Raw genomic sequence first — 135,692 nt, forward strand, 5'->3', positions numbered from 1 at the left:
GAGACGCGTTCTGTCTCCTAGAGATGAACGTACTTTGGTGCAAAAAGCGCAAATCAATCCCAGAACAGCAAAGGACCCTGTAAAGATGCTGGAGGAAACAGGTACAAAAGTACCTATATCCACAGTAAAACGAGTCCTATATCTGAAAGGCCACTCAGCAAGGAAAAAGCCACTACTATAAAACCGCCTTAAAAAAGCCAGACTACGGTTTGCAACTGCACATGGGGACAAAGATCGTACTTTTTGGAGAAATGTCCTGTGGTCTGATGAAACAAAAATAGAACTGTTTGGCCATAATGATCATCGTTATGTTTGGAGGAAAAAGGGGGAGGCTTGCAAGCCGAAGAACACCATCCCAACCGTGAAGCACGGGGGTGGCAGCATGTTGTGGGGGTGCTTTGCTGCAGGAGGGACTGGTGCTCTTCAAGGCATGGCATCATGAGGATGGAAAATAGTGTGGATATATTGATGCAACATCAAGTTATCAGTCAGGAAGTTAAAGCTTGGTTGCAAATGGGTCTTCCAAATGGACAATGACCCCAAGCATACTTCCAAAGTTGTGGCAAAATGGCTTAAGGACAACAAAGTCAAGGTATTGGAGTGGCCATCACAAAGCCCTGACCTCAATCCTATAGAAAATTTGTGGGCAGAACAAAAGCACGTGCGAGCAAGTGTAACCGATGTGAAATGGCTAGGTAGTTAGCGGGGTGCGCGCTAATAGCGTTTCATTCGATGATGTCACTTGCGCCGAGACCTTGAAGTTGTTCCCCTTGCTCTGCAAGGGCCGCGGCTTTTGTGGAGTGTAACGATGCTTCGAGGATGGCTGTTGATGAGTGCAGAGGGTCCCTGGTTCAAGCCCAGGTAGGGGTGAGGAGAGGGATGGAAGCTATACTGTTAGACAAGGAGGCCTACAAACCTGATTCAGTTACACCAGCTCTGTCAGGAGGAATGGGCCAAAATTCACCCAACTTATTGTGGGAAGCTTGTGGAAGGCTACCCGAAACGTTTGACCCAAGTTAAACAATTTAAAGGCAATGCTACCAAATACTAATTGAGTGTATGTAAACTTCTGACCCACTGGGAATGTGATGAAAGAAATAAAAGCTGAAATAAATCTTTCTACTATTATTTTGACATTTCCCATTCTTAAAATAAAGTGGTGATCCTAACTGATCTAAGACAGGGAATTTTTACTAGGATTAAATGTCAGGAATTGTGAAAAACTGAGTTTGTATTTGGCTAAGGTGTATGTAAACTTCAACTGTACATACATTTATATTTTAGTTATGTATATAACATGTAAAAAGTGTTGGTCCCATGTTTCATGAGCTGAAATAAAAGATCAGACATTTTCCATACACACCAAAAAAATCTGTGGCATATCAAGACGCTGATAAAACAGCATGATCATTAGACAAGTGCACCTTATGCTGGGGACAATAAAAGGCCACTCTAAACTGTGCCGTTTTGTCACACAATAGTGCCACATATGTCTCAAGTTCAGGGAGCGTGAAATTGTCATGCTGGTGGCAGGAATGTTCACCAGAGCACTTGCCAGACAATTTAAAATGTTCATTTCTCTACCATAAGCCACCTTCAATGCGTTTTAGAGAATTTGGCAGTACGTCCAACCGGCCTCAACTGCAGACCACGTGTCAGCACGCCAGCCCAAGACCTCCACATCCGGCTTCTTCACCTGCGGGATCGTCTAAGATCAGCCACCTGGACAACTGATTAAACTGTGGATTTGCACAAATGAAGAATTTCTGCACAAACTGTCAGAAACCATTTCAGGGAAGCTCATCTGCGTGCTCATCGTCCTCCCCAGGGTCTTGAACTGACTGCAGTTTGGTGTCGTAGTCAACTTCCGTGGGCAAATGCTCACCTTCGATGGCCACTGGCACGCATCTTCATGGATGAATCCCAGTTTCAACTTAACCGGGCAGACGGCGTGTAGGGAGTCCTGTGGGTGATGGGTTTGCTGATGTCAGCAATCGCGTTCTGTGAGCTTGTGTGGCCAACCACTTTGTGGCTGAGCCGTTGTTGCGCCTAGACGTTTCCACTTCACAATAACAGCACTTACAGTTGCCCGGGGCAGCTCTAGCAGGGCACTCTTTGATGAAATGACTTGTTGGAAAGGTGGCATCCTATGACAGTGCCACATTAAGTCACTGAACTCAATTTTACACAACTGTCAGCAACTGCAAACACATTTTGAAGGGGCGTCCACATACTTCGGTACACGTGTGTGTGTATGCAGCAGCGCGCTGACAGATATATTATATATATATATATATACACATTTATATATATATATATACATATATACATATATACATATATATACATATATATATATATATATATATATACACACACACAGTGGGGGAAGAAAGTATTTGATCCCCTGCTGATTTTGTACGTTTGCACACTGATAAAGAAAGGATCAGTCTATAATTTTAATGGTAGGTTTATTTGAACAGTGAGAGACAGAATAACAACAAAAATATCCAGAAAAACGCATGTCAGAAATGTTATAAATTTATTTGCATTTTAATGAGGGAAATAAGTATTTGACCCCCTCTCAAACAGAAAGATTTCTGGCTCCCAGGTGTCTTTTATACAGATAACGAGCTGAGATTAGGAGCACACTCATAAAGGGAGTGCTCCTAACTGCAGCTTGTTACCTGTAAAAAAGACCCCTGTCCACAGAAGCAATCAATCAGATTCCAAACTCTCCACCATGGCCAAGACCAAAGAGCTCTCCAAGGATGTCAGGGACAAGATTGTAGACCTACACAAGGCTGGAATGGGCTACAAGACCATCACCAAGCAGCTTGGTGAGAAGGTGACAACAGTTGGTGCAATTATTCGCAAATGGAAGAAACACAAAAGAACTGTCAATATCCCTCAGCCTGGGGCTCCATGCAAGATCTCACCTCGTGGGGTTGCAATGATCATGAGAACGGTGAGGAATCAGCCCAGAACTACACGGGAGGATCTTGTCAATGATCTCAAGGCAGCTGGGACCATAGTCACCAAGAAAACAATTGGTAACACACTACGCCGTGAAGGACTGAAATCCTGCAGCGCCCGCAAGGTCCCCCTGCTCAAGAATACATATACATGCCCGTCTGAAGTTTGCCAATGAACATCTGGATGATTCAGAGGACAACTGGTGAAAGTGTTGTGGTCAGATGAGACCAAAATGGAGCTCTTTGCCATCAACTCAACTCACTGTGTTTGGAGGAGGAGGAATGCTGCCTATGACCCCAAGAACACCATCTCCACCGTCAAACATGGAGGTGGAAACATTATGCTTTGGGGTGTTTTTCTGCTAAGGGGACAGGACAACTTCACCGCATCAAAGGGACGATGGACGGGGCCATGTACCGTCAAATCTTGGTTGAGAACATCCTTCCCTCAGCCAGGGCATTGAAAATGGGTCGTGGATGGGTATTCCAGCATGACAATGACCCAAAACACACATCCAAGGCAACAAAGGAGTGGCTCAAGAAGAAGCACATTAAGGTCCTGGAGTGGACTAGCCAGTCTTCAGACCTTAATCCCATAGAAAATCTGTGGAGGGAGCTGAAGGTTCGAGTTGGCAAATGTCAGTCTCGAAACCTTAATGACTTGGAGAAGATCTGCAAAGAGGAGTGGGACAAAATCCCTCCTGAGATGTGTGCAAACCTGGTGGCCCACTACAAGAAACGTCTGACCTCTGTGATTGCCAACAAGGGTTTTTCCACCAAGTACTAAGTCATGTTTTGCAGAGGGGTCAAATACTTATTTCCCTCATTAAAATGCTAATCATTCTATAACATTTTTGACATGCGTTTTTCTGGGTTTTTTTGTTATTCTGTCTCTCACTGTTCAAATAAACCTACCATTGAAATTATAGACTTATCATTTCTTTGTCAGTGGGCAAACATACATAATCAGCAGGGGTTAAAACACTTTTCCCCCCCCTCACTGTACATACTAACTCAAATAACCGGTGCCCCCGCACATCGACTTTGTATCGGTACCCCCCTCTATATAGTCTCGCTATTGTTATTTCACTGCTGCTCTTTAATTACTTGTAACTTCTCTCTTATTCTTATCTGTACTTTTTGAAACTGCATTGTTGGTTAGGGGCTCGTAAGTAAGCATTTCACTGTAAGGTCTACACCTGTTGTAGTCGGCGCATGTGACTAATACAATTTGTGTAAAAATCTCAGCAATACACACACAATACCCCATAATGACAAGCAAAAACAGTTTATAAATTTGCGCAAATGTATAAAAAAATCATATACCTTATTTACATAAGTATTCAGACCCTTTGCTTATGAGACTCAATTGAGCTCAGGTGCATCCTGGGAGAAAAAAACGAATCCATTTTAGAATAAGACTAACGTAACAAAATGAGTAAAAATTCAAGGGGTCTGAATACTGTTAATTCTAAATAGTATAATCTAATCTGTTCAAAACAGTGGCAGCAAATGCTGCAATTGTCATTCAGCTTGACATGCAAAAGTGAAATATGTGTATTTATGCTGTTGTTCAAATGCACAGATCGATTTATATATCTTCTCAAACTACCAGTAGTTCGAAAACTTGGCATCATTATTCTGTCATGCTGCTTTGTTGACAACTCCAACCACCTCACACCCCGGGTATTCAGCCAATCAGCAGCAACCGCCTGACTAGCACATCTCTGTCCTTCTCAGTATCTCCCGCTGATGTCTATGGTATCCACATTGATAAGCCTTAGATACTATACTTGTAGCTCTGGGCCAGGGTGATAAGTGTTTGCTTGAGCCTTCTTCAACGACCATTGAATAAGAAGACGACTCAAGCCGCATGTAACGCCCTGGACCAGAGCTACCACGTTCCTTGGTGTTGGCTTACTTTGTCAGGGCCAAGCGTCTCCTGCAGAGCCTCGCCAATCTCCACCTCGTTGCCATAGATGGCAGCACAGTCGATGTGACGGTATCCAGCCTGCAAAGCCCACACCACTGCCTGTTTCACCTGGAATACAGCACAACCCAAGAAGACAGCCATTGTTACAAAGACCCCAACAGCAAGCCCATATTGATACTACACTCCATTTTGATACAAACCTAAATTAGTCAGGATAAATATTTGATTCAAAAGATGAATGGTTAATCAATCACGTGTGAGGCACCTACCTTGCCAGGTTCGCTCTTCCATGTTCCTAGCCCGAGGAGAGGCATTTTCCGCCCGGTGTTGAGAACAGCAAAGTCATTTTTACCTGCCACTGCCATGTGTACCTGAAAGACAGGGCAGAAGACAGATGCCACAGCCGTTGGGATATTCACATTGAGCATCTCAATAGTGTTAAGTAGCTATTATTGTGTCCTCTCCATGTTCATGTTGAAAACCTAACCAGTACATTCACCTGCTGGTGGTAAAGAAAAGGTGACAATGAAAGGACCCAAATATCCTGCCCAGCACTCCCCCTGGCCTGATCCTCCTGCCTCTGGTTCATAGGACTTCTGACTGTCAGCTAATTTCGATTAACCAGAACTAAAGGCTTGCGTAATTGGCCAGCTGCTTAATTACAGTTCTATGGTACCAGTTATGTTAGCATAGATCTGTCCACAAGAGAGTAACTGTCAGCGCGCTGCTGTTTCCACAGATGCACGAGATTTGAGTCCACACCTGGACCGTCTCAGTCACTGGTCTAGAACTACTTCCTTCGCCATGCAGTTGAGTTTAGTCAGCTAGAATCACTGGCTACAATAGGCTAGCCTATTGCACCTTTTGTTAGCTAATACTCCATACTAGAAATAAGACCAGTTTCTAATAGATGGAACTAAAAGTCACAGTGAAATTAGTCCAATAATAGCTCCACTTACCCAGTAGAAATGGTGACTTAAAAATCAAGGTGTGCAATCGGAAGTCGGCTACAGTCAAACAAAGCCTGTCTGCAATCAACTTGCAATTAACGGGGTAGGGTGGACCACTGTAACTGTTGCGGTCTGCCAGTTATTAGGCAATCCTCCAACAAACGGACACGCAATGGCACTGTATCGTGCAATAATCATGCATACTGGAATAAGTAACCCAAATGTCAGTACATGATGATGTTTTCGATGTCATTTAATTTCACTGACATTCCCTTCGCCATTACGTTTAACGTAATGTATCTCTTTAATCATCTCACCTGTTTTACATTACATTTTACACGATTGAGAACAGAATCTATTCCAATGATATTTTAGCAGATTTTTTGCCCAGTTCCACCGACAGTAATTGAAATCAAAACACTGCCATAACAAAACGACAAGCAGCTGTATTCATACAGTTCCCACTTACTGTTACAGATACCAATCTGCAAAACAACCTATATATTCTTCAATGGCCCGGTCACAAATATAAAATGATTAGCTGTTTAAAAAATCCGAACTCATTTTTCTAAGATTTCCGTTTCCGGGGTTTGATCGCATTTTTATCCTGGTGCAGTTATAATGCGCGTTCAAAATAACTGGGAATTCGCAAAAAGCGAGCTCCGACTGGGAAAATTGATTTGAACGGTCATCCAACTCGAGAACTCGGGCCTCTTTCTGGAGGTCCGATTTTCCAACCTGAAGATCACTGATTTGAACTCGGAAAAAAAGAGGTCAAATCATGACGTCAGTGACCTTCAGGTCGGAAAGTTGGAGCTCTCGAAAGAGGCCAAAGTTCCCGACTTGGATTTCCGAGTTGTATGACCATTAAAACGATTTTACCAGTTGGAGTTAGTTTTTTTTCTCCGTTTTTTCGAGTTCCCAGTTGATATGAATGCGGCATAAAGAACGATCGTACACAGTCCACAGATAGGGCTAAATTTGTCTCCACTGTGCAAGGAACAGGAAGTGGTCATGGGTAGACGGGATCCAACTTTTGTCTTGGCTAGAAGGGATCCAATATTTGTCAAATTAACGTCAGATTTGACTTTTCGTATTCGAACACACCGACTGTTATTGCGTTTTGATACACCTGAAGTACATTCATTTCCAATGGAACGCTACGTTTGCCTTGCAGCATTGCGTTGCAGAGGCAGTTGCAGTGCGTTCTGTGTGGTGCATACCTTGGATTTATCGAACGTATGCATCAAATTGTATGTGTATACTTACTTGACAGAAAGCAGCAAAATGTGAATGTTGAATTTTTGTTGCACACATATCCAGTAAACAAATGTGGGATAACATAATAAAAACAGTTTGACTGTAGAATTTCTTCACATTTTTTATTCATTCATTTGCCAAGTATATTATTTATTCGATGACATCCACAAATGAATTATGAGAGCCTATAATATAATTTCCCTCCAAAATGCAGTTTTGGAGCGAAATGCAATAATAAATATTCAAGATAGCTCTTTCAACAATGAGACCAACGTTGAGGAAGGTGGTCTTGATCGCGCTGATGGGCCGGGAACAGTCCCGCAGGTCTGTGTAGGTCCAGAGATGATTAAAGTCCCGAAAGCAGACAGGGGAGTTCCACCGTCTCATTCAAGAGCTTCGACTGTTTGTAGAGGAATTCCGACGTTACTTTCGTCTGGACCGAAGCCAGTTCGATCACCTGCTCCAGATGGTTGGAGCCAGGTTCGCCCGGGAGTCCATCAGCCCAGTTGAACGCCTGGTGATTTGTCTCAGGTAAGCTAAATTCAAGTACACTTTTAAAGCATTTGATACCATAATTGATTGATATTTGATACATTGTTTTTATGTGCAACCTAGCTAGCTAAAGGGCTCTCTAGTTAATAGTCCCTATTTGACATCAGATGTACTTTTACAGAATGAATGTTCATTAGGACTATAACTTTTCCCAAAGTTGGTTTATAATTATTTTTTAATTATGCAATGTTACCAAATGAAAACATAGTTGAGGTGCCTTCTGCCCTGATGAAGGTAGGCTAGTCTTCTCCAGGACCCATTGTTGTTCAAGACAGTTACAGTCATTCATTACGTTCTTATTGGACTTACATACACTCTTAGAGAAAAAGGTCCCAAAAGTGTCCTACAGCTTTCCACATTGGATAACCCTTTTTGGTTCCAGGTATAACCCTTTGGGGAAAAGGTTATACATGGAACCCAATAGGGTTCTACTTGGTTCTACTAGATGTAGTAGGGGAACATCAGACATGGCCATAAAGAGAGAGAGGGCATGGCACTGGAGATCTGAGGTACAGAGAGGAATGGAGGAGAGGTGTGTGTGTCTCTGGCTCTGTCTCTGAAAAAAAGAAAATAATGTGCAGCCATAACACAGCTAAACAAACAAATGGCCCCCGGATGTCATGGACCAGTCAATGGAACATAACTTCACAAACAGTTTCAACACCCTGGTTTTCAAGTGGTTTTAAATGAAAGAAACAGCCGGAGAACCCTTTTAAGTAGATTGTACCATTCTTTCTAAGAGTAGAGTTGGCCTGGGCTACAGTTTATTGATATAGTCATAGACTGAATTGTACTGTTTCAAGACATTGTTAATGATGGTTGATGAGTATTACAATATAATTAGTAGAGCATAATAAACAGTAATGAGGTAGATATATGAGTAGATAGAATATGTGGGTGGAATTCAAGTTACACACAATATTGATCATTATTTGGAATTATATTTTAGATTCTTGGCGACAGGGGACTCCTACAGGACCATTGGATTCTGCTTCCGAGTTGGACGGTCCACGGGTGGCAGGCATTGTCCCCTCTGTAGCACAAGCCATTTGGGACTGTCTGGTTGGTGAATACATGCCTGTCCCCAAGGAGGAAGACTGGAGGGCCCTCGCTGCAGAGTTCCTGGAGAGGTGGAATTTCCCCAACTGTCTTGGCTTCATTGACGGGAAACATGTAGTAATCCAGGCTCCACCGTGCTCAGGTTCGCAATTCTACAACTACAAGGGTACATATTCAGTTGTACTCTTGGCTGTAGTAGATGCCATCTACTATTTCCGTGTTGTTGATGTTTGTGCTTATGGCAAGGGAAGTGTTGGCGGGACCCTCCGGGACTCTGCCTTCGGCCAGGCACTTCAGGATGGCACCCTGGAGATTCCACCACCTGCATCACTCCCTGGGGCTGAAGACCTTCGGACCTGTTCCCCACATCTTCGTCGGCGACGAGGCCTTCCCTTTGAGACCCAACCTCATGAGGCCCTACAAGGTTAGTTGTTGAATGCGCCTTTGGAATTCTGACAGCCCGGTGGAGAATGCATTGGAGAGTGCTTGGTCTCAGCCCCTCAAATGTCGGTGCCTGCGTGAAGGCCACATGTGTTCTCTGCAACTACCTGCGGAGGTCATTCCAGGAGCCGCTCCGGATGGAGATGGGCACGCCAAATGGTCACCTACCTGATGTCACCAGGGCAGGTGCCAACAACGCCCCCAGACAGGCACTCCAGGTGAGGGAGAAGCTGACCACCTACTTCTCATCGCCAGCAGGTGAAGTCCCATGGCAGTATGCCGTGGAGTAAAACTGCTCTTTTAAGAGTCCCCTAACACAAAGTTTTTTTTATAATTACCATCCACCGTTGTCCATTAAATAGCATTTTTTCCCTAGATTACTTTATGTATCATTGTCTCTCTTCATTTGGAAGTTATATTTAAGTGAAATTTGGGAGTAAAGACCACACCTTAAAACCCCTTCCCTCTCTCATTAACGTCAGTATTATACACACCTGGCATGGTACTAAAGGTGAGCGGGAGCACTAATTAAGGTTATACGACATACTGTTAGTATGATAACAAAGGGAAAGGGTAACCTAGGGTCCATACAAATAGTTCAGCTTACCACCATGTTCACTGGCCTGACAAAATACAGGTGGGAAAAAAAAGGAATTAGGAAGAGAATGTGTTTTTACTTCCATCTTGTCTTAGATCTGCAAAGGTGTAGGGAAGAAATAAGCAGATTAAGTCTAAATGAGATATTAATAAACAACTGACTATGAAAACATAATTTAATAAGTATTCAAGTACAGGAAAGAACATGACAGGTATATGAGTTGTAAAAATGTTTTAAAAAATGTAACTATTGAAAGAGGAGTGTGTGTGTATGTGCGTGTAAAAATAAAAAATAAATGAATGTGTAGCCTATAATCTGTATGTCACGTCCTGACCAGTAATAGGGGTTATTTGTTATTGTAGTTTGGTCAGGACGTGGCAGGGGGTATTTGTTTTATGTGGTTCGGGGGTTATGTGTATGTAGAGGGGTGTTGTATTTATGTGTTCCGGGGTTTTTGGTGTATGTTCTTGCTTTGGTATTCTAGGTTGTGTATTTCTTTGTTGGCCTGGTGTGGCTCTCAATCAGGAACAGCTGTACATCGTTGTTTCTGATTGAGAGTCATACTTAGGGAGATTGTTTTCACCTGTCCCTTTGTGGGTAGTTGTATTCTGTTTTGTGTTCTTCACCTGACAGAACTGTTAGTGTCGTTTTTGTAATTGTATACGTGTTTCATTTTGTTTCACCTTCTTCAATATTAAAAAAAATAAGATGAGTATATACTTCCCTGTTGCGTCTTGGTCCTCCACACAAGACACTCGTTACACTGTAAGAGAACAACAAGAGCATGTATTTTTGGCACAACTGCAGACCCATACAGGGACTACTCATAAAGCCTAGACGTCGTAGGGGAACATCAGACATGGCCATAAAGAGAGAGGGCATGGCACTGGAGATTTGAGGTACAGAGAGGAATGGAGGAGAGGTGTGTGTGTGTGTCTCTCTGTCTCTGAAAAAAAGAAAATAATGTGCAGCCATAACACAGCTAAACAAACAAATGGCCCCTGGACGTCATGGACCAGTCAATGGAACATAACTTAAACAGTTTCAACACCCTGTTTTTCAAGTGGTTTTAAATCAAGATTAAGATTGATTGTTTTTTATAAAATTACGTTTAATGCTAGCTAGCACCTTACCTTGGCTCCTTGCTGCACTCGCATAACAGGTAGTCAGCCTGCCACGCAGTCTCCTCGTGGAGTGCAATGTAATCGGCAATGATTGGTGTCCAAAAATGCCGATTACCGATTCTTATGAAAACTTGAAATCAGCCCTAATTAATCGGCCATTCCGATTAATCGGTCGACCTCTACTTATGACACTACCTGTGATGTGGAGGAGAAAAAAACGTACCATTGAACTCGGCTTCGAAAAGCAGCTGATTTTATCCTTGACTGCTGCTTTTCTTTGCTGAGGCAGCCTCTTCAGTGTTGGCACCAGGCTCATGACAAAGAGGGTCTTTTCATCCTCCTTCCTGTGAGCATCACGTTGGGCTGCATCCCTCTCGACGACTTGGAGGAGCCTCTGCTGAAATGAGTTGAGTGGATCTGGGGGCTGGTACCTCCGATGACGCCTGTGTGACGGCAACGTTGTTCCTCTTCGTTTCTCTCTCTGTTTCTCTCCACGGCCACATCCTGTTCAATGAGGTCCTCAGTGGTCACTTTCTTGAGGTTCATAATAATCTCAGGTGGTCCTAGATCCAGAGGTGCTTCCTCCATTTCATCATCTTCCATGGCTGCACCGGTGGTGGTCATACTTGTGGCTGGTGTAGACATTGTAGAGGGTCTCGCTCCACCGGTGGAGGCGATGGTCGCACTTGTAAGTGACGTTGAGGGTCTTGATGCACCGGTGGCGACAACACTTGTGGATGACGTTGTAGATGGTCTGGCTGTAAAATTGCCACTCGTTGCCCTAGGCACAATAAATGGATCCAGAAAAGAAAGAATGTGGCAGAAGCGCCAAGGCTGCTGGCCTGAAGCTGCTGACCCAGACCTCTTCTTCCCTTTCTCTGCCTGTTATGTATGGTACGACGTGCTGTACGTCATACTGTACGTTGTTATGGTTTACGACAGTGTGCTGCTTTATGGATGAATGGGTTGTCAGGATGAGTGGCACATGTCATTAAACGACAGAGTGATGTACAATGTGAAACCGTGCAGACGTGCGTTCTTCTACAGCTAGGCTAGATATAACATTGGCGACGAAGATGGCTGAATTCAGTTTACCACCGCCGGCACCATTCCTCGCCGTGCCTGGCGAACCTCCAGTCCCGTGGAATAACTGGCTTGATAGCTTTAACACTTCTATCGAAGCTATGGACTTTTCTACAATCTCCGACAAGCGGAGGACAGCACTGCTCCGTCACTGCCTCGGTACAGAGGGACAAAGGATTTTCAGAGCGCTTGGATCTGCTCCTACATTCACTGCTGCAGTCAGCCTCCTACGGAACCATTTCGCCGGGAAAGAGCGAGTGCTCCTCCGACGCTACCGGCTACGGAAGAGACACCAACGGCCGGGTGAGTCCATTCAAAGCTACGTGGCTAATCTGAGGGCTTTGGCTAGCTCTTGTAACTATGGGACACTTCAGGACGAGATCATCAGGGATCAGTTGATAGAGGGGACGTTATGTGAAAAGACAAGGGAGAAACTGCTTTTGGAATCGGATAATTTACAACTAGATGGAGCTATTAAAATAGCACTCCAGGTTGAAGCGGCGTTGGAATGCTCTACTATGCTAACAGACATATCTGCAGCATACACTCGGCCCCCAGCCATTCTCACACAGCAGCTTCAGCCCGAGCAGGCGCACTACAACGATCACGCGCTGTGCATGGCCTCCCACGTTGATAGCTGCATGGACACAGACACCGGCATGCCCGTGCAGCAGGCACACAGACAAACGAACAGAAGTAGCTGTGGCAACTGCGGGGCTAGCTCTCACAATTCAAGGGCTTCAAACTGCCCAGCCCGTGGGAAAATATGCAAGAACTGTTCAAAATACAATCACTTTGCAAAAGTGTGTCGTTCTGCCCCAGCTACTAGCTCCACCCAGCACAGGCCCTTAGTTTCATCTCACTCTCAACATGAACGCACGGAAATCCGAACTGTCTCCACCAACCATGTGTCATTCAGGACATGCACTGTGCAGCTGGGTGAGGTGGGTTTGCCTTTGCTGCTGGATACTGGCGCTGCGGTGTCGTTGCTCAACCTTGCCACTTACTACAAGTTTTTCAGTCACCTACCACTCCAACAGCCCTCCACTGCCCTGTGTGGGTACGGTAGATCCAAGATAGACATTGTAGGCACCCTCCAGGTCCCAGTACACTACGGCACCAAGCATCTGCCATCATTCACATTTCATGTTGCAAAGCGGGGTGCCAACCTCTTGGGCCTCGACCTCTTCACAGGCTTGGGATTCACGCTGAGAGATGACAGTGGGTCAGCTATCCACCAGGTTACCTGCACATGGCAACAGAACTGGCCAACTCTTTTTGATGGACTGGGCTGCCTCACAGCCTTTACTCACAGGCCCCTAGTGAATCCGGAAGTGACCCCAGTCATGCAGCCCCTGCGGCGCATTCCCTTTGCACTGCGTGATGACGTCACAAAAGATCTCCAGGCACAGTTGGATGCAGGCATCAGTCAACGCTGCCCCCTGGATTTCAAACTTAGTCATTGCAACCAAAAAGTCAGGTGGAATCCGGACCTGCGTGGATCTTCGTGCTGTGAACAAGGCCGTTGTCCCGGATAAGTACCCGTTGCCTACAGCTGAGGAGCTGACCGCACAATTCCATGGCTCCAAGATCTTCACGAAGCTTGACCTTCGTCAGGGTTATCTTCAGGTACCCCTCCATGCAGCTAGCAGAGATCTCACTACCTTTGTCACACATGCTGGTGTGTTCAGATATACACGCATGCCTTTTGGACTTAACTCCGCCCCCAGCTGCTTCCAGAAGGTGATGAGCACCATCCGCGCTGGAATACCTGGGGTGGCGGTCTATCTGGATGACATCGTGGTCCACGGTCCTGACCTCCACATCCATGATTATCGACTCCACAGAGTATTCAGCGCTCTACTGCAGAACAACCTGACCCTTAACGGTGGAAAGTGCACCTTTGCAGCTCCAGCCGTCGAGTTTGTGAGGTTCCGCCTGTCGGCCAAAGGCATTGCCCCACTCATGTCGAACATTGAAGCCGTCCACAGGATCCCGGAACCGACCTCAGCCTCTCAGGTGGCATCATTCTTGGGCATGACAGCCTACTACCTCCGGTTTCTGCCCCACTACTCCCAGACCACAGCGCCCCTTCGCCAGCTCCTCAAGAAGGATGAGCCATGGGCCTGGACGGCAGCCTGCTCAGACGCGGTCCGCTCACTGAAGAGCCAGCTCACCACAGCCCCAGTCTTGGCTCACTTTGACCCCGTCTGCCCCACCATTGTCACATGTGACGCCTCAGCTGGAGCACTAGGAGCTGTCCTCTCACAGCTGCAGAATGGCATTGAGAGGCCCGTCGCCTTCGCCTCAAGGGCCCTGAGCCCCACAGAACAACGGTACTCTGTGGGCGAACGAGAAGCACTGGCCTGTGTCTGGGCGTGCGAAAGGTGGCACCTCTACCTCTATGGCCGTCTGTTCACGCTCCGAACCGACCACCAGTCCCTCACAACGCTACTGTCGGCATCAGGAACTGGCCACAAGCCACTTCGGCTGCACAGATGGGCCGACCGCCTCAGACAGTACGACTATCAGCTGAAGTTCACTCCAGGGAGGGATAACGTGGTGGCAGACCTCCTCTCACGCTCCTTTGACGCTCCTACTCCGACCGTCTTGCCAGACGACAACGAAACAGAGCTTGTACAAATGCTTTACGCTCCTCTTCAGTCAGTTGTCTCACTGGAGGAGCTGAAGCAAGCATCGGAACAGGATCCCACACTGTCTACCCTGCGCACCTACATACGCACTGGATGGCCAGCACACGTGCCGGAAGAGCTGGCGACTTTCGCCAGGGTGAAGCACGAACTGTCTTGCTGGGAAGAAGTCTGTGTCTCTCGAGGGTTTTGCACTGTGGTCCCAAGTGGTCTGCGTGCGCGTGTTCTATCCATGGCGCACGAGGGGCACTTGGGCATAGTGAAGGTCAAACAGCGATGTCGAGACCTTGTGTGGTGGCCAGGCATCGACCACAACATTGAAGCCCTGGTCATGGATTGTGTTGCATGCCTCCTCAGTGGGAAAACAGGACAGTCCGCCCCAACCCACCTGCAGCCTCTCGCATGGCCGTCCCGCCCCTGGGAGCACATCCAACTGGACATCTGTGGCGAGATCCATGGTCACGCAGTCCCTCACCATCAGCGCTTCCTGGTGGTGGTGTGTTACCTCCACTCTAAGTGGCCAGAAGTGGTTCCTGTCGGAACTGTCACAGCACAGGCCATCGTGGACATCCTAGACAGCCTGTTCACAAGGTGGGGCCTGCCCCTCACCCTTACCACGGACAATGGGCCCCAGCTAATCTCTGCCGAGTTCTCCTCATATCTCAGCAACAAGGGAATCAAACACATCCGCACGGCCTACTACAACCCACAAGCTAACGGAGGGGTGGAACGCTTCAACCAAACGCTGAAGAACGGCATCAGAGCAGACATGGTCCAGGGGTGCACGTTCCAAACTGCTTTGAATCAAACGCTAATGCACTACAGAGCAAGCAAACGCACAACAACACAGGCCTCCCCGGCATCCCTCATGCTAGGTCGTGAGATGGAACTGCCACTGGACAGACTCAGAACACAGAGAGTTGCAGAACCGGCGACTAGGTGCACCCAAGAACAGCAGGCAGTGACCAGGCACCAAAGAGCAATGAAACAGCGTTTTGACAAGGCACACAGGGTGAAGAAGTCGATCATCCAAGTGTCTGACTGGGTCCGAGCCCGACGGCCTCAGCGGTGCAACAAAATGGCCTCATTCTGGTCGCAACCCCTGCAGGTCAGTCGACAACTGGGGCCCGCCACATTCATGTTGAGCAATGGATCACGCTAGCACGCCAGCCGCCTCAGGAAAGTCCCTGCTCCTCAAGGAATACGAATGCACACAGAACAGACATGCAGGCCAGAGACGCCACCGGATGGACCTCCCCCACCACTACCACCCGAGCCCCAGCCTCTACGGGCTCCCCAAGGGCCAGAGCCACAAGCGGTGGCGGTTGAAGAAAGGCCTATGCGGCACGAACTCGCCCTGCTCATCTGGGGGACTACTTAACCTCTTTTCATTCTTAGGCTCCGGTAGGTGTCTTAGTCAACCTCCAGGTTAATGGACTGAACTGGTTAGTTTGGAGAGTCCTTCTGTTTAAAGGTTAATGTTTTATTTCTTACAGGTATCACTCTAGGTTCTTGCCCTATGGACATTTTATATATGGTACCAGTCCCTGGTTTTGGAAAGGGGGGGGAAATGTTATGTATGGTACGACGTGCTGTACGTCATACTGTACGTTGTTATGGTTTACGACAGTGTGCTGCTTTATGGATGAATGGGTTGTCAGGATGAGTGGCACATGTCATTAAACGACAGAGTGATGTACAATGTGAAACCATGCAGACGTGCGTTCTTCTACAGCTAGGCTAGATATAACACTGCCCTTCGCTCTCTCTCTCTGATACCTGTCTCTGAGTCCTCTCCGCTTCCTCCTACAGTCTTCTTCTACATAGATATGAACATGATAAGCCAAACCATTACCTAGCATAACTATAGTTATTAGATAGCTATCATGGACACACACACACGGTTATCTGACCAAATTATCAGGGGTACAGTAGTATCTACCATTTCTATTACTATTTATCTGACATTCACACTCTTTCAAACATTATTATTTGGTAAAGTTATCAGGGTAGTAACTAGCATTATTTATTTGACTATTTCTTTCACACACACACACACACACACACACACACACACACACACACACACACACACACACACACACACACACACACACACACCTCATTGGCTAGGTTAGCAAGCTAGGTTAGCTAGCTAGCCACATCTAGCACAAGCTCACTACTAAACTGACCTGGCAATCCTACTATCGTGGACACTTGTCTCCAAGCAGCATTTTTTTGTGTTTATGTCCCTGTAGATGTCAGCAGTTGTGTCAAAAAGACACGGTTTTGAGGATACTGCAAAAATGATTCTCTCCTCCATGTGTCCAACCGCATGCGACCATCTGCAAAAGATACCTGCATCAGTATAGTTGCCTAGCTGCGCAAAATGTTATGCAGCAGTGATGCAATGACACAGTCGGTGTGTTCGAAGCGTTAGGAGAATTTACGCAGCAGGTTAGGATAATTAATGTAACAGGTTAGAATAATTAGGCTTGTGAAAATGGTTAGGTTTGCTAAAATGCAAAACATTTCAACTTTTGACTTCAAATCTGCAATATGTAACTTTTTGAGCAACCCGACTAAATTCACATAGACTGAGTTATAAATCTGTAATTCTCGTTGAAAGCAAGTCTAAGAAGCAGTAGATATGTTCTATATGCACTATTTCTTTGCTTCCCAGTCTTAAGTTTCGTTTTTGCATCTTTTACTTTCAGTTTTGGACACCAGCTTCAAACAGCTGAAAATACAATATTTGGGGTTTATTGAAAGTATATTTCACAGCGGTTTAGATGGTACAATGATTCTCTACAGTCTCGCTGCTTGTTTTGTCACATAAATTGAAATAAGCAAACTATTAGAATTTTAGCAACCAGGAAATTAGCGATTTCTGCATGGTGCATCTTTAATTAGGCAAAATCGGGATCCTTCTAGCCATGACCAGAGTAAGTTGCCGCCACTATTTCGATGTAGTTTCCTGTACTAGAGAGGAAATGCACGTTTAGGTTCCGAAGAATGAGTTTACCACAAGCATAAAGTAAAAATGGGCTATATCGTCAAAATGTATGCAAACAAAAATGTGCTTTTTGGTCTAAATGTAAGGTTATGGATTATGACTGACTTTTTATGACTTCGGAAGAATGATGAAGGTTACTTCACAGGAGGTTTGTGGATCTTAATTGGTATAGGCGGGCTCGTGGTATTGACTGGAGCGGAATTAGTGGAATGGTATCAAATACATCAAGCACATGGTTTGATGCCATTCCATTTGCTGTATTTGATACCATTCCACTTGCTATGTTCCAGACTTTTTTTATGAGCCATCCTCCCCTCAGCAGCCTCCACTGCTACTTATTCATATTCACAAATTGGGTGTGGGAATCTCCACATGGAGTTGATAAACATCAAGTAGGGCACTGACAGCTATCACTGTAGCGAGCTAGCATTAACCTTATCTGGTTAGGTATCTTGCTAACTTTATCTAGATAGTTATCTGTGGTTGCTTGTTTTTTTTTTACTACACCATATTCCAAAGATTAGCCAGCTTGATCTATGGCTGGCTCTGGAGCTGGAATTGATTTAGGGAAAACTTCACCACAGATGGAAACCACTGGCCTTGCCAGAAGATACCAACTCTACCGTTATGCTTGTTTACACTGAGCTGCACTGGGGTCGGAACGCAATTATGGTTACATTAAGACACCATCAAATTTGGAGTATAGTGGCATATCCCATCCCTGCATTGAGGTATGTTTTCCGACCAATATCTTGCACCGGCTCCACGGTGTCAATGTAACCATGAATGCATCCTGACCCCAATGCAGCTCCGTGTAAACAAGTTTTTGACTTTGCTATCTAGTGTTATCTCAAGTTTTGGCATCTTCCATGAATTCCGTCCGCGAATCCATAGAAATAGTTAGGAAGAATATGGTGAAGCTCCGGAAATATGGATAATTATTGAAAGATAGCTGATATGCGTTTTTCTACATTGTAATGTACACAGTGCAACCTTTGGTAGGTATGCTGCTGGCAGGCTTTGGCTGCACTACAGCAAAGCCAAGTTAGCCTGTCTTTCTATTCAAAGCAAAAGGTCGGCGGACCAGCCAAAATGCTGCAGTAACAGTGTCCATCATACAATGTGAGCGTCTGGTCGGATAGGCCCTGGCCCAGAACTCTCTCACCATAGAAAACAAAAACGGATAATTGCCTGTGTGTGTGAAAATGTAAGTGTCCATTGCCCTAGGCAAACACAACACACTGGGGAAAGCCCCTAGTTCCCCTGCAACAGCGAGAGGGGAGTATGTGGACAACTGTAAATGGCCGGTTAACGTGTTTGTCAGACAGAACCCTTGGCCAGAATGAGGGGTTAGGATGGAGGTTGACACTTCTTTAATCTGAACTCATTCGGAAACATTCAACCTGGGCGTCAACACTAAAAGACCCTGAGACATTAGAGGCACCAGAACTATAGTGGTGGACGGAATAGGAGTGCATAGCCTTCCGCCACTGTATTTGGTACCAATAGGGTACACTTGCCTCTCTCAGTTTGGCCTTTGGGCCTGTGAGAAGGTGCCAATGCCGATGGCAAGCACGTCAGGATGACTGCCGAGTGCCACCTTTCTTAAAACGCAGTCCGCTGCCTGTGGGCAGGGACACCTTGCATTTCTCGAGGCGAAACGCAGTACTGGATATGGTAGTTTCGCTCTGTGGAAAGAAGAGATGGGTACTGATGCCCTTCAGTGTAACAAAAGAATATGGCAACCCCAACAACACACTGCATAAGACCAGCAGTATAATCTAGCTGTTATATGAGTTAAGGGAAACTAGGATAGTTACTGTCTGTACTGTAAAGTAAGGTAACAGAACTATAGTTAACCCAGCTATACACTGAAACCCTCAGTGTAAAAGAGCTAAGTTGTGAGTTTCCAAGGGAAACTAGCTAGGATAGTTACTGTTTGTACTGTAAAATATTGTAACAAAACACTATCGCAACCCAGCAACTGTTTGAAAAAAAAACAACAGTGCAATCTCACCTTGGTTTGGCTAACATAAACTCAGCCCAAGACTGGAAAATGAAGCCAACAGTGTAATAATACTGTCTATAGTATACACTGTGCAAAACTGTATGAAAATATAGAATGGGACGTGGGATGAGAGCATGATGAGCAAACCGAGGCAAAAAAACCCTCTTGAGCCAGTTAAGGCCTGGAAGCGTGACGAGCCAGCTGAGGCACCTGTTCCTTCGGCAGCGGCACCTGGACCCGACGTCACCAACCCCAACAAAAAAAACAGAAAAAAACTCCCTGATGCTTCCAATATTGGTGTCAGCATTCTGTGAGGACAGACGCTGGCATACAAGAAGCAAGTACAGGGAGTGAACATTTTAATGAATAACAGACATGAAACGAAACAAGGACTGCATCTGGACAGGGAGAACAAAACAATATTAATGCTGACACGGGGATCAAACTGAGGATAAGACAGATTTAGATGAGGCAATCAACAAAGTGAAGGAGTCCAGGTGAGTCCAATGGAGAGCTGATGCGCGTAATGATGGTAACAGGTGTGCGTAATGATGGCCCGCCTGGTGCCCTCAAGCACCAGAGAGGGGTAGCGGGAGCAGGCGTGATAATTATATCTGTTTGGGCTTCTTGTAGTCAATTTGTCGTCTACAATTATTTGTAATTATGTCCTGGCCCCCCGACCATCCGCTCAAGAAAAAAATCGTCCTGCGGCTGAATCTATATAGAACTAAACTATAAACTCAACATGCAACAATTTCAACGATTCTACTGAGTTACAGTTCATATAAGGAAATCACTCAATTGAAATAAATTAATATGGCCCAAATCTATGGATTTCACATGACTGGGCAGGGGCGCAGCCATGGGTGGTTTAAGTGTCAAGTTTATGGGCATGTTGCAGCAGTGTGTATGAGGGAGATGCCTAGATATGAGAAGTGTGCAGGGGGGCATGAAACTAAGGAAGGTGTGATATTGGTGGCGAAAGTTATGTGTGCAAGTTGTGGCGGTGCCCATGGGGCTGGAGATTGGAGGTGTCCGGTGAGAGAAAGGCAGACCGAGGTTGCCGGATTAGAGTAGTATAGAAAGTGTTGTATGCTGAAGCAGTGAAGAGAGTGGCAGAGGAAGGTGGGTACAGGGTGAGGGATCCTGAGAGGATTCCTGTGAGTAGGCAGAGACCAAGAGAGAGTGATGAGATGAATATGTGCTTCTGTAAGGTGAGCTTTTTAGCATTTATAGCCATGGTTGTCAATTGATCTGCAGAAATGGATCGAAAGTAACAGAAAATAGAGGTTGTAGTGGCAAAGAAGTACTTGGGATTGCAAGGATTATAGTAGGTGGCGATGTATGCACCTAATCTGATCTCAATTCATTTTTATGTTCCCAACACTAGAATCTGTTACAAAGACAGTGCACTAAGTTTTATAGACTTGATGCTTTTGTAACGGCTGTCGTCAGATATAGACCAAAACGCAGCAGGAATATGTGCAGTCATCTTTTATTTGGTGAAGAAGGAGAACCAAAATAAACACGTACACAACAAAAACACACCGATTATATACATGCTGGTAAGGCACAAGGCTATACACAGAACAATCTCCCACAAAGTACTCAACAAACACATACCTATATATAGGACTCTCAATCAGAGGCAACTAGAAAACACCTGCCTCCAATTGAGAGTCCAACCCCAATTAACAAAACATAGAAATACAAAAGACTAGACACAACATAGAAATACACTAACATAGAACAGTGCCCAAAAAACCCCGGAATACATAAATCAAATACCCTACTAAACAAACCACCACCCCGAACCACATAAAACAAATACCCTCTGCCACGTCCTGACCAAACTACAATAACAAATAACCCCTATTACTGGTCAGGACGTGACAGCTTTGCCAAAGTTTCCTAGGTCGAATTGAATTTGTGCACACCCGCACTTCACAGATGAGGTGGTCCCTAACGTAAATATTCAAATAAAACATATGTGCAAAACATTAATTTAATTATTCAAATAATTGTAGCTAAGGCTGATTTTGTTTTCCATCACTCACAGCTGAAGATATTAACATTTTATATTCATACAATATCTGCCATGTTTTTGGATGACGTGTTGATGTCGCCGCTGCTCCCTGTGTGCTTGTGCGCATGTGATGTTGGTCCAGATAAACCAGATGTAACCTGGATATAGACGTTCCATGAATCGGCGTATGTGAATGTTAGTAGATTACCTCGAAAACAATGGTCGGACATCTTGGACGCAGTCTCCAGTTTTTATTATACCTCAGTGATGTCGACTGCATATTTCTTTACCTACCTATTGTTCACCTAATACCTTTTTTGCACTCTTGGTTAGAGCCTGTAAGTAAGCATTTCACTGTAAGGTCTACACCTGTTGTATTCAACGCACGTGTCAAATAAACTTTGATTTGATTTGCATAACCAATGACCGATGATTCCGGTCTAGAAGCATGGTTTCGGCTGCTTCTACAGTTTTGCTTCAGTACTGCAGTTTAACTGACACCTGGCCCAGAAAGACAATTTCCATACATGGCCACATAGAGAAGACAGATTTTAAACTTCATAATAAGACACTTTAGTCATCATCTTTGTGCAAAAAACATCCATCGAATTATTAAAATAATTGAATCTAAGGCCAATTTGTTTTTCATCACTGACAGCTGAAGATATTAACATTTTAAATTCATCCGCCATGTTTTTGGATGATGTGATGAAGTCCTTAATGATTTTCTTAAATTGTATGTGGAGGCGTCACCAGCTGGAGCGCCCTTATGTATTATAATTTTTTTCATTGTCTAATCAATTCAATCAATACATTTTTTATAAAAAAACACCACTAATTTACAAAAAAGGTAGATTTGTTCCGTATTTCAGTCAAGCTATGTCTGTTTAGCAGAGAGGATGAGGTGAAGCGAGAGGTTTCACTCGCCAAAATCTGTTCAAAATAAGCCCAATGCGTTTCTTTTAGCTTATTTTGGACCTAAAGTTTTCGCCTGCCTTCCCGTCTGTGGGATAACGACTCCCATTGTTCGAGCCGAGACATGAGCATTTCGTCATTTTATACAGATCTCGTTTGCAGTCACGTTGCTCTTTTGAAAAGATATATATCATAAGGATGTGGTACTGGTGATGTTAAACACTTCCCCAATCATTGTTGAGATCTGATATTCTGCAAAGCGATACATAGGCCAATGTCATATCATCAACCAATCACATTTGTAAAATCCTTTCGGTCTAAATTTCAGCTAAACTTGGAGAGGACAGTTAAAAAAGCATGCTTCTGAGGAAGAGCTACAAAAGTAAATAAATAGCTGTATTAGACTGAAAAAATATATAATGTTATTAAACTGAAAAGATATGGTGGATTTCGTCAAATTTGTGAGGCTCTCCATGCTCATTCTTGCTAATTTAACATATTTTGCTGCTACTTCACGCAATCGGGGTTTCAAAGACTCCCTTCCTAACTATTTTACATTCCCTGAGACCAACCAGAACTGTTTACTTGGACAAGTATTACTCCCATCTTTCCTGCATAACCGCATTTGCCTCGAGGCAAAGGAGTAGCCTGTAGGCGCTCTTCCATTAGCTTGTTCAGTGCAGTTTTTCTGTGTGTGGGATGGGGGGTGCTTCCCCAAAAAAAATATTAATATAGGCTACACTGTCCAGTGAATGTCCCGCAAAATCATCCCTTTGTCCCGCATTTGGGTATTTTAAATGTAGTCACCCTTGATCAAAGTTCATGAACTTTCGACTGTAGTCGACTGGAAATTTCTGCTGTTGCTCCTCACCAACTACAACTTGAAGTCGAAGCCAAAGCATTGTGGGAGACAACCTTATTCTGTTTTCTTGGAAGCAAAAGGCACTAACTACATGCTCATAAATGGTTGATGTGGCCACCTATCATTGGTTATTATCAATGCATGTTTACTGTTTTGGTTGGATGACTATTTAGAGCTTAAATACATATTTTTCCTTATATCCTTATCTAATTACATAGGCCTATATGTGATCCACATTTCTAACATAAATAAATGAAATATCCTACTTTTGACAATATACTGTATCTAATGTATTTATCTAGATGTTACTGTAATGTTGTATCCCATGTTATAGTCTACAATTTGTCTTGTCTGTAATATTTCTGTCACAAAACAAATTCAAATTTGTTGGTTGTCTATTAAGTGTGAATAAAACTTAGCACATATTGTAGGCACATGGATTATTGTTATTATTTCTATGCTAGCTAGCTATAATCTATACACATTTGGGCTAGCTAACATTTGCTAGTTACCCAGCAAGCTAACCAATACATTTAACAGAAAGGGTCTAGCTTTATGGTAACATTTAGCAAACCAGAATTACCATAGCTGTATTATTTTCATGTGGTAGTTAGCCACGTTTTGGTCAGTTAGTTAGCTAGCTGCCACAGCATCAATGGCTGTAGATAGCTAGCTAGCTATATCCTATAGTTTTCTTCTAGGGAAACAATAGCTATTTCTGCTAAGTTTATTAGCTAGCCAATTTATACATGTGTTGTGTCATCCAATAATTTATTTTCAACTCAAAACTTTAGCTAGCTAGTATTGGCTGTTTGAACTGCAGCCACAACATCAGATTGATTGGGAATTCACTGACTGGCTATAGCTAGCTAACTAGCCAGATCTCATTATCTGCATATGAGTGATCGTTGTTGACATAAATGTATTTCCCCCAGATGTACAAGTGGCTTCTCACATCATGTCAGTATAATCTGTTTCATGTCTGATCCAGAAAAGGGCTCACAAAAGCCATGTCTGTAGCTTGTGTTGCTTGCAGTAAGGGCATTGTTCTTTCTTTTTGCCTAATAATGATGTCATCCTTGCATTTTATGCCCAGAAAATGACATCTTCACCAAAAACTAGAAATGAAAGCCAAAATGTTGTGATACACAAAAATGCTGTTGAGGACTTTTTAATGAAGCCTGCATGAGCATTATTATTAAGTGTTAAGGTATTTATGGAGACCTTTGCCTGTCACCTTTAAGATCCTGGAGTGCATCTTTAACTGAACTGATATAATCAAAATGTAGGCCACAAAATACCTGATATATGGGCCTAGAGTCTGATAATTGAATTGCAATAACACATAACCTGATGTGAAGGTTCTGCATTTCAAGTGGCTTACAAAAGACCGGATTGATATCCAGGCATACTCATAGCATCAAAGCAAACGCACAACTGAAAAGAGGGGAGGAGCGCAAGTGGAGCAAAACCACCTCCGTGCTTCTGTATGCGTTTATAGCAAGCATGGCAGGCGATAGCGAGACAAGGGTGGACAGTCAAGCCGAAAACGAGAACGCTATTCGGCAACCATTCCTCATCGGGGTAGCCGGAGGGACTGCCAGCGGCAAGGTTGGCATTGTGATTTTTATTAATTAGAAATGTTATGTTTTTATTTTTAACACTGAATTGTCAACGTGGTTGAAAGATGAGAACTCCCTGACCGCGTGGCTCCTGTCATGACAGACCAATGAATTAATTTGTCCCAATAAAGCTCGTTTGTCCTTTAATAATTTCTTGAAAAACATTGACATTTATAAAGCGTGTATAGCAATAGGTCCTGTTTGGCAATAATTTAACCCACTTATGTGGCTGTAGAGAACTGGCCTTAATCCAACTTGCATTCATGTATGTCTTTGTCTATAACCCTATCAATTCGTGTACAAATAATTAAATATTAACACAAACAAGGATTTTGAGGGGAATCTACTCCTGTGGTTTATTCAATTCAGAAAGGGCATTTATGACATCCGACGGAACCGAAAAGCAACTAAACTCAACGATTTACGATGGAGTTGAGCGGCGACTAGTGTGGGCGGACTGGAGCTAAAGCAGCATATACAATTTTAGTTTATCAAAAACTACTGATTTCAGAACGGGTGCTGAAATCAGTAGTTTTCTTATTCATAAAAAAATATATAGATATGTATATGTGACGTCGAGCTCCAGTCCGCCCACTGTTAATATTCACTTTCTAATGCGTCGACAGGACCAGCTGATTACACCTGGCGAGCAGTGAAAACTGTCTATGCACCATAATTCGCGGCACAGTAAAATAAATAAAAATTCTAAACCAAGAGCGCAACATCGCGAGACTTCCTGGAATGCTTGCCAAACAGACTTTGTCAGGGTTTGGGGTTTGAAAAGTCAATGAGAGAAGTAAAAAAAAAAAATCTTCCTCAGTAGTTCATTTTCTAGAAATCAAAAGGCACGAAGTAGATTCGAGGTAACGTCTTTAGTATTTGAACATGTTATTACTCCAACCTCGTGAAAGTGACAAACATACATTTTTCATTTTTGTCAAACAGCTTTAGTCCAGAGTGTCTGAGTTGATGGCTTGCACATGCGCGATACGACCGTTAGACAAGATGACGTGTTACTTACGCATGAGTTTAGCTATCCAACGTCGCCATGACATCGCCTATAAGTGATTTGGAATTTCGATGGGCTAAAACTGCTTTTCCAATCTTCATACTGTAGCCTACTGTCTTGGGTAATCTGTTTCACATCTTACCTCATAACGTGCAAGGAGGTAAGCCTCGGTCTACGTCAGTGTGTTGCCGTTTTTTCCGTGTAGGCTACTGTTCATCATGGTACAGTAAATAATACGTGCTCTTCTCTCCAGAAGCAAGAATTCAACCATGCCAAAGTCTATTATTCACAACATGACATCACTTTATAATCTAGCACACTTATATTGACAATTGTCTGCCAGGTAAACAGGTACTCTAAACATGTGGCCTTTCAAATGCACCTCCCCCCACCCCTCTGAAGAAAGTGACCGTTATCTCTTGTTTTTCTGTTTTTGTTTTTCACTATCTACCTGAGACCGTCCTAAAAAGTCCCCGGAAATGGCTGATGGCCTTGCAGCTATGTCCTCTGCTGTATTGTGTAGTCTCTGCTGTCTCAAAGATTTGAATGAGTATCCCTCTCTTTTTCGAAGGTTGCATATGTTATTTTTTTTATCATGTTTTGAATAGTATTTAAGACGAGGGAGGATTTATTATGGTCAAACCCATTTCTTGTCACAAGTCATATTGTGGAACTATACACTATAGGCCTACTGAGCCAGGGAGAGCTTTACTCTGCTAGCCTGGTTATGCATCCACCATATTTCCTGAAATATCCAAGCAAGCACAACAGTTCAGGTTAGCACAGTAGGCCTTAGGGCTGAGATACTTAGGTGCCGATACATTATGTATTGAAATTCCATATATTGCAATTCGATGTTCCAAACATATTGCTCACCATATGTCTACTGCAGAGTGACCGAGATAAATAAATGTTCTGAAAACAAATGGGCTCCCTATTTAAAAACAAGATTGAATACAAGCTATGAAGGAAAAATATCGGAGTACAGTAAACCAGTGCAAAAATAATATTGCAATATTGTCAAAACGATACTTTATATCATCAAAAATAATAATCCCCCATCACTAGTAGGCCTACTGTCAGTCAGGCACAATTGTACTATTCCTTCCCAGCTACGTTTATTTGACCTTCAGCTGTGTTTTGTCATAACAGCCAGTGAGCTGACCATGTAAAAATAAAAAAAAAGTCCAGATTTTTCTCCCCCCAAAAGTTTTTTCCTTTTACAGTACAGATTGCTATACCCACTGTAACTGATCATGACATAGCTTGTCAATTGTCTTTATGTACCTCTGACGTAGGATTGCAGGCTAAACGACAGTTTAGCTTTTTTGGACACAATAGAATTTTGAACTGGGGCAGGGGAATGTTTAGTCAGCGTTGGCAATAGAAGAGGTAGACTTTGAATGTATGTCTGACTGACCCATGCTTGGGCAAGAGACCTGGCCTGGTCCTTTGTAACCAAGAGCAGTTTCGGCAATCACTGTTTTATTAAGGGCTTGGAAGAAATGTGAAACTACAAAGGGATCTGGTATTGGGAGAGTTGGAGCTCTCAGAAACCTCACAAGCACTAACCTGACAATCATCTCTCTAACATTTGTTTGCTTTGTAATTTTTTGTAGAAAGTTTGAAGAAAATAAATGCAGATAAGAAATTGAGTAATGTACATCCTCTATGAAATGCTGTTCTAGAGCATGAATTGTGGTCCACTTGATGCTCCTTTGCGTGTAATATTTCTTGGTATCATACCCCACAACAAACGAAAGAGAGAAACTACCAGTAGAGCCACCTGTTTATCCGACAGAGTTTTTTTTCTTCTGACAAACCTTTCTGGGAAGTCAGTTTAGGCTGAATGTATGAAGTCTGTAGGGCCCAGGCCCAACTTGCGGATTATTAGTTAAATGGATTGATAGTGTGACCCGGACTGGTGACTAAGTACAGTGAGTCCCATCAAATAACATATTGTGGCTGCATGAACATCTTGTAATGCCCCTTATTTGACATCCTTGAACTATTCCCTCTGAATGTAGATTGATTTATAAACGTGTATTGAATCCAGACAAATATATTCTGCTTTATCGTCTTGTAATATCTTTGCCCTGTCTGAGCTCTTTTCAAGGAGACGCAAATGTATTTTTCACTGATTGGTAGCATGCATTTTCCTCTTCTGCTGCAATACATTTTCCCTTCTCTAACAACAAGTTCAACTTGACCCTAATGTCTGTTGCCAGTCATCTCTTATTCTGATCTCTATTAGGCCTGGAGCAAGCAGTTAGATTATCATGGCTGGTGACACGTGTAGGTGCAGTGGTCTAAGAATAGCACCTCGATATTGACTGACCGACATCCTGTCTACTGTGGTGTGCCTCAGACTTGGTCAGTAGCAGCCTTACTGTTCTCAATGACACAAGTCTGGTTTGGACTTAATTTGTTAAATAATGTTACAAGACTTCATGTGTTGAAAAACATTTTTGAAAGTGACTTCATCCAAGTAATTTCTGCCAAGGTTCCACCCAACAGTGTTGTTGTCATAATGTGAGATCCTCATTACTGATCTTATTATCCTATTTGCTGTAGGCCCACTCTCCTCTTCCTTGAATTGGCTAATGAACCGTAGAGACATGTCTTTTGGGCTGTACTGCGAGATCAGTAGGGATGGGGTAGTGCCCTTTTGGAGTTATTAATATTAGTATATTTTCCAATGTAAAAGAATGCTGTCACTTCCTCCTTGTTCGTTTAGGAAGAGCTTAGCCACGCGTGATGTAGTCAACTAGAAACCAGCAAGGTGACCACACCCAGGGGCCCTGAGTCAGAGAGGCCCGATGAGTAAATGAGGATTCTAGCTGTAAAATAGGTCAGAGTATTGCAAACATCTAAGAACATTTTAAATGAGAGCTGTTGCACATTTGGCTTCTTCTGTACTGTCTGTACATCTATGTAATAGTCTGGTAACAATATATTCAATATCTCCATAGCTCAGTGAACACAACTCCACTCTTACATCTTTATGGGTCACAAATTTACTTCAGATAACACTATCTGACAGACTTAACTGTCAGTCTCTCGCTCCTCCCTCTGCCCATGGCCAGTCGTCTGTCTGCGGTAAGATCATGGAGCTGCTTGGTCAGAACAAGATTGACCATCACCAGCGCCAGGTGGCCATTCTCAGCCAAGACAGCTTCTACAGGGTCCTCACACCGGACCAGAAGGCCAAGGCACTGAAGGGGCAGTTCAACTTCGACCACCCAGGTATTTATGTAATCTATTTATTTATCTGGATACCATGTCAATCGCTAAATCGTAGTCGTATGGTATATGTTAACAACTAGCAAATGTAGCTTTATCCCTTGCTTGCTTTCCAGTGTAATTTTTTTTTTTTTTAAGAATATTTTCTCACATCCCTTTGCTCTCTCATTGAAGATAAATAGTTGCGTTGTTGAGTTTATACTCAAAGGATACTTCTGTTGGGCTTTTCCCCCTAGTTCTTAGAAATAGAATTACCATAATTCCTGGAGAGAACTAATGGTTTCTACATGTTCTGCCTTGGGGCCAATGACTGCTGTATTGAAAATCTGTCTCATTCAGAGTACATACTTAGCAAGCGGTGCCTCTGGTAGAATGTGTAGCAGAGTAGTCTGTCTCAGACAGTGTGGTAGATAATGTTTGGGCCCTGGTCAAAAGTAGTTCACTAAATAGGTTGCATATCAGCACAGACGCTATCCCCATAGCAACATGCCACCTTGTGGGATTAGATCTAGATCCTATGGCCTGGCACAGTGGCACCAGCAGAAACATAGACATTGTTCTGAGTGCCTTTGCTCTCTCTCTTCTCAGATGCATTTGACAATGAGCTCATCGTCAAAACGTTGTGGGACATTTTGGAGGGCCAAACAGTGCAGATCCCAGTGTATGACTTTGTCACCCATTCCAGGTCAGTGGTTAGGACACTCACTCCACTCACTCACTCACTCATCTCATCTCCTACACATTGTCCTCTCTCTGGTGTGTGTGTCAGGAAGGAAGAAGCGGTGACGGTGTACCCAGCAGATGTGGTGCTGTTCGAGGGCATCCTGATGTTCTACTCCCAGGAGATCAGGGACCTGTTCCAGATGAAGCTGTTTGTGGACACAGATGCAGACACACGGCTCTCACGCAGGGGTGAAACCTTAGACATATATATTCACTATTTCATTGGATGAAACACATCAAACTTGTGAGTTGTACAAAAACACCAGGGGGCTTCCAATACAGGGCCTGGAGGGCATGAATGGGAACCGGATGATGAAGTCTAATAGTTTTGTAAGAATCTTTTCTGAGAAATCATTCTGAAAGCTCCACTCCCGTTCTGTGTTCCCTCCGCAGTGCTCCGAGACATCAGCGAGCGTGGAAGGGACCTGGAGCAGGTGTTAACGCAATACATCACCTTTGTTAAGCCCGCCTTTGAAGAGTTCTGTCTGCCAGTGAGTACTTAGCTATGATACTGCCACAACACGTATTCTAAGAGCCTTGGACCAATCAAATTATGTCAATAGCTAGGTTTCCATCCAATTGTCGACAGATTTTCATGCAAATATTCTAAAATCCGCATTTTCCCGCCAGATATGTTTCCATGAAATTGACTTGTTGTGGATAAAAGGCTGTGCGTGATGTAGTGCACATAAAACTTACTTTTGCGGTTAAATTCCCATGTACCAAATAAAAAAAAATACAAGTTAAATGGGTTTCCATCGCAATTTCAACTCTACTGATGGGTTTTGTCACTACAAAAGTTGTTATTTAGCGAATATACCCACTCTGGTCTTGGCACGTGCGCTTTAGCCAACAGCTCGCAGATACAGTGCAGGTATAGCCTACATGATGAGATTATTATGGACAAAAAAAATTATTATTTTTATTTGTCAAACGGCAGCCAGGAATCGATCATGTCAGCAGAATAAGACGCTCAATATTTATTGGAAAGGAGCATTAAGCTGCATTTTCACCACCCTGTGAAGTTCATCATAGCTTATTTAATCTGTAGCCTAATAAACTGCATGCTTTCCTGAGTCAGTCGGAGGACCACACACAACATATCATTGCATGACTCCAAGTTTATCATATAAAATATGACGGTTATTATATCAATATTTGCACATAGTTTCCACCACCATTTCTCACAATACATTTTACAGACATGAAAAGATCCCACCTTGTCAAGCGTATTTTATTTTGTTGACAGTTGGAAAGTTTAGACATTTGTTGTTTCCATCTTTATTTTATTTATTTAACCAGGTAAGCTAGTTGAGAACAAGTTCTCATTTGCAACTGTGACCTGGCCAAGATAAAGCATAGCAATTTGAGTTACACATGGAATAAACAAAACATAGTCAATAATACAGTAGAGGGGGGAAAAGTCTATATACAGTGAGTGCAAATGAGGTAAGATAAGGCAATAAATAGGCCATGGTGGCAAAGTAATTACAATATAGCAATTAAACACTGGAATGGTAGATGTGCAGAAGATGAATGTGCAAGTAGAGATACTGGGGTGCAAAGGAGCAAGATAAATAAAAAATACAGTAAGGGGATGAGGTAGATGGATGGGCTGTTTACAGATGGGCTATGTGCAGTGATCTGTGAGCTGCTCTGACAGCTGGTGCTTAAAGCTAGTGAGGGAGATATGAGTCTCCAGCTTCAGTGATTTTTGCAGTTCGTTCCAGTCATTGGCAGCAGAGAACTGGAAGGAAAGGTGACCAAAGGAGTAATTGGCTTTGGGGGTGACCAGTGAGATATGCCTGCTAGAGCGTGTGCTACGAGTGGGTGCTGCTATGGTGACCAATGAGCTGAGATGAGGCAGGGCTGTACCTAGCAGAGACTTGTAGATAACCTGTAGCCAGTGGGTTTGGCGACGAGTATGAAGCGAGGGCCAACCAACGAGAGCGTACAGGTCGCAGTGGTGGGTAGTGTATGGGGCTTTGGTGACAAAACAAATGGCACTGTGATAGACTGCATCCACTTTGTTGAGTGGAGTGTTGGAGGCTATTTTATAGATGACATCGCCGAAGTCAAGGATCTGTAGGATGGTCAGTTTTACGAGGGTATGTTTGGCAGCATGAGTGAAGGATGCTTTGTTGTGATATAGGAAGCCGATTCTAGATTTAATTTTGGATTGGAGATGCTTAATGTGAGTCTGGAAAGAGAGTTTACATTCTAACCAGACACCTAGGTATTTGTAGTTGTCCACGTATTCTAAGTCAGAGCCGTCCAGAGTAGTGATGCTGGACGGGTGGGCAGGTGCGGGCAGTGATCGATTGAAGAGAATGCATTTAGTTTTACTTGTATTTAAGAGCAGTTGGAGGCCACGGAAGGAGAGTTGTATGGCATTGAAGCTCGTCTGGAGGTTAGTTAACAGTGTCCAAAGAGGGGCCAGAAGTGTACAGAATGGTGTCGTCTGCATAGAGGTGGATCAGAGAATCACCAGCATTAAGAGCGACATCATTGATGTATACAGAGAAGAGAGTCGGCCCGAGAGTTGAACCCTGTGGCACCCCCATAGACTGCCAAGAGGTCTGGACAACAGGCCGCCGATTTGACACACTGAACTCTATCAGAGAAGTAGTTGGTAAACCAGGCGAGGCAATCGTTTGAGAAACCAACGCTGTCGAGTCTGCCAATAAGAATGTGGTGATTGACAGAGTCGAAAGCCTTGGCCAGGTCGATGAATACGGCTGCACAGTGATGTGTCTTATCGATGGCGGTTATGATGTCGTTTAGGACCTTGAGCGTGGCTGAGGTGCACCCATGACCAGCTCTGAAACCAGATTGCATAGCGGAGAAGGTACGGTGGGATTCGACATGGTCGGGAATCTGTTTGTTAACTTGGCTTTCGAAGACCTTAGAAAGACAGGGTAGGATAGATATAGGTCTGTAGCAGTTTGGGTCTAGAGTGTCACCCCCTTTTGAAGAGGGGGATGACCGCGGCAGCTTTCCAATCTTTGGGAATCTCAGACGATACGAAAGAGAGGTTGAACAGGCTAGTAATAGGGGTTGCAACAATTTCAGCAGATAATTTTAGAAAGAGAGGGTCCAGATTGTCAAGCCCGCCTGATTTGTAGTGGTCCAGATTTTGCAGCTCTTTCAGAACATCAGCTATCTGGATTTGGGTGAAGGAGAAATGGTGGGGGCTTTGGCGGGTTGCTGTGGAGGGTGCCGGGCAGTTGACCGGGGTAGGGGTAGCCAGGTGGAAAGCATGGCCAGCCGTAGAGAAATGCTTGTTGAAATTCTCAATTATAGTGGATTTATCGGTGGTAACGGTGTTTCCTAGCCTCAGAGCAGTGGGCAGCTGGGAGGAGGTGCTCTTATTCTCCATGGACTTTACAGTGTCCCAGAACTTTTTTGAGTTTGTACTACAGGATGCAAATTTCTGTTTGAAAAAGCTAGCCTTAGCTTTACTAACTGCCTGTGTATATTTGTTCCTAACTTCCCTGAAAAGTTGTGTATCACGGGGGCTATTCGATGGTAATGCAGAACGCCACAGGATGTTTTTGTGCTGGTCAAGGGCAGACAGGTCTTGAGTGAACCAAGGGCTATATCTGTTCCTAGTTCTACATTTTATTTTTTTGAAAGGGGCATGCTTATTTAAGATGGTGAGGAAAGCACTTTTAAAGAACAACCAGGCATCCTCTATTGACAGGATGAGGTCAATATCTTTCCAGGATACCCGGGCCAGGTCGATTAGAAAGGCCTGCTCGCAGAAGAGATTTAGGGAGCGTTTGACAGTGATGAAGGGTGGTCGTTTGACCGCGGACCCATAGAGGACGCAGGCAATGAGGCAGTGATCGCTGAGATCCTGGTTGAAGACAGCAGAGGTGTATTTAGAGGGCAGGTTGGTCAGGATGATACCTATGAGGGTGCCAATGTTTACAGATTTGGGGTTGTACCTGGTAGGTTCCTTGATAATTTGTGTGAGATTGAGGGCATCTAGCTTAGATTGTAGGACGGCTGGGGTGTTAAGCATATCCCAGTTTAGGTCGCCTAACAGTACGAACTCTGACGATAGATGGGGGGCGATCAATTCACATATGGTGTCCAGGGCACAGCTGGGGGCTGAGGGAGGTCTATAACAAGCGGCAACAGTGAGGGACTTATTTCTGGAGAGATTCATTTTTAAAAGTAGAAGCTTGAACTGTTTGGGCATAGACCTGGATAGCCTGCAGAGTTCTGTCATACTATCTCAACAGTAGATTGTAACACCGCCCCTTTAGCAGTTTTATCTTGACGGAAAGTGTTGTAATAGGGGATGGAAATCTCAGAATTTTTGGTGGCCTTCCTAAGCCAGGATTCAGACACGGCTAGGACATAAAATAAAACGGTGAGAGCTACCCTAAACAACAGTATACAAGGCATGTTGACATTCAAGAGAGGCATAAAGCAATCACAGGTGTTGAGTGGGAGAGCTAAGTTAACGGGTTAACGGGTAAGACAACTGGTAAATGGTGATGAATGGGCAGAGGGTCAGTTAGCTACACTCAGGGCCTGAGTTCGAGGCTGGGGCCGACAGATAAACAAAATGATGTACCATGTTAATGAACAGTCCAGCAGGCATCAGCTGTGTAGCCGAGTGATCATAGGGTCCAATGAGCAGCAATAGCGAGCGGGAGACACGGTGTTCAGGAAGCTAGCAGGCCGGGGCTAGCAGAAGGGTCTTCTCCGTCATCCACGACGCAGAGGCCGGTTGAGAATACATCGGCCGAATTACTTACAGCAGACCAGTCGTGATGGATCGGCAGGGCTCCGTGTCGACAAAGGGTCCAGGCCAATTGGCAAGAGAGGTATTGTAGTTGGTGTACTTCGTTTGCTAGCCCGGGAGATGGGCCTAGCTCGAGGCTAACTGGTGCTTGCTTCTGGACAAGGGCGTTAGCTACAATAGCCACTCGGTAGCAGCTAGCCAGCTAGCTTGCGGCAGGAATCCGGTGATGTAGTGGGAAAAAGCAGTCCAATATGCTCAGGGCTGATATCGCGCTGTGCAGACTGGCAGGGATTATACGGGCTAAAGCGGCTGGTGTCTAAAGGTAAAGGCCGCTAGCAGTGGCTAATTAGCTGGCTAGCTTCTGATAGCTAGCTTCTGATGGAGGTTCCAGTTATTGGGTCTCAAAAATAGCAGACCCTTACCACATTGGGTGAGGCGGGTTGCAGGAAGGTACATTTTAATTCGAAATTGGAAAAAGAGATTAAAATGAATATTTACACGGGACAAAAACAAACGTCTTACTGCTACGCCATCTTGGTTAAGATGTGATTCAGATCGTATTGCTAAACATGTTTATTTCTTCGCCCCCTGTAGACCAAGAAGTGTGCTGACGTGATCATTCCCAGAGGAGCAGATAATCTTGGTGAGTTTGACTGTTTGTTTCTCAAGATTGCTGCCTTATGTAAGCAAGCAGGCTGTTATGTGACAAACATCACTGACTCATTCTTGGACACATCTTCCCAGAGAGTCTGCCATTTACATTGTTAATCAGTCCAGTCTCTTACCCTGCGATGGTTAATTTACTAAAGGCGGATGTGAATGTGATGGCTGTTTTGTTTATTCTACTGTCTTGAGATAGATAGCTGTTGTGACCTGTGATTGGTGAGGCCTATACATGGGAAGCAGACTAGATTAGCTGTTTTGTCCTGGGAATGTTTCAGACTGTCTCTGTTTTGGAATGTCAAGGTCAATTGTAGATTAAAAAAAAAAAAAAAAAAAAAAGGTATTTGCAAACTGGTGCTTTTAAACTCTGGAACTTGTTCTGCTTACATTTTACCTGAATAAAATAGGAATGGAACACTTAACGATTATCCTTCAATGTGTCGTCCCCCCCCCTCTCTCCTTAACAGTTGCCATAAACCTTATAGTTCAGCACATCCAGGACATTCTGAACGGTGGTCTGACCAAACGCCTGAATGGCAGCCTTAACGGTTACGGAACTCCCCGGAAACGACAGGTGTCAGAGTCCAGCAGTCGGCCCCACTAACTGCACCGGCCCTCTCTGAACACCAGGGAGCTAGGGATCGATGGAGGAGGGCTCATCTGTACATACCTGTCTGCTACACTGTATTTAAAAAAATAATAATAATAATAATTTCTCTAGCAAGAATATGCAATGCCTTCATTTGATTCGTTTTTTTTCACTGGATGATGAAATGTTTTGTAACGGAGGAAGAGGATTAGCTCTTCGATTTTGAACGGTTTCAGTTCAAAGGTGAAGCAGTTATTTTATTTATGTATTTTTATTTGATATTCTGGCCCCTTTTGAGCTTGCAGATGTTAATAAATGAGGAGGAAGTTGGGTTGATCTTGAGCCCTTGCTGTGCGTTCAGTGGTCAGTGCATTTTGATTGGTCATGTTGTCTGTCTTTCTGTACTGTTGGTTTGGAATGGAAGGAAGGACGTGTGACAGATTTTATTTGTTACTGAGGGAACTCTGAGAGACACACACACTACATGTTCTTGGAAACGATCCAAGAACTGAGATGCAAAACTGAATGCAATTCACCTCTGTAGACTCCAATTTAGCAATTATTTGATTAACTGACGTACATGTACCTGAGAGCACTAATCATGTTTGACATGGTATAGGATACCACTTCTCACATTCCTTTACTCTGCTACCACCCTTTATCATTTGCCTCAGTGTTACAAGCCTACTCTTGAGCTAGTGAAAGAAATTCTCAGGCCCTTCACAGATTATCTGCCTTTGCTCACCAATTCAGCGGCTCAAAGCAACTTAATGTTTTCTCCATCTGAAAAAAAAAACAGAACTACTTGACTTCACAAATCAAAGCAGTGTTCTTAGTTTGTACATAGTGTAGTATTATTTACCCTCTTGATGTTGCTCTTTTTCAATCATTTTTCAGTGTTTTCACAGTATTTGCTTGTTACCATGCATCTTGGAACAAACAACCTAAATTTGAGGACATAACAGATTGATTTGTCTTTTTCAATCTTTACCTCGACCAGTTTTGTGTAAGGTGGCTGACAACCCAACCAAATAAATAAACCGCGTTCTATACTTGGCCACATGGCCCCCCTGAAAACCTTACACGGTAGTTTGTAATGCCCCCATGTCAATTGAATTCTTTGGGGCTTCAACTTGTAACTTTTTTTATTTAATAAAAAAAGCTCATGCTCTTGAAGGATGAGATCACTTGAACTGCCTCTGTCTGAACATCAGTGAAGTACATATTCTTTACATAAAGTTCTTTCGTTGTAAGGGTTCATTTGATAGCGGTGTTTTAAGCCTACAAATATTGTAGGTTGCCTTGAACTGCAGGATCGTTTGAGGTAAATTTGCACTTAAAAAAGATGGAGATTGTCCATGTTAGTACAATTGACTCAACAAGCATTAATATATTTAATTTATCTTTACAACTGCTATTTAATTAACAGTGTATTTCATCAATGTACAACTGCTTTGTTTTCTATTATTTTGTACAATTTTGCATCACCAAAACATTGTCCTTTAGGAGTAGGCTCTCGGGTCATTCATATACTTTAATTCCACGTCAAATTGCCTCGCCATATATTGTTTCATTTATCAGTGATGTATTCAAATCAATCAAAATATACTGCAATATTCCCAGACTGATATTAAAAGTGAGATTATGGTCTTGTTAACATTCACTCACTGAATTGTGCTAGTAGTGTTATACTAAAGGTTGTACTGTATTGCAATGGGTAGTCTACGATTACAATAGATTGTTTTGCTTTCAGAAATATAGGTATTTAAAAAAGTCCTGACTGCTGTGTTGTTTCCTACCTCAAAATATATGATACCTGTATGCAAAGTGTATACTGTAGGTTTTTTTTTCTCTACATTTCCAGGGCCAATGATGGGCATGTCACACTGTTGTTGTGCATCATCAATACTTTTATTATTAGCTTCAAATTGATTGATCATTGAAATGAGAAATGGTTTCTAAAGTACTGTGTTCACTCCATGATTTAGCTATCTAATTTGTGAGATGTAGAACTAGAGAAAGTGAACTTATTGATTCACATGTCAGCACAGGAACTTGAGATTTTGCCTTTGAAGAGAAAGAGAAGACTATGGATATAACCTTAAACACTAGTAATACGATGCGAAATGGCCTAACTTTAATTTGATGTACATTACCTTTCATTTCAAAGGCCTTCAAAAAGTCAGTCAAGTACTATCTATCATAGGCAGCCATCTTGCAGACGTTCAGTAACAAATGAATTCCCTTGCTCAAATATATTATGGTCCGAAAGGCTGTGGATGTGGATTGTCTGTATGTCAGTCATTCAAATGTTGCTTTGTGTCTTATTGCATACATTTAGCTTCAATGTTGGTGATGAAATCTGCTGTAAATGTCTGCTCATTTAACTCAATGACATGATACCATATGTGCTACTTGCTTGCAAGAGATAGCTAGCTAGCTATTGTACTGTATTTGTTCCATGATCAGGGTGTAACAGTGAATCAATGAGACAGTAATGTCAGCTGCCTCAGTGTGAACACTAACTGTATGTATGTTAGAATCAAACACATTGAAAATAGTAATGTGCTATACAGCGGTGGTGGAAAAAGTACCCCATCCCTTCTGCCTCTGATCTGGGGCAAACTCCTGACACTCAGACATCATTTACAAAAGATGCATTTGTGTTTAGTGAGTCCCCCAGATCAGAGGCAGATCTTGATAACTGTGAATTGGACCATTTTTCTGCCCTGCTAAGCATTCAAAATGTCATGAGTACTTTTGGGTGTCATGTATGGTATGGAGAAAAAAATACATTATTTTCTTTAGCAATGTAGTGAAGTAAAGGTTGTCAAAAATATAAATAGTAAACTACAGATACCTCAAAAAACGACAAGTAGTACTTTAAAGTATTTTTACTTAAGTACTTTACACCACTGCTATACAGTATGTGAAGAATGAGGCCTTTGACACATAGCTCAGGCATTGTTGTACATGGCTGTAGCATGGAAGAGACCTGTGATGAGAGAGGAATAAATAGTATGACTATAACCAAAACTGTTACCAGACCAACAAGTAAAACAGAAAACCAGGTTACCTATCAAGTTGTGATGGCCATGACTTAACTGGTTTACCTGAAAGTTGAAATTATTCAACAGTAAAAAGTAGGGATAGATGTTCTTGTTGAAACACCTGGATATGAATACAAGAGCAATCATAACTGTATTATAATGTACATGTATTATCAAACAGGTTGTGTATCAAGAAACTGCAATCAAACAATGAAATAAAGTTTTTGTACTATGGATGCTATGTATGTGCTTTCTTTACAAGATTCAGAGATGGAGAAAACAATATAATTGGATTGCCAGTAATAAGGAATATGCTGAATAGAATAATATAAAAGATCAGTGAAACCATATCTTTGGGACCCAATCATGAAATAACATGGTATTTTAGTCATAGAAAGGTCGATATATTGCTATGGTTTAAGTGACATCCGCTGGTTAAAATCAATAGTTTTGAGGAGATGGAGAAACTCCATTAGAAATCGTATTAACGCCCGTTGTGTACCTTTCCCACGCGTCGTCAATGGGCTGCGCGCTGCATTCTGGGAGATTACAGGACAAGGAGTGCACTCCTTCAAGCAGTAAATGGGAGTCAATTGGGCGCTTGCGCAAAAACCCAACATTAGCATGAATTACGTCAACAAGAAGTACAATATTACGAATATTTTCCGAGATGTGAGCTAATGAACTTATTTTCTGTAAAATAATATAGCTTTCAAATCGTGACATTGCGTACTTTCGAGGAAAATAGGCAGGTTATCGACTCATACCCTGACTTTAAGAAGGAATTGCGTGACGATTATTTTAGCAACCGCATGACGCAGCATAACCACGTAAACGCGATTGGTTAACAGTCGGCTGGGTGGGGCGTAATACGTCTCTCTATTCATCGGCTGGTGTGATTCCAATTTCCTCCTTTCTAAGTATCTCTGTTAAAATCCACATGCTGCGTTCAGAACAACTGTGAACTCGGAATTCTCTGACTTGCGACCTCAGCTAGTTCAAAACAACTGGGAACTTGGAATAAAACGAGCTCCGACTTAGAAAAATCGTTTTGAAATCGGAATTCCAAAACGGGCCTCTTTCTAGAGCTCGGACTTTCCGACCAGAAGATCATTGACGTCATGATTTGACCTCATATTTTTCCAAGTTCCCAGATGTTTTGTACGCGGCAACACTACAGCACACATGGCTGATCCTGACATCATTGCAGAAATATTGGAGGTGGTAGGTGTGGTGAAGTTCTCGGAACTGGACCGAGGGTCAGGATAAAGATGAGTCTGTGACAGTAGGAGTGAAGGTTTTGGAAAAAGTGGACCCTTGCCTTTTGAATGATTCATTTGTGGTTTCAGGGTGGGTGAAAACAGAGTTGAGAGCTGTGGAATCGGTGAAGGTAACCAGAAGTGGTGTTGTAATAAGTGTTTATGTTTCTGCTGGTCAGACGGAGCAGGCGCTCCGTGTTCAACGAATGGAGGCAAGAAATGTGAATTGTTTTTCTCTCAAGTAAAGGCCGCCATTGAAAGGAGTGATTACTGGGGTAGTGGTAAATGTGAAAGCTGACCAACCAAAGGGGAAGATTTCCAGTGTTTGTGATGCTCGTTGTTTGGTGCAACGCAGACAGGGTGGCATGAGTGGAGAAACAGGAAGTCATTATCTATCACTCCAGTGTTAATGCTAAATTGTAATTATTTTGCCACTATGGCCTATTTATTGCCTTACCTTCCTAATCTTACTACATTTGCACACACTGTATATAGATTATTTTTCTATTGTGTTATTGACTGTATGCTTGTTTATCCCATGTGTAACTGTGTTGTTTTTGTCAAAGTGCTTTGCTTTATCTTGGCCAGGTCGCAGTTGTAAATGAGAACTTGTTCTCAACTGGCCTACCTGGTTAAATAAAGGTGAAAAAATAAATTGTATATATATGTGTGTATTCTTTTGAGTTTTGATGTTGAGTCTTTGCCCGACAAAGTGATGTTAGGATATATACGTTATCCTGTACGAGCTTTTGTGCTGAATACATTAGGTTGTTACAGGTGTCAAGCGTATGGGCATGTGGCAGCAGTGTGTAGGAGGGAGGTTCCTAGGTGTGAGAAGTGTGCAGAAGGTCATGAGACAAAGGAATGTATAGCATTGGGGAAAGTAGTGGTATGTGTTAATTGTAGGGGTGCCCATGGGGCTGGGGATCAGAAATGTCCTGTGTGAGAGAGGCAGGCTGAGGTTTCCAGGGTTAGAGTAGTGCAGGAGTTGTCATATGCTGAGGCGGTGAAGAAAGTAGAGGAAGATGGGTTAAGGGGGAGGTATCCTGAGAGGAGTGGTGTGAGCAGTAGATCTGTACCAGTACCAAGGGATAAATCAACAAGTTATATATGTTTCAGTAAGATTGGATTTTTGGCATTCATAGCAAAGGTTATCAACTGTACTGCAGGGTTGGACCGTAAGTCACAGAAAATAGAGGTTGTGGTGGCAGCTGCAGAGAGGTATTTGGGTGTGCAAGACTTGACATCAGAAGAGTTACAGGGTGTGTTAAGAGGTGGTGTCCCATCCTTTCAGGCTGTAGACCTTAGATGGTAGGGTATTTGTTGTATTCATGCGTTTTTTTTGTTCATTTTTTTCCAAGCAAAGTATAAGGGAGTTATACTCCAGTCTAGTAGGTGGCGGTAATGCAACATTTATTGGATGCCAACTGCTGTTAAACCTCATCGAAGAAGGTGACATCATTGCAATGCGACAACTCGTATGCGATCACGGAGAAGCGCAACAGCACGCATGCGTGTTGAGATTTTCTAAAATACCGTCAAGAAAGTAGTGTGCTTTCGTTGATTCTCAAGGACTGCTCAAACACTGTATTTGCAGTTTAGAATGTCAACGAGTGACTTTTATTTGAGATATTATGTCGGGCACAAGGGAAAGTTTGGACACGAGTTCTTGGAATTTGAGTTTAGACCAGACGGTAAGTTAGGCGGCAATTTGACTTAATTAGCAACATTAGCCAGCTAGCTACGCATGCAAACGACTGCTTGCTAGCGGCATTTCCTAATTTATTTGAGCGCATATAGCTCGTTTTTGTAGTCGTGTGTTCAGTTATAACATGATCTCAGAAATACTTAAATTGCGTCGTTAACAATAACCGCAATGATTTATTGTATCCAGCTAGCTATGTAGCTGGTTAGCAAACTAATGTATCAAAAAAGGCTTGATTCGTTTTCAGGAGGTTTAAACACTTATGTGAACTAACGTTACAAACAAATAACCACTCTGTGCAACAATAGCAGTGTATCAGAATTCACAACAAACGTGACGATAACGCAATAAATGTAACTCTTTTCAGGTAAGCTGAGGTACGCGAACAACAGCAACTACAAGAATGATGTCATGATCAGAAAAGAGGTAACTTACACTGAACAAAGTTATAAACGCAACATGAAACAATTTAAAAGATTTTGCTGAGTTAATATAAGGAAATTAGTAAATTCATTAGGCCCTAATCTGGATTTCACATGGCTGGGAATACAGATTTGTATCAATCACAGAAACCTTAAAAAGAAAGGTAGAGGCATGGTTCAGAACCAGTCAGTAGCTGATGTGACCACCATTTGTAGCAGATACGTCTTCGCATTGAGTTGATCAGGCTGTTGATTGTGGCCTGAGGAATGTCCCACTCTTCAATCGCTGAGTTGCTGGATATTGGTGGGGACTGGAACGTGCTGTTGTACATGTTGATCCAGAGCATCCCAAACAGGCTCAATGGGTGACATGTCTGGCGAGTATGCAGGCCATGGAAGAACTGGGACATTTTCAGCTTCCAGGAATTGTGTACAGATCCTTGCGACATGGGGCCGTGTATTATCATGGTGAAACATGAGGTGATTGTGTCGGATGAATGGCACGACAATGGGCCTCAGGATCTCATCACGGTATCTCTGTGCATTCAAATGGTCATCGATAAAATGCAATTGTGTTCATTGTCCGTAGTTTATGCCTGCCCATACCATAACCCCACCGCCACCATAGGGCACTCCGTTCATAAAGTTGACATCAGCAAAACGCTCGCCCACACAACGCCCATATGCTGTCTGCCATCTGCCTGGTACAGTTGAAACCGGGATTCATCCGTGAAGTGCAACACTTCTCCAGCGTGCCAGTTGCCATTGAAGGGGAACATTTGCCCACTGAAGTTGGTTATGACACCGAACTGCAGTCCGCTCAAGGCCCTGGTGAAGACAACAAGTATCCAGATGAGCTTCTCTGAGACGGTTTCAGGCAGTTTGTGCAGAAATTCTTCGGTTGTGCAAACCCAGTTTCATCAGCTGTCAGTGGCTGGTCTCAGACAATCCCGCAGGTGTAGAAGTTGGATTTTGAGCTCCTTTGCTGGCGTGGTTACACATGGTCTGTGGTTGTCAGGCTGGTTGGAACTATAGATATTTTTCTAAAATGACAAACGTGGTTTATGGTTGAGAAATGCACATTAACAACAGTTCTGGTGGACATTCCTGCTGTCAGCATGCCATTTACATGTTCCCTCAACTTGAGACATCTGTGGCATTGTGTTGCGACAACTGCACATTTGTGGTATTTTATTGTTCCCAGCACAAGGTACATCTGTGTAATGATCATGCTGTTTAATCAGCTTTTTGATATGCCACACCTGTCAGGTGGGATGGATTATCTTGGCAAATGAGAAATGCTCACTAAGAGATGCAAACACATTTGTGCACAACATTTGAGAAATACGCTTTTTGTGCCTATGGGAAGTTTCTTGAATCTTTTATTTCAACTAATGAAACATAGGACCAACACTATACATGTTGCTTTTTTTCTTTAGTGTTTAAAGGATTTCTTAGTTACATTGATCAGTGTACGGCCCATCAATCCAATTTCTATGTGGGATGCTGCTTAAAACGATTGAATATGCCATCAAAACCTTATTGTGATTGTTCTCCACTACAGGCGTACGTACACAAAAGTGTGATGGAGGAACTGAAGAGGATCATAGATGACAGTGAGATCACCAAGGAAGATGATGCACTGTGGCCACCCCCAGACAGAGTGGGCAGACAGGTCTGTCCATTCACTCACACATACCTAAATAAGTACTGATACTTGTACAAGCATGGAGTATGTTGAGGAAAGCAGAGCGTCTCCTACTTATTGTGCACTTGGCAATGTCTAGCCAAAGCCTGTTTACTTAGTGATTTTAGCCCTCCTGGGGTTGTGACCTCGGTCCTGTCCGCATCAGACTTCAACAAATCTGTCCAACAAAATAAATTGAACCGGTGTTCTATTCTGACCCGTTTAGCACAAGATGGGACCTGGGAATAACCCCAGAAGGTTACAATGATTTAGTGAAAGTTATTTATTTAAAAAAAAAATTGTGGCTTGAATTACTAATCATGTCTGGGGAGAGTTAACTTTTCTGAACTCTTAGGAGCTGGAGATCGTCATTGGGGATGAGCACATTTCCTTCACAACTTCCAAGATTGGTTCCTTGATTGATGTCAACCAGTCGAAGTAAGTAATAATACTACCTCAAATGATCTGGGCACTCTTGGAAGGATATATTCCTCCAATTTCCAAATTGACCCCTAGCCTCTATTTAGTAGTCACTGGTTGAGAACTGAGGATTTCATAGATGTAAGCAGAATAGTGTAAATTATACCTAGCTTACACCTATGTAATGCTCTCAGTTCTGCATAGTGGAACTGGGGGCCAGCTTCTTAAAAAAAATGTATTGTGTTTTCCAGGGACCCAGAAGGCCTCCGCGTGTTCTACTACCTGGTCCAGGATCTCAAATGTCTTGTCTTCAGTCTCATCGGACTACACTTCAAGATCAAGCCCATCTAAGAGGAGTGGATGTTTTTTTCTCTGTTGGAAAATGTTTTATGTTCGCGCCGATTACAACATTTGTACATTTACTTTTGATCGATCTGTTCTTTTTTTATTTTAAATAAATGATTGGAAAAATGCCATGTTTTAATAGCCTTGCTTATCTATACATTTTTTAAGTTATTTTGGCTGTATGAAAAACAGGTTGGAGATTTGCACAATACACTGTTGCTCTTGCCCTACAGAGGTCAGTTTATTTCCTGATTTAGCCTCTGTTTCAATTCTCATTAGGAAATGTGACTGAGAATGTGATTTTGCGTCCTTTGGTCTGGGTGTCTCTTGAATGTGTGTGTGTGTGTTCGAATATGGGAAGTGTTTGTATTTTCACTGCCAAAACAGTACAGTCAGTCACCCTTCTAGATAACTTGAAACCGTCTAACCAGGTCTTGTCTGGTAGTAGCCTAGACCAGGGTTTCCCAAACTCGGCCCTGGGTGCACGGTCCGGGTTTTGCCCTAGCACTACACAGTTGGGGGTGGGGGACGAGTTTGGGAAATCCTGGCCTAGATTTGCTAGCAAGCTAGCCAAACTTCTTTCGCCAATTAGACTTTGAATAGCCTATCTGTGGAGCTAGTTAAGGACCGACAAATAATGCAATGTTAAATGAGACTTCATGTTGTACACCTTTGTCTCATTAAATGCTTTTAATATTTGTATATGACTTTCTACAATTTAGTTGGTTTGAGGTTAATTAAGTCATTGACATTTTAAAAAAGTGTAATTTACTGATCTCTAATTAGCTCCATAGGGATATCGAATGTCAAATCTAATTGACCATGGGTAATACGATCTGGTTGCGTGCAGCTGCGCACCGAATTGATGATTACTTGGGTGCTGCCAGCTGTGAGCAGGGTTGAAATAAACCCAACCAAAGGAAAACTGTTACGGTACCCTTCATTCCGTGACAAACCAAATTTTCCTAATTATCTTGCAAATTTCTGTTTTGGGCGAGACTGAATTTCTGACAAATTATTCTATTTGCACTTTGTAGTACATTTTGACACTAGAAAAAATGTTTGACTCATCGGTGCCACAGGCCGTTTTAAAAATGAGTAGTTGCTTATTATGTACAAAACAATGCGGTCACCCCGCTTCTGTTTTGGTACAAAGCTGAGAGATGAGCCTGGAGAAATTAATAGACAGAAATAGACGGAGCTATGGATGCAAGGATGACCATCCATGGTATCAAAATGACCATGTTTTTAGGCTATACAGCATGTTTCAATTTACATGTTTAACAAACATGGCAGTAAAACAAGCTTATATTTTAGATTATGGTGGGGTACCTATGACAGTTGAACTAAGCTCATGAGGCATTTATAAGTTATATTCAAGAATCAATGGGTATATAATTAATTCACGAGTCCAAAAATGTATGTAGAAATTAAGGATTCCAGCTTTAGTTAGTCTAGCCAAAATTTACAATGAGAAAATATGCATATACATTTGTCATTTTGAAAACATTTTATTTTACACTACCCCAGTAAAGTTGTATGTAATACATTACCAGTGAACATTCCATAAGGCATATAAGGAAATAAATCTGCCTCTTAATAGCAAAGGTCTGAGGTATTGCTTTAAAATGTTTTTCACATCACAAATCAAAGTGGAGATTATAAATTGTCATACAAAGCTTGCTACACAGCAAAAAAGGTCTCAAGAACAAAGTGCTACTCTGAATATCATACATTATTGATATATTACTAGATTTATTTTCCATATCAAACTAAAGGTCTTTACATGAAGTTAGTATTGATAAGGCTCTTGATAGATACAGTACATTGTAATGCCAGTTAGAAAGGGAAGAAACATTGGTTCAAACACACTTGGAGATTTCATTGTTCTTCTTTCAAAATGTATTTGATGGGCATTTTCTTGGGCATCTATTATGATTTTGATATGGACAGAACATTCATAGTTATCTACCTGACAGTATAGGAATATGCCCTCTACTGACCTATGCAGAGCTTGTGTTCGGTATCCCCTCTTATTAATCCATACCATCACTTCCAACCCACACTCTATGCTTGAGGGAAAGTACCTTTAAAACCTGACATTCACCCCAATGTACTATACAACTGCAGTCAATCATGGACTGAAGTGGAAGTTAGAATTTGCATTTGTAGTGGAGGTAAAAGTCAGATGGACTTTTCTTTAGCTGAGAGGCTTTCCTTCAAGAACAGAAGAAGCAGAGAGTTCTCCGAAGAGTCCTTGAACACCTCATTCTGGAAGCGCGGCACGGCCACGCCGTCACCCCACGAGCGCTCAAAGTTGATGGCGGCGATTCCGGATTTGGTCATGATGATGCTGAATGACTTGTCATAACAGCGGTTAGTGCCGTCCCCGTGCAGCATGTTGTGGGAGACGTGGATGTGGTCCTTCATGCTCTCGTCGTCCAGACACAGACAGAAGAGGGTGCTGAATTGAGCACCGGAATTGAATTAAAAAAATATATTTAAAAAAAATAGTACATACATTAACAAGATGTGCATCTGATCCCAGAGGATATAACTTGGTCCTCAATAGTAAAACAAATATTATCTAATGATAAAAGACAAGACAAAAAGTTACAAAACACAAACATTAAACTTGAAGGATAACAAAATATTAACCTCTCCATTCCCAGCGGCCAGAAGCTTCTCCCTCAGTCCTGCTCATGTGTCCCTGTTCTCACTGGTCAGCAGCCCCAGTGGGTGGGCTGCAGCCGGGGTCGGGTCTGACAGGATGTACTTCAGGTGGGCCTGGATCTCCGCTGGCTTCACCAGGTTCCCATCACGTCAAACACATACATGTTGCCTTGCCTCATCACCAGAAGGTGCCGTCCTTTCGGGTCTGTGAAGAGCTCATCTTTCCCTTGCTTAGGGATGCGAGTGGCATTGAAGAGGTGGAAGTACTGAGACATGTCCAGATGTAACCGATGTGAAATTGGCTAGTTAGTTAGCGGTGGTGCGCGCTAATAGCGTTTCAATCGGTGACGTCACCCGCTCTGAGACTTGAAGTAGGGTTGCCCCTTGCGTTGCAAGGGCCGCGGCTTTTGTGTCGCGATGGGTAACGATGCTTAGTGGGGTGTCAGTTGTTGATGTGTGCAAGGGTCCCTGGTTCGAGCCCAGGTTGGGGCGAAGAGAGGGACGGAACCTACATTGTTACATTGATGCTGTTGATCCGGATCGTTGGTTGCTGCGGAAAAGGAGGAGGTCAAAGGGGGGGGTGAGTGTAACCGATGTGAAATGGCTAGTTAGTTAGCGGTGGTGCGCGCTAATAGCGTTTCAATCGGTGACGTCACCCGCTCTGAGACTTGAAGTAGGGTTGCCCCTTGCGTTGCAAGGGCCGCGGCTTTTGTGGCGCGATGGGTAACGATGCTTCGTGGGGTGTCAGTTGTTGATGTGTGCAAGGGTCCCTGGTTCGAGCCCAAGAGAAGAGACGGAACCTACACTGTTACACAGAGGGTAGGCGTTCACCATGAAAACTCCATACCTACAAATGAAAGAACATGAAGAATGTAACCACTTGTGAACAGTTTTTTTTTAATGTTGTTTCTTTTGAATAGTTACTTGTTATGTTTCACTATATTGGATCACTCCAATATATTGGTATCACTCCGCGGCGGAGGGAGTACAGCCAAGGTGAAGATTTACAGATTCACTCCTGTGTACACCTGTGTCACGGCTGGGGTCCGCTCCTATATGTAGACCCCATGGCCGCGACACACGTTCTCTTTCATTTTCTCGGTGGACGTCCGTATGGTTTGAGATACAAACTTTCTGAAGTTCACTTGGTAAGTCACTGGTAACTGTAATATCTTGCGTGGAAGTATACTCACTGGCTGTTTGCAGCCTGGAGCAGCTGGCCACACGGACAGCCCCTCCTCTTGAGTGCTCCACTCGCTGCGAGCGGTTGATCGGCATCTTTTGCCCGTAGTTTGTCGTACTTGTGTTTCATTAGCGTTACACTACGACTCCGTGTGCATCCATTAGTATGGTGGCTCTTGCTGCCACAAACTGTAATTTACTTTATACAACTTGCCGACTGTTTTGTTCTATGTGTGTGTTGCGAATTACTTTAACATGCTGCTCCCCACGCCGTAGGGTCTCTGCTAATTATCCTGCAGGGTTTTTCTTGTACCGTGGTGGGCTTTCCACTACGTTGAGACATTAACTTTGGAGTTCTGTTTTTACTGCTTGGATATTAAACCAGCTAGGTAATTTTGCAGTTGGCGTAAAACAAAAACAGAAATAAATCCATTACCTGGTTGCTGTTTTTTTGTCTGCCTGTTTTTCCCACAAGTGTCTTCCCCTGTGTTTGCAGAGGTACTGGGTAATTTATCCCTCACCGGGTTCCTATTCCTCTAAGGGTCACGACATAGCTCTCCCAAGGCGTCGGACCCCTGCTCCGTGGCCTTGTTGGCTTGGCTGAGCTTATGGCTTCCCTTTGTGACAGGTGTGATGGTGGCATCCCCCTGGGGATCCGCATACCTCGTGTATGCACTGCCTGGGTTTGAGCCACTCGGAGAGGGTAGTGGAGCGCCGTACTGGATGCCTATTTGGTGTTCTCAGAAGTGGGTCGGACAGGCTCGGGCTCAGGCTGGGGACGAGCTCCCTCCCTCCCTCAGGAGTGGTGCGGCAGCGAGCTGTTAGTTCCTCTACTAGGCCCAGTACCCCTCCCAGGATGCATGGCCGGAGCCACCGCAGGCAGAGCCCATCTGCTGTCAGTCCTGGACGGGGGCATGAGTCGGACCGCTCGGACCACCTTGAACGGAGGGCGCATGCCCTGCGTCAGGAGGTTGATCGCGTCGATGGCGACGACAGCTGTTCCCTGTTGGCCAGTGATAGGCTGTTCCTGGGGGGCGATGCTGGCAATGTTCACCACCGTGAGCGGGGCTACCAGGCTGACATGCCACCAGCGGGGCTTCATCGGCCCCCCACCCCAGCGTCTTGAGAGGCTATGAGGAGTCTACTCACTTGGCTAGCCACTGCACTGGACATCAACTGGTGGACAGTGATGACTCTCCATCTGTTCCCATCTCTGCTGAGTTCTGCGAGGCCTTGCAGGAGGGCCGGGCCTCTGCCAGGGCAGAATGCAAGACTGAAGGCGGGACCCCCCCAGAGTCTTTGATGCAGATTTGAAAGCCACATATGGGTCCCTCTGCTCTCTTGGTCGCCTTACCAATGCAGCCATGCTGCTGCAGAACTACCTGCAGACTCTGTTTCCCTGGCTGCAGGAGGGCACATAGGAGCTCCTCCGGGAAGTGATGGAGGTGTCTCGACTGCTTTCCCTGCTCTATAGGGATGTGTCCGGCGCCATCTCTGGCTGGCCCAATCCAGTGTGCCAGCTGCTCTCCTGAGCACATTTGCCACTCACCCCTTCACCCCAGGGCTGGCGTTTGGCCCAGGGGTTGATGACATTCTAGAGCAGGACGATAAGGTTCATAGGGACCGGGAGACCCTGAGACGGTTCATGCCGCCTCCGCAGGCCCTGGGTCCAAGGCAGACGGACTGTTGCTACCCACCTGCACCCGATCGACGGTGGGGTCCCTCTCCTGCCCCATCGCCTCGTGCTAAGGGAGGACAGCAGGGAGGGGCACAGCGTGAGGTGAAGCAACAGCCTGTTTTTCCCCACACAGGTCTTACTCGGTTTTTGCAGAGGAACTGGGTAATTTATCCCTCACTGGGTTCCTATTCCTCCAAGCAGGTCACGACATAAGCTCTCCCAGGGCATCAGAACGGCTAGGTGGAACGGCTAATTGGGTTCTACTCCACTTATTTTGTGGTCGTAAAAAGAGACTGAAGGTTTTGACCGATTCTGGACCTCCGCAACCCACAATGGGTACTTGAAGGTACTGAGGTTCCACATGCTATCCCCAGCCGCGTGTTGCAGGCCGTGTCCAGGGACCAGGGGTTTGTGACGCTGGACCTGAGGGATGCACACCTCCATGTTCCTGTTCACCCAGCTCATTGGCAGTACCTCCGATTCACATTCGAAGGGACAGCTTATGAATTCATGGTTCTTCCCCTCAGATTGTTGATCCTCAATTACGTGGACGATTGGCTGATTTGTGCCCCGACCAGGACCCAGGTCCTGTCAGACAGAGACATGCTCCTGACCCACATCGGCGGGCTGGGCATTACTATAAACGACAAGAAGAGTCATCTGACGCCCACCCAGAGGGTGGCCTTCATTGGCATGGAACTGGACTCAGTCCTCATGAGAGCACGCCTGCCCACCAGAAGGGTTCAGGCGATCTTATCTTGCCTGTTGGGCTTGCTGACAGCGGCCTCATTGCTGATTCCCCTAGGCCTGATCCATCTCCATCTAGGCCACCAGGGCCTCTAGGCTTGGATGCTCTGGCTCATGATTGGCCAGGGCTGGAGCTTACACCCCCCACTTTCCCCTGATCCAGGCTGTGCTGTATAGGACCAGGTTTGCATAGCATTGTCTGCTGCTGGTGGCCCCATACTGGCCTAGATGACCCTGGTTCAGCCTTCTCCTGTCCCTGTTGTCTGGGCAACTGCCCCTGAGACCCGACCTGCTGTTTCAGGCCGGGGGAACACTGTGGCATCCGAGACCGCACCGCCTCAGTCTGTGGGCTTGGCCGCTGAACGGCACCAATGGTCCATGTTGGACTACAGGAGGGCGTAAGGAACACCATGCGGAGTGCAAGGTGACCGGCTACAACCGTGGCATATCAGTTGCGCTGGCGGTTGTTCTGCTATTGGTGCACTGGTATTGAGGTTGTGCCCGAGTCATACAGGGTGCAGTATGTCCTCCAATACCTGCAGTCTTGCTTGGATGAGGGCTTGGCAGCCTCTACACTGAGGTATTTGGTCGCTATATCTGCCTGCCATGTGGGGTGGATGGACAGGCCAGTGGGGCGCTGTCCCTTGGTCTCCAGGTTTATGAAAAGCGTTTGTTGCCTGCGTCCAGCTAGGACCCGCTCAATGGCGAGCTGGGATCTGGATGTGGTCTTGGCAGCTTTGGCAAAGCCGCCTTTCGAACCGTTGGAGTCTGCCTCCCCGAAACACCTCTCTATGAAGGTGGTTTTCTTGGTAACGATTACTTCCATGAAGAGGGTGGGTGAGCTCCATGTTTTTTTCTGTAAGTTCTGAGTGCTACCGGATGGACCCCGGTGGGAGGAGTATATCTGTCCGCCCCAACCCTTCATTCCTCCCGAAGGTTCTGTCAGACAGGCATGTGAACATCCCTTTAATCCTGTCTGCTTACGACCCCCCGACAGTGGCGGGGGAGTCTGGGCCTCCCTCCCGCATGCTGTGCCGTGCAGGCACTGGCTGCCTATGTGGAGCGAATACAGTCAGTGCGAACAACAGACCAGCTTTTTGTCTGCTATGGTGAGAGAGTCCTGGGGGCTGGGCTATCAAGTAGAGGCTCTCTCGCTGGATCGTGGACACGATTACGACAGAATACCGGGCCAGTGCTGGGATCTGTGGTGGCACACTCAACACGAGGTGTGGCTGCGTCCTGAGCTCTACTGAGAGGAGTGCCTCTCGCTGATATTGTGCTACGGCCAGCTGGACTTCCTCTTGCACCTTTTGCTAGGTACTATATGCTTCTCAGAGGCTTCAGATTCCCATATTTTCTGAGTGTAGCACAAAACTGCATGTAGAGCAAATTAGCCATAATGTGTAATTTAAATTGTTGCCAATAGTAATCTTATTTGCTATTCTTAAAAAAACGAGAGGGTCATAAATGGAGAACTGGCAATGACCGACCTGCTTGTTTGCTGGATAGTTAGCTAGTGTGTGGCAATTCACTTTTAATTTACTCAATGAATGAGTTAACTCCCATGACTGCCCAGTGGCTAGATAAGTCCTCCTTCCATACCTTCCCCTACAACCGCCTAAAGGATTGACAATGACAACAGAGCCAGACAGACAGAAATAAATGGTTAAGAATTTATGACAGTGGAAGCAGGAAGTGTTTTACCGGAAACTGACCCCGTGTGGTTCGTCAGCATTTAGGAACAGGGGAACAATTACCCACCATGGATCAGGTTCATGATAGTCAGAGCTGGTGACCTCTCAGTTTACATTACTGTACTTTGACAAAGTAAGCTTTTTATACACACACAGAACACAAGATATTGCTACGCAGCTTGACAGGTTTCCTCATTAAGAAGAACACGTTTTTCTCTTTAAAATTTGAGGATATTTTCCCTGCCTGACCACGTGACATAACAGCTACAAATGGTTCAGACAAATGTTTTTGCTTAGTATATTGAAATGTAAAGAGACACACCATTCCTAATTTATTAGTGCAATACTTTTCCAGGAGAGGGCAGCATCTACTTCATCAGTGAAAGGTTTGGTTCGGCCCATATAGATGTATAGAGCAGTGGAGGCTGCTGAGTTGAGGACTGCTCATAGTAATGGCTGAAATAACGGAGCAAATGGGATGTCATCAAACATATGGAAACTATATGTTTGATGTATTTGATACCATTCTGCTAATTCCGCTCCAGCCATTACCACGAGCCCGTCCTCCCCAATTAAGTTCCCAGCAACCTCCTGTGGTATAGAGAGCTCTACTTGGAAATAACCCGTTTTTGCATGGACACTATCGTTTGAAGGCTTCCACCATTTTAAAGTAGTCAACTGGTGAGTCCTATGGGTTGGCAGCAATCAGCCAAAGATCAGAGCATTGTCTTCTACTTCAAATAGTTTTGCCTAGTTTGTAAATGGATTTAAGCTATATCACCACCATCTAGTGGCCACAATTAATGAATGACACAAGATTTTGTTCAAGACTCCAGCACTGCAGATAGCAGTAAATCACCAATATAAGCTTTACACTTCTTTCAAACCTCAAAAGACTAAGATAACTGAAAACTTTAAAAGGGAGATAGCCTCAATGGTGCTGCCCATGCTGTCACAGACACAAAGTTAAGACCTCTTTCCATCTCTATGGGTTCGGCTACAGCAAGCTTCTTCTGCTGCTCTGAGCCGGCCCTAGCCAATAAGTGACCATGGCTGCTAGGGGACACTCGACCAACAACATTTTGCTTATGGCCCCAAAAGGCCTCACTGACCCCAGTCAGTGAGGTCGACCTACATCTGATCTGTTATTGTAAACTCAACCAAGTTAACTCAGATGACACACTTTTTGGGGGCAAGTTTTAGCAAAAACATTGAGTGTTGATTTTGAAGAGTGCACATTCACAGGTAGGTAATTAGAGCCTATTGATCCTCAAACCTTTAATCTCGGACACCCGGCACATCTGTCCAGAAGAGATCGCAACCTTGTAACAGTTATTACTGAATCAGATGCAGCTGAGAATAAACTAAACACTAAATTGTAACAAGCATGGTAAAAAGCATTTGTTGTTACACCTCTGTAATTACAAACAGCAATAACCACCAGTAAGTTACATGTTGTTATTACAGTGTAACTAGGAGTTATTACAATTAACTACAATGCTTGTTAGTGTAATTAAACATGTAATTACACTGTAATAAGAACCCCTTAAAATGAAGTGCTAACAAAAACACTTAATATCTGAGTTATCTCTGTTGAAATTTGAGATGGTCTATGCATATTCATGAGGCTAGCATAGCATATCACTCTTAACTGAATACAGGCGGTTGACGTCAACACCCCTCATCGAATATTCATCCACACTGCGGCCCCGTCATCCACATTGATTGGGTCGCAGTGGAGAGGGCCAAGAGCTTCAAGTTCCTCTGTGTCCACATCACTGAGGACTTAACAGGGTCCTCTCAAACAAGCACAGTCGTGAAGAAGGCACGGCAGTGCTTCTTCTCCCTGAGGAGGCTGAAACGATTTGGCATGGCCCCTCAGATCCTTAGGGACTTTTACAGTTGCACCATCGAGAGGATCCTTACTGGTTGTATCACCGTTTGGTATGGCAACTGCACCGCTCTCAGAAGGCCCTGCAGAGGGTGGCGCGGACGGCCCAGCGCATCACTGGGGGTGAGCACCCAGGCATCCAGGACGTACATGCTAAGCCGTATCTGAGATTGGCAATTTTTTGGGCCTAAAACTTCAGCCACCCGAGACATGGACTGCTCTCCATGCTCCCATCCGGCAGGCGGTACAGGTTCTATCCCCAGGGCCCAGTTTTCAAATGTTATCTATCTGGATTTTGCCTATTGGATAGGATTAAAAGCATAGAAATATAATGAATAGAACGGGAGTCCCCATTCAAGTCAACGATTCGTTCATTCTATTTCTATGCATTTAATCCTATCCGACAGGCGAAAATCCAGATAGATACGTTTTGAAAAACTGGGCCCTGGCCATAAGACTTAAATGGCTAACAACTACTGCTCCCCCTCACACCTGCCGCTAAAATGATTACTGATTAGATTTCTTACTACCACTATGCTGCAATTCATTGCTTATTGATTGCTATTACCATTAGTATCTATCTATTTATCTTGATACTGGTCACTATTACTCCTGTTTACAGTGCCTTCAGAAAGTATTCCTACCCCTTGACTTATTCCACATTTTGTTGCGTTACAGCCTGAATCCCATAATGAAAAAGTGAAAATGTTTTTTAGATTTTTTTGCAAATGTATTGAAAATTAAATACAGAAATATCTCATTTACATAAGTATTCACACCCATGATTCAATTTTTTGAAGAAGCGCTTTTGGTAGCGTTGACAGCTGTGAGTCTTCAGGTCTTGCCATACATTTTCATGTGAATTAAAGTCGAAACTAACTCGGCCACTCAGGAACATTCACCGTTTTAGAAAGCAACTCCAGTGTAGATTTGGCTTTGTGTTTTAGGTTATTGTCCAGCTGAAAGGTGAACTAATCTCCCAGTATCTGGTGGAAAGCAGAATGAACCAGGTTTTTCTCTAGGATTTTGCCTGTGCTTAGTTCCATTCTGTTTCTTTTTTATCCAGAAATCTTTTGCAGTATTACTTTAGTGCCTTGTTGCAAACAGGATGAATATTTATATTCTGTACAGGCTTCCTTATTTTCACTCCGTCAATTAGGTTAGTATTGTGTAGTAACTACAATGTCGTTGATCCATTCTCAGTTTCCTCCTATCACAGCCATTAAACTCTGACATTTACATTTTATTAACTTAGCACACACTTTTATCCAGAGCGACTTACAAGATTAATTAGGGTTAAGTGCCTCACTCAAGGGCACATCGATAGATTTTTCACCTTGTCTGCTTGGGGATTCGATCCAGCGACCTTTCGGGTACTGGCCCAACAGTACGGCCACCTGCCGCCCTTTATGGGGAGGGGAAGATTCTTATGACATTGCCAGTAGTAAGATTTGAGATCAATATCCAAGAAGACAAGGCCTGTAGCTTTCAAATGATTTGTCGCTTTTCTATTTTATTATTTATTTTATTATTATTTTATTTATTATTTATTTTATTTATTTTTTTATTTATTTGGGGGGTGTACCCCCCCCCCCCCCCCCATACTCACCAGGCCTTGTACATGACCCAAAACAACCGTTCAGAGTTTAACAGGTTTTAAAGTGGTAGAAAAATGTATTTTCTAACTCAAAATATGTCACTAAACCACGACTTATGACGCGAGGGACAAGACAATTTCATGGTACTGATCCTGTTCGACAATCTATTTAAAAAATGGTTTGCAATATAAATGTCTTACATATGTTTTATTAAAAATAAAACCATTAAATAAATACAATGTAAAAATAATAGTGCATAAAAAGAGCAAGGCTTACAAGTGAAATTAGTTTAAGGCAGAATAAGATCGTGTGATTGGAATAGTGGCCAATAATACTCAACACATGAACAAAGATGTTAGTTATTTGGTCAGATAGGCTGAGAGCAAATTCGGCTGGTTTTGTGAGAGAAAAAAAATCTAAATTCTAGGTAAAAATCTTTGGCTCCAAGAAACAGTGTAATAGAACTCTGCATTGAAGATCAAATCATCGCCCTCTCGGCTATTGACATGTAGGGTCTTGCAGAGAAGCATAACAAGGAATTCCGGTTTCAAAGTTTATTCACAACACAGCAAGCATAAGAGCTGCATCGGCCTGTTTGAAAATGGTTGTTTCAAATTTCAAAATGCGCGAATCACAGGTTGTAAGGTGAGAAATACTTCGACTTAGTAACATTATCACAGCCATTTAATTGCCACTCGTTTCCTCGCATTATTCATCCGGATCGGGTCAACCTTGTGAAACGCAAGTGTGGAGCTATGCTAGCTGCTGGCTAGCTCTTTGAAAACAATGACAACTGCTGTGCTAACACATGACTTGTGTAATAATAACAGGATAGCGAAACCTTGCCAACCTGACAAGTATTATATTATATTCCTATGGAATCCATCTTTATTGGTATTACTTTCGCACCACATTCATCATATTGCGTTTAGATGTACGTTAAAACTAGATATTAAGTCTTATGTAATCAAAGAGCCAACCCTTTTCTACAACTTACATCAAATATGTCTTCTGCTCTCTGCATTTGGACTGCTCTCACAGTGGATGTCAGTCACTGATAATTAGAGTAGTTGACTGACATGGTTTACAGTGCAACACCATCATGTTGTGATTTAGCTTGTAAAAAAAACCTCAATAGTTCGCAGGAAGCCAGAAGTTAAATAAAATGACATTCCAACTTATTATGTTGCTTGTCTGTATGCTTGAGCCCTTGTGAAGTAGGGAATTTGAGAAAAACAGAATGGAATGTATAATTAAACAGAATTTCCAAATGTGTGTCTGTTGGAGACTCATTCAGTTCCTCTCTGCTTACCTCATGTCAAAATAAAAGTCTTGCTTTTTTTGTGCAGGTATGGTGCACGTGCAGGACTTTTATTTTAATATGAGGTAAGCGGAGAGGAAGTAAGTCTACAACATACCTGCACAAAGAAGCAGATTTGTTTTTTATTCCTGCATAAGGACCTACCCTAGGGTTAATCTGAATAGTAAATTGAAATTGAATTAGATTTAACTCCTGGCCTTTGGAGGACTATTCCGTTTTTTTGTTGTTTTTTTTGCAAGCTAATTCCTTGCAACGTTAGTGTGTAAATACTAGTGTTGCTAAAAGTAGCTACTTGTGACTGTGGTAAGAGCCTTATGTAATGAGGACTCTCTCTTTAGCCTGGGTGATCTACCCCCATGCTATAACCCTTTTCTCCTAATTGGCTTGTTATAGTTGTAGCCTATCTCACAGGCTCTGTATGTCATGCCTTCTGTCCATTATGTGTCTCTCTCTCTCTCTCTCTCTCGTGTTCTCCCCCTCGTTCTCTCTCTCTCTCTCGTGTTCTCCCCCTCGTTCTCTCTTTCTGTCTCTCTCTCTCTCTCTCTCTCTCAGCTCCCAGAGAATCCAGGCAGTTAACACCAATGCAGAGAGCAGCCTGGAGAGGTTCAAGGCCTATGCAGTCTTCCAGGAGATAAAAAAGAAGCTGGAGGAGGTACCTTCATTACTGTGTGTTATCTGTTTCAGTTATCAATTATTGCTTCATCCTCTAAAGTAGACTAAAATAGCACAACATGAAACAATGGCTATTGGAATACGTCCTGCTAATGCTGCAAACCCTCATTCTGTTTTCACACCAACATGTTTAGACCTCTTTTCTGTTCCTTTTCACTGAAAATGTGTATATTGTGACCTCTGATCCATTTCCTCCACACTACAGCCATATGAGGGTTATTCATTCTTGATCATACCGTACTACATGAAGGAGACAAACTATTTCTCTTTCCACTTTGACTGCACCATACTTGGATCCCTTCCCGGAAACAGGATTTTCTCCATGTCATACAATGATAAAGTTATGTTGTTTGAACCAATCAGATAAATGGTCCTACATTCTATAAAGTTGTGTGTTTATTGGCAGCTGCTTTGCTCCTTCTGACCTCATTATTACTATAAACATCACAAGCTAGATGATGGCAGATCTCTCTCCCCCTCACTTGCTCTCTCTCTCTCTATCTCAGTTTCTTGCTATCTCTAGCTCTCGCCTTAACACAGCCATCAGTGAACAGCAGTGCTGTTGGGTCCAAAATACACAACTAGACCTCTATTACACAGACAGAAATAAACGGAACCAAACTAGTTTGCAATTCTTTTGACTCTGGATGTGCAACATTTATCTCTTTTTGGGTTGCACGATATATTGGTGAACATATCGGAATCGGTCGATATTAGCTAAAAATGCCAACATCGGTATCGGCCCAATGTCTAGTTTAACGCCCCAATGTACAAAACCGATGTCAAAGCTGATGTGCATACCTATATAACGTAGGTACATGACATAAAAGAGTAACAACATAGGTACATGACATTCAAAGAGTAACAACATTTCAGCGAGACAACTCCAAGGCGAAATCCATTAAATCCAAGATAATGGAATTCATTGCCCTTGACAATCAACCGTTGTCTGTCGTGGGTGATGTTGGCTTTTGCCAACTGGTTGAGCACCGGTACACACTACCAAGTGAGCTATTTTTCAGATGTTGCCCCACCGGAGTTACACAGTAATAGCATCACTGCTGTTAGCTTCACGACATATATACTATGGGATGCCGTTTGGGTCTTTGCGTGTCAAAAAAGATGTACAAAAAAAGTCTGCCGCGACCGCAACTTCTGGGGTAGCTAGCTTTAGCTTGGTACCTAGCTGGCACCAATACAACCAGCCTGAAAACCAGTAGAACCTGCAGTCATTTTCATTATTCTTGGCAATGATTTAGGAATCCTTGTAAGTATTAGCTAGGTTGCCACTTGTTGTTCATCTATTGAAATTGAACTTCAGTTCATGAAAATACATAGCTAGCCAGCTACTTAACCCTGTTGCCCAAAGCTAACGTTATAAGCAGCCAGCTAGCTTCATCTGGCTAGTGAGGCTCGACCGCACTGGGTTATGTGTTGAGAAGCTAGCCACAATAAGGATTAGGCACAATAGTGGAATTTGCGGTTTGCCTTCAAAATTAAGGTATGTCATTGACAGTAATGCAAATGAATACAAATAGTAGAATTATGTCATACAAAGTCCACTATTGTGGCTAATCCTTACTTTGGCTAGCTTCACATAGATGGGTCCGAAGACCATTTAATCAAATAAGAACTGTCTTATAAATTAGGGTTCTTTTTAGATGATGACACCTAGCTATATAGGTAGCTAGCTAACTATAGCTACTGAAACAGGTTGTCGTTTTGCTATGTTTTTGGGGAAGAATATTGTTTGCATCCATGAGCTAGCTAGCTTTTTTTTATGACCAGCAGTGTAGGTGCACGATAGTATACGTATCGATAAATCGTTGTGACATATGAAATACGAGTGATAGTGTAATCAATGTGTAATAACTACATAAAAAATGTGTGAACCTGTTTAAATTATTATGTGACGTGCAGTCATATTCAGGTACTGATTGGTCAACAAGCTTATTTGACACGTCAAATAGTGTTAAATAGTATTTATTTTTTGACACGCAAATACCCAAATGACGTTCCATAGAAATCCTGGTTAAGAATGAAATGACTGAACAACGAAACATCACAGTAAGTAAGTGAAAGAAATAGGTTTTAATTTTGTTTTAATGGTAATGGAGACATGCGTAAACAACAAAATTACTTTTTGATCTGTGTGTGTAACCTTTATTTAACTAGACAAGTCAGTTAAGAACAAATTCTTATTTACAATGTCGGCCAAACCAGGTGACGCTGGGCCAATTGTGCTCTGTCCTATGGGACTCCCAATCACGACCGGATGTGATACAGCCTGGATTTGAACCAGGGACTGTAGTGACGCCTCTTGCACTGAGATGCAGGACTTTAAACCACTGCGTCCGTATGTGTTAAGCATTCTAGTACAGTTAAATAGTTAAAAGGCCGCAATTTTTTTGTAATATCGGTTATCGGTATCTATTTTAATTTGCAAGGAAAATATCGGAAATTGGTATCGGACAAAAATGTCATATTGGCGCATCACTAATCTCTTGTCCTACTTTAGATTTTACAAGTCTGCCTGGCAGCAGTGGAGCAGTGCTGGCTATCTGGTTCCTATTAGGATCTCTCACCCAGGGCCGGTGCTCCTAGTGGCCGGAGACTTTAATGCAGGGAAACTTAAATCAGTTCTACCAAATTTCTATCAACATGTTAAATGTGGAACCAGAGGGAAACAAAATCTAGATCACCTGTACTCCACACACAGAGACGCGTACGAAGCTCTCCCTTGCCCTCCATTTGATAAATCCAACCACAACTCTATCCTCCTGATTCCTGCTTACAAGCAATAATTAAAGCAGGAAGCACCAGTGACTCGGTCTATAAAAAAGTGGTCAGATGAAACAGATGCTAAACTACAGGACTGTATTGCTATCACAGACTGGAACATGTTGCGGGATTCTTCCGATGGCATTGAGGAGTACACCACATCAGTCACTGGCTTTATCAATAAGTGCATCGAGGACGTCATCCCCACAGTGACTGTACGTACATACCCCAACCAGAAGCCATGGATTACAGGCAACATTCGCACTGAGCTAAAGGGTAGAGCTGCCGCTTTCAAGGAGCGGGACTCTAACCCAGAAGCTTACAAGAAATCCTGCTATGCCCTGCGACGAACCATCAAACAGGCAAAGCGTCAATACCGGGCTAAGATTGAATCATACTACACCGGCTCCGACACTCGTCTTATGTGGCAGGGCTTGCAAACTATTACAGACTACAAAGGGAAGCACAGCCACGAGCTGCCCAGTGACAAGCCTACCAGACGAGCTAAACCACTTCTATGCTCGCTTCGAGGCAAGCAACACTGAGGCATGCATGAGAGCATCAGCTGTTCTGGAAGACTGTGTGACCACGCTCTCCGTAGCCGATGTCAGTAAGACCTTTAAACAGGTCAACATACACAAGGCTGCGGGGCCAGACGGATTACCAGGACGTGTGCTCCGGGCATGTGCTGACCAACTGGCAGGTGTCTTCACTGACATTTTCAACATGTCCCTGATTGAGTCTGTAATACCAACATGTTTCAAGCAGACCACCATTGTCCCTGTGCCCACGAACACAAAGGCAACCTGCCTAAATGACTACAGACCTGTAGCACTCACGTCTGTTGCCATGAAGTGCTTTGAAAGGTTGGTAATGGTTCACATCAACACCATTATCCCAGAAACCCTAGACCCACTCCAATTTGCATACCGCCCAAACAGATCCACAGATGATACAATCTCTATTGCACTCCACACTGCCCTTTCCCACCTGGACAAAAGGAACACTTATGTGAGAATGCTATTCATTGACTACAGCTCAGCGTTCAACACCATAGTGCCCTCATAGTGCCCACACCTCCCTCTGCAACTGGATCCTGGACTTTCTGACGGGCCGCCCCCAGGTGGTGAGGGTGGGTACAACACATCTGCCACGCTGATCCTCAACACTGCAGCTCCCCAGGGGTGCGTGCTCAGTCCCCTGCTGTACTCCCTGTTCACCCACGACTGCATGGTCAGGGACGACTCCAACACCATCATTAAGTTTGCAGACGACACAACAATGGTAGGCCTGAGCACCGACAATGACGAGACAGCCTATAGGGAGGAGGTCAGAGACCTGGCCGGGTGGTGCCAGAATAACAACCTATCCCTCAACGTAACCAAGACCAAGGAGATGATTGTGGACTACAGGAAAAGGAGGACCGAGCACGCCCCCATTCTCATCGACAGGGCTGTAGTGAAGCAGGTTGAGAGCTTCAAGTTCCTTGGTGTCCACATCAACAACAAACTAGAATGGTCCAAACACACCAAGACAGTCGTGAAGAAGGCACGACAGAGCCTATTTCCCCCTCAGGAAACTAAAAGATTTGGCATGGGTCCTGAGATCCTCAAAAGGTTCTACAGCTGCAACATTGAGAGCATCCTGACTGGTTGCATCACTGCCTGGTACGGCAATTGCTCGGCCTCTGACCGCAAGGCACTACAGAGGGTAGTACGTACAGCCCAGTACATCACTGGGGCTAAGCTGCCTGCCATCCAGGACCTCTACACCAGGCGGTGTCAGAGGAAGGCCCTAAAAATTGTCAAAGACCCCAGCCACCCCAGTCATAGACTTCTCTCTACTACCGCATGGCAAGTGGTACCGGAGTGCAAAGTCTAGTACAAAAAGGCTTCTCAACAGTTTTTACCCCAAGCCATAAGACTCCTGAACAGGTAATCAAATGGCTACCTGGAATATTTGCATTGTGTGCCCCCCCCAACAACCCCCCCACCCCTCTTTTTACGCTGCTGCTACTCTCTGTTTATCATATATGCATAGTCACTTTAACTAGCCTTCCCTGTAGCTCAGTTGGTAGAGCATGGTGTTTGCAACGCCAGGGTTGTGGGTTCGATTCCCACGGGGGGCCAGCAAAAAAAATGTATGAAATTGTATGAAATGTATGCATTCACTACTGTAAGTCGCTCTGGATAAGAGCGTCTGCTAAATGACTAAAATGTAAAAATGTAAATGTAACTATACATTCATGTACATAATACCTCAATTGGGCCGACCAACCAGTGCTCCCGTGCATTGGCTAACCGGGCTATCTGCATTGTGTCGCGCCACCCACCTCCTGCCGACCCTTCTTTTACGCTACTGCTACTCTCTGTTCATCATATATGCAAAGTCACTTTAACCATATCTACATGTACATACTACCTCAATCAGCCTGACAACCGGTGTCTGTATGTAGCCTCGCTACCGTATATAGCCTCACTACCGTATATAGCCTGTCTTTTTACTGTTGCTTTATTTCTTTACCTACCTATTGTTCACCTAATACATTTTTTGCACTATTGGTTAGAGCCTGTAAGTAAGCATTTCACTGTAAGGTCTACACCTGTTGTATTCAACGCACGTGTCAAATAAACTTTGATTTGATTTTGGTGTAATGATATTCCACTATGTATCTAATAATCCACAGATTAATACAATATTGAAACCTATCTGGACTGTGAGAATATGTAATTACAGGAAGTCAAACATTCTATTCCTTGTTACACATGTTCAGAAAATAGTTTTCCAGTAGCCTAATTGATCATTAATGTATGATTTTAGTATGTGTGTTTTCATTGAATTCTTTGCAGTTATTTTAATGATTTTACAAAGCCCATGGATCAAAGAATGGTTTATCTAAATATGAAATGTTTTGTTAGGGATGAAAATATATTTTTTTACCGTTGCCTAACATCGGAGTCCTTTTTTCCCATATTTGGACATGACATTATGATATAGTACTGATTTCTCATTCTTATGACTTATACTACCTTGTATCTCTGTGTAGGATGGGGAGTCATTTGTGAAGAAGATTGGGGGGGTGTTTGCCTTCAAGGTAAAGAATGGTCCGGATGGTGAAGAGGCGACCTGGATAGTGGACGTGAAGAATGGCAAGGGTTGCGTTCACAATGACACAGGTAAGAACAGCAAGGGCTGTGTGCACAACGACAGGTCAGAATGAGAGGTTTCATCCACATTGACAGTAAGAATGTAAAAAGCTAGTTGTATTTCCACAGGCTGTATTGCGATTGTTGTGGTCTCTCTGTATTTCTCCCTTTCTTGCTCGCCTCTTCCTCTCCTCCTCCTCCCTTTCTAGCAAAGAAAGCGGACTGCACCATTGCCATGTTGGATGCAGACCTGCTGTCCTTGATGACGGGGAAAATGAACCCACAGACAGTAAGTATTACTTGGCCTTGGTGGGGCGTGATTAGACTCAACAAACTCTTTTCCCCCATAGTTGTTAGTAGCGGACTTCTGCTGTTATTACTTTAGGGAGTTGATATGCTGTATTTTAGTCAGTCTCTTTGTTTAAGTTTGCAAACTTAAACAATCTTCTTAGACTTATGGGTGTGAGAGAGGCTGTCTATATTCTAATCGGTCCATTTCAATATTGAGGTTTTACATAATGGCGTGGGCTGTACTCCTGCTCTTCATGACCTCTCATTTGACTTAATTTCTTTAGTCAGTCAGTCAGCCAGCCAGCCAGTCAGACAACGGTCAGTAGTGAAATAGAAAACCCTACTATGTTATGCTAGCTAACAAGCTTCAACACTGAGTTTTTAAATTTAAATGATTATACAAAATTCTTGCCACCAACAGAATGTTATATTCATACAGTACGGTGCCTTCGGAAAGTATTCAGACCCCTTGACTTTTTCCACATTTTGTTATGTTTCAGCCTTATTCTAAAATTAATTAAAAAGTATTTACTCAGCAATCTACACACAATACCCCAAAGTGCAAATGAAATAAACTTAAACTGCAATACCTTATTTACATAAGTATTCAGACCCTTTGCTATGAGACTTGAAATTGAGCTCAGGTGCATCCTGTTTCCATTAAGCATCCATGAGATGTTTCTAAAACTTGATTGGAGTCCACCTGTGGTAAATTCAATTGTTTAGACATGATTTGGAAAGGGACACACGTCAATATAAGGTTCCACAGTTGACAGTGCGTGTCAGAGCAAAAACGAAGCCATGAGGTTGAAGGAATTGTCTGTAGAGCTCCGAGACAGGATTTTGTTGAGGCACAGATCTGGGGAAGTGTACCAAAACATTTCTGCAGCATGGAAGGTCCCAAAGAACACAGTGGCCTCCATCATTCTTAATTACAAGTTTGGAACCACCAAGGATTTTCCTAGAGCTGGCCACCTGGCCAAACTTAACAATCAGGGGAGAAGGGCCTAGGTCAGGGAGGTGACCAAGAACCCGATGGTCACTCTGCCAGAGCTCTAAAGTTCCTCTGTGGAGATGGGAGAACCTTCCAGAAGGACAAAGATCTCTGCAGCACTCCACCAATCAGGCCTTTATGGTAGAGTGGCCAGATGGAAGCCACTCACCAGTAAAAGGCAAATGATAGCCCGCATGAAGTTTGCCAAAAGGCACCTAAAGAACTCTCAGACCATGAGAAACAAGTTTCTCTGTTCTGATGAAACCAAGATTGAACTATTTAGCCTGAATGCCAAGCGTCACACCTGGAGGAAACCTGGCACCATCCCTATGATGAAGCATGGTGGTGGCAGCATCATGCTGTGGCAATGTTGATCAGCGGCAGGAACTGGGAGACTTGTGAAGATCGAGGCAAAGATTAACAGCGCAAAGTACAGAGAGATCCTTGATGAAAACCTGCTCCACAGCGCTCAGGACCTCAGACTTGGGCGAAGGTTCACCTTCCAACATGACAGCGACCCTAAGCACACAGCCAACACAATGCAGGAGTGGTTTCGGGACAAGTCTCTGAATGTCCTTGAGTGGCCCAGCCAAAGCCCGGACTTGAGCCCGATCGAACATCTTTGGAGAGACTTGAAAATAGTTGTGCAGCGACGCTCCCCATCCAACCTGACAGAGCTTGAGAGGATCTGCAGAGAAGAATGGGAGAAACTCCCCAAATACAGGTGTGCCAAGCTTGTAGCGTGATACCCAAGAAGACTCGAGGCTGTAATCGCTGTCAAAGGTGCTTCAACAAAGCACTGCGTGAAGGGTCTGAATACTTACGTAAAAATTTCATTAAAAAAAATAAAATAAAATAAAAAAATGTCTACAAACCTGTTTTTGCTTTGTCATTATGGGGTATTGTGTATAGATTGATGAGGGGGGGAAAAAACAATTTAATCAATTTTAGAATAAGGCTATAATGTAACAAAATGTGGAAAAGGTCAAGGGGTCTGAATACTTTCCGACGGCTGAGTATACAAAATATTAAGAACACCTGCTCTTTCCATGACCGACTGACCAGGTGAAAGCTATGATCCCTTATTGATGTCACTTTTTTTCTATTGTGTTATTGACTGTATGCTTGTTTATTCCATATGTAACTCTGTGTTGTTTGTGTCGCACTGCTTTGCTTTATCTTGGCCAAGTCACAGTTGTAAATGAGAACTTATTCTCAACTAGCTTACCTGGTTAAATAAAGGTGAAAAAATAAATAAATAACTTGTTACATTTATTTCAATCAGTGTAGATGAAGGGGAGGAGATGGGTTAAATACGTTTTTTTCAAGCCTTGAGACGTTTGAGACAAGGATTGTGTATGTGTGCCATTCAGAGGGTGAATGAGCAAGACAAAAAATGTTAGTGCCTTTGAACGGGGTGTGGTAGTAGGTGTCAGGTGCACCGGTTTGTGTCAAGAACTTCAACACTTGGGTTTTTCACACAACAGTTTCCCTGTGTATCGAGTGGTCCACCACCCAAAGGACATCCAGCCGACTTGACATTTATATATTTGGCATAATTTTCTTGATAAAACGCTTCACTTGTTGATTAACTTCATCAACACAGTCTAGACTTTTGCTATGGGGCACAGTCTTTATTAGCCGGATCCCAACACTGGCCTCCTGATAGGTGATCCCTTTAGAAAAGAGCCCATTCACCTTATTGTTTCTTTAAGTAGAACACGTTCTGGAATAAAAAAGAACGAGTTCAATATGAGTAACGCTGCGGTCAACATCTGTGTCAATGTCTGTGTTATTTTACTTTTAATTTGCTCTGTTTGTAGGTATGTCTGATTTGAATGAAATTTGGTATACTATATTGTAGTATAGGAACTCAGCTCTAATTTGTAAGGTTAGTTCAGGGCTCTCCAACCCTGTTCCTGGAGAGCTACCATTCTGTAGGTTTTCACTCCAACCCTAATCTAGCGTACCTGATTTTAATAATTAGCTGGTTGATAAGCTGCACCAGGTTAGTTACAACTGGGGTTGGAGCAAAAAATCGACAGGAGGATGGCTCTCCAGGAAGAGGGTTGGGATCTTCATAGTGCAATGATGTCATACTTGTTTACCTTAGATCTAACTGTACTATTATCTATCGTTCAAAAGGTTGACCATGGTCCATTTCTTCTATAGTTTCCCCCCAGTTTATTTAATGGGGCTTTTGTAATGGAGGATAGGCGTGTCTTTGGAACTACGGTCTCACCAAGGAAACCTCCAGGGCTTCTGTTACGATGTCTATTGTTGTTGCTTAAGCTGGGTGTACACTACACAAGTACATCAAGTACATCGAGTACATCAGACAACGTGTTCACACTTGTAGCTCTGAGAAGGCCTTCATGCTTAGTGCTCACTCTCATATTGAGCTGTAGCCTATATTGGGCAATACAGGAGGGACAGATTTGTCCATGAATTCTGCCTGTTTAGTTAAACCACTGGGAAAAGTGAAACCAGATTTTCACACACGCTGGGTGCAGTGCCAAACCCGTTATGGTCACTGTGTTAGTGCTGCCTGCCACACAAGGCACAGGCAGTCCCTGGCTGTCCTATATGCCCCTCTGGTCTATAGATCCTGCTGCTGCCCCACTTTCCACACTGATGTTAATTTCTCCATTTTAACTCTTTAAACCAGGCGGGAACACACACTACCGGAGTATAGTGCAGGTCAGGAATTATTTCAAAATTGTTTGTTATCCGACCCACTCCAGAAGAGTATTTCCCCATTGTGTTGTCTGCAGTGTGATTTACTTTTCACTGCTCAAAATGGAGGCTGCGTTATGACGAAGAACTGTTTGGAGAGATGAATTGTGTGTGCAAGATATGTGTTTGTGTGTTTAATAAAAAATGGACTTGTGCTATGCCCTCCCAAAAAGCATCTGTGAAATCAGTCTTGCTTGCTTGCTCGCTCTCTCTCTCTCTGTGTTTTGATTCTAATGACTGACTCTCTATTCTGATCCTTAGGCGTTCTTCCAGGGCAAGCTGAAGATCACAGGGAATATGGGAATGGCCATGAAGCTCCAGAGTTTGCAGCTGCAGCCAGGCAAAGCCAAGCTGTGAGGTAGAACCTGGGGTTACAGTCAGAGGTTACCTCCCTAGCACTATTTTAGTATCAGATCTTCATATCCTAACCTGAACCACTAGGGGTTACAACAACAAAACTGGTCCCAGACCTGCACTAAGGGGTAACTTCTACCATTTCTCTAGCTCAACAGCAGCCACCCCCATCCAACTCTAGTAGTGTGAGGAGAGGAAGTACCCGCACTGTAGTAAGAGAGAATGTGAGGAGAGAAGGATGAGATGGAATAATGGACGAAGAGAAAGACTGTTCTCCCTTTCGCTCTCTCTGACCCCTCTGTCTTTTTCTAATATATTAATGACCAGAACACACTAGACTAGAGAGATGCACTATAGGGGTGCACTCTAATCTCAGTCTCCCAACTGTATAGTTAGGGGGCTAAGCCTGCAAATCTGGGTGAAACCCTATTGTATTTGATGCCGTTTATTATTATTATTCGGATTCTTCCAAAAATTGTGTGGGGAAAAAATCAGATTCACGTGAGTTGGCCCAGGAGGGTGGATCTTTGCAAGATGGTAAAGGGCCAAGCGCCAAACCCTCTCATGCAATGCCATGCCAATTGGCCACATGGTGGCACTATAGCAAGCGATTGAAAATGCTAACTTTGAAAGGTCACAACCCTCACCCCTTGTGACCTAGAGACCTACAATTTGCTACATAGGACCCTCCCCTCACAAGGAACAAATTTGAAGGTCCACTATGATAGATTTTCTGCCATTTTAGAATTTTGTAAAAAAAAAAAAAAAACACAAAACATTACTCCTCTGGCACTGAATTACACATCTGTACAACACTTGATACATGGCATCTTTGGACCAAGCTCTCACATGTTTTTCCAGGACAGCATGTCAAACAACATGGCTGCTACTGATCAATGAACATTCATGTGGATGTGTTCTGGCACATGAATGCATATAACTCAGAAACCGATATTCGTATTGTAACAACTTGGTACACATGTTCCAAACACTGTCAAGACTCAACATCTCTATGCACATTCAGATCGAACAAACAATGGCGCTATAACAGGCACATGTTTATATCTCTTGATCCGTTTTAACTCGGACCGATGAGTCTAGCTAAGTTATAAAGTATGATTCAGTTTGGCCACATGGTGGCATTGTTGGACAGAATCATTCATGCAAGCTCATTGGCTCATAGAACCCATATTGTTTGAGAAAGATTCTTGGAAAATATTACATTAAAAGCGTATAGCGTGATCTGTTTGATTTTGAATTCTGATAATTGGCAAGCTTGGTAAGGAGTACAGAAGTAGCTCGTCCTAGGGCAGTTTTTCCAATTTGTCCTGACGGTGGCAAAGTGGGCCCACAGATTGAACCCCGGCATTGCATCTTCCAGCTATATTCGTATATTAATTCAGTTTGATTTATTATGACTCAGAGAAGATCTGTTTGTATGAAAATTATGTAATGAATTTAATCATGCCCCTCATCTGGCAAGGTCTGATCTTTTTTTCCCAATAAGTTTCATGTGGTAATGGATCTATTATCACTCTTGACATTTGGGACAGCATAATTCATGTATTGTACTGTCTCAGAGCTGTGCTATAGTCATGTCTCCTTATTTAGCCTTTATGAGATATAAAACACTGAAGTGCCTCTCAGGTGTGCCGTATCCCCTGTTACTTTATGAACAAGTGTAAAACTATTGATAAGGTCTCATCTGATTCATAAAATCTGGAACAAACCTGAATGGATGAACCACTGAATTAATGGTACTGTTTTACTTTCAGCCATGTTGTTGTGACTGACCACCTGAACAACTGATGATGCTAAAGTGATTTCTCCTAAATAAATCTCTGTTACTTGCTAATAAATGCTGTTTAAAAATTGTATTCTCCCTCTTTTAAAAATGGTTTACTCATAGATAGGCATGAAGGATAGGAGGTAGACTCATAGATAGCGGGAAATACAGAGGTGAAAGTTGCAGATCCCAATTACTGGAGGCCATACATAGTCTGCAGCTCTACCACTAACCATCATTTGTTATATACTTTCCTTTATTATTTTCCCCTAACCCTACCACCCCTCCCCTAATTGGAGTAAACTGATGGACAACAACACTTAGGCTTCTACTTCCAGCTTATACATACTATATACATATTACGGACAGTATATTTTACGTTAGTAATAATTTGTTTTTAGTCCCATCCTTCAGCTCCCCTCAACCCCTCCCATCTATTTCTGAAAACCATTGGGTTTTGATTTCTATTTGCCATATATTTTTCAACTGTGATGTTTCACAAAAGTTCTGAACCTTTTTATTCTCATAGTTTCTACAGATTGTAAATTAAAGAAACATTTTCAGTATTAATTCCAGGTAAATGTTGCATTTCTTCAGCCAGTCCTGAACCTGCGACCACAAACAATCTACATATGGTCAGTACCAAAACGAAGGATCTAATGATTCTGTCTCTTCCCAGCAAAATCTGCAGAGCTGGGATGGTTGTATCCCCTAAATATATATATATATATATATATACACACTACTGTTCAAAAGTTTGGGGTCACATAGGAATGTCCTTGTTTTTGAAAGAAAAGCTAATTTTTGGTCCATTAAAATAACATCAAATTGATCAGAAATACAGTGTAGACATTGTTAATGTTGTAAATGACTATTGTACATTACTGTTCAAAAGTTTGGGGTCATTTAGAGATGTCCTTGTTTGTGAAATATATATATATATAGTTTTCTGTCCATTAAAATAACGTCAAATTGATCAGAAATACAGTGTAGACATTGTTAATGTTGTAAATGACTATTGTAGCTGGAAATTGATAATTTTTTTATGGAATATCTACAGTCCTGGCGCCCATGCGCCAGGAGTCCTGAGACTGCATGTGGAGTGAGCATGGAGAGAGATCACGTCCAAACTCCTCTCATGCTGCTGGTGTATTGGTTGGTAAAATGGAGCGGACAGAATGGATCGTACAGAATGGTGGTGGAGGCTCAGGTGAGAGATTTGTTTGCTTAGGAAAATCAGATTATTCCCCAGATATTAAAATCAGGACATTATCAAGGGCCATCCAGTTTCACAGGCATGAGTTACATATGTGTCATTGTGCGGATGAACTGTAACGCTATCTGAAGAAAAAAATGAAGACGCCAGAAGAATGAGTGCCGGGAAGAAGAGGGGTGGTCAACCGTGCCTGAAAATGTATTTAGGTTTGCCGTAAACTTTATTTGGGGTATCCGGTTGATTGTGGGGGTCTGCATACTGAGAAATGCATTGTAATTTAGACAGACTTGGGAAAATATACACTACCTTTAAAAGTTTGGGGTCACTTAGAAATGTCCTTGTTTTAGGAAAAAAAAGCCATTTTTTTTTGGCCATTAAAATAACATCAAATTAATCAGAAATACAGTGTAGACATTGTTAATGTTGTAAATGACTATTGTAGCTGGAAACGGCAGATTTTATATGGAATATCTACATAGGCGTACAGAGGCCCATTATCAGCAATCATCACTCCTGTGTTCCAATGGCACGTTGTGTTAGCTAATCCAAGTTTAGCATTTTAAAAGGCTAATTGATCTTTAGACAACCCTTTTTCAATTATGTTAGCACAGCTGAAAACTGTTGTGCTGATTAAAGCAATAAAACTGTCCTTTAGACTATTTGAGTATCTGGAGCATCAGCATTTGTGGGTTCAATACAGGCTCAAAATGGCTAGAAACAAAGACCTTTCTTCTGAAACTCATCAGTCTGTTCTTGTTCTGAGAAATGAAGGCTATTACATGTTAGAAATTGCCAAGAAACTGAAGATTTCGTACAACGCTGTAGTCAGATTAAGCAGATGCTAAACTACAGGACTGTTTTGCTAGCAGACTGGAATATGTTCCGGGATTCTTCCGATGGCATTGAGGAGTACACCACATCAGTCACTGGCTTCATCAATAAGTGAATCGATGATGTCATCACCACAGTGACTGTACGTACATACCCCAACCAGAAGCCATGGATTACAGGCAACATCCGCACTGAGCTAAAGGGTAGAGCTGTCACTCTTAAGGAGCGGGACTCTAACCCGGAAGCTGATAAGAAATCCCGCTATGCCTTCCGACAAAGCATCAATACAAGACGAAGATCAAATCATACAACACCGGCTCCAACGCTTGTCGGAAGTGGCAGGGCTTCCAAACTATTACAGACCACAAGGGGAAGCACAGCCATGAGCTGCCCAGTGACACGAGCCTACCAGACGAGCTAAATTACTTCTATGCTTGCTTTGAGGCAAGTAACATTGAAATATGCATGAGAGCATCAGTTGTTCCGGATGACTGTTTGATCGCGCTCTCCGCAGCTGATGCGAGAAAGACCGTTAAACAGGTCAACATTCACAAAGCCGTAGGGCCAGACGGATTACCAGGACGTGCACTCTGAGCATGCGCTGACCAACTGGCAAGTGTCTTCACTGACATTTCCAACCTTTCTCTGTCTGAATTTGTAATACTAACATGTTTCAAGCAGACCACCATGGTCCCTGTGGTCAAGAACACTAAGGTAACCTGCCTAAATGACTACCGACCTGTAGCACTCACGTCTGTAGCCATGAAGGGTTTTAAAAGGCTGGTCATGGCTCACATCAACACCGTTATGCCAGTAACCTTAGACCCACTCCAATTTGCATACCGCCCCAACAGATCCACAGAGGATGCAATCTCTATTGCACTCCACACTGCCCTTTCACACCTGGACAAAAGGAACACCTATGTGAGAATGCTATTCATTGACTACAGCTCAGCGTTCAACACCATAGTGCCCTCAAAGCTCATCACTAAGCTAAGGACCCTGGGACTAAACACCTCTCTCTGCAACTGGATCCTGGACTTCCTGACAGGCCGCCCCCAGGTGGTAAGGGTAGGTAACAACACATCCACCACATCGGCGTCCACATCACCAACAAACTAACAAGGTCCAAATACACCAACACAGTCGTGAAGATAGCACGACAAAACCTATTCCCCCTCAGAAGACTGAAAATATTTGGCATGAGTCCTCAGATCCTCAAAAGGTTCTACAGCTGCACCATCAAGAGCATCCTGACGGGTTGCATCACTGCCTGGTATGGCAACTGCTCAGCCTACGACCGCAAGGCAGTACAGAGGGTAGTGCGTATGGCCCAGTACATCACTGGGGCCAAGCTTCCTGCCATCCAGGACCTCTATACCAGACAGTGTCAGAGGAAGGCCCTAAAAATTGTCAAAGACTCCAGCCACCTTAGTCATAGACTGATATCTCTGCTACCGCACGGCAAGCATTACCAGAGCCCAAGTCAAGGTCCAAGAGGCTTCTAAACAGCTTCTACCCCCAAGCCATAAGACTCCTGAACATCTATTCAAATGGCCACCCGGACTATTCGCACTGCTACTCTCTGTTAATTATCTATGCATCTCTGTCTTTTCTTCACGCAAATGATGGGGATTTGGGCCCATTCCCGAGAAACCAGTTTATCCTTCGCGGATACAGTCCTTAGCCATGGTATATTGGCAATATACCACAAACCCTGAGGTATCTTATTGCTATTATAAACTGGTTACCAACATAATTATTATATTGTTAAAATTCCATAGGTCATATTATTGTGTTAATTCACAAGTTGAATCAGGTATGCTAGCTCTGGAAAATCTGGGGTCCCTGAGGAGAGGTTTACAAACCACTGATTTAGGTATCAGTTCTCAATTGACATAAGAGAGTCTTTCACATGACACCATCATTGACCATAGTCATAGTTCATATCTAATGGCATAACACAACAGATTACATAAACTGGAATGTTACTCTCACTCATGGTTAAAATAATAGAACTGTGCACCAACCACTCCCCAAAATATTCAAATGAGCCGCTGCCCCAACATTTTAATTAGCACTAAAGGCCATGATACACTAGTATTTTTTTCTTGCAATATTTTTGAGCAACTATTTTACATTTGAAAAATAGCAACTTTTTATTATCTGGGGTATCTTGATCGGCAGTGACACATAGTGGGCAATGTTTAGGAATCCTCCAAACAGAGCCCAGATATTGGTCATGTGATCAGTCTGCTCTTCCAAAATATTTTTGAAAAAAATGGCGATCGTTTTTGAGCTCAAGCGAGAGAAAATCAACTCCAATATTGGAGTAAAATGTTGGCCATTCATGTCTCATATGTTGCTTATTTTATCATGATACGTTAATACATACATACTGTGTTCAGTTTCAAGTTGATATATGAAGTCTATAATTCATGTCCATGTTGCTTATTGCGCATCAGTGCTCCAGTGTCTCATACCCCACTCCAATGCCAGCTAAATTGCTTGGCAATATTGCCCCCCAAAATTACCAATGTATCATGGCCCTAAAAGAGCAAATAACCCTTTTGTGAACTGCAAAGAACCATTGAAGGGCTCAAAGGGGTTATTTGAGTCATTATGGTTCCACATAGAACCATCATCTTTCCCAAAGAACCTTTGAGGAAGCCTCTTTTCTTAGTGTGTGCCTTATCGTTTAAAAAAAAATCCAGATTTAATCTTCTAATATGAGAGCCTTGCCTCCAAATGGGACATAATTCAGCCAGAATATCCTCTGAGAAGTGTCAGAGGGAATATGGAAAGACAGGCCTGCTGATGGTGGAATTAACATAATTTGCAATACAAAGAAATGTCTACCGAAAGAAGATAGCATAGCATCTGATGGTAGGTATAGCCTGCGTCTCAAATGGCACCCTATTCTCTATATACAGTATGTCCCAATGGGCCCTGGTAAAAAGTAGTGCACTATATGGAATAGGGTGCCATACGGGACGTACACGCAGACCAGAGAGGGACCTTATGCAGAATGTGTGCGCTATTATGACATCCTGTCTGTCGCCGTTTTTTGGAAGACTCTTGTTTCCTGTCTATCTGAAATGTCATCTTCAAAACATATCATTTTAAGACAAGCTGGAATTATATGAGTTCTCTCTAAATACTTTAATGCTAATGCTGATAAGTTTATAAGCTCATATGATATTGGTTTCCCCTTTGGTGGTCAGTTGCAATTTTTCATTCATCTTTAGTAAAGCTTTTCTTTCTTTAATCTCAGGCTCTGCAGTTGTTCGACATTATATATTGAGAGGATTTTTAGGCCTTTGAGGGAACAAATTGCTAATAACACAATGGTACTGCCATCCCTGGCTCACTGGTTCATGATAGCTCTCTCTTTGTACTGGGCTCAAAGAAAACCAGGGAATGTATGATTCAGCATCAGCCAAGATACTACATCCAAGATACTTTCGGTCCAAGATACTCGCTCAGTCTCACTGTGATACTAATCCATGTTGATTCATGAGCAATATGAAAGTTATTCTTGTTAAATCAGAACGGAAATTTAAAAAGTCTTTCTTTCTACACAACAAACTAATTGCAACATGAAATGGCCTCATTATTATATGGGGATTGGAAAAGACCTGTCACAGACCATGAAAAAAATAAAAGTTTGAAAGCAAAGAATTTTGTGCTTTTGGCTGTCCTTCAGCTCACAGTTTTTTCTCTTCTATCTTTTCTTCTCCCCTTCTTTCGCTGAACTTTCCGTCTGTCACTCCCACTCTCTTATTACATCTGGTAGGGATCTGTGATCTGGAGTGACTGTGGAGTTGCTGTGGCTCCTCTCTATCCTGTTATGTGATTGTCTCTGGTTCGACTGGACACCAGACTACATTTGTCACTGCTAACCTCCCTCCATCAGAGAAGGTAAAGAATGCATGTATTGTATAGATATGCTGTAATTATGTAGGCATCTATATTATATATGCTCAATATGTGCTATGTATTATGGACTGGCTGTGTATGAATTGGTAACGTGCCACCAATCATATACTAGAAAAGGACTGTCTGTGTATGGACTGAGTGGCAGTATGCGAATAAGTGAATAATAGTAAGCTGTACAAGTGTACAGCTGTCCAGATGTGTATGAGCTTTTACAGACTCACCTACAACTTGTATAAAAATATATATTTTTGACAGCTTGTGAGTCATTGATTCAATGTTGTTGTGTTTTTTATTTATTTTTATTTTTAACGAGTCCTTTAGGTAGGTGTGAGAACATGATGTCTGTTTATGAGTAGTATTATGCATGTGGGGTTGAATATGCTCCATTTGTTACAGTCGTGGTGTCTGGTACGTGTGTGGGGATATACTCAGGATCACATGTGTAGGTTTGCATGGTTTTTAATTGTATTTATTTTATCTGATGTGAACACAAACACTTGGCTGGTGTTCAGACACACACACTGTGAGGCTCCGGGGTCTGGCACACACAGGCTCCGGGGTCTGACACACACACACACACACACACACAGTGCCTGTAAGGAACTTTTTCCTGACTGGCCATAGGACCAAAACACTTCTCTACTGGGACACTTTCTGCCTCCTGGGAGAATAATATCACCATTACAATGCCTTTATTGTTAAAAAACAACAACATATTTTGTACATTTTTCACTCGACTATATGGAAAATAGAAAGTTACAGTATAGAGAACATGCTGGGTGCTGTAGGTCAACCCATATGATCGTCACAATAAATGAGAGAATGGATTTTTTAAATACGCCAAAATAGGAACATAATGTCTATCACTAAACATTTTCAACACAAAAGCAGACGGTTTAATCTTGTCCCAGACAATACACGTTCTGTCCTCATTAGCCTGCTGTTTCGCCAGGAGGCCTGCTGTTCTGACAATGTAACCAACTTTATTTTTTTACACGCACTCTTTTTTTAAATCTCACGTCCTATGAGCTACCTATTCTATATACACACATACACTTTTATGTTTGGTAATCTATTTTTCTGTCTCAATAGCACTTGCCTCTTTAGTACCATTGCTTGAAATCCTCTGTAAAGCTGTAAAAGAAAATAGGAAATATTTGTCCTTGGTCACTGATTATAGTTAAAAAAAAATATATATCCATTCATTGATTTATCACACTGTTATATAGACCCATCTGATCATTGGTGCTTCTGGGCAGCTGAGGTATCTGAGGTAGCTTGACCACCAGGCACGACCAGCAGACATGACCAGCCCCAGGAGGTCTCTCTTTCAGGGCCTGAGCGTGCTGCTCCTGGCCTGGGCTCTGGTCCACTGCCAGCCCCCTCTGGAGCCACAGAATGAAGAGGAGAAGGAGGAAGAACCCATGGAGGAGACAGAGCCAGAGATAGAGACCTTTACAGTCCCGGCTGTAGTGAAGGCCGAGCCGGTTGTATGTCCAGGGGAATGTACCTGTACAGAGGGAGCGGTGGACTGTGCTGGGGTTGACCTCATGGACTTTCCTAGTGAGCTGCCTGAGAGCACACGCATTCTCTCGCTGCAGGTGGGTCACACACACCCAACACAACACCCACATTCTCTCCCTACAGTTGGGTCTCAGACATCCATTAGATACATCAGTCAGACTTGACAGACACTCCCAATACCTGATAGATCTTGTTACAGGTGGATCACACACCTAAAACCCGATAGATCTTTCTTCATAGGACTGATTTAAAGTTTAAAGCACAAAAGTGAGGGCTGGACATGTCCAGGGTAGGAGTACGTTTCCCTAAGTCAATCAATCATGAATGAATGAAGCGTTGCTGTTCTGCCAATAATACTTTTGCCTCCTCTTCGTCTCAGAACAACCAGATAGAGGTAGTAACCATTGAGGACCTGACACGTCTGCAGCAGCTGGAAACACTAAACCTGCAAAACAACTGTCTGACCACGCAAGGTAAAAACCAGACAGAGACTTAGAGAGAACTAGGTAAACCCGACAGAAACTGAGAGAGACAGAAATTTAATCTGAAAATAGCCAAGGGAGAAAGTGACAGACAAACATTAGTCTGACCACGCAAGGTAAACCAGACAGAGGGACTTAGAGAGAGAGAGAGAAAATCAAACGAAAATAACAAAGGACTTAAGAGGACAGAGATCTGAAAGTAGCTAGGGGAGATACAGACAGACAGACATTTAGTATGGTTGGAAGTTGTTCAATTTGTTGACGACAAACTGTGGGAGCTCTGTTAGTGTCTGTTGGTGTCCTGTTCTCTCTGGGATTCACTGTCTAGGTCCATGTCGAATTGGAGCCTCCAGCTATTTTACTGGTTTGTTCGTTTATTCTAAACCCCATTTAGCTTTTGCAGAAGCAGCAGCTACTCTTGCTGAGGTCCACAAAAAAAACACAAAACATTGATACACTGATAGATAACAAAGTGATAACTGGCTCAGGCCACAGTGTACTGTGCATTAGTTTGGGCCGCTAGAAAGTGTCATGTCCCATTTCAATCTTCAGGCCACTGCATAACAGTCAGTCACACAAATTTGAAATAAAACGATATGTAAACAACACAACACAAAAATAATAAAAACAATACAACAAAATAATTGTGTGCATTAGAGTGTGCCTGTGTGTTCGTGTGTCTCCTCACAGTCCACGCCGTTCCATTTGTTTTTTGGGGGCGACAGGTAGCCTAGTGGTTAGAGCGTTGGTTCAGTAACTGAAAGGTTTCTAGATCAAATCCTCTAGCTGACAAGGTAAAAATCTGTCATTCTGCCCCTGAACAAGGCAGTTAACCCACTCTTCCCCGGTAGGCCGTCATTGTAAATAGGAATTTGTTCTTAACTGACTTGTTGTTGTTTAATGGTAATTTTGCTGTTTGCTTGAGTAATTGGAGATGGAAGGGAATGGCTCTGTGTGTTGCCATGATATTGTTTTGGACTTGTGGCATATGTATGGGTGTCTGAACTGAATGTTATTTGATTCTTTTTTTAAATTTAACTAGGCAAGTCCGTTAAGAACAAATTCTTATTTTCAATGATTGCCTAAGAACAGTGGGTTAACTGCCTTGTTCAGGGGCAGAACGACAGATTCTTACCTTGTCAGCTCGGGGATTCAATCTTGCATCCTTTCAGTTACTAGTCCAACGCTCTAACCACTAGGCTACCTGCCGATTATGCAGACAACATAGAATTTCTGTTACAGTAAAATTTCTCATGAAAACTAGAAGAGAAGCAGTTAATCCCTCGTCAACCATCAACCAGGAAAGACTGGCATGCATGTTGTTGATGTTAGTTCTGTATGTGCAGTTAAAAGTGCTAAACTTAGGATTAAAAAAAAGCATTGTAATTAAAAAAAAAATCCATAATATATCTGGTGCTAATAGTGGAATGATAGTGTTTAACAGTATTACTTACCCGCCAGTGTTGTGATTGGCTGTGATATTCGCCTATTGAGTTCTCCCGCCGGAGTGGCATCTGTTGTCAAACTGGGAAAGCTGTTCTGACTTTGTGGATGTGTTATCTAGTGGAAATTGCTGGTTGCAAAAAGTCTACACTGTTCGCTCAATTTCAGTATATGTGAGAAAACAAGTACTGAATAGTGTAGGGAATCATTGTACCATCGTAATCGCTGTGAAGTATATTTTTAATAACAAAAAATAAGCTGGTAGACCAAATCCGCTGTTTGAAGCTGGCAGTGGTGGAAAAAGTACTCAATTGTCATACTTTTTCACCTTTATTTAACCAGGTAGGCTAATTGAGAACAAGTTCTCATTTGCAACTGCGACCTGGCCAAGATAAAGCATAGCAATTCGACAACACAGTTACACATGGAATAAACAAAACATACAGTCAATAATACAGTAGATCAAAAGAAAACAAAAAGTCTGTATACAGTGAGTGCAAATGAGGTAAGTTAAGGCAATAAATAGGCCATGGTGGCGAAGGAATTACAATATAGCAATTAAAACACTGGAATGGTAGATGTGCAGAAGATGAATGTGCAAGTAGAGATACTGGGGTGCAAAGGAGCAAGATAAATAAATAAATACAGTATGGGGATGAGGTAGGTAGATAGATGGGCTGTTTACAGATGGGCTATGTACAGGTGCAGTGATCTGTGAGCTGCTCTGACAGCTGGTGCTTAAAGCTAGTGAGGGAGATATGAGTCTCCAGCTTCAGTGATTTTTGCAGTTTGTTCCAGTCATTGGCAGCAGAGAACTGTAATGAAAGGCGGCCAAAGGAAGAATTGGCTTTGGGAGTGACCAGTGAGATATACCTGCTGGAGCGCATGCTACGAGTGGGTGCTGCTATGGTGACCAGTGAGCTGAGATAAGGCGGAGCTTTACCTAGCAGAGACTTGTAGATAACCTGTAGCGAGTGGGTTTGGCGACGAGTATGAAGCGAGGGCCAACCAACGAGAGCGTACAGGTTGCAATGGTGGGTAGTGTATGGGGCTTTGGTGACAAAACGGATGGCACTGTGATAGACTGCATCCAGTTTGTTGAGTGTTGGAGGCTATTTTATAGATGACATCACCGATGTCGAGGATCAGTAGGATGGTGAGTTTTACGAGGGTGTGTTTGGCAGCCTGAGTGAGTTGATGCTTTGTTTCTATATAGGAAGCCGATTCTAGATTTAATTTTGGATTAGAGATGCTTAATGTGAGTCTGGAAGGAGAGTTTACAGTCTAACCAGACACCCAGGTATTTGTAGTTTTCCACGTATTCTAAGTCAGAGCCGTCCAGAGTAGTGATGCTGGACAGGCGAGCAGGTGCGGGCAGTGATCGATTGAATAGCATGCATTTAGTTTTACCTGTGTTTAAGAGCAGTTGGAGGCCACGGAAGGAGAGTTGTATGGCATTGAAGCTCGTCTGGAGGTTAGTTAACACAGTGTCCAAAGAGGGGCCAGAAGTATACAGAATGGTGTCGTCTGCGTAGAGGTGGATCAGAGAATCACCGGCAGCAAGAGCAACATCATTGATGTATACAGAGAAGAGAGTCGGACCGAGAATTGAACCCTGTGGCACACCCATAGAGACTGTCAGAGGTCCGGACAACAGGCCCTCCGATTTGACACACTGAACTCTATCAGAGAAGTAGTTAGTAAACCAGGCGAGGAAATCATTTGAGAAACCAAGGCTGTCGAGTCTGCCAATAAGAATGTGATGATTGACAGAGTCGAAAGCCTTGGCCAGGTCGATGAATACGGCTGCACAGTAATGTCTCTTATCGATGGCGGTTATGATGGCGTTTAGGACCTTGAGCGTGGCTGAGGTGCACCCATGACCAGCTCTGAAACCAGATTGCATAGCGGAGAAGGTACGGTGGGATTCGACATGGTCGGGAATCTGTTTGTTAACTTGGCTTTCGAAGACCTTCGAAAGACAGGGTAGGATAGATATAGGTCTGTAGCAGATTGGGTCTAGAGTGTCACCCCCTTTGAAGAGGGGGATGACCGCGGCAGCTTTCCAATCTTTGGGAATCTCAGATGATACGAAAGAGAGGTTGAACAGGCTAGTAATAGGGGTTGCAACAATTTCGGCAGACAATTTTAGAAAGAGAGGGTCCAGATTGTCTAGCCCGGCTGATTTGTATGGGTCCAGATTTTGCAGCTCTTTCAGAACATCAGCTATCTGGATTTGGGTGAAGGAGAAATGATGGGGGCTTTGGCGGGTTGCTGTGGAGGGTGCTGGGCAGTTGACCGGGGTAGGGGTAGCCGTAGAGAAATGCTTATTGAAATTCTCAATTATAGTGGATTTATCGGTGGTAGTGTTTCCTAGCCTCAGATCAGTGGGCACCTGGGAGGAGGTGCTCTTATTCTCCATGGACTTTACAGTGTCCCAGAACTTTTTTGAGTTAGTACTACAGGATGCACATTTCTGTTTCAAAAAGATAGCCTTAGCTTTTCTAACTGCCTGTGTATACTTGTTCCTAACTTCCCTGAAAAGTTGCATATCACGGGGGCTATTCGATGCTAATGCAGAAAGCCACAGGATGTTTTTGTGCTGGTCAAGGGCAGACAGGTCTGGAGTGAACCAAGGACTATATCTATTCCTAGTTCTACATTTTTTGAGTGGGGCATGCTTATTTAAGATGGTGAGGAAGGCACTTTTAAAGAATAGCCAGGCATCATCTACTGACAGGATGAGGTCAATGTCATTCCAGGATACCCCGGCCAGGTCGATTAGAAAGGCCTGCTCGCAGAAGTGTTTTAGGGAGCGTTTGACAGTGATGAGGGGTGGTCGTTTGGTCGCAGACCCATTACGGATGCAGGCAATGAGGCAGTGATCGCTGAGATCTTGATTGAAAACAGCAGAGGTGTATTTGGAGGGCGAGTTAGTTAGGATGACATCTATGAGGGTGCCCGTGTTTACGAATTTGGGGTTGTACCTGGTAGGTTCATTGATAATTTGTGTGAGATTGAGGGCATCAAACTTAGATTGCAGGATGGCCGGGGTGTTAAGCATGTCCCAGTTTAGGTCACCTAGTAGCACGAGCTCAGAAGATAGATGGGGGGGAAATCAATTCACATATGGTATCGAGGGCACAGCTGGAGGCAGAGGGAGGTCTATAGCAAGCGGCAACAGTGAGAGACTTGTTTCTGGAAAGGTGAATTTTTAGAAGTAGAAGCTCGAATTGTTTGGGTACAGACTTGGATAGTAATACAGAACTCTGCAGGCTATCTTTGCAGTAGATTGCAACACCGCCCCCTTTGGCAGTTCTATCTTGGCGGAAAATGTTATAGTTAGCGATGGAGATTTCAGGGTTTTTGGTGGTTTTCTTAAGCCAGGATTCAGACACGGCTAAGACATCCGGGTTGGCAGATTGTGCTAAAGCATTGAGTAAAACAAACTTAGGGAGTAGGCTTCTAATGTTAACATGCATGAAACCAAGGCTTTTACGCTTACAGAAGTCAACAAATGAGAGCACCTGGCGAGTGGGAGTGGAGCTAGGCACTGCAGGACCTGGATTAACCTCCACATCACCAGAGGAACAGAGGTGAAGTAGGATAAGGGTACGGCTAAAGGCTATACGAACTGGCCGTCTAGCATGTTTGGAACAGAGAGTAAAAGGAGCAGGTTTCTGGGCACGATAGGATAGATTCAAGGCATAGTGTACAGACAAAGGTAGGGTAGGATGTGAGTACATTGGAGGTAAACCTAGGCATTGAGTAATGATGAGAGAGATATAGTCTCTAGAGACGTTTAAACCAGGTGATGTCATCGCATATGTAGGAGGTGGAACAACATGGTTGGTTAAGGCATATTGAGCAGGGATAGAGGCTCTACAGTGAAATAAGACGGTAATCACTAACCAGGACAGTAATGGACGAGGCATATTGATATTAGAGAGAGGCATGCGTAGCCAAGTGAACATATGGGTCCAGTGATTGGTTGGGCTGACTGGGGACACGGCGATTCAGACAGTTAGCAGGCCGATGCTAACAAGCTAAAAGTTAGTAGGCCGGGGCTAAACAAGCTAGCAATTAGCAGACCGGGGCTGGCAAGCTAGCAGTCCGGGTTAGCAAGCAAGCAGTTGGCAGACCGGGGCTAGGGTTCCAAGTAGCTCTAGATAGCTAGCAGGCCGGTTAGCAGAATGGGCCTTCAGCGGACGTCGCGCCTGAGGGGCCTGTTGGAATCCTCGGGCAGATTATGTCGGTATTCCAGTCGTAGAGGATCGGCGGGGTTCCGTGCCCCGTACCGGCAGTAGAAGGGGTCCGGATATTGTAGCCCAGGAGTGGGCTTCGGTGGTAGCACAGGAGCCCTGGCCGAGCTAGCTTCAGGCTAATTGGTGCTTGCTCCGTGATGGAAACGCTAGCCAGGAGTAATCACCCGGGATTGCGGTTAGCTTGTTGCGAAGATCCAGATGAAAATGTTCAGAGTTTGCGGTAGGAATCCGGGGATATGGGGAAAAAAATATATAAAATAATAATAGGTCCGTTATGCTCTGGTTTGAGTCACGTTGTTCGAACTGGCGAGAGCTTTCCGAGCTAAAGGTTAGCTGATGACCGTTAGCAATGGTTTGCTGACTGATAGCTGGTAGGTAGTTAGCTGGCTAGCTTCAGTTGAGGGATTCCAGATCCGAAGTAAATAGAAATACTTTAGAAAGAAAAAAAACAGATCCACGCCACATTGGGTGAGGCGGGTTGCAGGAGACTATTTAAAAGTTGAGGTTTAGGAAAATATTTTAAAAAGATATGCGAAGAAAAAGGATGTAAAAAGATATATACAAGGGACACGACAGGACAAAGACGTCTGACTGCTACGCCATCTTGGAAATATACTTGAGTAAAAGTTCTAGATACCTTAATAGAAAATTACTCAAGTGAAAGTAACTCAGTAAAATACTACTTGAGTAAAAGTCTAAAAGTATTTGGTTATAAATGTACTTAAGTACAGTGGCAGAAAAAGTACTAAATTGTTATACTTGAGTAAAAGTATAAGTCAATTCTACATCAAATTCCTTATATTAAGCAAACCAGAAGGCACGATCTTCTTGTTTTTAAAATTTACGGACAGACGGGCACACTCCAACACTCAGACATAATTTACAAACACATTTTTTGTGTTTAGTGAGTCTTCCAGATCAGAGGCAGTAGGGATGACAACTCATTACATTGATAGGTGCATACATTTGAACCATATTGCTGCCCTCCCTGAGCATTCAAAATGTAACAAGTACTTTTGGGTGTTAGGGAAAATGTATGGGGGTAAAAAGTACATATGTTCTTTAGGAATGTAGTGGAGTGGAAGTAAAAGTTGTCAAAACTATAAATAGTAAAGTACAGATACCCATAAAAAAACGACTTAAGTAAAGTATTTTTACTTAAGTACTTTACACCACTGGAAGCTGGTGGACCAAAACTGAAAATAACTTTCATTTTAATCCACCAGCTTCAAACAGCTGTAAAAACTATATTTTTGTTATTGAAAATATATTTCATAGCGATTTAGATGGTACAATTATTTAGAAAATGTTTTGTTGACTAAGCGAGGGAAATGCTGTAAGTTAAGAGGACTATTTTGGAAGATGAGAGGTTGAGGATTATAGTAAATAATTGACGTTATCCAAGCAAGCCAAATGTGCACTTCACACCATAGCGTAGCACCCCATATTATCAGCATATTCAACAACATTTAAGAAATATATTACCTTCAACAGTATTATCTTGTGATGAAGCCATCAATGTTTTGTGATTATTGGTGTTGTAAAAATGTTAGCTAACGGGTTAGCAATTAGCATGTTTGAAATTTCAGTGGAAATACTACTACTATCAGCTTTTTGATAAGCAGTTTAGCAAAAAAAATATGTCCCGTATTACCGGCATACGGTCTCCAGTTATTGGCCACCTTACTATTTTGTTCAATTACAAGATATATCAGTTTAATTTTGTTCAAAAAAAGAGACACCAACCTCGTATCTGAAGTGTTTACTAGATAGTTGACTAGTTCGCTAGCCTTCCGGTGAAAAAAATAAATACTTGCCTGAAATCTGTTAGCTATATTTCAGAGGTAAAAAGTTGGATATTAAATGATGTGTGGTCTGTTGCGCAGTCGAATTTTGCAATATGCAGCGTGTCCCACAAAATGTGTATATATAATATATATATATATATATATATATATATAACTTAACTAACATAAATTGCAATGAAAATTGGTGGTCAGCTAGATAGAAGGGTGTCTTCAGTCGCAAAAGTTACCGTTATTTTCCAGTCCATTTAAATGTTGGTCTTGAGGTGATTTAATCCTCTAACCGCTAGAGAGTGTCCGAAGTTAGGGGGTGTTCAATGTTGGGGGGAAGTTAGCTACCATAAAACTCATATCATATACAGCAGCGGTCCCCAACCTTTTTTGGGCCACGGACCGGTTTAATGTCAGACAATATTTTTACGGACCGGCCTTTAAGGTGTGGCGGATAAATACACAAAATAAAATGATACGACCGGCATAAAAACTGTGGTATTTTTTAAATATAATAACAAATGTGAATGCACTGTGTACTCGTATGCACCTTTATTAGCAGCGTCCTCGTAACATCGCACCAACAACATAACATGAGTAACATCCTCTCTGCCCCCTAACACTCTCTGGTCGCTATGGTAACATTTAAACATGCCTTAAAAATAAGATGCAACACAAAAACAAATATAAAGTGAATGAAAAATACAACTCACCATAACGCTAAATCAGTGGGAGCCCTGAGCTTGTTTCTCTGCAACGAGACGGTCCCATCTAGGGGTAATGGGAGACAATGACACCCGAAGTGTGTTGCTTATGTCCAGTCTACTCCGTCATTGTGTTTTGGTTGCTGTCATTGCAGAAAATCCCGCTTCACACAAATAGGATGTTGGAAATGGCAACAGGGTTTTCAATGCTGTTGTGGCGATCTCAGGGTATTCTGCCGTGACGTTTAATCCAGAACACCGGCAGAGTTGTTGTCTCGAACATACTTTTAAGGCCGCCGTCATTTGCAATCTCCAGCAGTTGATCTTCTTCTTGCATAGACATGCTGGATTCACCTGGTTTGTTGACAAATGGGTCGCGGATCCATTCCTTGGCAGTTCGTGGGTCTTTTGTGGTTGGGAAGTAGCGCTCAAACTCTTTTAAAAGCAAAGACAGGTGATCGCGCACCAGCTGGGACAATGAAGGCTCGGGCTCAGTCTCTTCCAAAATCCCCGCGAATGTTTGAAACATGTCAAATATACCTCTGTTCACACGCCGTCCCCACAAATCCAGTTTGGCTTTAAATGCAGCTACTTTATCTGCCAACTTGAAGACAGTTGTCATTTTCCCCTGAAGTGACCAATTGAGTTCATTGAGCAGGTTGAATATGTGGCACAAGTAAGCGAGTTTTGCGACCCATTCCTCTTCACTGAAATGTGCTGCCAGGGGTGACTTTTTTTCTGAGAGAAGTCTCTGCAGCGGCTCTCGTAACTCAAACACTCTGGCCAGCGATCTCCCTCGGGATAACAATCTTATTTCTGTGTATAAGAGAAGGTGTCTGTGCTCCGCGTTCATTTTTCAAAATAAAACATTGTTCAGACTCAGATAATAAATAAAACGGAAATAATGTAAGTTATTTATTCTTTTTCTGCGGCCCGGTACCAAATGACCCACGGACCGGTACCGGTCCGCGGCCCGGTGGTTGGGGAACGCTGACTTACAGTTTCAACGTTTATGATCACTATGTTTGATGTACAGTTACAAGATGACATGGCGTCATACCCTTAGTTGTTCTGAACAGAATGAGTTTATGTTTGTCTATTGTAAAGAGAATTTGCCGCTGCACACGCACCTGAAAGCACTAATGACTCCTTTCTATGCACACCAAAATGATCTGTTTCCCTGAATTGCATTGTGAAAGCCTAACAGTGTAATATCGTATTTTATAACTTATACTTTACAACTCATGTTGGCAATAGAACAGGCTTTCAAATTATACCCACCTGACCCAGATTGCGATTTATAATGGACATTTTTGGATTGTGTAAACAACAACAGTAATTGTGTGAGGGCGGTGATTCAGGGTTGTATTTCAAACAAAACAACTACAAGTGAGTTTGCTCTAGTTCCTCAACGGCACAGCTAGGAGAGCTCAAAAAAGCTCCTTGAAATTGAAGACTCTAATTTGAGTCATAAAAGTGCATTGAAATGACTTAGGAACTGTCCACACTTTGGATAAGTATGTGGCCACTTGGAGACACCAGTTAGTCCTCTCACTCAAACCCTTATGTTGCACCGACCACACATTTTCCAATATTATTTTTATCATGTTACTAAATGTATCCAGAGTATTTTCAGATTTGGTTATCAACAAATGCAGTGAAAAAAGTACAGTTAATTTAAAATTCACAGAAAATCAACAGTGTAATGTTTGGATTCAGTCTTGTCAGGTGAATTGTTGTGTCTTCACCTTTGGTCTAATACTTTTCCTATAATCTTGAAACTGTTCCCTTTCAATTGTTACCATGGTTATGCATATGCTTTTCATATTTCTTCTGTAAGAAACATTTACATTTAGCCCTATCCATAGGCTAATTCCCATGAGTGTAAAGGGTAAGGAAATACAGGCTGGCACCACATTACTACAAGACAAAACAGCTCGCTCAATCAAGCCGGATGGTCTTGTAAGTATAAAAGCAAAGCTTGCTTTCGTATAAGTCTATATATGAGTAGCTGTGACCAGCACACCACCACCTGCTGCTCAGCTGATTGGTTGACATACTGTAAATTGAGAAATGTTATGACTAAACTTCACAAAAAGAAGATGAAATGATATTATCAAACAAAGATAAATTACATAAAACACTATGGAAAAAGACTGGAGTACTGTAGCTTAAATGATATCATGGGAAGAAAACCCAATTAATCTCCATCGTTCATTGAAGTTAATGGGTAATTTATAACAAAACCTTTCGATATTGCCAATCATTTCAATTATTATTTTACTAGTAAAGTGGAAAGACTCAGAAAGGAAATTACAACATTGAACAATAATAATGAAATAATGACAGGGAATGATTGCTGTTTTGAATTAGGTCAAGTTAGTGTGGGCGAGAAGGAAAAACAATTGTTATGCGTCAATAATGATGAACCTAAAATAGTAAAGCACCCTTTGCTGGTTCTAACAGCCGCCCAATCAGTATGCTGCCTATTCTTAGTAAACTGATGAAGAGAATTGTGTTTGACCAAATACAATGCTATTTTTCAGAAAACAAGTTAACTACTGACTTTCAACATACATATGGAGAAGGGCACTCAACTTGTACTGCACAGTCTCAGATTACTGATGATTGGTTAAAATACATGGATAATAAGATGATAGTTAGAGCTGTATTGTTAGATTTCAGTGCAGCCTTTGATGTTATTGATAATAAATTGTTATTGAAAATACTCACTGCTATGGCTTTACATCACCTGCCGTCAATGGTTGGAGAGTTATTCATCCAATAGAACCTAGAGAGTGTTCTTCAATGGAAGCTTCTCTAACATCAGATATGTACAGTGCAGTGTCCCCCAAGGCAGTTGCCTTGGGCCGTTACTCTTCTCTATTTTTACAAATAATTTGCCACTGGTCATACACGAAGCTAGAATGACTATGTATGCGGATGATTCCACACTCTACATGTCCGCACCCAAAGCCAGTGAGCTCAATGAAATTCTAAATAAGGAGTTACAGTCAGTTTCAGAATGGTTGTTTAATAATAAACTGGTCTTAAATACATCTAAAGCTTAAAGCATTGGATTTGGTTTATAACATTCTCTAAGACCTACACCTCAACAGGAGTTATACATAAAGGGTGTGACCATTGAGCAAGTTGAGGAAAGTAAACTCCTAGGTATAACATTGGATTGACGAGAGATTAACTGGTTCTCCTAGTTTCTATGAGAATTATTACTGTATCAAAAATAACATGAATTCCCTTCCATCTCCAATTACACAAATGGTAAAATTACATTTAAACTGATTAAAAAACAAACAAACACATGCACACACAGACACTCTCTAACGCACACATTGTTTTTGTTGTTGTATTGTTTGTATTATTTTTTGTTGCATTATTTGTATATTGTTGTATTTCAAATTTGTGTGACATTCCTTGTCTATTATTGTATCAGTCTTTTGTGTTTTTTTGTGGACCCCAGGAAGAGTAGCTGCTGCAAAAGCTAATGGGGATCCAAATAAACAAATAAGTCAGTGCATTCAACTAATGTAGATAAACAACCACATGTAAAAAGTACATGGCCAATTGCAACCATCAAAGGCTTGCAAACTATTACGGACTACAAAGGGAAGCCCAGCCGCGAGCTGCCCAGTGACATGAGCCTACCAGACAAGCTAAATTACTTCTATGCGCTCTTTGAGGCAAGCAAAAACACTGAAGCATGCATGAGAGCACCAGCTGTTCAGGAAGACTGTGTGATCACGTTCTCCACAGTCCAATGTGAGTAAGACCTTTAAACAGCTCAACACTCACAAGGCCACAGGGCCAGACGGATTACCAGGACGTGTACTCAGAGCATGCGCTGGCAAGTGTCTTCAATGACATTTTCAACCTGTCCCTGACGGAGTCTGTAATAAATGCATACAGTGGGGCAAAAAAGTATTTAGTCAGCCACCAATTGTGCAAGTTCTCCCACTTAAAAAGATGAGAGAGGCCTGTAATTTTCATCATAGGTACACGTCAACTATGACATACAAAATGAGAAGAAAAAAAATCCAAAAAATCACATTGTAGGATTTTTTATGAATTTATTTGCAAATTATGGTGGAAAATAAGTCTTTGGTCACCTACAAACAAGCAAGATTTCTGGCTCTCACAAACCTGTAACTTCTTCTTTAAGAGGCTCCTCTGTCCTCCACTCGTTACCTGTATTAATGGCACCTGTTTGAACTTGTTATCAGTATAAAAGACACCTGTCCACAACCTCAAACAGTCACACTCCAAACTCCACTATGGCCAAGACCAAAGAGCTGTCAAAGGACACCAGAAACAGAATTGTAGACCTGCACCAGGCTGGGAAGACTGAATCTGCAATAGGTAAGCAGCTTGGTTTGAAGAAATCAACTGTGGGAGCAATTATTAGGAAATGGAAGACGTACAAGACCACTGATAATCTCCCTCGATCTGGGGCTCCACGCAAGATCTCACCCCGTGGGGTCAAAATGATCACAAGAACGGTGAGCAAAAATCCCAGAAGCACACGGGGGGACCTAGTGAATGACCTGCAGAGAGCTGGGACCAAAGTAACAAAGCCTACCATCAGTAACACACTACGCCGCCAGGGACTCAAATCCTGCAGTGCCAGACGTGTCCCCCTGCTTAAGCCAGTACATGTCCAGGCCCGTCTGAAGTTTGCTAGAGAGCATTTTGATGATCCAGAAGAGGATTGGGAGAATGTCATATGGTCAGATGAAACCAAAATAGAACTTTTCGGTAAAAACTCAACTCGTCGTGTTTGGAGGACAAAGAATGCTGAGTTGCATCCAAAGAACACCATACCTACTGTGAAGCATGGGGTGGAAACATCATGCTTTGGGGCTGTTTTTCTGCAAAGGGATCAGGACGACTGATCCGTGTAAAGGAAAGAATGAATGGGGCCATGTATCGTGAGATTTTGAGTGAAAACCTCCTTCCATCAGCAAGGGCATTGAAGATGAAACGTGGCTGGGTCTTTCAGCATGACAATGATCCCAAACACACTTCCCGGGCAACGAAGGAGTGGCTTCGTAAGAAGCATTTCAAGGTCCTGGAGTGGCCTAGCCAGTCTCCAGATCTCAACCCCATAGAAAATCTTTGGAGGGAGTTGAAAGTCCGTGTTGCCCAGCGACAGCCCCAAAACATCACTGCTCTAGAGGAGATCTGCATGGAGGAATGGGCCAAAATGCCAGCAACAGTGTGTGAAAACCTTGTGAAGACTTACAGAAAACGTTTGACCTGTGTCATTGCCAACAAAGGGTATATAACAAAGTATTGAGATAAACTTTTGTTATTGACCAAATACTTATTTTCCACCATAATTTGGAAATAAATTCATTAAAAATCCTACAATGTGATTTTCTGGATTTTTTTTCTCATTTTGTCTGTCATAGTTGACGTGTACCTATGATGAAAATTACAGTCCTCTCTCATCTTTTTAAGTGGGAGAACTTGCACAATTGGTGGCTGACTAAATACTTTTTTGCCCCACTGTATTTCAAGCAGACCACCATAGTACCTGTGTTCAGGAACGCCAAGGTAACCTGCCTAAATTATTGCTGACCCGTAGCACTCACGTCTGTAACCATGAAGTGCTTTGAAAGGCTGGTCATGGCTCACATCAACACCATCAGAAACCCTAGATCCACTCCAATCGCATACTGCCCCACTGTGTGGCCAAGCATGACTCAAACACCATCATTAAGTTTGCCGACGACACAACGGTGGTAGGCTTGATCAACGACAACGATGAGACAGCCTATAGGGAGAAGGTCAGAGACCTGGCAGGGTGGTGCCAGGAGAAAAACCTCTCCCTCAACGTGATCAAGACAATGGAGCTGATCGTGGACTACAGGAAAAGGAGGGCCGAGTACGCCCCCATTCACATCGACGGGGCTGTAGTGGAGCAGGACGAGAGCTTCAAGTTCCTTGGTGTTCACATCACCAACAATCTATCATGGTCCAAACACACCAAGACAGTCGTAAAGAGGGCACGACAACACCTATTCCCCCTCAGGAGACTGAAAAGATTTAGCATGGGTCCTCAGATCCTCAAAAAGTTCTACAGCTGCACCATCGAGAGCATCCTGACATATTGGTGTGGCTAGCTACCAGGTTAAGTGAGCAGTGTGTCAAGAAGCTTTGCGGCTTAGCAGGTTTGTGTTTCGGAAGACGCATGGCTCTCGACATTAGCCTCTACCGAGTCCGTAAGGGAGTTGCAGCAATGGGAAAAGACTGCAACTACCGATTGGATATCACGAAATTGGGGAGAAAAAGGGGGTTAAGGGCTTGTAAGTAAGCATTTCATGGTAAGGTCTACACCTGTTATATTCGGCGCATGTGACAAATTGGATTTGATTTATTAATCTGGCTAAGAGACTGCCCACTGGGCACAGACATCAATTCTAAATCTATTCCACATAGGTTCAATGCAATTTCATTGAAATGACATGGAATCAACATTGATTCAACCAGTGTGTGGGCTCTAGTTCTTCTAGATCCACTCCATTAATAATGTATACCTAATTAAAATGATGATTACTGTTTTATTTTCTCTTATATGCTGTCCAGGTCTATTCACTAAAACAAATCAGTCTGATCTTTATTTTCTGTGTTGTATATGTTTTTAGGCTGAATAACATTTTCCATGTTCTATTTTTCTTGTATGTCTGTGTTTGTGTGTGTGTATTCAGGCCTTGAAGATGAAGGATTTACAGTGCTGGAACAACTGAGTTACTTGTACTTGGCCAATAACAAGGTGATTAATTCTAAACACAGCCGTAAACATAGACCTTACACATTCAACAAATCAACACATCACTATTCTTCCGTCATTGCGACATAACTTGAACCAGGGGAATATGGTTCCATGTAAACATTTTTCAGTACATGTTTTCACTTGTGGTAGTCATTAATATATAATCAGTTCTCCCAGGAGTGAGTAGCATACAGTATAGTGTGCTGTGCTCATTAAAAGTACTGCTAGGTCATCATGGAGCTCTCTGAAACCATCTTCACACCTTTATTTGGTTCTACTCCTATTGGAATCCTAATTTTAAAAACATGATGGATGGTCTTAAGGTTGAGACAACCAAAGTCCTGCATCCACAAGAATTCAGCAATACAGATATGTAATGACTCAGGCTAAAGCCATAACACAGTGTCTCTCTTCAAAGAGTAGAGCCGCACTGGTTTGAGTGTGTCAAGAACTGCAACATGGCTGGGTTTTTCATGCTCAACAGTTTCCCGTGTGTATAGAATGGTCCACTTTTCAACCATGATTACTACATTTTTAGATAGCTGGCTGCTAGACAAACTTACCAGTCAACATGGGCTAATTTAGTGACTGTCAGTGACTGACATAACAAAAGAAAAACTGCTGATGCACAACCACATTTTTGAAATTGCACCTTGTGTATTCTACTATTGTCACTCTCAACAGTACGTTGAGACCCCGACTTGTATTTTTTTGTTCTAGAATGAACTTTTTCCCTCTCCTTCCCTAATTGGATCTTCAACCTTGGATCTCTTATTCTTAGTGCGTCAGAGTACAATTCTGCGTGAAATGTATATTATTTTCTATTCTATTTTGTTATGATGCTGTATCCTTGCCAGCTGTGCTGCTGTTGCCAGCAGGAGAGGTGGTAGACAGTGAACCAAGCTTCAAAGACACCCATGTTACTTTTATCCATAAACCATGTTGAAAAGGGGACAGATAGAATATAATGCTATGTAACGCTACACTCTTAGAAAGAAAGGTGCTATCTAGAACCTAAAAGGGTTCTTATGAGAACCCTTTGAAGAACACTTGTTGGTTCCAGGTAGAACCCTTTTGGTTCCAAGTAGAGCCATTTTGGGTTAAATGTAGAACCCTTTCCACAGAGGTTATATCTGGAACCAAAATTGTTCTACCTGGAACCAAAAAGAGTTGTTCTTGGAACTAAAAAGGGTTCTCCTATGGGGGCAGCCAAATAACCCTTTTGAAACCAAGAGTGTCAAGTTAAGCTCGCTACCACTGTGGTAGTTTCTCCTATTTCTCCTGTCATAGCCATTTCAAGCAATGCAGAAACTCCCTCTTGGCATAATTTGGGAGGGAAACAGTTATGAAATGTACTGAAATGTTCATTTGTTTTGACTCATCCGTCAATGTTCCAAGGTCAATTGAGAATGATTGTCTGTGTGGCGTAAATTACCCCTCACTGCCAGCACATACAGGTCATTTTGTGGTCAGTACAACAGGAGAAAACAAAAGAAGAGTAACATAATACCTCTCTCTCTCTTTCCCTCTGTTTTTTTCCCCTGCCAGCTCACCACAGCACCCAAACACCTGCCTCCCTCACTGGTCAGTGCTGATTTCGCCGCTAATTTGCTCACGAAGATCTACCCGTACACATTTGGTCAGAAGCCAGGACTGAAGTAAGCGGTCAATGTCTGTGTATGTATGTATATATGTGTGTGTGTGCGTGCGTGCGTGCGTGCGTGTGTGTGTGCGTGTGTGTGTGTGTGAGAGAGAGGGTGAGCAGGTAGGTAGTTGGTTGGGCATAGGAGGATTACATTTTCACAGTAAAAACGTCTTATGTTGCTGTAGGTGTTATATTGCATTTAATTACTTTGCTTTGTTCATAAAAAAGCATATCACCCATCGCTTATCTTTCCCCTTTGCTCCACTCCAGACCACTAATTTCATGCATTCCCCATGTCCTAACCACCCCAGGTCAGTGTATCTCCATGACAACAAGCTAACAGATGCAGGGCTACCTGAGAACATGTTTAACGGTTCTGACAGCCTGGAGGTTCTCATCATGTCCAGTAACTTCCTCCGCTACGTCCCTAGGAGCCTGCCCTCCTCCATCTACCGCCTCCATCTGAAGGTGAGCTTGTGAAATCAAGTTGAGTAGCTACAGCCCTCACACAATAACAACCTATCCTGAGAGCTCACTCCCCATTCATACCGCCAAGTTGATCTCTGTTTATAAACTGTCTAGATATTCCCATGTAAGTACTCTAATATCTAACAAATGCATAAAAACGCTTGATTTATATACAGGGTTGGGTAGGTTACTTTCTAAATGTAATCAGTTACTAGTTACCTGTCAAATTGTAATCAGTATTAACTTTTGGATTACTTTCAGTTACTTTTTGATTACTTTTCCCTTAGCCTTTAAAAGCCATTAGAAAAAGACTAAAAGGAATATGACCAATTGAATGACATCTATATCTATGTTATAGTTCATGTAGCTGGCCATCAATGGATGTTGCATTTGACTTCATGCATTGGTTCTGTGGGGGGGGTCATACTAAGCTAACGTATGGAATTGTTTTAAGATGGTCATACCATAGGTCATACCATAGGTCATACCATAGGTCATTAATAAATGGCAAAACAAACAGTCAAAAACAAAATTGTGAGGAATAAGATTTTGAAGTGTCTGCCCTATATCTAGGAGGTATAAGAAAGCTAAGGAAATATTTTGTTTTTTAGATTGACACACTTTTAATACCCCTTGATTTTCAAGCATAGGATTGGAATTATGGAAGTATAGATGAGCCAAATTGTTTTACCTGAGCATTACCCAAAAACCAAGGACGTTTTAGCCTACTCTGTTGTTTATGATTATGTTGTCTTGGAGGACTAATTGGGCTCATTGCTTCGAGTTGAAAAATAAATGCTGCTCTCATGGAATGGCATGCTTTAAGCACTACCAAAAAGTATTATTTGCAAGTAAAAAAATGTATGCTAAATATGCTGGATTTGCTATTGGCCTATTGTTTACGTTTTGTTGGCGAGAATTTGATATTGCGATAATTTGCAGCTGTTTAAAGGGCGAATCCACAGTTGAAACAATAGCAAAGCGGTCACCACACCTCTATTTGGTAAAAAGCTGAGAGATGGGCCTTGAGAAATGTAACCACTCTCAGATTAATAGACAGAGCTATGGATGCAAGGACTGACCATCCATGATATCAAAAACATTTTTAACCATGTTTTGAGTCTATACAGTGTTTGTTTACATTTACAATGTTCACTAACATTGGAGAAAAACAAGCTTATATTTTGGGTTCTCATGGGGTGTGACAGTAGAACTAAGCTCATGAGGCATTTATAAGTTATATTCTTAAAGAATCAATGGGTACAATATATATTATTCATTTATAAATCCAAAAATGGATGTAGCAACTACAGATTGCCCCTTTAAGTTTATCAAAAGTACAGAAGTTTGAGCATGTGTCCGTTAGGCCTATGGATTTTTTTATTTATTAGCACGAATTAGATTGAGCAATAAAAGCCCCACTCGTGGTCTTCTTAAATTAAACTTGTTTTTGACAGTATGGAGCACAATACCACAGAGTAGTTTAGAAGGTAACTCCCTCAGTCACGTCCTGACCAGTAAAAGGGGTTATTTGTCATTGTAGTTTGGTCAGGGCGTGGCAGGGGGTGTTTGTTTTGTGTGTTTTGGTGTTTTTGGTTTAGGTTCTATGTTTTCTATTTCTATGTTTAAATCTAGTTTTCTATTTCTATGTTGGGTTTTTGGCAATGACCTCCAATTAGAGGCAGCTGGTTGTCGTTGTCTCTAATTGGAGGCCATATTTAGTTGTGTTTGTTTCACTTGTGTTTTTTGGGTGGTTATTTTCTGGATAGCCTGGGAGCCTTATGGAACTGTTTTCGTCGTTTGTTTATTTTGTTTAAGTGTTTTCTTTAAATAAATTAAGAAGATGAGCACTTTACCCGCTGCGCCTTGGTCCAATCCTTACGACGCCTATGACACCCTCAAACTTATATTACATAGGCTGGGATCCGAACTATGCAGTTGTTGCAAGAGCACATTTTTCACTGGTCGCAAAAACAATGATTGATAGGTATCTTAAACTTCTTCAATTAAACTATTATTCAGTTAAAATACACATACAGTGCTGTGAAAAACAATTAGCCCTTTTTCGAATTTTCTCTACCTTTTCATATCTTAGAATTTTTGAATGTTATCAGATCTTCAACCAAAACCTAATATAACATAAAGGGAACCTGAGTGAACAAATAACACAACAATTACATACTTATTTCATTTATTTCATAAACAAAGTTATGCAACACCCTTTTGCTGCAATGACTCCAACGAGACATTTCCTGTAGTTATTGATCAGTCTCTCCTGTCGCTGTGGAGGAATTTTGGCCCACTCTTCCATGCAAAACTGCTTTAACTCAGCGACTGCTCGTTTCAAGTCTTGCCACAATATCTCAATTGGGATTATGTCTGGACTTTAAGCAGGTATTTAAAAAAAAAAAAAATGATTTCACCTTTATTTAACCAGGTAGGCTAGTTGAGAACAAGTTCTCATTTGCAACTGCGACCTGGCAAAGATAAAGCGTAGCAATTCGACACATACAACAACACAGAGTTACACATGGAATTAAACAAAACATGCAGTCAATAATACAGTAGAACAAAAGAAAACAAAAAGTCTATATACAGTGAGTGCTGAGGTAAGTTAAGGCAATAAATAGGCCATGGTGGCGAAGTAATTACAATATAGCAATTAAACACTGGAATGGTAGATATGCAGAAGATGAATGTGCAAGTAGAGATACTGGGGTGCAAAGGAGCAAGATAAATAAATAAATACAGTATGGGGATGAGGTAGGTAGATAGATGGGCTGTTTACAGATGGGCTATGTACAGGTGCAGTGATCTGTGAGCTGCTCTGACAGCTGGTGCTTAAAGCTAGTGAGGGAGATATGAGTCTCCAGCTTCAGAGATTTTTGTAGTTCATTCCAGTCATTGGCAGCAGAGAACTGGATGGAAAGGCGGCCAAAGGAGGAATTAGCTTTGGGGGTGACCAGTGAGATATACCTGCTGGAGCGCGTGCTACGAGTGGGTGCTGCTATGGTGACCAGTGAGCTGAGATAAGGTGGGGCTTTACCTAGCAGAGACTTGTAAATAACCTATAGCCAGTGGGTTTGGCGACGAGTATGAAGCAAGGGCCAACCAACGAGAGCGTAGAGGTTGCAATGGTGGGTAGTGTATGGGGCTTTGGTGACAAAACGGATGGCACTGTCATAGACTGCATCCAGTTTGTTCAGTAGAGTGTTGGAGGCTATTGTATAGATGACATCACCGAAGTCGAGGATCGGTAGGATGGTCAGTTGAGTGTAACGGGGCAATTACTTTTTCATTTTTTTGTTATTTGTAAACTCAGGTTCCCCTTATCTAATATTAGGTTTTGGTTGAAGATCTGATAACATTCAGTATCAAAAATAGGCAAAAATAGAGAAAAGGGGGCAAATACTTTTTCACGGCACTGTATACATTTGTAAACAGCCCTCCACAACAACCACAATCCGTAAGGTGCCAAGAGCTAAATGAGAGAGCAGCTCTATGATTCACATCAATGCGCTATGTAGATATAAATAATAAGTGATATCGATATCGCCCATAGGTTGCACCACTTCTGTCGTCCATACCGTCAACTTTATTCAAGTTGGACAATCTTTAGATGCCGACAGCAGTCGCACCATTGCAAGACATGGCTTGGGCTGTAGCCTACCCGAAAGCCCATTCCTGCTCTTTTTCCGCAATTCATCAAACGCATTTGGTGTGTCATCATAGTGGTCTCTGACTTGTGGTGACTCTCTCATGCGGAACAAACTTAAGCCTTTTTTCAATGCTGATTTGAATGTCATTGAGAAAACAGAAAGGTGTAAACTTTGTTTTTTGCAAACATCCTTTCTGAATTTAAAAGTAATCCTCGAAGTCAGAATATTTTATATATTGAAATTTTTTCAAAAGTATCTGTAATCTGATTGCAATATTTTTTCTGGTAACATAACAGGTTAGTTACTGTTTGTTTTTTGTAATCCATTACATGTAACGGATTACATGCAATCCATGACTCCCTGTCTGTGATACTGATATGTGATGCTTGATTGGGTGTCTGTGCTTCTTCTTGGTTAACAGAGTAACAAGCTGGAGAAGATCCCATCAGGGGTTTTTGATAGCCTGACCCAGCTCAGAGAGCTCTACCTACAGAACAACTTGCTCAGCAATGAAGGCATGGACAACGAGACCTTCAGGTAATGTAGTAGTACTGTAGTAGTATTCTAGTATTACTGTAGTACTATTTTAAGACTACTGTAATAGCATTTTCGCTACACTCTTAATACCATCTGCTAACCATGTGTATGTGACCAATTTGATTTGATTTAGTACATCATGGACGATAAGACCTTCCGGTACTGGAGGACCTGTTACTATAAATTTGTACTATAATAAGACACACTAACAAATAAAACACACTCAACAGAGAGCCATTCAGTCCAGCTGTCTTCTCCTATTCTTCCTCTTCTTCTAAGTTGATTCAATATATCTGAGGCCACCTGTTACATTAAAACTGAGGGTATTGATTCAAAACAAAGACCTATACTGTAGACTTTACAACACAGGCAAATATAAGGCATGGACAATGAGACCTTCACGTACTGTAGTAGGAAGAGTGTGTCGGGTGTTCTTGAATACTCCACAAACAATTAATTGGATCTTATAACCAATGTTTCAGTCAATAGATAAGACTTTCACCAGGGTTCTTTTTAAAAATATACTTTAACTGCGAACTACAAACTACTCTCTTTTTACTGTAGGACACTCAGACACACAAACACGCTCGACAGAGTCATTCAGTCACTCCACCTGAGTGCAGTTGATTCGATATATCCAAGGTTGAACGCTATCACTGTTGCCCGTTATGTGTCAATGGTTATTACAGAGTGCATCAATTCAAAACAAAGACCTATAGACTTGGCAACACGGCAAACTCTGAGAAGGTACATAAGGGAATGGTGAGTTGAGTGTCCACTTGTTACTTTCGATGTATGAATATTGATCTCATGTTCAGTTCAGCGAGAGAATGTGAGAGAATAAAGTGGTGTGAGTGAGTGAGAGAGAGAGAAGAGAGAGAGAAGCCAGTGGTGAGAGATTTGGTTGAACTGGTTCATTCTGAGAAAATGTCAAAATGGGAGAGAAAAGGGAGATTTGTCTATTCATGGAAAGATAAGATGACGCTTAAAGATAAAGTGATGACCTAACTTCACATCTCCTGTTTCAAATATAATGTCACCATCTCCTCTCCTCTCCTCTCCTCTCCTCTCCTCTCCTCTCCTCTCCTCTCCTCTCCTCTCCTCTCCTCTCCTCTCCTCTCCTCTCCTCTCCTCTCCTCTCCTCTCCTCTCCTCTCCTCTCCTCTCCTCTCCTCTCTCAGCCAGTTGACCAGTCTGGAGTACCTGGACCTGTCCAACAACAACCTGAGTGTGGTTCCTCACGGTCTGCCCCGGGGTCTGATATTGCTACACCTGGAGAGGAACAGTATCCACAGTATCCCTGGCGATGCTCTCACAGCCTGTCGTAAACTTGAGTACCTACTGCTGCACAACAACCAGCTCCACTCCCAATCCATACACCATGCTGCATTCCAGGTAGGCGCTGCAGGATACTTGGGATACTTCAATCTTATATAGAGGGCTATAGGACATACTGGGGATAGTTGAATCACTACAGGTGTACACGGCTTGAAGGACCACGAAAAATATTCGAAATATAAAGCCTGATCTGGGCTCAATTGTTTTGACGCCATGATTATGATTATCTTTTTGTCTGTTAAATGAGCAATGAGAAATCTAAAATGTGCTATGAAATGCCATTAGAATTACATGACAATGTTCACATAAAGAGTTTTCTCTTCCCCACAGGGCCTGAAGAAGCTACACACCCTCCACATGTACAACAACCAGCTGGAGCGTGTCCCCAGGGCTCTGCCCCGCCGAGCCAAGATTCTCATGCTGCTTCACAACACTATCAACGTGATTGAACGCAACGACTTGGTCTTTCTCTATTCCCTGACCGAGCTCAACCTCAGTTACAACCGCCTCACCAGCCCCAAGCTACACAGAGAAGGTAGACTGAACCACATATGGAGTATATGGAAATGTTTTGTTGTATTGTGTTTTGTTGTATTGTGTTGTACTTTGCTCTGCTGTCATCTACATGAATACTGTACATCTACAGTAGAACTATATGTGGTGTCACGCTGGTATGAATGATTCGGGAGACAGGCACAGGAATGAGTAATATTTTTTTTAATATATTACCCAAATTACAGCGTGCCGTGTAAAGGCACGGGTACGAAGACCAAACAAACACTATACAAACACAGGGTAGAAACCCAAGACAAAAGAGTGAGGAGTACCTCGAATAAATAACACAAGCGCCCAATGATTAACCCACGGGACAAGACCCGTAATCATTTGCGCAATCCACAATGGCACGAAAGCCAAAACACACAGCACAGGTACTCACACGCACCAACGGACATTGTAACAATAATCGACTGCACCATGGTGAACAAAGGGCACATATATACAAGAACAAGGTTAGTCAAGGTAATTGCGGTAATATGTACATGTAGGTAGAGGTAAAGTGACTATGCATAGATAATAAACAGAGAGTAGGAGCAGGGGGACAATGCAAATAGTCCGGAGAGCCATTTGATTAGCTGTTCAGGAGTCTTATGGCTTGGGGGTAGAAGCTGTTAAGAAGCCTTTTGGACCTAGACTTGGCGCTCCGGTACCACTTGCCGTGCGGTAGCAGAGAGAACAGTCTATGACTAGGGTGGCTGGAGTCTTTGGCAATTTGTATGGCCTTCCTCTGACACCGCCTGATATAGAGGTCCTGGGTGGCAGGAAGCTTGGCCCCAGTGATGTACTGGGCCATGCGCACTACCCTCTGTAGTGCCTTCCGGTCAGAGGCTGAGCAGTTGCCATACCAGGCGGTGATGCAACCAGTCAGGATGCTCTCGATGGTGCAGCTGTAGAACCTTTTGAGGATCTGAGGACCCATGCCAAATCTTTTCAGTCTCATGAAGGGGAATAGGCGTTGTCGTGCCCTCTTCACGACTGTCTTGGTGTGTTTGGACCATGTTGGTTTGTTGGTGATGTGGCTCTTGCACACATATTGTCACAATCGTCGTTGGAAGCATACTCGGACCAAAGCGCAGCGTGATCTGGGTTCCACATATTTTATTTAAGTGAAACGCACAAAACAACAAAGAATAGACGATATGTGACGCTCAAGCAGTGATCATAGTCAACTACACAGAAACAAGATCCCACAAAACACAGTGGGGAAAACGGCTGCTTAAATATGATCCCCAATCAGAGACAATGATAAACAGCTGCCTCTGATTGGGAACCATACCAGGCCAACATAGAAATAAATAACCTAGACTAGAACACCCCCCCTAGTCACACCCCGACCTAACCAAAATAGAGAATAAAAAGGCTCTCTATGGTCAGGGTGTCACACATATCATGTTTGTGATGAACTGTTAAGTACTTCTGTCTATATTTTTTTTTATTTAACTAGGCAAGTCAGTTAAGAACAAATTCTTATTTAAAATGACGGCCTACCCCGGCCAAATCCTAACCCGGACAACACTGGGCCAATTGTGCGCCACCCTATGAGACTCCAATCACGGCCATTTGTGATACAGCCTAGAATCGAACCAGGGTCTGTAGTGACGCCTCTAGCACTGAGATGCAGTGCCTTAGACCGCTGTGCCATTCGGGAGCCCTATATGAAAATCTATATTTGGGCCTGCTGTATGACGCAGTAAAGTTCTAACTACATATAACTACAATGTTTTTTGTATCTAATTATTCTATTTTTACATATTGTAATGAGACCATGTTGATAATCATCCAGCCTTCAGAAAGCTGCGTCTACTGGTAACCTTGGATCTGTCAGGGAACGCCCTCCACTTCCTGCCGTTGGGCCTGCCCCGCTCCCTGCAGGTCCTCCGGGTGAAGGACAACCAGCTGAACTCCATACCAGAAGGGGCGCTGCAGGGCATGACCAAGCTCAGGGACATCAATCTCAGCCACAACCAGCTTAGACTCAACTCCATCTACCAGGGAGCATGGATGGAGCTCAGCGCTCTGACGGTGAGACTGGGTCTGGGTGGGGGAAGGGGGGGGGGTGAAACAAGTAACACCTACAGGTTTTCTGTGTGATAAAGCTGGCTGCTGGCGCTGTCCTTCATTTGTTGGACCTGTTGGTTAGCACTCTAATGGTGTAAAGAGGGCTTTATAAATGCTGTGATTGATTTGATTGATGTGTTCCTCCAGACGTTGGACCTGTCCAGTAACCAGTTGTCCCATGTTCCATCTGACCTGCCTGAGTCTCTGGAGTACCTGTACCTGCAGTCCAACCACATCAGCACTGTCCCCGCCACCGCCTTTGAGGGCACTCCAAACATCAAGGGCATCTTCCTACGGTGAGAGACTTGACACAAATGAACGAACGCACACTCAGAAACACACACACACACACACACACACACACACACTGAACTGAACCCATTTCTTGGTTCAAACCCACAGCTCATGTGCGTACCAAATTCAATTGTGAGTACCAATCACTTACAGTACATATATGAACGAATACACTATCTCAAACCAGTATATACACGCACTCTCACTTATGTTATTATAGAACAGTAATTAAACCGTCATTCAACTCCTGCCCCTCCCCATTAACTCCTAGATCCAGCAGAACACTCTCCTGTTCACTGTTCCATTCATGTCTGTAGCATTGTTTCTGAATGAGACATTTCTGGCCTTCTACTCAGCTCCTACAATCACCCCATTCATCTTCTGTTGTGAGTGTGTGACAAAGTCCTATTGATTGATGCCAAATCTAAGACAGAGCCACATATCCCCTAGTCCACTGAGTCCCAGGCTGCCTCCAATGGCACCCAATTTACTATATAGTGCATTACTTTTGACCAGAGCCCTACTGAATAGTGCACTATACAGGGAATAGGGTGCCAATATCTGACAGATATTTGGTTGATAGTTCCCTCTCTATCCTTACTTAAGTTTATTTTCTGTTTGGTTCCGACCTACTCTGCTCTGCTGTGCTGTTTGTGTTTGTTTGTTTGTGTGTGCGCGCGTACGTGAGTGTGTGTCTGTGTGCTGCGCTGTGCTGAGGAGACTGTTATGTAACGGATGCAGAGGAGGGAGCTGATGATGGAATAAGTTGTCTTTCTGCTCTACTTCTGCGCTGACTGTACGCATTACAATCCCTTACACAGATACACTATGTGTATTTCCCATCATGTGTTCTTGGATTGAAATTAACTCTCATAATTATCTGGTTAGGTTATGAAATGTAAATTATTTCAATGAATCAGGTATTTTACAAAGTTAAAGTCATGGTTTCCTTTGTGTCGACATTCTTGGCTGTTTTCCTCTCTTGGAAGGAGGAATATATAACAGAACAGAACCCATGGTGGTAAAGTTTTAGGGATATTCCCCGCTGTGTCTAGATCTGTTTCTTGGCTTGTTGATGCTCCACGGCTTTTCCTATTAATTAAATTAAGTCAATGATTGGATTTCCAACTAAAACAGCTTGGCTCTGCCAAGTTGTTTTCTCTTAGTTTCCTTCGTCCTGTCCTCTTCTGACCTCTTCTTTGTCTGCAGGGCGGGCTGGGTCCCAACACTCTAAACCAGCAAAATCCGTGTCACCTCATATACTTGTATCCTTTCCTTTTGCTACCACTGATCTGAATATTTACTAGTATATGTAGCTAGGTTAGTATCAGTTTCCATCATATTCATTTTTTTTCTTACATGTAGACTTTTCAGGTCAGTTTGGCCAGTGGTCAGTTTGGAATGTAAACCATCCAAGACTGTTGGGATGCTGCCATGAGTTTTTGTCGGTTTGGTTTTGAGGAGTCTAATTGATGCTTTATCGGATAATGAACTTTACAGATCCTGACCCCATCCTGCCCACTCTGTCTGTCTGGCCTGTTGGTTTCTTCATGCTGTGGGCTCAGCCTCAGCAGCTGCTGCAGTATCACAGCAGTTAGAAACGCTTGTTTTTCCACCACCCCTCCACATCTGGGAGCTGCTGGCCTGAGCCAATTACAGCCAATCTGGAATGCTGCATGGCCTCAGTGGAGGAGGGGAGGTGGATTTGTGTGTGAGTGTGTGCACATCTGTTTGAGTCTGTGTAGCCTATGCATGCATCTGTTTACATTGAGTGTGTGATATAAACGTGTGTGCGTATGTGAGTGTGCCCGCACATGCGTGAGTGTCTGGGTCAGAGAGTGAGTGAATTACAAACTAAGATGGGTTGGATTCACTGACACTCACGCATAGATGAGCCCATTCTGAAGACAGTGGAAAATTGGCTTGATTCGGATAACATGGCCTTATTTCCCCTTGACGCAGTATAGGGAGTATCAGGGTGCTTACTAACTCAATAGAACTTTGAATGGAAGGCAAACTGATGAGTCATGGAAAGAATAGTATACAGGCACTCTAATTGGCTGCGTTACTGAATCTCAGCGTTTGATTTGATTACAGCACATGTTGCGTTGTTCCTTACAGGACAATATCCACATCAGATTGGGTCTTATAATATGCTGGTTCAGATTCTAAGCACAACATCCTATCAGTTAGCAGCTCTTGCTGTGCTGGTTTACACATCAAACTCAAGCGTCTGCTCAGTCATCATCACATATTGCGAGTCTGTCTACTGACCTCAGCCTCCCGGCCCTCTGCTCTGTCTCCCTCTCAGGTTCAACCATCTGTTAGCCCACTCTGTGAAGGAGAGCTCCTTCAAACACCTGACCAATCTGCAGGTGCTGGACATCGGCCACTCGAGCCACTCCAACCCCTCCGGAGCCTCCTTCAGACAAGAGGAAGAGGAGGAGGAAGAGATGGAGATGATGGAAGAGGAAGTGGGAGAAGGATTCACTTCATAAGTTCATCCCATGGACACACACAGCTCGAATGATCTAAAACCAAATGTTGCAGTTGTTTAGGCTGCAATCCCAAAGTCCTGTTCTTTTGAAAGTACAGAAAACAGTTTTTTTTGTAATAGGTCAGGCTCAATTCTGAAATGTAAATTGAACTATGAATGGAAGCGCAAAGTGGTATTTTTTCCCATATAGTGGTGAATTGCCGATGCACATATCTCTGGTGCAGGATACCAGATAAAATTATATTTTTGTTTGTTCTTTTATTTTTCTGGGCTTTGCTTGTCTATGCAATGACAGATACGGTTGCATTTCTTTGCTTGAGTCTTTGTGTGCATTCCAAATGGCACCCTATTGAGTGCACAACTTTTGACCAGGACCCATAGGATTCTAGTCAAAAGTAATGCCCTATATAGGGAATAGTGTGCCATTTGGGACAGATACTTTGTCTCACCACCACTTTAGTGGAAGCAGAAAGGGAAAGACAGTCAGATCTGTCATATGTTGATCATACTGTGTGGGTCCCATCTCTGAACTTTACTGTGTGCTAGCTGTGTCACCTTACAAAGAAGATTATGTCAAGATTCTAAGTGTTTGTTGTCAGTTCTGAGCCTGTATTTATACTGTAAAGCATCTCAGACTAGGAGTGCTGATCTAGGATTAGGTCCTTCTCTTATTCATTATGGTCTAAAAGGCTAAACTGATCCTAGATCAGTATTCCTACTCTGAGATAGTTTGTGAGATAGTTTATTGGCCCTGGTTGTGACTGTGTGATGTAGTCTGGTAAGACAGTCTGGCTTTATGTAATTTTGTCATTCTTATATCATCGTTATTATGCCACAAGTTCTGTGACCGTGTTACAATCTCCTCGCTCTTAGACTACCATGAGCTTGTGTAATGCCTTGCTTTAATCCAGTCTTATTTTGCAAAGACGGCAAGTATTTGTATATGGTATCTGAAAAACTTATGCTATTAAATTAGTCACGTTGCTATGAACCAATGTATTCACCTTCAGATTTATACATATGGATTTCACACAGCAATAAATATCATGCATTAACAGGTTTCTGAGCACACAACAATATTAAGCGCGAAATGTATATAAAATGCCCTTTTTAAAGATTTATTTAAAAAAAAAATTGAGATGTCAGCATAAAAATAAAAACATTGAGCAACTAGAAATCATGACAGAAGTATAAAAACAGAGACAGTCCAGAACAGATGTTGAGATTGTGGTTTTGAACAACGTTCAAATGTTTCACAATACTTTTCAAGGGTCACATGTTGAAGGAATTCAACTATTCATTTTGTCTGTGTCAAAAATGGTAATCTATTTTCTATGGGGCCCTAGTCAAAAGTGATGCACTATAAGGAATAGTGTACCCTTTCAGACACAATAATAGAAATGGCTCAAATGACACCGGTCAATGAAGTCTGCCTCCAGTTTGCCTGTCTACTCAGCAGGAAATCTATAGACAAGGTATGTTCTTTATCCTCCTGCTATTTACCCTTAGTCAGGGCCAACTTTAGCCTTTTGGGGGCCCTAAGTGAGATTTAGTTTGGGGGCCCCCCACCTCACAGCAAAACATTTTAGTGGCCCCCCACTTCACGGTGGAGAGACACATTTTAGTTCTGAAGTTACTTTCCTGCAATTCTACCAGAGGTGGCACCACAGGTCCCAGAGTGGTGTGGTGAATTATTTTGCTGGGGCCCGTCGTTTTTCTTGATCTGATAACCTAACCAGGTAAAACTCCAGACCTTATATGGTATGACGTGATTAATCAGTTGTAAAAAGGTTTAATACAGGCTATGATGGGACAAGCGCTTTCCTAATTACAGTGCCTTCTGAAAGTATTCACACCCCTTGACTTTTTCCACATTTTGTTGTGTTACAGCCTGAATTTAAAATAGATTAAATAGAGATTTTGTGTCACTGGCCTACGCACAATACCTAATAATATCAAAGTGGAATTATGTTTGTAGACATTTTTACAAATTAATAATAAATAAAAGGCTGAAATTAGTATAAGTATTCAACCCCTTTGTTATGGCAAGCCTAAATAAGTTGAAGAGTAAGAATGCGCTTAACAAGTCACGTAAGTTGCATGGACCCACTCAAATCAAAGTGTATTTGTCACATACGTTGAATACAACCGGTATGGACCTTATCGTGAAATGCTTACTTACAAGCCCTTAACCAACAATGCAGTTCAAGAAATAGAGTTAAGAAAATATTTGCTAAATGAACTCAAGTTTAAAAAAACCCACAATAAAATAACAATAACAAAGCTATATCAAATCAAATAAATTGGTCACACACACATGGTTAGCAGATGTTATTGTGAGTGTAGCGAAATGCTTGTGCTTCTAGTTCCGACAGTGCAGCAATATATAACAAGTAATCTAACAGTTCCATAACAACTACCTAATACACACAAATCTAAGTAAAGAGATGGAATAAGAATATGTACATATAAATAATGGATGGGCCATGACCGACCGGCATAGACGAGATGCAATAGATGGTATAAAATACAGTATATACATCTGGGATGAGTAGTGCAAGATGTGTAAACATCATTATTAAAGTGGCATTAATAGTGACTAGTGATCCATTTGTTAGGGTGGCCAATAATTTGAAGTCTGTATGTAGGCAGCAGCCTTTCTGTGTTAGTGATGGATGTTTAACAGTCTCATGGCCTTGAGAAAGAAGGTGTTTTTAAGTCTTTCAGTCCCAGCCTTGATGCACCTGTACTGACCTCGTCTTCTGGATGGTAGCGGGGTGAACAGGCAGTGGCTCGGGTGGTTGTTGTCCTTGATGATCTTTTTGGCCTTCCTGTGACATCGGGTGCTGTAGGTGTCCTGGAGGGCAAGTATTTTGCCCCTGATGATGCATTGTGCAGACCGCACCACCATCTCCACAATCATCTCCTTTGTTTTGTTGACGTTGTGTGAGAGGTTGTTTTGCTGACACCACACTGCCAGGTCTCTGACCTCCTCCCTATAGGCTGCCTCATCATTCTTCTACGGCTGGCCTTGCTTTCCACCTGGCTACCCCTACCCTGGTCAACAGCCCTGCAACCCCCACAGCAACTTGCCCAAGCCTCCCCCATTTCTCTTTCACCCAGCTGATGTTCTGAAAGAGCTGCAAAATCTGGACCCCTACAAATCAGCCGGGCTAGACAATCTGGACCCTCTCTTTCTAAAATTATCCACCAAAATTGTTGCAACCCCTATTACTAAATTGTTCAACCTCTCTTTCATATCGTCTGAGATCCCCAAAGATTGGAAAGCTGCCGCGGTCATCCCCCTCTTCAAAGGGGGAGACACTCTAGACCCAAACTGTTACAGACCTATATCTATCCTTTCTAAAGTCTTCGAAAGCCAAGTTAACAAACAGATCACCGACCATTTCGAATCCCACCGTACCTTCTCCGCTATGCAATCTGGTTTCCGAGCTGGTCATGGGTGCACCTCATCCACACTCAAGGTCCTAAACGATATCATAACCGCCATTGATAAGAGACAATACTGTGCAGCTGTATTCATCGACCTGGCCAAGGCTTTCGACTGTCAATCACCACATTCTTATCGGCAGACTCAATAGCCTTGGTTTCTCAAATGACTGCCTCGCCTGGTTCACCAACTACTTCTCAGACAGAGTTCAGTGTGTCAAATCGGAGGGCCTGTTGTCCGGACCTCTGGCAGTCTCTATGGGGGTGCCACAGGGTTAAATTCTCGGGCCGACTCTCTTCTCTGTATACATAAATGATGTCGCTCTTGCTGCTGGTGATTCTCTGATCCACCTCTACGCAGACGACACCATTTTGTATACTTCTGGCCCCTCTTTGGACACTGTGTTATCTAACCTCCAGACGAGCTTCAGTGCAATACAACTCTCTTTCCGTGGCCTCCAACTGCTCTTAAATGCAAGTAAAACTAAATGCATGCTCTTCAACCAATCGCTGCCCACACCTGCCCGCCCGTCCAGCATCACTACTCTGGACGGTTCTGACTTAGAATATGTGGACAACTACAAATACCTAGGTGTCTGGTTAGACTGTAAACTCTCCTTCCAGACTCACATTAACATCTTTGGGATAGGGGGCGGTATTTTGACATCCGGATGAAAAGCGTGCCCAAAGTAAACTGCCTGCTACTCAGGCCCAGAAGCTAGGATATGCATATAATTGGTAGATTTGGATAGAAAACACTCTAACGTTTCTGAAACTGTTAAAATAATCTCTGTGAGTATAACAGAACCGAAATGGCAGGTGAAACCCCGAGGACAAACCATAAAAAAATTAAAATATTTCAGCATACCACTGATTTCAATGCCTGGCACTTTTATAATAGGGCGAAATCGTCCCCGATTGCAGTTCCTAGGGCTTCCACTAGATGTCAACAGTATTTAGAATGAGTTTCAGGCTGGTTTTTGGAAAAATAAGGGAGAAGTTGTAGTGTTTCTAAGTGGCTCCCATTTTGGCTGTAGTGTTTCCAAGCGTATGGCCGAGAGAGCGCGTTCTTTTTGTTTATCTCCGGTAAAGACAATAACGATTCTCTGTCTTAAATTTGATTGTTTATTTGTGTATTAGGGTACCTAAGGATTGATTATAAACGTTGATGGATTTGTTTGGATAAGTTTGTTGGTAACTTTTGGGATTCATTTTGTATGCATTTTGAAGGAGGGAAACCGAGTGGATTATTGACTGAAACGCGCCAGCTAAATTGAGTTTTTATGGATATAAAGAAGGAATTTATCGAACAAAAGGAACATTTGTAATATGACTGGGACCTTTTGGAGTGCCAACAGAAGAAGATCTTCAAAGGTAAGGCATATATTATATCGCTATTTCTGACTTTTGTGTCACAACTCCCTGGTTGAAAATGATTTGTTATGCATTTGTGTGCTGTACGCTGTCTTCAGATAATTGCATGGTTTGCTTTCGCCGTAAAGCCTTTTTGAAATCTGACACCTTGGCTGGATTAACAACAAGTTAAGCTTTATTTCGATGTATTGCACTTGTGATTTCATGAAAGTTTAATATTTATAGTAATTTAATTTGAATTTGGCGCTCTGCCATTTCACCGGATGTTGGCCAGGTGGGACTCTACCGTCCCACGTATCCGTAAGAAGTTTTAAGCATCTCCAATCCAAAATTAAATCTAGAATCGGCTTCCTATTTCGCAACAAAGCATCCTTCACTCATGCTGCCAAACATACCCTCGTAAAACTGACCATCCTATCGATCCTCGACTTCGGCGATGTCATTTACAAAATAGCCTCCACCACTCTACTCAGCAAATTGGATGCAGTCTATCACATTGCCATCCGTTTTGTCACCAAAGCCCCATATACTACCCACCACTGCGACCTGTATGCTCTCGTTGGCTGGCCCTCGCTTCGTGCTCGTCGCCAAACCCACTAACTCCAAGTCATCTGTAAGTCTTTGCTAGGTAAAGCCCCGCCTTATCTCAGCTCACTGGTCACCATAGCAGCACCCACCCGTAGCACGCGCTCCAGCAGGTATATCTCACTGGTCACCCCCAAAGCCAATTCCTCCTTTGGCCGCCTTTCCTTCCAGTTCTCTGCTGCCAATGACTGGAACGAGCTGCAAAAATCACTGAAGCTGGAGACTCATATCTCCCTCCCTAACTTTAAGCACCAGCTGTCAGAGCAGCTCACAGATCACTGCACCTGTACATAGCCCGTCTGTAAATAGCCCATCCAACTACCTTATCCCAATACTGTTATTTATTTTATTTATTTTGCTCCTTTGCACCCTAATATCTCTACTTGCACACTCATCTTCTGCACATCTATCACTCCAGTGTTTAATTGCTATATTGTAATTATTTCGCCACTATGGCCTATTTATTGCCTTACCTCCCTTTCCTACCTTATTTGCACACACTGTATATAGACCTTTTCTATTGTATTATTGACTGCATGTTTGTTTATTCCATGTGTAACTCTGTGTTGTTGTTTGTGTCGCACTGCTTTGCTTTATTTTGGCCAGGTCGCAGTTGTCAATGAGAACTTGTTCTCAAATAATTGTCGGTGATCAGGCTGTTGTGTCGTCTGCAAACTTAATGATGGTGTTGGAGTCGTGCTTGGCCATGCAGTTGTGGGTAAACAGGGAGTACAGGAGGGGAAAAAGTACACACCCCCAAGGGGCCCCAGTGTTGAGGATCTGCGTGGCAGATGTGTTGTTACCTACCCTTACCACCTGGGGGCGGCCCGTCAGGATGAGCGTCTGCTAAATGACGTAAATGTAAATGTAAATGTCCAGGATCCAGTTGCATAGGGAGGTGTTTAGTCCCAGGGTCCTTAGCTTAGTGATGAGCTTTGTGGGCACTGTGGTGTTGAATGTTGAGCTGTAGTCAATGAACAGCATTCTCACATAGGTGTTTCTTTTGTCCAGGTGGACAAAAAATACTGTTTAATATGAATTTGACTGGTTGCCTCATCTCTGTACCCAACACATACAATTATCTGTAAGGTCCCTCAAGCGAGCAGTGAATTTCAAACACAGATTCAACTACAAAGACCAGTTAGTTATTAATTACACTTTGGATGCTGTACCAATACACCCGGTCACTACAAAGACATAGGCGTCTTTCTTAACTTAGTTGCCAGAGAGGAAGGAAACCGCTCAGGAATTTCAGCATGAGGCCAGTGGTGACTTTAATACAGTTACAAAAATATTCCAAAACATGCATTCTGTTTGCAATAAGGCACTTATGTAAGACTGCAAAAGATGTGGCAAAGAAATGAACTTCATGTACTTAATAAAAAGTTATATGTTTGGGGCAAATCCAACACATCACTGAGTACCACTCTTCATATTTTTAAGCATGGTGGTGGCTGAATTATGTTATGGATATGCTTGTCATCGGCAAGGACTAGGGAGATTTTTAGAATAAAAAGAAACAGAATAGCGCTAAGCACAGGTGAAATCAACAGACACTGGGAGACAAATGCACCTTTCACTAGGATAATATATACACTGCAGTCACTTACCAAGTTGACATTAAATGTTCCTGAGTGGCCTAGTTACAGTTTTGACTTAAATCGTCTTGAAAATCTACGGCAAGACTTGTAAATGTCTGTCTAGCAATGATCAACAACCAACTTGATAGAGCTTGAAGAATATTTAAAAGGATAATGTGCAAATATTGTACAATCCAGCTGTGCAAAGCTCTTGGAGACTTACCCAGAAAGACTCACAGCCGTAATCTCTGCCAAAGGTGATTCTAACATGTATTGACTCAGGGGGTTGAATACTTATCTAAAATACTTACAGTGCATTCAGAAAGTATTCAGACCCCTTTACCTTTTCCACATTTTGTTACGTTACAGCCTTATTCTAAAATTGATTACATTGTTTTCCCCCCTCATCAATCTACACACAATACCCCATAATGACAAAGCAAAAACAAATAAAAAAACTGTAATATCACATCTACGTAATTATTCAGACCCTTTCCTCAGTATTTTGTTGAAGCACCTTTGGCAGCGATTCCAGCCTACAGTCGTCTTGGATATGACTCTACAAGCTTGACACACCTGTATTCCGGGAGTTTCTCCCATTCTTCTCTCCAGATCCTCTCAAGCTCTGTCAGGTTGGATGGGGAGCGTCGCTGCACAGCTATTTTAGGTCTCTCCAGAGATGTTCGATCGGGTTCAAGTACGGGCTCTGGCTGGGCCACTCAAAAACATTCAGAGACTTGTCCCGAAGCCACTCCTGCGTTGTCTTGGCTGTGTGCTTATGGTCGTTGTCCTGTTGGAAGGTGAACCTTTGCCCCAGTCTGAGCACTCTGGAGCAGGTTTTCATCAAGGATCTCTCTGTACTTTGCTTCGTTCATCATTCCCTCGATCCTAGTCTCCCAGTCCCTGGTGCTGAAAAACATCCCCACAGCATGATGTTGCCACCACCATGCTTCACCGTAGGGATGGTGCCAGGTTTCCTCCAGACGTGACGCTTGGCATTCAGGCCAAAGAGTTCAATCTTGGTTTCATCAGACCAGAGAATCTTGTTTCTCATGGTCTGAGAGTCCTTTAGGTGCCTTTTGGCAAACTCCAAGCGATCTCTGCCTTTTACTGAGGAGTGGCTTCCATCTGGCCACTCTACCATAAAGGCCTGATTGGTAGAGTGCTGCAGAGATGATTGTCCTTCTGGAATTTTCTTCCATCTCCACAGAGGAACTCTGGAGCTCTGTCAGAGTGACCATCGGGTTCTTGGTCACCTCCCTGACCAAGGCTCTTCTCCCCCAATTGCTCAGTTTGGCCAGGCGGACAGCTCTAGGAAGAGTCTTGGTGGTTCCAAACTTCTTCCATTTAAGAATGATGGAGGCCACTGTGTTCTTGGGGACCTTCAATGCTGCAGAATTTTTTTGTACCCTTCCCCAGATCTGCGCCTCGACACAATCCTGTCTCGGAGCTCAACGGACAATTCCTTCGACCTCATGGTTTGATTTTTGCTCTGACATGCACTGTCAACTGTGGGGCTTTATATAGATATATAGATATATATATAGTGTGCCTTTCCAAATCATGTCCAATCAATTAAATTTACCACAGGTGGACTCCAGTCAAGTTGTAGATAGCATAGGGTTCGAGTACTTATGTAAATAAGGTATTTCTGTTTTTATTTTTAATAAATCTGCAAAATGTATCAAACCTGTTTTTTCTTTGTCATTATGGGGTATTGTGTGTAGATTGATGAGGAAACAAATGTATTTAATCCATTTTAGAATAAGGCTGTAAAGTAACAAAATATGGAAAAAGGTAAGGGGTCTGAATACTTTCCAAAGTATTGCCTTGAGCTTTGTGCATTGCGTCCGGCCCGCCCAACCTGCGATTTCTATTAATCTGATTGGTCAAGACACACAAAGAGCCTGCAGCAACAGTCTGATGTGAGGGACAGAGAAATTGTGCACGAGTCGACAAACTGGCGGCCCTGAATTCTGCACATTTTGCCATGGGGCGTAGAGAAAATGTTGCAGTTTTAAAGGAAGTTTTCTGCTATTCTACCCAATTTACCATGGGGTGTAATGACTTATGTCATAAATATGATATCTGATTGAGAATGACTAACAAAATCAATGGAGGCCTCCTGGAGGTCAGTGCCACTGGGCACTTGCCCTGTGTGCCCGGTCAGTATTCGGGCCATGATTACTACAAGTTTAGATAGCTGGCTAGACAAACTACTAATCTAAAAATTGAAAGCTAATTGAGTGACTTTCAGTGACTGACATACAGTGAGGGAAAAAAGTATTTGATCCCCTGCTGATTTTGTACGTTTGCCCACTGACAAAGAAATGATCAGTCTATAATTTTAATGGTAGGTTTATTTGAACAGTGAGAGACAGAATAACAACAAAAAATCCTGAAAAACGCATGTCAAAAATGTTATAAATTGATTTGCATTTTAATGAGGGAAATAAGTATTTGACCCCTCTGCAAAACATGACTTAGTACTTGGTGGCAAAACCCTTGTTGGCAATCACAGAGGTCAGACGTTTCTTGTAGTTGGCCACCAGGTTTGCACACATCTCAGGAGGGATTTTGTCTCACTCCTCTTTGCAGATCTTCTCCAAGTCATTAATGTTTCAAGGCTGACGTTTGGCAACTCGAACCTTCAGCTCCCTCCACAGATTTGCTATGGGATTAAGGTCTGGAGACGGGCTAGGCCACTCCAGGACCTTAATGTGCTTCTTCTTGAGCCACTCCTCCGTTGCTTTGGCCGTGTGTTTTGGGTCATTGTCATGCTGGAATACACATCCACGACCCATTTTCAATGCCCTGGCTGAGGGAAGGAGGTTCTCACCCAAGATTTGACGGTACATGGCCCCGTCCATCGTCCCTTTGATGCGGTGAAGTTGTCCTGTCCCCTTAGCAGAAAAACACCCCCAAAGCATAATGTTTCCACCTCCATGTTTGACGGTGGGGATGGTGTTCTTGGGGTCATATGCAGCATTCCTCCTCCTCCAAACACGGCGAGTTGAGTTGATACCAAAGAGCTCCATTTTGGTCTCATCTGACCACAACACTTTCACCCCGTTGTCCTCTGAATCATTCAGATGTTCATTGGCAAACTTCAGACGGGCATGTATATGTGCTTTCTTGAGCAGGGGGACCTTGCGGGTGCTGCAGGATTTCAGTCCTTCACGGCGTAGTGTGTTACCAATTGTTTTCTTGGTGACTATGGTCCCAGCGGTCTTGAGATCATTGACAAGATCCTCCCGTGTAGTTCTGGGCTGATTCCTCACCGTTCTCATGATCATTGCAACTCCATGAGGTGAGATCTTGCATGGAGCCCCAGGCCGAGGGAGATTGACAGTTCTTTTGTGTTTCTTCCATTTGCGAATAATCGCACCAACTGTTGTCACCTTCTCACCAAGCTGCTTGGCGATGGTATTGTAACCCATTCCAGCCTTGTGTAGGTCTACAATCTTGTCCCTGACATCCTTGGAGAGCTCTTTGGTCTTGGCCATGGTGGAGAGTTTGGAATCTGATTGATTGATTGCTTCTGTGGACAGGTGTCTTTTATACAGGTAACAAACTGAGATTAGGAGCACTCCCTTTAAGAGTGTGCTCCTAATCTCAGCTCATTACCTGTATAAAAGACAGCTGTGAGCCAGAAATCTTTCTGATTGAGAGGGGGTCAAATACTTATTTCCCTCATTAAAATGCAAATCAATTTATAACATTTTTGACATGCGTTTTTCAGGATTTTTTGTTGTTATTCTGTCTCTCACTGTTCAAATAAACCTACCATTAAAATTATAGACTGATCATTTCTTTGTCAGTGGGCAAATGTACAAAATCAGCAGGGGATCAAATACTTTCTTCCCTCACTGTAACAAGAGAAAAAGTGCTGATATTTGAAATCGCACCTTGTCTATTATTACTGTCAATAGTAAGTCGAGACCCCGACTGAAATCCCTTATTACATCTCTACTATGGGTGTTTAGTTTTTGCCAGACATAAGCTTGCCAAAAAGCACCTGGAAGCACTCTTGGAAGAATTTCTATTAACAGATGAGTCAAAAGTATAACTTTTTGGGTGACATGTGTCCCATTATTTCTGGCAAAAACAAAACACTGCATTCCACAGTAAGAACCTTTTACCAATGGACAAACATGGTGGTGGTCGTGTAATGGTTTAGGGATGCTTTGCTGCCTCAGGACCTGGACGACGTGCCTTAATAGAAGGAACCTTGAATTCTGCTCTGTATCAGAGAATTCTATCGGAGAATATCAGGCCATCCATCTGTGAGCTGAACCTGAAGCACAGCTGGGTCATGCAGCAAGACAATGATCCAAAACACACAATCAAGTCTACATGACAATGGCTAAAAAGCAACACATTTTAAGTTTTGGAATGTTCTAGTGTAAGTCCAGACCTAATCCCAATTGAGATGTTGTGGCAGGACTTGAAATGAGCAGGTCATGCTTAAAACCCCACAACTGTCGCTGAGTTAAAGCACTTCTGCATTGAAGAGTGGGCCAAAATTCCTCCACAGAGATGATTACAATGGCGCCGGAAGAGATGGCTGCCATTTACGGGCTCCTAACCAATTGTGCTATTGCATGTGTTTCCTGGCGTTGTTTGTAACTTATTTTGTACCTACTGTTTTTGCCAGCATCTCTTATGACCGAAAAGAGCATCTGGATATTAGGACAGCGATTACTCACCTCGTACTGGACGAAGATTCTTTCTTTAACGAGTCGTACGCGAAGGATTTACTTCAGACACCGGACAAGGCCCAAATCCCCATGATTCACATGAAGAAGAGATGGCGATATAGGGACGTAGGTCGGGGTGCCTTGTAAGGATCTGACGGCGAGTGGGTAATACACCTCCACCATCAGTCCTATTAGCCAATGTGCAATCATTTGATAACAAACTGGATGAGCTCCGATCAAGAATATCCTACCAACGGGACATTGAAATCGGTAATATCTTACGTTTCACCGAGTCGTGGCTGAACAACAACATGGATAACATACAGCTGGCTGGGTTCTCCGTGCATCGGCAAGATAGAACAATTTCCTCTGATAAGACAAGGGGTGGAGGTCTGTGTCAATTTGTCAGCTGGTGCACAAAATCTTATTTAAGGAAGTCTAGAGCTTTTGCTCACCTGAGGAAGAGTATCTCATGACAAGCTGTAGACCACACTAGTTACCAAGAGAGTTTTCATCTATATTTTTTGTAACTGTCTATTTACCACCACTAACCGATGCTGGCACTAAGACCGCACTCAACGAGCTGTATAATGCCATAAGCAAACAAGAAAATGCTCATCCAGAGGCGGAGCTCCTAGTGTCCGGGGACTTCAATGCAGGCAAACCTAAATCCGTTTTACCTCATTTCTACCAACATGTTATTTGTGCAAGCAGAGGAAAAACAACTCTAGACCACTTTTACTCCACACACAGAGACACGTACAAAGCTCACCCTCGCCCTCCATTTTGCAAATCTGACCATAACTCTATCCTACCTGATTCCTGCTAACAAAAAAAAAACTAAAGCAGGAAGTACCAGTGACTCGCTCAATATGGAAGAGGTCAGATGACGCAGATACTAAGCTGCAGGACTGTTTTGCTAGCACAGACTGGAATATGTTCTGGAATTCTTCCAATGGCAATGAGGAGTACACAACATCAGTCACTGGCTTCATCAATAAGGGCATCAATGACGTTGTCCCCACACTGACAGTACGTACATACCCAAACCAGAAGCCATGGATTAGAGGCAACATTCGCAATGAGCTAAAGGGTAGAGCTGCCGCTTTCAAGGAGCGGGACTCTAACCCGGACGCTTATAAGAAATCCCGCTATGCCCTCCGATGAACCATCAAACATCAATACAGGACTAAGATTGAATCCTACTACACCGGCTCCGATGCTCGTCGGATGTGGTAGGGCTTGCAGACTATTACGGACTACAAAGGGAAGCACAGCCGCGAGCTGCCCATTGACGCAAGCCTACCAAACGAGCTGAATGACTTCTATTGGCGCTTTGAGGCAAGCAACACTGAAGCATGCATGAGAGCACCAGCTGTTCCGGATGACTGTGTGATCATTCTCTCCGTAGCCGATGTGAAAACAGGTCAACATTAACAAGGCCGCAGGGCCAGACGGATTACCAGGACGTGTACTCTGAGCATGCACTGACCAACTGGCAAGTGTCTTCATTGACATTTTCAACCTGTCCATGACTAAGTCTGTAATACCAACATGTTTCAAGCAGACCACCATAGTCCCTGTGCCCAAGAACACCAAGGTAACCTGCCTAAATAACTCCCGACCCATAGCACTCACGTCTGTAGCCATGAAGTGCTTTGAAAGGCTGGTCATGGCTCAGATCAACACCATTATACCAGAAACCCACTCCAATTTGCATACCGCCCCAACAGATCCACAGATGAAGCAATCTCTATTGCACTCCACACTGCCCTTTCCTACCTGGACAAATGGAACTCCTACGTGAGAATGCTATTCATTGACTACAGCTCAGCTTTCACCACCATAGTGCCCTCAAAACTCATCACTAAGCTAAGGATGGATCCTGGACTTCCTGTCGGGCCGCCCCAGGTGGTAAGGGTAGGTAACAACACATCTGCCACGCTGATCCTCAAAACACGGGGGCCCCTCAGGGGTGCATGCTCAGTCTCCTCCTGTACTCCCTGTTCACCCATGACAGCATGGCCAAGCATGACTCCAACACATAACAACCTCTCCATCAACGTGTTTATTACAAAGCAGATGATTGTGGACTACAGGAAAAGGAGGGCAGGTTGAGAGCTTCAAGTTCATTTGGTATCCACATCACCAACAAACTATCATGGTCCAAACACAGTAAGACAGTCGTGGAGAGGACACGACAATGCATATTCCCCCACAGGAGACTGAAAAAAATTGGCATGTGTCCTCAGATCCTCAAAAAGTTCTACAGCTGCACCATTGAGAGCATCCTGACTTGTTGCATGACCGCCTGGTATGGCAACAGCTCGGCCTACAGAGGCACTACAGAGGGGAGTGTATATGGCCCAATACATCACTGGGGCCAAGCTTTCTGCCATTCAGGACCTCTATACCAGACTGTATCAGAAGAAAGCCCTAAAAATTGCCAAAGACTCCCGCAACCCTAGTCATCGACGGTAAGACTCCTGAACAGCTAATCAAATGGCTACCTGGACTATTTGCATAACCCCCTCCCATTTTTACGCTGCTGTTACTCTCTGTTTATTATCTATGCATTGTCACTTTACCTACATATACATATTACCTAAACTACCTCGACTAACCTGTTCCCCTGCACATTGACTCTTGTACCGGTACCCCCTGTATATAGCCTCGTTACTGTTATTTTATTGTTGCTCTTTAATTATTTGTTATTTATCTATTTTCTTATTTTTTAAATTTGATTAAATGTTTTTTTTTTTACTTCAGTACATTTTAGTAAATACTTTCTTAACACTTATTTTTCTTAAAACTGCATGTTGGTTAAGGGCTTGTAAGTAAGCATTTCACGTGACAAATAACATTTGATTTGATTTGCTTTGAGAGGCTGTTCAACAACGACAGGAAGAGTTTAGTTGGAGTCATTGCAGCTAAACGTAGCAGAACCAGTTATTGAGTGTAATGGGGCAATTACTTTTTCACACAATGGGCATTGTGTGAATTGTTCTGTTATTTGTTCACTCAGGTTCCCTTTATCTAATATTAGGTTTTGGCTGAAGATCTGAAAACATACAGTATCAAAAATATGCAAAAGAAGAGAAAATTAGAAAGGGGGCAAATACTTTTTCCATGCCACCGTATATTAGTGCACACAGAGATTGAGAAGCCTTCATCTATAGATAGAAAGTAACATCCATGGTATTTCATGATCCAGTAGCTAAGTGTTTAGACCTTGAAAGGTCCCCTTTCATGGAATCAGCCCAGCAACACCGGCTTTGTTAAGGCTAAAAAAAAGTATAATAAAAGAGAGTTCAGTTCTCTGAAACGTAAACGCTTCTAAGAGTTAGACTTTTCATGTCTTGTCTTCCTCTATCTTTTCTGCTCGGTTTAATGAGAAAGGGATCAATTTGATTAGCTTTTTAAAAAATATTTCAGACAGTGACAGTAGCGAGAACCTCACGCCGTAATCATATGGCCCGTTAGCACTCTTTAACAGAAATGTTGCTCAGGACGACAACAGAATTATTAAGAAATAGATATTATAAAATTGAAACATCAAAGACAATATCTAGGTACCTCAAACAATGCAAATATGAACAAGTATTACTAGTATGTACAGTTGACGTCGGAAGTTTACATACACCTTAACCAAATACATTTAAACTCAGTTTTTCACAATTCCTGACATTTAATCCTTGTAAAAGATCCCTGTTTTAGGGCAGTTAGGATCACCACTTTATTTTAAGAAATGTGAAATGTTAGAATAATAGTAGAGAGAATGATTTCTTTCAGCTTTAATTTCTTTCATCACGTTCCCAGTGGGTCAGAAGTGTACATACACAATTAGTATTTGGTAGCATTGCCTTTAAATTGTTTAACTTGGGTCAAATGTTTTGGGTAGCCTTCTACAAGCTTCCCACAATATGTTTGGTGAATTTTGGCCCATTCCTCCTGACAGAGCTGGGGTAACTGTGTCAGGTTTGTAGGCCTCCTTGCTTGCACATGCTTTTTCAGTTCTGCCCACTAATTTTCTATAGGATTCAGGTCAGGGCTTTGTGATGACCACTCCAATACCTTGACTTTGTTGTCCTTAAGCCATTTTGCCACAACTTTGGAAGTATGCTTGGGGTCATTGTCCATTTGGAAGACTCATTTGCAACCACGCTTTAACTTCCTGACTGATGTCTTGAGATGTTGCTTCAATATATCCACATAATTTTCCATCCTCATGATGCAATCTATTTTGTGAAGTGCACCAGTCCCTCCTGCAGCGAAGCACCCCCACAACATGATGCTGCCACCCCCGGGCTTCACGGTTGGGATGGTGTACTTCGGCTTGCAAGCCTCCCCCTTTTTCCTCCAAGCATAACGATGGTCATTATTTCCAAACAGTTCTATTTTTGTTTCATCAGACCAGAGGACATTTCTCCAAAAAGTACGATCTTTGTCCCCATGTGCAGCTGCAAACCGTATTCTGGCTTTTTTATGGCGGTTTTGGAGCAGCGGCTTCTTCCTTGCTGAACGGCCTTTCAGGTTATGTCGATATAGGACTCGTTTTACTGTGGATATAGATACTTTTGTACCAGTTTCCTCCAGCATCTTCACAAGGTCCTTTGCTGTTGTTCTGGGATTGATTTGCACTTTTCACACTAAAGCTCATTCATCTCTAGGAGACAGAACGCGTCTCCTTCCTGAGCGGTATGATGGCTGCGTGGTCCCATGGTGTTTATACTTGCGTACTATTGTTTGTACTGATGAACGTGGTACCTTCAGGTGTTTGGAAATTGCTCCTAAGGATGAACCAGACTTATGGAGGTCTACAATTTATTTTCTGAGGTCTTGGCTGATTTCTTTTGATTTTCCCATGATGTCAAGCAAAGAGGCGCTGATTTGAAGGTAGACCTTGAAATGCATCCACAGGTACACCTCCAATTGACTCAAATGATGTCAATTAGCCTATCAGAAGCTTCTAAAGCCATGACATCATTTTCTGGAATTTTCCAAGCTGTTTAAAGGCACAGTCAACTTAGTGTTTGTAAACTTCTGACCGACTGGAATTGTGATACAGTGAATTATAAGTGAAATAATCTGTTTGTAAACAATTGTTGGAAAAAACTACTTGTGTCATGCACAAAATAGATGTCCTAACCAAAACTGTAGTTTGTTAACAAGACATTTGTGGAGTGGTTGAAAAACAAGTTTTAATGACTCTAACCTAAGTGTATGTAAACTTATGATTTCAACTGTATACATTTGTAAGAGTATTCCACCTTGCAGAATGCTTGTTTTAGCCAGCAGCATACCGCCATGCATCATACTGCTGGCTTGTCTTTAAAGCTAAGCAGGGTTGGTCCCTAAATGGGAGACCAGATGCTGCTGGAAGTGGTCTTGGAGTGCCAGTAGGAGGCACTATTTTCTCCTGTCCCCCCCAAAAAGATCCCAATACCCCAGTACAGTGATTGGGGGCATTGCCCTGTGTAGGGTGCTGTCTTTCAGATTGGATGTTAAATGGGTGTCCTGACTCTATGTTGTCACTGAAGATCCCATGGCACGGCACTTATCATAAGTAGGGATGTTAACCCCAGTGTTTATGCTACATTTCTAGTCTGGCCCTCCTACCATTATAGCCACCTAATCATACCCAGCTTCCAATTGGCTCATTCATCCCCCCTCCTCACTGCTGTAACTATTACCCGGGTCACTGCTGTAAATGAGAATGTGTTCTGATTCAACTTAACTGGTCAAATTAAGGGATAATTGTTTTCCCCAAAGGCACACATACAGTAAGTGTACACACACTGAGCATCTCCTGTTATGCAGCTATGGCATGTACAGGTACAGGTGGTCTGGAAAGTGAACAGCAAATACAGTATGTCCGCTGTTAGGCCACAAAAGAATCCAGTCACCGTGCTTGTTGTCACTTATCCCAGCTAGTGACGTGTCTGCTTCAGTGAAGGACTCCTGGAAAATAATTATTTCCCTGTACATCACTCTCAGGTTTCAGAGAAGCGTATCCTTCCCCATTCACTGTGCTCCCGCCCTATATCCACCATACATGAAAGCACAGGACGAAGTCTTGTCACAAACCTCATGTTTCTCACAAACAAAACACTAAATAAAAACGAATCACTCAATCACTCAACAATAACAAACAAGATGGGATCAATCCATGCTCCCTCTGTTCATCTGTTCATCCATATCCTGAATTGAGCCCATTTTAATCTGTTTATAATTGTATAATTAACCTATCAGTAGTAATCGTTGTGTTACGAGTTACATGGAATGATCTATGTGCATTTTATTTGGTCAGAGGAAGTGGGTGCCTGTCTCTGAGGGCAAGAATGTTGGGGGGCTAGGGTCAGTCTGTTATATCTGGAGTATTTCTCCTGTCTTATCCGGTGTCCTGTGTGAATTTAAGTATGTTCTTTCTTTCTTTCTCTCTCTCTCTCTCTCTCTCTCTCTCTCTCTCTCTCTCTCTCTCTCTCTCTCTCTCTCTCTCTCTCTCTCTCTCTCTCTCTCTCTCTCTCTCTCTCTCTCTCTCGGACAACCTGAGCCCTAGGACCATGCCTCAGGACTACCTGGCCTGATGACTCCTTGCTGTCCCCAGTCCACCTGGTCGTGCTGCTCCAGTTTCAACTGTTCTGCCTGCGGCTATGGAACCCTGACCTATTCACTGGACGTGCTACCTGTCCCAGACCTGCTGTTTTCAACTCTCTAGAGACAACAAGAGCGGTAGAGATACTCTGAATGATCGGCTATGAAAAGCCAACTGACATTTACTCCTGAGGTGCTGACCTGTTGCACCCTCTACAACCACTGTGATTATTATGGTCATCTATGAACATTTGAACATCTTGGCCATGTTCTGTTATAATCTCCACCCGGCACAGCCAGAAGAGGACTGGCCACCCCTCAAAGCCTGGTTCCTCTCTAGGTTTCTTCCTAGGTTTTTGGCTTTATAAATAAATTTGATTAAATTAATGATTCAGCAAGGGTTGAATAGGAGCCATGTGTCTGGAGTTAGAGCCGATACATTGTAATTACTGTTCTATAACACTGTCTTATATCTTTACTGTGTTATATCATTATATACTCTTAATATGAATATACTGTTTTTATATATTATTAAGGCTTTAAAGTAGTTTTAGGTTTAAGCTCTTTGTGTATGAGAAGTGCAATTATCTAGTGGACAGCAGTAGACTATAGGAATGTGTACTCCCCATAACTAAAGGCCTCACCTGATAAGAAGATCTGTGAAAGGTATGGAGGAGTACGAAGGTTCCTGAGTCAAGCTAGGACATGATGACACCAACATGAGGAACAGACTCAGTTCCTGCCCAGCAACAGAGACTGATTGCTCATCCTAGAAATTAGAACCAAACATTTGGCGTTGTTGGCAGGATTCACCACGATCTACAGTCGAACTAACGATTCCGAATCAGTGGAACAGGAGCCGGCACAAAACAAGATAGGCAAGGTTCCTAAACCTGTTACCACTCCTTCTGACATCTTGGGGAGACGACAGACATAGGCTGAATATAAAATGTATAGAAAACGGACCTAGAAAGCCTGAAGTTATTCAGTAGGCCAGATGTGTATACGACCAGTCGTAGACCTAGGGTTTTGGAGTCCCCTAGGAAGGTTGAGCCACCATATAGGTTAGACTAGGCACAGTGTGCTTAGGTGGGTTTATCCCCCACATAGGTAAGACTGGGCACTGCGGGCACAGCATGCTTAGGAGGGTTTTGGCCCCATATAGGTTAGACTGGGTACTGCAGACACAACATGCTTAGGAATGTTTAGCCCCCATATAGGTTAGACTAGGCAATGTGGGCTCAGCATGCTTAGGAAGGTTTATCCCCCATATAGGTTAGATACTGTAGGGACTGTGGGCACTGCGTGCCTAGGAGGGTTTAACCATTCCCTAGGACTAGGAGTTGAAGTCCTCTAGGAGGGTTGAGGGGCGTGGCCATGCCTTCGACATGTCTGTATTGTCAGTGTGGTATTGGAGAAGTTGGCACATCTGTATACTAGTACATATGGTGAAGGTTGCGTTACATTTTACTCATTTAGCAGACACTCTTATCCAGAGCGACTTACAGTAGTGAATGCATACATTTCATACATATCTTTTTTTTTTTTCTCCGTACTGGTCCCCCGCGGGAAATGAACCCACAACCCTGGCGTTGCAAACACCATGCTCTACCAACTGAGCCACACGGGATCACATGTAAGTTCTGGAGAAAGGGACATTAAACAGAGCCATGGATACACTGAAAGTGGCCCACAAGCAATCTAACAATTCGGCTTGAGTACGGGAAAATGTTTAGCAAATTTGATAAAATTGGTTAGCACTTCCCTGCTGATGGAAAATTCCATACTGATTATCTGAGATGATAACTGTGAGTTGGCACAAACGTTTTAATGTCAGCGTTCTATCAATGGAAAGGTAAAACCGATAAAACCAAAACTAAAGACATGCAAGGTCAACTAAACGACTCCAGTAAGACGTGACTAATAAAAACTAGGAGTAACTGGGGTGGAATCTAAAGCTATGCAACTACTACCCATGCCATTGACAATAGGTCCAATAACAATAGCGGGATAATTCTTTATGGTAGCTGGGGTAGAACCAATTTTAGGTTTGGATAATCTTTGTGAACTGTGGGCAAAAGACGCCTTTAGACTGCGGTCTTATCAAAGGGTGTAAACCTATCGTGATAGAGGGAATTCCACCGACACGGCAGTATCTGATTAAGCCGGGGGCTGGGGACTCTGTGGCGGTGGATATCCTGATATTACTGGAAAGGAGTATACTTATACAAGAACCAACTCATTGTAACAGCCCCTTATTTCTAGTGAGAAAGGAAAGGATGTGGTGTATCACAGTGGATTCCCATTTATTACTAACAAACATTCAGTTAGGATAACACCTATAGCCCACATCAATACTATTCATTCTCTGGGATGACCAAACACTCCACGTACGCTCAGATAAAACCCTGGCGTTTTTACATTTCTTGAGACACTTTATTCCGTCGTATTCTGAAATACGTGAACCTCTTACATGACGAAAGAGAGTAGGGGTCCTCATGAGACAATAGAGTGGAGCCAAGGTTGTGAGGAAGCGTTTTATAGAAACAATTCAAGATTGTGAGGAGGCATTTGAAGAGTTAAAGAATCCGTTGTGTCAAGTGCCTGCATTGGGGTTGCCAAACCTGACATTTCCATGCATGAATAAGATAGGTACTGTGGTAAGTTATGCGGAACCATGGGGGAAAAGACAGACCAGTCATGTACTGGAGTAAATCTTTAGGCAAATGGAATGCCACTGTGACTAGGAGAAGTACAAGCAACCAAAATGGTTCTGCATAACACCGCCTCGATTACTATGGGTCAAAAAATGTATTTGTATGTTCCAAATGCAGTTGCAACTATTGTTTACAGTACAAAAGGCCAACCCGCCCGGTGGACAAAATGGAAAATGACGCAGAAATCTGTAAGGGGTAGTTCAATCGATACAGTACGTTTTAATTTGGTGAACATTGGGTATCTGACTAAAATATATTTTATAATATGGGAGCATTACATATTAATCTCAAAATAAGACATTAATGAACGTGAAGCAAATAGTGAATATACCACGGCGATTGGTAATAAATATATACAGAAAAAACTTTAGGGTAGATTCAAATACAAACGATACCTTCCAATAAGGAGAAAGTAAACGGGGGGCAGTGGCTTCCCTGTTAACAGAAGTTATCATGTGTGGTTTTGTCTGTAGTTAAAACCTTTTTGCTCACCTGGTAAAGTATTGTTAGAGGGTAAGAGAGGTAGAGTATAGTAGAGATTGTAGAGGGAAGAGAAATGTACTGGGTGATGGTGATTGAGAGGGCTTTCCTGTTGGGAAGAGTGGATGAGTTGGAGTTGAGGGAAACAGATATGTAGACTAGTGAAAGTAACAACGGAAGTGAGAAAGAAAGGAAATGGGAAAATAAATGGGAAGTAAGATATAAAGATTTAGAATTTTTAGGACTGATTAACATTTAGCATAGTAAAAACTAACAAAATGTGTATATTCTCTACCAGGAGAGGATGGGGTGTCCCTATCTCTCCCTTTGAAATGCTTCCTGAGGCTGTTGCCTTGGGAGAGCAGTTCGTGAAATTCTGTAATTCCATAAAGTTGGTGCTCTGAATCCTGTGTCATTATTGCCCTTGCCCAATGAGGGAGAAGCTCATGAGTGTGATCCAGACTAAATCACTCCAAAGCCTCACCCGATCTGTAGGAAATAGAACTAGAATCGGGTAAAGTAGGCTATTAAACACAGACGGCTCTAGTCACATGACGACAGGAGGAAAGCGAGTGATTGGATATGCTGTGTGTGATGATGTGGAAGCATTTAAAGCTGGCCCATTGCCGCATCAATTTCAGCCCAGTGAGTTGTGCTGTCGTTTGCCAGCAAGGGAGGATGCTACAATATATAGAGACTCTCTCTATTCGTTAGGAGTGGTTCATGGTTTTGGGACTCTGTGGTCACAAAGGGGCACGTTAACTGCGACAGGAACACCAATTAAATCTGGACACGAAGTAGAGGCATTTCTAGAAGTGTGTCTATTACCCAGTAGACTAGCTGTGGTAAAATGTGAAGCTCACACCGGTCGTACTGATAAGATAGCAGTAGGGAATTTCCGAGCAGATGAGGCGGCTAAAGCGGAGCCACAATCTAAAACAGAAGATGCGACCAAACTGCATGTAAATCGTGTAAATACTAAAGCTGGGATTCTCAGCAAACTCCCACCAAACAGCTACCACCACCAGACGGATCCTTTACATCATTGCAGATGGACTTTATATGGCCACTTCCTCAAAGTAGGGGTAAGACACACGCACAGGTAATTGTGGACTGGTTTTCAGACTCTCCTAAGGGAGGTAATTCCACAATGGGTGAATCAATGTGGTCATACTGTTAGAAAATGACCCATGCCTTGCAGTGTATTCACAGGTAAAATTAACACACAAGGAACGGACCCCAGGAGATAACCACAAGCACAGCCTGAGTCTGGGGGACTGAGTGTACATCAAGGTCCACCAAGCCGGTGTTCGGACAATGCTGGTCCGGGCCCCACACAGTACTACTCACCACGCATACAGCAGTGAAAACTACAACCTCTCCTCGGTGGGTCCATATTTCTCATGTGAAATGAGATCCGGCTGACTAAGGGGTAAGCTGGAGGAGGCACTACTAGCAGAAGAGCTGGAGAAAAGGAGACTTGAGAGTAGGAGTTATGTTAAATAAAGTGTCATAACAGCATCCATCTGTGTACTGATTACCGTATTCCTTGCACTAGCAGTAGGGATTTATGGGAACAATGATAATGACCGCATTTCAATGCCAGTACCATGAATAGGAGAGTGGACAGTTGAGAGGGTGAACTGGGTGAGAAGTGCAGTTAATATCACAGGGGCAAAGCAGATCATTATCCTTTTCAAAAGGTGAGTTCCAAAATATCTCTAACAGTCCCCCAGAGTGAGTTTTCTTATGTGCGTAATGTCCGAATTCGCTCACCGTTCCAAAATGTGATTGCTAAGCAACAAGACAGTTAACCCTTGCTGCCCTCAAACCAAGGCAAGCTGCCTGCTAATTTTCCATAGGCTATGTTTCAACTGGTCAATTTTACAGTTTGAAAATAGGTGTGTTCCGCATCCTCATTAATTCACATAGAAGTAGCCCATTTCACTGTGGCGGACAACTTAGATTTGAGGCATGCTATGCTAATCAGTGGAGGCTGCTGAGGGGATGACAGCTCATAATAATGGCTGGGACAGTGCATGGAATGGAAACCATGTGTTTTATGTATTTGATACCATTCCGCTAATTCCGCTCTAGCCATTACCACCAGCCCCTTTCTCCCCAATTAAGGTGCCAGCAACCACCTGTGATGCTAATGTAAGACAAGGATTATCTAGATGAGCCGGACAAACTTATCTCTTTGATGATTGCCCAAGTACTCCACCAGTGTTTCCTCAGATCAAATATGCAGACATTTGTGCATCTCCAGTCAGAACAGAACCTGCCCGAACTCTTTCCCCCTGGTGCATTTTCTAGCTGGCGCCCACATTGCATTCATTGTTGTTTTCCTTAGTAATAATTACTGTGTGTATTCATATCAAAGTAAGTACCTTATTGCCTTATCATAATACAGTTTCTGTATATCATGTTATGTCATTTCTACTGTAGCACACTGTATTTATGTATGGAGCATAATGTATTCTGTGTATATTCCTTTGTAACCGTGGACAAGCAAGATACTGATTTCATAACCTTTATGGTGTTATATTCAATTTTGATAATGCAGTTGCATTCATCTATTAGTTCTGTGAAACAATGCTAACACTAATGGCGTCAAAGAAGTATTAGCTTGTGTTGTATCCGGAAGCTGCCCTGGCCTTACATGACCATTGCATTGGCCTGCATTTGGCCTGTATAGCTCTGCCCTGCCCTCTTGTGGAGCCCTTGTGGAGCTCTTCAGTTATTATGTTACTTGTAATATGGTTTTATTGCTATATCCTAATGTTGTATTCTAATTACTAATAATTCCTCTTTATTCTGTACTTTCAGAAACCACACACACACACACAGTATTGAACATAAGTTGCCAACATCATAACTGGACATATTCAGTGCTGAAGATTGAGGACAGCTTTTGTATGCTAGAAATATACTGTTTGGAGAGGGAGTAGGGAGGATAAGGGAGTGGGGAGGTGGGTAAAATATTGCCAATAAAATTGCATAATGGGACTGAATTGATTTATATGCAAAGTGTATGTTCAATTACAAAAAAAGGGGTTTTGGACTCCAGACTGAGACTCATCAAAACGAAGAGCAGAGCCAGGAGGGGTGAGGACTTCCGGCTACCGCAGACCTACTGCACCTCACCCACTATAGGTCTGCCTACATCCCCACCAGCATCTTCAGAGGGACCTGGGACTTCGTTGGTGGGCAAGGGGACCTCAGATTCAGGGTTCTCAATGGCCACATGGTTGGGGGGAAGCTCATCACTGTCACTGTCAGAATCTGATTCCTCACAGTCATTCTCAGAGTCATTCTCAGAATTCCAGAATTTTTGCATTTGTGAGTTGTCTCCGTTTGAAAGACATTGCTAATGCTACAGCTTAGCCCACTAACTACATACATAAACAACAACAATTAATGGCTCCAAGTGAGTGTCAGGGGTGACATGATTGGCTGCCGGTGTGGTGATACTGATGATTTGTCTCCACAGATGGTTTGTTCACATAACAGTTTAGGATAATTAACGTGGCAGGTTAGGAGAACTAATGCAGCAGGTTAGGTGAATTAACGTAGGAGGTTACAAGAATGAGGTTAAGGTAAGGAAAAAGGTTAGGCTTACCTCCAATGCTACAGTTGTCAACAACTGTGTTCCCTGACGCGACCACTGCGGAGAGCTGTTGTAGGCCTAGCTACTCCATCTAGCCACAACGGTAGAAACGTAAACAAACTATCTGTGGTGAAAAATCATCAGTATCATAACACCGACACATGCCAATTGTTTCAATAAATCTCTATCAGAAAATGGTTTGTGTGGTAATCGTTTCTTTATTTACTGTTTTAACCACATGTTTTCAAGTACCGGTGACAATTCCTGCATTCCAATTTTTGCATAGATTCTAATGGACACATGATGTGCGTAAAATTGTAACAATAGTTGTCATGGAGAGAAGACCAAGGCGCAGCAGGTATGTGAATACTCATATTTAATTTCAACAAAAGGAGTAAAGCATCCACTTGACAAAACAATAAAGGTGACAACAGCAACAGTTCTGCAGGCTATGAAACGCAGTGCAAAAACAACCACCCACAACCCCAAAGAAAAACACACACACCTATATAGGACTTCCAATCAAAGGCAACTCAACACACCTGCCTTCAATTGGAAGTCCCAATCAACAACACAATCATTCACATACAAAAACTGCCACGTCCTGACCCCAAAACTAATACAATAGCTCCATCTGCTGGTCAGGACGTGACAAAAATACTTTTTTGAAGGTTGTACTAATTATGATGAGCTAATGCTAAGCTATTTCTGGCTGTGTGGAACCATGTTTGTTGACATCAATCAATGTTTTCTGGGTGTCACCTGAACGTCTGTCAGTTGTTATAGCAAAACGAGGTGAAGGGATGTTTCCCTCATCTTTCTTGTAGACCTCCGTAAATTAATGATAGGAAGTGAATGATGATAGACGACACACCCCCTTCGCCTTCAACATGCATACTGCAAACAAACCCAACTCATCTTGCATCCAAAAATATACTGTTCACATTGAGGACATAACATTGTAAAGACTGTTTGTGCAAAGTGTTTCTGTGAAAAAACAGTATGGCCAGCTAAAACACTTACTGATGCATCAGTCATAACTACACCTTCTAATGAAGTGTTCTAATCACACCGGTTTGAGAGTATGCTGCAGGGACCACTGTAGAATGATTACACCTGTGTGTTCGTACGAATCAAAGGGTTTATCACCATGGGCATGTTGTGAGGGTTGTCCCGGGAGATAACCAGTACTCTGTGGGTGGGTTGTGCCGCGGGCAGAGTAATTCTGTTGCAGGAAGGGAGAGGGCGGAACAGCACTTAAAGTCTGAAGAATCATACGAGACAGTCCCTCATGTCTGCGCCAAAACACCGCCCCTGTGTGGAGGAAGCAGCGAAAACTACACTCTTGAAACCATATACTTTCACATCCTCCCAGAGGGAGGGGAGCAGGAAACTCGCCCTAGACATGTCTCAGTTTAGCTTTCTGACAGTAGCTCAGGGTTGAGTATAGTAAAATAATGTTTGTTTCCCAAATGCCGATAAAGTGTATCAAGTTAACCTGTTAGGGCTAGGGGGCAGTATTGACATGGCTGGATAAAAAACGTACCCGATTTAATCTGGTTACTACTCCTGCCCAGTAACTAGAATATGCATATAATTATTGGCTTTGGATAGAAAACACCCTAAAGTTTCTAAAACTGTTTGAATGGTGTCTGTGAGTATAACAGAACTCATATGGCAGGCCAAAACCTGAGAAGATTCCATGCAGGAAGTGGCCTGTCTGACAATTTCTTGCCCTTCTTGATTATCTCTATCCATTACAGAGGATCTCTGCTGTTACGTGACACTTCCTACGGCTCCCATGGGCTCTCAGAAGGCGGCAAAAAGCTGAATCGTGGCTTTGCAGGCTCTGGTTGAAAAAAAGTTGCACGTTTGGGTAGTGGCTGGTTACAGTACTGTGAGACTCAGGCGCGTGCCCGTGTCGACCCCATGCTTTGTTTTCTTTAGTCTGTTTACCTAAACGCAGATTCCCGGTCGGAATATTATCGCTTTTTTACAAGAAAAATGGCATAAAAATGGATTTTAAACAGCGGTTGACATGCTTCGAAGTACGGTAATGGAATATTTCAAAAAATTTTGTCACGAATTGCGCCATGCTCGTGACCCTTATTTACACTTCGGATAGTGTCTTGAACGCACGAACAAAACACCGCTATTTGGATATAACGATGGATTATTTTGGACCAAACCAACATTTGTTATTGAAGTAGCAGTCCTGGGAGTGCATTCTGACGAAGAACATCAAAGGTAATCAAACTTTTGTAATAGTAAATCGGAGTTTGGTCAGGGCTAAACTTGGTGGGTGTCTAAATAGCTAGCCGTGATGGATGGGCTATGTACTCAGAATATTGCAAAATGTGCTTTCACCGAAAAGCTATTTTAAAATCGGACACCTCGATTGCACAAATGAGTTCTGTATCTATAATTCTTAAAATAATTGTTATGTTTTTTGTGAACGTTTATCGTGAGTAATTTAGTAAATTCACCGGAGGTTTGCGGGGGCTATGCTAGTTCTGAACGTCACATGCTAATGTAAAAAGCTGGTTTTTGATATAAATATGAACTTGATTGAACAAAACATGCATGTATTGTATAACATAATGTCCTAGGTGTGTCATCTGATGAAGATGATCAAAGGTTAGTGCTGCATTTAGCTGTCTTCTGGGTTTTTGTGACATTATATGCTAGCTTGAAAAATGGGTGTCTGATTATTTCTGGCTGGGTACTCTGCTGACATAATCTAATGTTTTGCTTTCGTTGTAAAGCCTTTTTGAAATCGGACAGTGTGGTTAGATTAACGAGAGTCTTGTCTTTAAAATGGTGTAAAATAGTCATATGTTTGAGAAATTGAAGTAATAGCATTTCTAAGGTATTTGAAAATCGAGCCACGGGATTACACTGGCTGTTGCGTAGGTGGGACGATTTCGTCCCGCCTAGCCCAGAGAGGTTAAAGATAGAAACACACAGACTCTCTTTGGGAGAAAGCTTCACATACCTGATAAAATTCTGTGCTTGGATAATGCGACTTTAAGACAGATGTTAACTGAGCAATATGCTAACAAAACTTTAATTGAAGTGAAACTCGTTGATAAAATTGACCAATATGAGTGAGCAAAACAATACTGGTGGCGTAATTTTGGAACAGACGGTTATCCAATGCAAATGGAACAACCTAGAAGCAGATAAACAATCTTATGGGGTGTTAGAATCAGACACAGGTGAACAGGCGATAACAGCACCTTCCAACCGTGGTGAGGTGTTCACCATGGTGAATGACCCAATCAGTTGTCTCTGGAGCTATCTCTCTTTTGTTTTTGCGCCTAAATCTCACATTGTCCGTTATCATGTGAGTATGTATTTCTGTGGTGTATGGCTGTTTGTTTGTTGGTGGGAAAAGGGGATACCAAGTCGCCCTTGGGCATACATTACCCATAGGAAAACTTTGTCTAAGTACCCTAATTAGAACTGGGTTAGTTAGCTAGCTGTTCTTGAAGCAGGCAAGACTAGCTTAGGATTTAAAAAAATATATTTATTAGTTCTTTCCTTGGGTCCAGCTCAGCCCCCCCATTACCGTGTGTTTGAAAAATAAACCTAAAGTGTTTGACGGTAGGTTTAGGTTGTCTGTTTTTTCTTGTTCTCACTGTTCCTTTTCAGTGTTTGCATGAGATATGTTACGGGTCTCGTTTCCATCCCTCCTAGACTGCAGGGCAAAAGGGGTTCGTAACACTCACTTAATGGGGCTGACTGACCTCTGTTCTGACTTTCTGGTGAGGCCTGATCACCCTCAGATTAAGACTAGAGACATTGGGTGAGATTTAAATGGGCTATGTAAACACTAATAATTAAAAGTTTATAATTTATCATTAGTCCAATGTGTGATTCGCCCCACGAGAGGGACTTAGAGAGAGAGAGAGCGCTGCCCCTGAATGAGGGACACCTGTCTCTAGTCTATTTTACCATTACCTTATGGGATACAATTATTTCCTTATGGATTCATCAAGAGTTGTAATTCTAATTTGCTTATATTTGATTTAACAGGCAGTGTTGTTTTTTTGGATGCATG

The 135,692-nt window shown here is 42.9% G+C and overlaps 6 protein-coding genes and 1 long non-coding RNA gene across 12 annotated transcripts in view; 5 read left to right on the top strand and 2 right to left on the bottom strand.

Annotated features, from left to right (window-relative positions):
• The window catches only part of LOC106584055 (aldo-keto reductase family 1 member A1-B), an 11,508-nt gene extending 4,892 nt beyond the window's left edge, over positions 1-6,616 (bottom strand). Inside the window, exons 1-3 of one of the 2 annotated variants that reach the window (XM_014168872.2) lie at positions 6,328-6,616; positions 5,178-5,279; positions 4,897-5,016 (exon numbers count right to left, since the gene is read on the bottom strand). In XM_014168872.2, the coding sequence (XP_014024347.1) occupies positions 4,897-5,016; positions 5,178-5,273 (216 nt within the window). In that variant the 5' untranslated portion in view covers positions 5,274-5,279; positions 6,328-6,616. Of the gene's footprint in view, positions 1-4,896; positions 5,017-5,177; positions 5,280-5,867; positions 6,280-6,327 lie in introns of those variants that run through there. The other variant, XM_014168874.2, reaches the window with a different exon arrangement.
• Positions 6,617-24,847: 18,231 nt separating this feature from the next.
• On the top strand, positions 24,848-37,254 carry LOC106584056 (uridine-cytidine kinase 2-A). 2 transcript variants are annotated; one of them, XM_014168875.2, is made up of 7 exons: positions 24,848-25,064; positions 29,171-29,330; positions 29,916-30,012; positions 30,097-30,239; positions 30,444-30,541; positions 35,404-35,452; positions 35,940-37,254. In XM_014168875.2, the coding sequence occupies exons 1-7, from the start codon at positions 24,960-24,962 to the stop codon at positions 36,074-36,076; spliced, it is 789 nt and encodes a 262-aa protein (XP_014024350.1). In that variant the 5' UTR covers positions 24,848-24,959; the 3' UTR covers positions 36,077-37,254. The 2 variants fall into 2 exon arrangements, with proteins under 2 accessions (XP_014024350.1, XP_014024351.1); XM_014168876.2 differs by lacking the exon at positions 24,848-25,064 and adding an exon at positions 25,678-26,244.
• A 4,535-nt stretch (positions 37,255-41,789) lies between these two features.
• Positions 41,790-45,077, top strand: LOC106584057 (protein mago nashi homolog). Its single transcript, XM_014168878.2, has 5 exons — positions 41,790-42,064; positions 42,443-42,501; positions 44,062-44,172; positions 44,540-44,622; positions 44,856-45,077. The coding sequence occupies exons 1-5, from the start codon at positions 41,974-41,976 to the stop codon at positions 44,953-44,955; spliced, it is 444 nt and encodes a 147-aa protein (XP_014024353.1). The 5' UTR covers positions 41,790-41,973; the 3' UTR covers positions 44,956-45,077.
• Positions 45,078-45,642: 565 nt separating this feature from the next.
• LOC106584058 (carnitine O-palmitoyltransferase 2, mitochondrial) lies at positions 45,643-47,964 on the bottom strand. The gene is made up of 2 exons (XM_014168879.2): positions 47,608-47,964; positions 45,643-47,413 (listed from the first exon to the last, which is right to left on the bottom strand). The coding sequence occupies exons 1-2, from the start codon at positions 47,613-47,615 to the stop codon at positions 47,134-47,136; spliced, it is 288 nt and encodes a 95-aa protein (XP_014024354.1). The 5' UTR covers positions 47,616-47,964; the 3' UTR covers positions 45,643-47,133.
• Positions 47,965-56,826: 8,862 nt separating this feature from the next.
• Positions 56,827-70,582, top strand: LOC106584059 (sterol carrier protein 2). 2 transcript variants are annotated; one of them, XM_014168881.2, is made up of 6 exons: positions 56,936-57,057; positions 57,762-57,798; positions 58,286-58,385; positions 64,233-64,362; positions 64,542-64,621; positions 68,615-70,582. In XM_014168881.2, the coding sequence occupies exons 2-6, from the start codon at positions 57,764-57,766 to the stop codon at positions 68,708-68,710; spliced, it is 441 nt and encodes a 146-aa protein (XP_014024356.1). In that variant the 5' UTR covers positions 56,936-57,057; positions 57,762-57,763; the 3' UTR covers positions 68,711-70,582. The 2 variants fall into 2 exon arrangements, with proteins under 2 accessions (XP_014024355.1, XP_014024356.1); XM_014168880.2 differs by lacking the exon at positions 57,762-57,798 and having other exon boundaries at positions 56,827-57,057.
• A 5,740-nt stretch (positions 70,583-76,322) lies between these two features.
• Positions 76,323-107,530, top strand: LOC106584060 (podocan). Of its 3 annotated transcripts, none has more exons than XM_014168883.2 (13): positions 76,323-76,461; positions 76,876-76,921; positions 77,709-78,080; positions 78,383-78,476; positions 93,422-93,486; positions 95,035-95,144; positions 95,443-95,599; positions 99,680-99,795; positions 100,976-101,189; positions 101,463-101,667; positions 103,474-103,712; positions 103,896-104,044; positions 106,354-107,530. In XM_014168883.2, exons 3-13 carry the CDS (start codon positions 77,784-77,786, stop codon positions 106,538-106,540), a joined length of 1,833 nt encoding a protein of 610 aa, XP_014024358.2. In that variant the 5' UTR covers positions 76,323-76,461; positions 76,876-76,921; positions 77,709-77,783; the 3' UTR covers positions 106,541-107,530. The 3 variants fall into 3 exon arrangements, with proteins under 3 accessions (XP_014024358.2, XP_014024359.2, XP_014024360.2); XM_014168884.2 differs by having other exon boundaries at positions 76,345-76,461; positions 77,739-78,080; XM_014168885.2 differs by lacking the exon at positions 76,876-76,921 and having other exon boundaries at positions 76,345-76,461.
• A 21,140-nt stretch (positions 107,531-128,670) lies between these two features.
• Positions 128,671-131,826, top strand: LOC106584000 (uncharacterized). Its single transcript, XR_001323669.2, has 3 exons — positions 128,671-129,121; positions 129,221-129,451; positions 130,849-131,826. It is a non-coding gene; the product is annotated as an uncharacterized lncRNA (long non-coding RNA).
• Positions 131,827-135,692: the final 3,866 nt, after the last annotated feature.

The sequence above is a fragment of the Salmo salar genome, chromosome ssa23 (assembly GCF_905237065.1).
Source record: "Salmo salar chromosome ssa23, Ssal_v3.1, whole genome shotgun sequence".
NCBI lineage: Eukaryota > Metazoa > Chordata > Actinopteri > Salmoniformes > Salmonidae > Salmo > Salmo salar.

Excerpts from the sequence above, each read along its gene's own strand:
- LOC106584056 (XM_014168875.2), top strand. The coding sequence starts at position 24,960 with ATGGCAGGCGATAGCGAGACAAGGGTGGACAGTCAAGCCGAAAACGAG. Across the intron at positions 30,240-30,443 it reads CACACGGCTCTCACGCAGGG|TGCTCCGAGACATCAGCGAG; the intron begins GTGAAACCTTAG and ends TTCCCTCCGCAG. Across the intron at positions 30,542-35,403 it reads TTGAAGAGTTCTGTCTGCCA|ACCAAGAAGTGTGCTGACGT; the intron begins GTGAGTACTTAG and ends CGCCCCCTGTAG.
- LOC106584057 (XM_014168878.2), top strand. The coding sequence starts at position 41,974 with ATGTCAACGAGTGACTTTTATTTGAGATATTATGTCGGGCACAAGGGA. Across the intron at positions 42,502-44,061 it reads ATGTCATGATCAGAAAAGAG|GCGTACGTACACAAAAGTGT; the intron begins GTAACTTACACT and ends TCTCCACTACAG. Across the intron at positions 44,173-44,539 it reads CAGACAGAGTGGGCAGACAG|GAGCTGGAGATCGTCATTGG; the intron begins GTCTGTCCATTC and ends CTGAACTCTTAG.
- LOC106584059 (XM_014168880.2), top strand. The coding sequence starts at position 57,014 with ATGGTTGTTTCAAATTTCAAAATGCGCGAATCACAGGTTGTAAG. Across the intron at positions 57,058-58,285 it reads CGCGAATCACAGGTTGTAAG|CTCCCAGAGAATCCAGGCAG; the intron begins GTGAGAAATACT and ends TCTCTCTCTCAG. Across the intron at positions 64,622-68,614 it reads GGAAAATGAACCCACAGACA|GCGTTCTTCCAGGGCAAGCT; the intron begins GTAAGTATTACT and ends TCTGATCCTTAG.
- LOC106584060 (XM_014168883.2), top strand. The coding sequence starts at position 77,784 with ATGACCAGCCCCAGGAGGTCTCTCTTTCAGGGCCTGAGCGTGCTGCTC. Across the intron at positions 103,713-103,895 it reads TGGAGCTCAGCGCTCTGACG|ACGTTGGACCTGTCCAGTAA; the intron begins GTGAGACTGGGT and ends GTGTTCCTCCAG. Across the intron at positions 104,045-106,353 it reads ATCAAGGGCATCTTCCTACG|GTTCAACCATCTGTTAGCCC; the intron begins GTGAGAGACTTG and ends TCTCCCTCTCAG.